Here is a 107,318-nt window from a genome sequence, read left to right on the forward strand (position 1 = left end):
TTTGTTTATTGAAATGCTACATACTAAGTAACGTTAAAAATTTGTTGCAAGAACAACTATTTCTTGACACGTAAGTAAAAATCTAGAAAAAGCAACTTAAAATATGGTTCCTTATTGGTAAGGAAAAGAACTTAACTCAACATAGAAAATAATATACCACATTCTAACACAAATATTATCGACCTAAGTTGAGATAAGAAATTTGAATTGTTTTTCCTTAATATGCCAAAATAGCCTAAATCCACTTAAGTTTTTTACTTTTTTTCTCTTAAATATGCCACAAAAGCCTAACTTGACCTAAGATTTTTATTTTTTTCAAGTTCAATAAGCCATAACAGCTTAAGTGTTCTTTTCTTAAATTACTCCTTAGTTGTCTTTTATAAAAATAATTTGATCTTAATTTTTAAAAATGAGTTAATTTTCTTCAATTTTGCATTAATTTTTTTTTGAAGTTCTCATAAATTTTTTGTCAAACACGATCTAAAACTTCAAACTGCTCTCCTGAAAAGTATGCAAAATTGACTTAGGCGGGTATGGCTTATGACCACTCATATTTCTTTGAAGCATCTAGGTACTATAGCGGAAATGTCAAAATTGACATGTGATTCCCTTCACAGAATGTGTAGGCACTCATTGGCTACGTTCAATCTCGTGTTGGAAATGGTATCTTAGATAGGTGGATTTTTAAATACCATGTTGAACGAGTCGGACGGATAGCTGTCCAAAAATAAAAACAACTTTCAGCTGTTCACAAAAAGCATTTAAGCTTCGAAGTCAAAATTGTTGTAAGATAAAACATTAAATGGATAATTCAACTGATTCGCCGGACCTAGCAAATTGGTCATCTACAAAACGAGAAAAAAAATAACCCAATTTTGAAGTTTAAAAAAATACATACCTAGATCATAATCAAATTCGGAGACAAATAGCTTTTTCATCGTCTATTATGTACAGAACATCCTCAATTACAACCTAAACTGACATTTTGTATCTTTTTGTTTACCAACAAATACAAAAAGCTGAAATCAATTTTCAAGTTTCTTGAAATGCAACTATGTGTTCTGTTCTGGCAGATACCTACATACTCCAGAAATTCTTGAATACCTTTGGATTCCTTTGTTGACATCTCAGCTGTTAGGTATTTAACACGCAAAACAGTACCAAAAAGGTATCCGGATACCCTATCTGTCTGAGATTGAACGCAACTATTGTAATTTATTATAATCGGTGTTCTTGTCAAAACAACAGAAACAGAACTTATTGTTTGAACTTTTATCTGGGCTTTATTGTATTATTTCATGACTGCAAATTAGCTATCCTTAAAACCACTCTTAACTACTTCAGTTTAAACATTATTTTGTTGCGGAAGACTTCAAATAGTAGGTATATACATATGTAGGTATAAATATTCTACTAAAAAGATTATACCAAAATTTCTCAACGTACCACAATTTTTAAAGACGTGTTCTTGATTAAAAATTATTTGACCAGTTTATATTTTTAAGAATTCAGAGACTTCTGTGTTTTCACAAATGTAAACAAAAATGTTCATATAAAGTTTTTACTTTAGTTGTCAGAAATGTGGAGAACAGAGTTTTAATTATTGAATTTCTCAAGAATTCTCTATCGCACAATTTAAAAAAAAATAAAAAAATACAAAGCTATTTTAATTTTTAGGTGAGAATGAATTGTGAATTGTATGAATAATATGTGTCACTTTGAATATTTTAACGGGTTATCCATTTTGCGTTTTTAAAAGAACATATAGGGTTGGAAATCGACATCTGTCGAACTAAGTTTTTAAACCAAGTTTTTTTCTGCTGAAAGTCTAATATTTACGAAAATGGATCGCTTAAATATGGCATAACGTATTAAAATCGTTAAAACCTACTACAAAAATGGTGATTTTACCAAATTAAAAAATCGTGTTTCGCCAGAAATTGATAAAATTGTGATTAAATTTGAAGAGACTTGATTGGTTACAGATATTGTAAGGACTGTTCATCATCGTTTTTCCTCGTACCACTGAAAATATCGCTGCTTTAAGTGAAAGTGTTGCCTAAGACCCGAATGTGTGTCGATTTCTGGTCGGTTTCAGGAATTAGGACGGTCTTACGGCACATTATGGCATATTTTGCATTTGGATATACACTTATGTATATATGTACATCCATATAAAGTCCAGCTCGCACAACACAGCCCAACAAGCCAGCTGACCATTCACAATGTCGTAGATACGTCGAATGGGTGCTTGAACAGGCGGTAGACGCCGATTTTTCTATCCAAATTTTCCTCAGTGACGAAGCACATTTCTCATTCGGTGGGTATGTTAATACACAGCATTATCGTACTTGAGGTTCTGAGCTTAGACACACCATATAAAGACCGGACAAAAATCTGTCATTCTGGTTTGCCTACAAGCTGAAACGTCAACTTACACGCACCCTTCTAACATCAATTCACCACTGCTAACATCAATTCACCACCCTCTAAAGTCAGTTCACCACGGAAATAAGGAATAGTGATGAGAAATTCTTTAGGGGTGGCACCTATAGTGTTTGCATTTTTTAACATTTTCGATAGGAAAATACAAAAATTGGAATTCATTTGGTCGTGTCCTATGGTTCCATTTTCTTTTTTATTATTATTTGAATACATAAAAATCCATTCGAACACAAAAATAAATATTAAAAATCTAACAATATTTCTTCCTAATTGCGAAATCAATAGAAATCAACGGATTCCAGGTCGCTAAGCATTTTGTCACGAGTTTGTTGCTTAGAATCCTCCTTGATTTCCGTTGGAATTGAACCACACTAACCGAACATAAATTCCAATTCATCGGTGGTCAATTTTTAACCACGAAGCTCCAAGGCACCAATGAATTACTTTCTCATTTGGCCTTCAAAATAGATAAACACTGTTGGCAGATGCTTCTCTGTTAAATTTGGGATGCAGGTGGTGGCTATCGACCGCAGGAACTGTTGCATATGGTGGTTTATGAGCGGACAGAGCGGCACAACATTTATGTACAAATGCAACACAACCCAGATACCTTCTCCAGATTTGGTCACTTCGTTGACGTAATCTTGTCCGAAAATTTCTCACACTGAACCGAAAAGAGCCTTGTCTGCGAATGCTCGCATCTATGCCACTCGTTTGTGACGATATTCCTCGCGAACACCTTCGTCTTGGTAGTCTTCAGATTCGTCCATGTTCTTCATGTCTTCGATATTTTTCTGCTTCTCACCACCAGTTCGCTTCTCAACGGCATTCTCGAGAATAGGTGGAAGGATACCTTTTGCACGGAAGACATCATCATTCCATTCGGAATCTTCATTTAGATCCTGCTTTTTAAACAAATTAACAAAACAACAAATGCTTCATTTGACAGCTAAAATCAAATCCAAAATTCTCACCACAGCAATTTAATACAAAATAAAAACCTGTCAAAACAAGTTAATGTACCGCATTGAATTGTTGTTGGATTTCACATTTCAAAATGGACGTACCTAATGTCAAAATTACAAATACAACAATGCAAACAGTTTATATGCCAAATCCGAACGGCTATTTTGAAAAGCACTTTTTCATGACAAGAGTTACTCTTGGAGAATTTGTCAATTCCCCGCAAGAGGCAGTACCCGTAAAAAGACTTTAGATGGCATAGGCAGGGATTAAAATCTCTGGCATGATAGTCCAACGCACTAACCATCATGCCACGGGTGCTTGGATCTTACTTACGACGATGCAGACTTTAACCTTAAATTTGAAGCGTTTTGGTCATGGAGACCTGGAGAATATGTGGTTGGATTTGTTTTGTGACTGCTACGCGAAAGACAGATAAACCTTTAAAATGTTGAGCACTTTAAAACCAGCATCCATCAAGTTATGGCTGAGATACCACCCAATATGTGTCAAAAAATGGTAGAAATTACCTCAAAAAAATCGACAATTCGCATGGTCACACATAATGTCAACGTTCAAACTTTATAATAAAAAAGAAATAAATCATGAAAAAAATTATTTTATAAGTGTTTTAAAATTTTGTGCTATTTTTTTTAGATTTAATAATTTTTTTTAGAAAAATCGATTTGTCAGCATTTAACTTCCCATAGGAAGAAATTATTGTAATCGGTCGGATCTGTCGAATTAAAAATTTTGACAAATCCTGCCGTTTAAAGGTCCCAAGAATCTTAATCAAAGAGAGATGTCTGTGTGTGCGTGTGTGCGTAAAGCTTTTTTCGGTGTTCGTATTTGAAGAACCAGTAGAGATGTCGGATTTCAAATAAATTTAGTTACATAGGAAATAACGCAGAAAGGACTTTTAGAAAAATTAAATGTAGCAACGTCAGTTAAATTTTATATAATTTGACGTCATACAAAACTAATTTAATTTTGAAAAAGTATCAATCAACGTTGACTTTTGCAGAAGCTGTATGGATGAGGAAACAATTCTTCATCTTCTCTGTACATGCCGTGTCCTGGCTCAAAAACGCAAGAATTACCTAGGAGAATTCTTCTTTAAAAATCTAAACGATCTAAATCATATCAGAATAATCAGCCTCTCACGTTTCATAAGGGACTCAAACTGGTTCAATTGAGCTTAGGAGGAAGCCTTAAGATTCATGTGGCATCACAATGGGTCATTAAATTGGCCTAAGTGTGTCCGTTACCATCTTGGATATCCACTTTAACGTAACCTAACCTAACCATCAATCAACGGTTATTTTTATAAATAAAAAAACTGAACAAAAAATATTTGTCATCTCGAATATTTTACGAACGAATATTACCTCCAGAATAATTTTATGAAATAAAGAATAAAGTTTTTGACATCTGTTAATATTTTTAGAAAAATCGAATTCGCAGTTTTTATACAAAAAAAAATAAAAAATGAAATAAACATTACTTAAAAATTGACTTTCGACTAAAATTTCGGGAACAAAAATTAATACTGAAATCAAAGTTATTCTATCATGTGCAAAATATTGTCGCAATTTTCAGTTTCAAAACACAAAAACCTTCAAAAATAATACAAAATTCAAGAAATGGATGGAAAGTTATCAGCGTGGGTTGCATACCAGTCTTTTTGTTAAATTTTGTTTTGATTGTTTAACTTTAGTTTTGAGGAATTATGAAACAAACAGCACTTGTTACAAAGAATATATTAATGATGGACAAATTTTGTTTATGATTGTCCGTTATAAACCTAGCATAGACTTACCTACTTTATGTAGTCCTACCTAATGTTTATCTAAGAAAGGTACCCAACTAGTCTTTAATGACTCCAAGTTTCTACTAACATTTTTGACAAAATGCCTTTACCTAGAAAACTCGTAACGTAAGTTCGACGCCACATGGCAAAAAGCATTAAAGTATGATTGTAGGTAATCTTATTGTTTTATAGATAGGGATTCCAGTTTCCTACCCAACCTACCCACTATAGGCAGATATAAACTGACTGTTGAATTTTCGTTTTGAGGTTCTTCCATTTGAGGATAAGAATTTTCTTCTTTAAAACAAACAAAATTAGAGACGCAACAATCCTGTCCTGTACGTGATGTGTTGAGGATAGAAAAACCGTACCTATTACGACCAAAAAACATTAAGAGCTTAAAGGTCATTTGGTTAAGCACACATTTCGAAAATAACTCGCCCAATGGTCATTCTCTATTTTGTATATAATGTATATATCTACCTAAATGTGCAGTCGTAGACTTTGTCTAAAATTACCTGCCATCAGTGATAAACTACCTAAAGGTATCCAGGAGGGCACAAATATTTCTATACATTAAACAAAGACGTATGTCGGCGATGTTTTATTTTATATGAGTTTTGAGATCCCTCTTCACTTCATCCACAATATATAGGTTCGAGTGGAGAGAAATCCTTTTGCGAAACGTGAAGGATGGAAAAGTCCTCCAGTGGGTGGCATATTGTAGAGAACACAACAGGCATCCTTTGACCTAACTGTTATTCACCGTAACACAATAATTCAATTTCAAATGAAGGATCCTTGTGACTGACTGTTCCTGATTGAGCTATTCGAAGAAGGAGTAAAAAGATTGTTGGCTACAGATTTACACAGAGGGACGAGATGCATCCCAAAATCAAATCGATTCAATTGCTTCCTAGAATTTCTTTGTTTTTGGTGTGGGGTAACATCAATAACAAGGACTACGATCACGACGACTACGATGACGACGAGGACGACTGTCTTTGATAAAAGGTATAGTAGCGGAGCTATAAGCTGGCCACAACGAACTCGGAAGTCGGGGTGAGTACCATCAGAACAATTGATTCCCTGTCTCACACCAAACTTACCAATATTGAGCTGCTGGAGCTATGGGTGGGTAAATAATTTATATCAAGACTTTTCATGCATAGTTTAAGTAAGTACAGAGAAGGAGTGGTAGAAGTTGAAGGATTTACATCAATTTTAACCGAGAACTGCAAACATATCCTGAAAAGAACTACTCCCCCCCCCCCAACCCCAAAACAGCCGGATCTCGATCTAGTGGAAGAACAAACCAGACAACAAAAACAACAGGGTCGAAGATATTATTCATGTTATAAATAGTTGTTCAGATTGAAAATAGGGGTAGGTGTGGGAAGGGGGGTTTTGAAGATGAAGAAGGTGGAAGTAAATGCTTGATAGGGAGTTCGCATTTCAATGAAGAAGGAAGGCTTAACCTTTTGGGAGAACTATAGGTATAATCTTCACATAGAGAAGCAGTAAGTAGGAACCATAACAAAGCCATACCTATCCTACCCAGCCGAACCATCAGAGTATAGAGAAGTGTAAGTATAGCTGGTAGGGTAGTTAGTTACCTTGGAAGAAAGTAAGTAGGTAGTTTTCTACTCTATAACCGACCAGGACCACTCACGGATGATTTATAGAGTTTGGAGTGGCTTTATTTTTATTTAACCCCAAGGAAATCACAAGGATTCCTTCCAATTCTTCTCTCACTACCCTCGCTATTATAGACTATAGCGAGTTCTCTGTTCATTCCTTGTTTTAAGCTTCTTTAACTTTTTTTTTTTGTTTTTGCTCAGCATAATCATCATCGTTGTTCTGTGTTTGAATATGGAAATAGGGAAGCGTCGAGCGAAATTGTTTAGCTTTTATGTGGATGGATACAAATCCTTGAAACTTGAACTTTACTTATGTAGGTATGCTTAGTATTTTTTTGCTCCTGTTTATGACCTTAAGTAGGAAAATAAAAGGATTTTTTAAAAACTTTCGTTAGAGAAAGTTTCTTTTTTTTGTTTTGAAAACCATTTCATGGTTGTCAGACAGGAGTTTTATATTAAATGCACAAGCACCAAGAATCAACAAAAAGGACATGCACAGTAATTTCTTTTGGTTTTTCATAACAAACATATATGTATGTATGTCAGTGTTTGATGTTGTTCCACTTATAGATAAAAGGGAAGGACATGAGGTTTGAGTTGAAAAACAAAAATAGAGGGGACAGGTTTAAATAGGTGGTCCTTGGTAACTATTAGGTCCCTATTTACGGCAAAAAAATTAATTTAGGGGGCAGTTATACCTGTTATTGGTTTTCATCATTTTTGACAGGTTGGTCATAGCTGTCATTGGTTGCGTTCAATCTCAGACAGGTAGGGTATCCGGATAACTTTTTGTTAGTATTTTAAGTGTAAAAGGAAACAATTGCTCTGCTATCAAAAAAGAAATTCAATGATTTTCATTATTTGACAGCTATCTTAGTTTAGAGATTAAACGCAGCCTTTAAAAATGTCTTTCATTGGACAAAAATTTCCTGATTGTAATTAAACATTTCCCTTATTGGAATCAAGCATATTTCCGAATAAGAATCAAGCATTTTCTGATAAAGCATTTTTTCACTGACATTTACGAAAATGAATGGCTTAACTGCTGGAACACAATTGTGACGGAACCGGAGTCGTAACCGGAATACCTGTCAAAATATTTGAAGTACGCTAATGCAGATGCACGAACACAACGCGACGGAACTGGAACTGGAGCCGCAGCCGGAATCGGAAGAGTTGACAAACTTTTAACTTTGACGGATGACACTTTTGACGTCTATCATTTTTGGCACATCAAATTTGATTTCGTGGTTTGTGTTTGTGCATTTAACTAATATTTTTCATTGCGGTTGTTTGAATAAATAAAAAAATTTAAATTAATTGAAATAAAAAGTTAAATATAAAAGTAAAATTAAAGAATACAAAATGGAAAAGAAAAAAAAATATCCAAGCGGTCAGTTAGAGGGACATCCTTTGGAATTTGGACACTACAAAAACAATAAAATCAAAGCAAAGGAATGGAAAGCAATTGCCCATAAGTAATATTGGACTTTTTCTGGAAGTTGGGAGGGTTTTCAACTGGTGGTGTCAATTACTTGTCGTTCTCAAAATTAGGACTGTCTTACGGCACATTATGGCGTATTTTCCATTTGCATCTACACTTAGTTCCATATAGAGTCCAGCTTATACAACAACTTAAGCCAGCTGAACATTCACAACGTAGGTATGTCAAATGGGTGCGTGAACGGCGATTTTTTGAACAAAATTTTCTTCAGCGACATAGCACACATTGGTGGATATGTTAATAATATGTCAAGTAATTGAAAAGAGGCCATTACATCCACAAAAAGTAATGGCTGAATCACAAACACGCTTCAGCTTCGGCTTCGTCTGCGTTACGGTGCCCTAGCTTCGAGGTTGCTTTGAATGACATTTCATTTATTTCATCCCTCCAAAGAGCAAATATTTTGTTTGTTGACATTATCTTACAGCTGTTGAGCTTGAGACAAAGCAAATGTGCAGATAATTGAACTAGAGCTTCCGTTTGGAGTCAAATTACGTTCTTTTCCTTACGATTGTCAAACGGAACGTGAGCTCGAAGCTCCATTGTGACAGCATACATTGAATTCCTATGGCCGAACTCGTAAACGTCAGGCGAAGGCGAAGCTGAAGCGTGTTTGTGTTTCAGCCATAACTATTTTTTGTCTCTTTAGTCCGGAGGTGTACTTGGACCTTACGACAATGAAAGATGGAACGACTGTCATCCTCAATTCAGAGCGTTATGGTCATATTTTAACCGACTTTTTTCCGTACAATTGAAGAAGGCTTGAAGAATATGTGTTTTCAAAGAGATGGTGCCACATTCTAAACAACTAGAACAAATATGGCTTTATTGCAAGAGACATTTCCTGGCCGCATAATTTCTCGTCGTTGTGATGTCAACTAGCCACCATAATCATGCAATTCACTGCAAATTTTGTTTAAGGGCCTACGCGAAAGACCTTGTTTATGTAGATAAACCTTTAACTCTTGAGCACTTAAAAGCCAACTTTGACAGGTTATGGCTGAGATACCACCCAAAATGTGACAAAAATATACTTGACAAGTTGTAATGCAATTAAATGGAATGGTTTTTTTTGAAACTAGGCAGAAATTCATTTGAAAACCGACAGTCTGAAAATTAAACAGGTGTTCCATTTTCTTTGCTTTATCACCTGTCATTCTTTCGATAAAATGTTAGTGTGTTTAATCCTGCATATTCGCTTCCCCTGGTTACAAAACCGATTTCAGTCAAAAATAATAGTATTATGTGTACAGATCTATTGTTGGCCGATCGCCGCCGTCACTTTAGGTGTTTACCTTTTTTAGTTCAGAGCACAGCCTCAACTGTCAAACAAAATAGCTCTGAACATGTTCAGAGCTAAAAAAGAAACACGAATTTGAAGCTCCGAACGATCAGAGCTAAAAAAGAAACACAATTATTTTTTTGACAGTTCGAGCTCTGCTTTGAACTAAAAACGAAAGACGCCAATTGAAAGAAAAGCTAAGTGTTCCGATCAACAATAATTCTGACCGCTCAGAACACGCTTTGGTCGTAGGATGTTCAGAGCATTTTAAGGGCATTCTCTATATGCTCTGACTTTGCTCAGAATTTTTTTTCTAAGCTAAAAAAGAAAAACGCTTTTTGGCTTTTTTGAATGAAGTAGATAACTTAACTGACTAAGATCGGTCCAAAATATGAAAACTGGTCTGATTGTTTGGTAAAACAAAGAATGGATGGATCCGTAAATTCTTCAATATGCGAAAGGTCTTAAAATGTCTATATCAAAACATAATTTCAATCTATGCCTACAAACATATTTAGTTCTTTTTTTTGTAGCAGCTAAGCGAAAACGATTTGTCAAAATTGTTAATTACAATTCTTGATAAGAGATTTAGACAAACCCAAATTGTTAAGAAATTAAAGCCTTTTATTGGTACCTAAGCTGTTGTAGATTAAACATACAAAAACGTAGGTAAACAAATAATTTTTTGTTGATACGAATGCGATTTTTTTATTTCAACTACTTTATTGCGGTTACTTTCATGCACGTTTTTCATTTGTAAAGTCCTGAGGAAACCCCTTTTGTTTTATAGATACGCACCTTTTCTAAAGCACCTATTACACACTTACTTGGTTCAATTTGTCATTGAACCACTGACATCTTTTATTTTTATAAATTTATAGATTGATTATACCCTGCGCTGACGTATGCATGTACATATCATAATCAAAATACTTATCTATTTCTTGGAATACAATCTGCCTACAATGAATTATGGATTCGCAAAAAACCCTCGCGTCTGGCGTACATTATACACATACATTATTTAAACAAATTCAATAGAAATTGAAAACAATTTCACCACTTTATATATGTAATAAGTGCTTCAAGTATGTATCAACTAGGTATATAAATATTATTAGAGTAGTCTAAAGCTAAAGACTTCATGAATGTGAATTGTAAAGTAAGAGCATTTTAGAAACCAGAGAACACAGAGAGTGAATAAAACTTTTAGATTGTGCTTTGAGTAAAAGTTATAGACACCTTACCTACACACATACTGTAGAGAGGCCTGTATGCTGTCTTATAATCAGGGGTTAAATAGGGAAAAGATACTTTGAGTGTCAAAAATGATGACAATTTAGCACAGAATTTAAGAATATCTTAATTTTTAGAAACTCTGATTGGCCAGCTGTCATAAAAAAGTTATATGACATTAAATTACGTTTCAATTTGTGTGCATATTTATCTGTATCGAAGTAAACTGTTTAAGGGTAGGAATCCATCGGGCTATGTCGCTAGATCATAGTGCAAAACATCCAAACTTAAAAGGTGCGTTGCATTAATTTCTTATGATTTCAATAACGTAAGAGTTAATTTTGGATTGATAAAGCCTCATATAAATGAATGACAATGTGTGGCAATCCATATCCCTCCTCCCTAAAGTACGGGCTTGTTGTTTTTATTACGTATGTTTTTTAATACTGTTTTCATTTAAAATTTCGATTTCGAAAAGAGGTTTTAGTAGTTACGCAGCGATATACCTTAAACGAGAAAAGGTCACAGTTATTTTGTTAATACTAACTAATCGGTAAAAAACAAATGGAGGACGAACAATTTCAACAGTTAATTGACGCCATAAACATTGCAGTTAAAGAAAATTATGATAAAACAGCTGCATTGTCTGTACAAAACTACTTTCAGCCAAAAAAAAGTTTCGCCAACTGCCGTTCCTCATTCGAAGGCACATGTGACAAGAAATATGTTGAAGAATTCTTAATATCAATCGAACTTTTTAAGTCAGTTGAACAAATCACTGATGAAGACGCATTGCATGGTATTTGTTTCCTATTTCGCGGACTTGCAGCCACTTGGTGGAAAGGTATCAAAAAGGAGGCAAAGACCTGGAATGAAGCTATCGAACTTATTCGGAACAATTTCGCTCCAACCAAACCAAATTACCAAATATATATGGACATTTTTCAGACCAGCCAAGGTGCTTATACTACTATAGACAATTTTGTCTGTGAAAAACTTTCTTTTTTAGCACAATTACCTAAAAACTGTCATCATACCCTAGAAACTGAAATTGATTTTATTTATGGATTGTTACATGTAAATTATAAGAAGAACATAGCACGTGAAGATGTTAAGACATTTCGAGATCTCCTAGAAAAGGGCCGAGCAATTGAAGATATAAATAATGAATTGAAAGATCCGTGTACTAAATGTCATTTAAGTGGGCATACAATGAAAAGCTGTCACAAAATATATTCGGATGAGAACGATAGTGATATATTTACTGTCTACGAATAATAAAAACAGTTTTTAAAGAAAAAAGAACTGGGTAGTTTGCTTTTGCAATTTAACCTTGAGTATATTAGAAACTTTTATAAAATAAATCAATAAAAATATGTACAAAAACACTTGATTTTATTACAATTTATTATTTTACTAAAAACGAGAATTTTTTAGGTCGTTCTTTAAGCCTAGTACATACTTGTGAACCATCTCGTGAACCCATACAAATTTCAGTTTTTGGTTCACCCGTGAACTTGCTCGTGAAGCTGAGTGGAGAACAAAGTGGAGAGTTTTCGTTCACGGGCAATTCACGTGCAAAATGTACGGGAACTGTTGGTGAAGCTTTGACATTTGGTTTGTTCATGTTCACAACGTGTACTCACAAGTGTGTACCAGTGAGCAATGTCAAAAGTTCACTTTCTCCACTGGCGAACGTTCACTTCACGAGGAAGTATGTACTAGGCTTTATTATGAAGAAAACGAAGTATTTGGTTCTCATTATTGAAACCATTCATTGGATTTTTGTGGACAGTTTGGTTATAGCTTTCATTACAAATTTCTGTTATGAATAAATATTTTCTGTTTGAAATCCTTTATTTTCGACTTTGAGGTTAGTATTGATCATTGAAAGGAAAACTGACAGGTGGGAATCAGTCAATGGAATTTTTTCAACAGCTTGGTTCCAGCTTTTATTGTAAATGTTTGTCATTCGAATCAAGCATTTTCAATGAACATCTCATTTCACGTTTCGGGACGAAATCGTTCCACTGAAATCGTTCCACTGAAATCGTTCCATTTTCTTTTAACATGTCAATTTTACTTTCAATTATCAACTTTAACCTAAAAATGCTTGATTCCAAAGGCAAAATTTTACAATTAAAGGTGTAACCAACGTGTTAAAAAAATCCATTGATTTGTTTCAATGGTTTAAACCGAGAATTCTCATGGCCCTACCCAAAAATTCAGCTTTATCAAAATTTATTCAAAATCTAATTTTTATGAGAATTAATTATATTAACGGGCGTTTATCACAATTTATCCAAAATCTTATTTTTTTGAGCTAGCGGGCGTTTTGTGTAACGTAGGTACCTTACCCATTATGGCTGAAACACGAACACGTTTAGCTTCGTCTAAGTTACGGTGGGCCTTCTTTGAGGTTGTTTTAAATGACATTTCTAAAATGGCACTTCTGTAATTATATTTATTTGCTATATTTTCTTTTGATTTTTCGTGCAGTAAAAAATATGAATTTTGAAATCGAAAAAAATAAATTTATCGTGGACGTAGTTTGCACAACCTTTCGTAGGTATATTCAGCTCATGGAGCAAGAAGAAGCGCAACTACAAGACCTCGGAGGTTTCCGGGAGCTCAATCTATTAGGAGTTCTTTGAAACTCATCTAATAGGTAACCAATGGGAATTCCTCCAAAAGCAAATATATTTTGTTTGTTGACTTTTTTAAAATATGCTGAGCTGTCAGACAAAGCAAATGTTTTTGGAGTCCCATTACGTAACATTACGTTCTTTTCCTTACGATTGTCAAACGAAACGTGATGTCAAAGCTTCATTGTGATAGCATGCATTGAATTCCTATGTCTGAAGTCGTAAACATCAGGCAAAGCCGAAGCTGAAACGTTATTGTGTTTCAGCCATTATGTACATATTACTTAAGTACAGTTATTTGTAATAGGAGTTCATTTACCTACCAACAATACAGAATTGACTCATGTTTTCTTTGCATTTCACCAATGTCAAGGCTAACTCAACTTCATTTTTACTGTTAGTTAACCAAACGAAAGAGAAACACCAGAAAATAAATTATTAATACATACGTATACAAAATACAACACACAAATGAATGTTTGTGCTTATATATAAAAAAGCTTTTATTTCAAATTCATATTATCAACAATCCATACAAAGAACCAAGGCTGCCATATCATAAACTAGCCCAATTTAAAAATTATTAGTAGCGCAAAATCGTAGCCGAAATATGGGCTACTTAAGAATAGCCCAATTTCAATAAAAGGTCTGCTTGATCAATAAGAACTTATTTCGATTTAAAAAAAAAAAAAACAATTGAATAAACTAAATTTTTATTTTTTATTTTATTAGTTAACATTTTAAGCAGTTATGAAGGAGTCGTGATGGTCATCATGGTAATTACATTATTCAGTTTAGTCATAACTTTGACTTTTTAATAGAAAAATAGAATAGAAAATAATAAAATATGAAAGTTCAAAGTAATTTTGAACTTAAATCAATTGACTCAAACTTAATTTAATGCAGTCTATTATTGCCAAGGTATTGATTTAATTCAAAAAATTACTTAATGATCTTCAAAATTGACTGAAATTTAGATTGACTTTTAAATGACTAGGTGAACTGTCTTGAAGTCATGGTTTTTAAAAGCTTTGTAACATCTATTTTTAAAGTAAAACTACAAATTTTAGTTAGTTGAATGTGACTTTCTTCACTGCAGCTACTAAAATGCTTCAGATGAGATTTGGGCTAGTTATAGCCCAATTATAATTGAGCTGTTATCTTTATATACAAAATCTATAATATTATTATAGAGTTATTTTGTCTTACGTTTGCCGTAGGCCCAAATTGGCATTGGACTAGGTGCCGCCACCGTCAAAACTCTTGAAAAAAGCTGTCAAACTGAAATTGCTGTCTGAAGTTTTGGAAAAAGATATCTCAAATTTTTACAAACAGCTCAGTTTGGCAATCCTGTACAGAACATCAAATGAAATAATACAAAAACACTCAGCCTTATACAAGGTCGATAAAAGCTTATGTACAATTGTATCTATGTATAATGTGTCGTCACTCGTCATGCGTCATTTTTTAGCCGGCCGGCGTTTTAATAAATATTGTGAAACTTGTTTTCATGTTTATCTTTATACATTCAATAAATATAGGTATTGTCTCTCAAAAGACAAAATATAATAGGTACATAATATTATGTAGACGTATTTATGTACGTATTTTATTGAGACAGAAAATAATAATAATCAAAAAAGAAAATAGAAATTAATTAATGTTTCTTGTTAAACAATATTTTGAGATTTATTGAATATATGCAGGAATTCATTAAACCAACTGGTTTGGGAAAACGATTATACGTCAAACGATGAAAGTTAAAGATGATACCAAGTCCCAAAATTATCTTAATCTTAGGTAGGTACCTAACCTACTTACTAAGATTAAGTAAGTTTTATTTTATAGGCGTAAATTATTACTTTAAGGCTTTAAGAATTTTGAAATTAAGGCTTGTACTACCTAAACCTAGTGTTCAGAATGCGTTAGGTAGGTAACTAGGCATATAAGATTCTTTTTAACAAAACGTTTTGGAGCTTCTGATTCAATGGCGCTAATCAATCGAAAGGGCGAACAGATTAATCCAGGCTCTAACTAGGCATAGGTATATGGACTTCTTAATAAAGGCATAAATGGTAGATTTATGAATCTATTATAGAAATGGTAAAGGTCAAAGAAAAAATAAACCATTAGTAAGCATGCCTACATAGATAGGTACATATTTAATTTGTACAACTAAATTGTTTTAATTTTTGTACATACATACATACATATGTATTTATATGTATGTATACAAAAAAAACTTCCTAATTAATTCTAATTTCTTATGAATTTTTGCTACTTTATGACGTCATATTTTGGTATTTATTATGTATCAAAATTCTAAATATATTGGTTTCGGGTGCAGATAAACAGTAAGGAACAACGGACAGGGGCCATTGTACTTGATAAAGAGTGGTTCAGTTCTATACTTAGGGTTGCCAACTATCAATTTTGTTGAGTTTCTAGAGAGCAATGCAAAAATAGTCTCGAAAGTAGCATACCTATGTAAATTTCCTCATCATCAAATTGTCCTTTTTTTTACATTTCAGAATTTCAGAAAGTAGTAAGCTTATAGCAAGCGTCAAACTACAATCAGAGGCTCATCATAAGTGTATGTGTTAGTTGTTAGTAAAAAATAATACAATTATAGCCTAACGCACGCACAAAATACAAAACATAATTAACATTTAACTATTACAGAACAAAAAATAAAATGAGAACGTTTAGGATAGTGTAGCACTGGTTCTAAACAATGATTTTAATCCCACCCTATTTAAATTTAAATCTATCGATGAACAGTTTAAGTTATATTAAATGCTTGAATTGATTCAATACGTTTTCTATGAATTTCGTAGTTTCCATACCTGCGAAGCACATTCAAGATGAGGACGAACATGGCAATTATACAAAGAAAGAGTAACATAGGGATCATTGAACTCCTTTGCCCAGCGTTTTATGAAACCAAGCATAAAACTTGCCTTATTAACAATAAAATTAATGTGATGTGTAAACTCTAAGTTGAAACAAAAATGTATACACTTAAATCTTTAAATGTGGAGCCGCTGCAGAGCGTTTGCTGTGATATACAGTAGTCAAATACGTCACTGATTAGTTTTTTAGTAAAAGTTATCGTCTGGCATTTAAAAGGGTTGAGTGAAAGGCTATTTTTCAAACACCAAAATGTGAAACTACCAACGTCGGCTTGTAAAAGAATACGATAATGGGTGGACTTTATTATTTTGAAAATCTTCATATCGTCAGCAAAAATGAGAAGTTCACTTGAGTGTAGACATGACGATACATCGTTAATAGATGGGATGGACAGAAAAGGGCCAAGATGGCTTCCCTGGGGAACACCAGATTTAGCAATAAATGGTTCAGAATGACAATATTATTAAAATAGCCAAAAGATTACATGCTTTATTTTTAAGTAGGTGTCAAACTTTCTTACTATAGCCTTTGTGGAATGCTATAGGTACTTGGTTTACTTACATCAGTGTGAAGTATAGATATTTGCCTTTCCACAACTCTGTCTTTCATTGTCTATCAAACCCAAACCCATTATATACCTTTATCTCCTTTGCTACCCCTCCTTCTTTTCCTAATGTTTACATTGTGTCTCATGTGTATAGCATATTAAAGGTATTACAAATATGTATTTTTTTTTAACTTCCCATAGGAAGTTATTGTAATGGGTCCGATTTGTCAATCTGAAAATTTTGATATTTCTCGACGTTTCAATTTCAAGGTCCCTAGAGTCGAAATAAAAGATTTTTAGAAAGATGTCTGTGCGTGCGCGTGTACGTACGTGCGTACGTCCGTTTTGGTTAACCCTAAATATCTTACGAACCAAAAAACCAAAAACGCTAGAGACTTGAAATAAATTTTATATAATATATTGTAACGTTATATCAAAGAAGTATATTTTTTGAAAAAAAAAATCCATTTAACGTTTTTTTTATAAATCAAAAAAACTGGAAAAAAAATTGTCACCTCCAAAATTTTATGACTAAAATATGATTTCATCTCCAAAACAATTTTGTGCAACGAAAAATAATGTTTTTGACATCTGATAAAATTTTGAGAAAAATCGAATTGACAGTTTTTTTTATAAAAAATAAAAATCTAAAAAAATCATTACTCAAAGTTGGTAAAAATTGAATATCGATTCAAATATCTTTTCAAAAATTTGAAATTTAGGCTTCAAACTTATTTTATCTTATAAGAAATATTGTTTTCAACATTCAATACATTTTTGAAAAAAACGAATTGCCAGTTTTTTTACAAAAAATAAAACTCTAAAGAAAAACAATACTAAAACATGGTACTTTCGACTCAAATAGCTTTTCAAAAATAAAAATATTGGCTTCAAACTTATTTTATTTCACAAAAATATTGTTTTAGCTTTTAGATATTCAGTAATTTGTATATAAAAATCCAAGTCAGTTGGATTTTTTCATAAAAAATAAAATCTACAAAATTTGGTAGAAATTGATACGAGTGCATATAGAAAAACTTTTAAGCAAGACAAATCGAAAGACGGGATGGGAAGTTGTCAGTGTGGGTCGCATCCCAGCCTCTTTTTTAAAGGAGAAAGTAGGTTGGTACCTAATCTATAATAATCAACTAGGTACCTATAAAACTAAAAAAAAAAACAAATGTAGTGGAGTTCTATAGATATCAAATTTAATCACAATAGAAATTCTATTTATAGCTCTAAATTTGAGTTACATATCTATTCATTTGTACAGATAATAAATAAAAATAATTAAACATTCATTAGAAAACAAAAATAAAATAAAAACAAATGTGATTCACCCAAAATAGTTGTTTTAATTACCAGAAAACACAACCCTATTGAAAAGCGTATCAATATTATGACGTCATTATTTTTAACTTAGCAAAGCTTTCTTTATATACCTACCTACATACCCTGAAAATAATATGTTTTTGCATAGTCATACATTCAAAGTCAAACTCAACCATTTCACCACTTAAGTAAATAAACTTAAAAACCCAACCATATAAAAGCTTCATGTATGGATTTCTTAAATTAGTCTCTATCCAATCGAGCACTCACTCGCATCGTATTCGAATCGAACAACAGACATTCGCCAGAATAACATTGGCTTTGTTCTGTTCTGACTCATCAAAGTGATTTCTAAATAATTTTAAGTTGTTTCTATAAGAAAAATAATAATATAATATAATAATAACAATAAAAGTGCAAACATGTCCGTAGTCCAAATGACCACAGAACAACTTCAACAGTTGATAGAAGCAGTACGAGTTGCAGCTGTAGCTGGTAATCCCGCAGCTGCTGCAGCACCAGTAGCCGCACCATCAAAGGGAAGCTTCACCAATTGCAGTTCCCGTTTTGGGGGACAACGAGACCACGATGCCGTCGAGGAGTTCATCACCTCAATGGAAACCTACAAAGAAATTGAGCACATTAACGATGAAGACGCATTGCGTGGTATTTCCTTGCTGTTCTACGGCCTTGCTTCGACATGGTGGCAAGGTGTGAAAAGAGAGGCAAAGACCTGGAATGACGCCATCGAACTCATTCGCAGCCATTTCTCACCAACCAAACCAGCATACCAGATCTACATGGAGATATTTCAGTCGAGCCAAGAAGCTGGCACCGCTATAGACACTTTTGTGTGCCAAAAAAGGGCGTTGTTAGCACAATTGCCTGAAGGCCGCCACAACGAAGACACTGAGATTGATCTTATTTATGGATTGTTACATCTGAACTATCGCAAACACATTCCGCGTCATGATGTCAAGACATTCAGAGATCTGCTGGAGAAGGGTAGAGTTATTGAGCATAATAACACCGAAGCTTACGAGGCTCCAGGACCAAAGCCATCAACAGAAAGAGGAAGCGGTGGCGGTGGTAAGCGTTGTTCTCATTGCAACTACAGAGGACACACTGTCGAAAACTGCCGCAAGAAGAGACAAGAAGATTAAAGGTCATCGATTCTAGGTATAACATAATAACAATGTAGGTTAAGTTATTGTACTGTATTATACAACTATTTGCACTCACACTTGGCTTTTCAAAGTGACGTCTTAGAAGACCAGTTCGTTAGGGTTTTGAAGTGTTTTCCAGCTGCCATTTTGGTAACTGAAAAATGTTTTAAAAGCCTTGTGATCTGAGTGTTTTCGAGGAATCATTTTGATTTCGCCAAAAAAACTCTTAATTAATAATCTGGCACATTAACGCCAGTTTCGCGCTACGCCTTATCAAGGATAGCCAACAATCTAGATTATGTTTCTTTTTTGAAACTTAAAGAACTTTTTAGACAACTCGCCGAAAGGCAAAATGAATTCCGAGTACTGAGTGGAATCTACAGAGAGAAAGGTTTCAAGCTATGAGCTTTTCAGAGAATAACAGTTCGTGTGGAACTTATAGTGAAGTTTACAAGAAGAATGGAATCAGTACTTTGGTATTGATTTCTTTCAATCTTTTTACTTCATTATTTGGGCCTTATGACATTTATTCTAAGCTTTGTTTATAGTTTTGCAATAAATAATTGCATATGTAGCTATAGCGATATGGTTACATATATAATTATTTATTATTGAAGCCTTTCTCGATGTATTGACATCTGCGAAGTACTCACCCCCGTTTGCACATTCGATTTCTAACTCATCGACTCTTGAAGGGAGGCTATTTGGCATTTATGTTGATTAATCTCGGTTTTTCAACATTCATCCCAGATATCCATGCCTTAGATTTGAGAGTTGCATTTTGGGTGTACAAAAGGGATCCGGGGACCTTGTCCCCAAACCCCCATTACTTCGAGAATTTCTCTATTGTGTTGAGGTTGACAAATGTTTAGGATATTTTAGTTTGGACGAGACAGAAACTTCTTAAGGTTGGTTTTTAGAGAGAAAAATTTAGATGGAGCTTGCTTTTTCTAGATTGTTTTCTTTAAAAACTATTCTTTTCGAATGATTTCTGTGGAATCCGGCTAAGGGTCCTTTAGATTTCTCACGTTCTCAAAATGTATTCGAGAAATTCTCCAAGAAATGAAAAAAAAACTTTTTATGCTTTGCATAAAACAATCAATCAAACAAACAACCAATTAAATAACAATTTGATACAATTTTGAATTTTTTTAATTCGAAATAAACTCTTTGCAACTTAAACATTCGCCAAAAATTGGCTTTGTTAACGACTATTTTAGTCTTTATAATGATAAATGATAATGATAAACATTTTTCTGGCTTCAGACGCCAGCAGGCATTAAACTATTTTTTATACGAAAAACAAAATAATCACTTTGAATACGAATACGATCTTAAATTAAACTAAAAATTATTATAAGAACATGTAACTATACAAATTTTAAACTATTGAAAAGAAAATTTTGTAAATTTTAATATAATATTGTAAAACCTTGTAACTGCATTTATTTTAAATTTTGTATTAATTTTTAAAATGCTAAGGAAATTTATGAAGGTGTAAAGTTCTTATTTAATACTTTTTAAGTAAATGACATTGTAATTTTTTTATTTTTTATTTATATTTTTTGTTTTAATTTTAATAAAAAAAATTATTTTTATAAAAAAAGAATATTTTGTCTTTCAATTCAATTTGCTGGTGCTGCTTTTTATTTTGATTTTTCGGTTTGACTGGAAATTTAGGTTGTTAGTATCAGGCTAAACTCCACATTGCAGTTCCAGAATATTATTCCTTGTCTTGGAAATATTAAATCAAATAGACAGACTAATTTATATTTTTAGAATCAGTAAAATAGGCACGTCAAGCAATAGCTAACTGTGAATAGACGTTCTTAGAAAATGTTAATATCCTCCTAGGTAATTCTTGCATCTTTGAGCTAGAGCAAGGCATGTACAGAGGAGGTGAAGAATTGTTTCCTTTTCTTCTTTATCCATACATCTTCTTCTTCACGCCATTTGAGAAATATGCCTAGCCACGTTTCATGCTTTCCTACTATACAGAGCCCCGAATAAGGGAAGCATGTAAGATACTTAAACAAAGTCCAAACCAAAACCGAAATGCGGCTATCTTTACAGTCAGGCAGCTGTCAAAGCCGTTAACTCAGCCACATCCTCATCTAAATTGGTCCAGCAATGTCGCGATGAGTTTGCGAGCCTGAATATTAACCTCGGTGTCACCCTGATCTGGGTTCCGGGCCATAGTGGTATCGTGGGAAATGAACGGGCTGACGAGCTAGCCAGGCAAGGATCGGCCCTTCATACCTCACTTGGGGAAATGGTTAACATTCCTCTTGGTGCTATGAAGGGTAAAATCTTTTCTATCTACCAAACTGAATCAAACCAAAGGTGGAGCAATTTACCCAACTGCATTATATCTAGGCAAATATGGCCCACCTATAATATAACCCGTACAAACGATCTTCTGTGCAGGCCAAGGCAAGACATAACCAGGATTGTTGCGGTTTGTACCGGACATTGGTCTATAGGAGTTCATGCAGAGAAGTTTGGTATATGTTACAACACCTTTTGACGTAGTTGGAATGACCAAAGTGAAAGTGAAACGATAATCCATTTCCTCTCAATCAATGTCCTGCGTTGGCAAACACTCGAATGAAATACTTTGGTAAAGCATTCTTTCACGAACTTGATGAGCTATCTGAGACAATGATTAGAGACCTAATGGTTTCAAAACGGCGCACTACAGCGCTAATTGGATCTCAGGCTAGGTTGCCTTGATATCGCCATTTCTACCTACCTATATAGAGCCCGGTTATAAGATAGCAAGCACTTTCAGACTTCGAGAGATAATGATAAGAAGTTTTACATGACTAACTTAACAGTATTGTGCTTAAAATTACTTTAGCTTGTGTTCAAAAGACGCAGCGGAAGCAGCATATGAGCTATTACTTGAGGTTAGCTAAAAGACATTTTTAGAAATCACAGGTGGAAAATTAGAGTTCTACCTTAAATAACTGTCCTGAGAAATTTCGCAACTATGAGTAATTACCAAAGAAAATAACTACAGAAATTCGGCATGTATTGTAGGTATGCATAATTTTTGATGATGGCATTTATATTTATAGTTAGTTTTTTTTTATTAAATCTTATTGAACATTTTACATAGGTGGTTAAAAAATGAATCGTTTGAAAATAGACAAAGAGTCAGAATATGAAAGATTTTTGGATGATTTGGGGACATTTTATAAACGATATTCGACAAGATCGTCCAAGATTTGTTTTACGTAACTTGACCACTATCTTCTCGTTAATAGATCGTAGTTTTAAAAATATCGTTTAATTTCTGAAGCTCTCAACTGTAGATGTCAATAAAATGCATATTTAAAGATTTTGTTTGGTGTTAGATGCATATTTGAATTAAAGGAGAATATTTTAAATACCAAGTTGTATTTTTTGTAATACTTTTACAAGTTCTTACTAGGACAGTTCAAGCAGTATCAAATTGGAACTTTAAATGTCTTAATGGATGAAAATCCCGATTGAGCTGATTACAGTGAAAACTCATTCATTCAACTAAACTCAACCAAAATCTTCGAAATTATAGCAAAACAATATGGTTTGACAATATTATCGACTTACCTACGTGAATAAAAAAAACGTAACCACTATCACAGTATTTACGAATGTCGAATATTTTTTTTATTTTTGCTCAATTTAATTCAAGCAAGCTCATTTCTTCACGAAATATTGGGCACGTTCAAGCAACTAAGGGACTTCATTTGCAGCATTGTATATATATTTCTTAAAAATATATATACAATGTTTGCAGTCAACTTCATTCTTTGAACGTAAATTTTGACAAAGGCAACAAGTAAGTTTTTCAAGTGTCATGCATTTCAACTTCAGAACTTTACTTCGCAAACCTCTAGTTAAAGTTCAAAGTACAAAAAGTACCAACCAAATTATTGTCTACAAAACACTCCTCAGGCATGCTACAAGTCCATCACGATTGTATTATAAAGTAAAATTAGTTAGGTATTTCTTTTCCAAATTGACGAGGAACCTTTTACAAAAAATAAATGAATCATAGAGTAATAAAGTTCAGCTTTCACTTGAATGAAAAACATAATTACCTGTCGTTTTGAAAGAAGTAGACTTGACTTAAAAGTTAGGGAGATTTTTCTTGACTAACTTTCCAGTCAACTTTCCATTTAAATTGCCTTTGGAATGTAATTTTTTGGCAGCTGGCCAATCTGCCTAACTGCTGGAAACTTGCCTTACTTTCAAGTCTCTTATGTCGTCTGAACCTGCCCATTGTAAAACAAATTGAATTTCCTCATGTGAAATCATGTCTTCAAAAATGTGGACTCAATTGATTAATTTGGCATAATTATAATAGGCCACAAAATAGCAACTGAAAGGTCAATTTCAATAAAATTACAATTAATTTCTTTCTTTTATAATGGAAAGAGGAATAGGGTACAACTCAAAATGTATTTGTTGTTGATTGTGTGAGGAATTTTCATTTGCAGACAACAATGGTTTCAAGTGTAGAGTTTACTAATAAGAGCTTTTACTTTGAACACCTTGCTATTTGGGTAACCGTTACTAAAGCTCACATCTTTTGAAATTTGACAATTTATAACTACGCCATTACTCGAAAATTAAAAGTTACACGCTTCAACAGAGCATTGAAATTGTTAAAGTGCAATCATAACTCTAAACTTTGCTGACTGAAATTGCTTTTCATTTCTTTAATAGCATTATTCATTAATTTGAAATATATGACATCGGAAGAACTACATACATTTTTGTCTTGCCTAAATTGATTTTTTATAGTCTATAAAAAACATTTTTCAGCCATACAAATATTGAGAATTGGTTAAAATGATCATCGCCAACAGTACACTAGAGAATGTACCAAAACGTCATTTTACTAAATTTGTATTCGAAAAATGCAGTTGACTGTGTATCTCCTGATCTATTTTCAAATATTTCAGTGCTTGAAATGCTGACAAAACAGTTGTTTTCGTGAGTTTTTTAACTATGGTGGTTAAAACTAGTTATATATAATGAAAATGTCATTTATGGTTGATTCACATTTATCTACATAAGATTTCTGCAAAGGAAATTTGTTAAATATAAAATAAATGTTTAAAAGAGAAAAAACTAATATCCTAAAGATATTGTAACAAAAGCTTGACATTTCTTCTTAATTTTTGAATTTAGTTACTATGTAAATTTGTAAAGGTAGATCGGTAGAAACAGCGTTACACACCTTAGTACACACCGTAGAATAATCCCTCAATCATAAAGAGTTCACTATGGTTGCTTTCCTTGACATCGAAGGTGCCTTTAACAACGTGGACACATCTGCAATCACATCTGCACTAACATCTCTAAATGTAGAGAGTTCGCTTCGGTAGCTAATTCATTTAATGCTTACTAGCAGAATAATTAACTCAAAATTGGGCAACTCTTCTGGTAGACGATTCGTAAGTAGAGGGACGCTGCAAGGTGGTGCGGCACTGGACACCTTACTCTACCTAACACCTATTGACATATTTAGCAAACAAATAGCTGCAAGCTCTGCTATTCGCCTCAAAGCTTCGTCGCAGTGGACTTACAATAAAATTGGCCACTCCGTAATTCTTAGGTATATATAATCAATTTCAAAGGACGCTGCAAAGCAATTCTACTGAAATTTCCAGATTTCTATGCCTCCCAGACCTTTTTGGGACGATAGGACATTCTTGGAAGATGCGTTAATCCATTTTTACACAGATGGGTCAAAAACAAAAGAAGAGGTTGGTGGAGGTGTGTACTCTGAACGACTGAAATTAAGTCTCTCATTCCGCCTTCTCAATCATTGTAGCGAGTTCCAGGTGGAACTTTTGGCGATAATGGAAGTCTTGTCCTGGTTTAAAGAAAACGTGATATTAACTTCTAATATCCATATTTTCTCAGATAGCCAGGCCGCTATCAAATCTTTGGACACTGTCTCTACAAACTCTAAGGCTAGGCGCGCACATGCAACTTTTAGTTTCGAAACTGTTTGGTTTCTAATCTGAGCACTATAGACATATACGAGAGTCCGCGCACATGCAGAAACCATTCGGTCGCCCATTCGAGCAACTTTTTAGTTTGTGTTTTGACTCTTCTGAGTGAAGAGTACCACCTTAAATCTCAATTTCACTAGTTTTCTCTTTCATTCATTGATTGCGAAAATGTATTAGTTGCTTAAACCCATAAAAAATGTCTGTATCCTACTATGATACACATAACTAAAAGTTTCTTTGGTATGCATGTATTAGTGCATTTCAGTTGAATAATATATCCTTCTTGTAAGTTTGTTTTCATAATTCAATTTGCTACTTTTTAAACGTCAAATGTATTTTTGCACTGAAAGGCGGTGGTAATTATTATTTGTAACTCAAAACAAAACATATTTTTTATTTTTTTTTATTTTCAGATCATTATGTACTTCAATCGTATCGAAGTGCGACATCGTTTAAAAAATGGAATAAAGCACAATTATTTCAAATGATGTTTTGCCTCTCACAAATGGGAATGTCAAGAGTAAAACAACGCTGTCGCCGTCGAATGCTATCAACCAGACTGCAAATTGAAATTTATGCAATAAAGAGTAACATAAACAACACTGAAACGGAAAAGCACCAACAGGAGCAGCAGTATCAGGAAGAGGACGATTCTATGATGATCCAACAACAATCCCAATCCCTAACTGGCGATGGCACAACAGTTTAATATTCACCTTTGCTGGGTGCCGGGCCATAGAGACATTCCAGGTAACTGTAAGGCAGATCGCCAGGAACGGTACAGTGCAGCCCATCCTACCACGTTTGGCAGATGTTGGCATACCAACCGCTACTTGTAAACTGTTGCTAATGCAAGACGCTATGAAGAAGGCAACACCAGGTGGAACAACATCACCACGTGTCAGGTCACAAAAACATCTGGCCAACACTAGATTTAAAGCGATCATGGTGCTTGCTATCTCTAAGCCAGATCGCACATAAGATTGATAATCGGTTTCATAACTGGGCCCTGTCTAATAGGGAAGCCCGCCACACGGCTAGTCGTATTCTCAAATGCAGAAGCTGTAAGGACGAAGAAGTTATTAAACAGTTCTTTACCTTCTCTGGCCTAAGTGTGTCGGTTTCCATCTTGGAGAGCCACTATGAGCTAACCTAACCCTACTATGTAAATTAGTTAACGTTTATTTAGACTTTTTTTTTTAAGAATTTCATTTAAATTTATTTTTTATTGGGAGGTTCTTGCATAAATGTTTAACTTTAACGATTTTAATGCATTTAACTGTATATAATATTGAAATTACTTTTTAACTATAGTTGAACGACCATGGAAAACACCTTGTTCCTATTTATAGTAACTTTTTTTTCTTTAAAGCAGTATTTTTTGGTTTGGCAGACAAATTTTTCGATTTTATTACTGATTTTTTCTTCTGTTAGGTATTTTTACAATACTTTCGTAAAGGCATTCGGCAACACTATGCTATCAAAAAGTTTTGATGTCTTATAGAAATTAAGAAAGAGTTAGCATTGCAGTGGAAGAACTTTCTAGTTTCGACATACATCTGTTTCCCTCTTCTTTTCTGCATTATGCAGATGCAGATACATGCAAATCTACTTTTACGATCATTATGTCAATAAGGCCTTACAAGACTTGTCCTTATCAAAGCTTTGAGTCAACCGATTTAAATTAGATTAGATCATGTTAATTTAAATTGGTAATCCCATTTTGAGATGATAGTGGTCAAAATTTTAAAATTACCAAATATAGATACTGAAAGATCATATTAGTTGGATAAAACCCACAAGCGTTCATTTCCAAAGTTAAAGAACGTTTCACAATGCGGATATTAAATCGGACATGTTCATTTTCTAGGATCATTCTTTCCTACATTCGTTCATAATCCTGCTCTACTATTCTTCAGTTTTCTTATATTATAAACGTACCCTTAACATGTAAAACTGTCTACTCTCAGAACATATCCCTTTTGACATCATGTATCTTTGTCGCTTAGGCTCCATTTTTTCAATTCCATTGATTCCCTTGACATTTCTAAACAGCTGATTTTCTGTAGCTTTTCAAACAAAAGAGAGCGCGCTGGCGCATTTTTTCTCTTCTCTTCCAAACAAACGGTTTTCATTTGCCCTTCCCTCACTCGCTTTTCCTAAAAACCCATTTGTTTATGCATTTCTCGTAGCAAAAATTTCCAATTTCGCCTCTTCTTCTTTTTCAATTTCAGTTACTTGAGAAGAGACGCTATGGAAACGTTGCTCCACTACCGTTTGACAGTACGTCTGACATTTCTATCAAAAAATATGCAATTTGCAAATGGCTGCCCTCCGAACAGAGGTTCGTTCTTAAAGTGCTCTATGGATTTTTATTAAATTTTCTATTTTATTTTTAATATTTTATTATGAATTTATGTTTAAAATTAAATTCACACATGTGTGGTTTAGTGGAAATAGAAAATTTAATAAAAATATTTCAATTAAATGTGATATTAAAAGATGTACAAAAGTTCTGGGTATTCTTGGTACTGGGTTACCCTATACCTCGGACTACCTACCTACCTATAGAAAGAAAAAGTTCTTGAAATAAAATTTAAATTTAGTTTAATAATTGTTTCTGGTTTATTTAGGGAATTCATTGATCTGTGAGAACTTAAAAAACCCTTTCCTTGGAGCTACTGCAATTGATTTGCTACTCCTAATTGCTCCAGTGATTCTTGACCAAGAGTTTAAGCAAAAGAATAAAGAATCATGACCACTAGCAGTGAGGATGTGTTGCTTCAAATGGGCGAAGTGCGCTTCAAAAAGGGCGATGGCACGCTTTACGTAATGAACGAACGCCTCGCCTGGATGGCTGAACATCGCGATACAGTGGCTGTGTCACATCGATTTGCCGATATAAAAAGTAAGTTACCTCGTTGCTCGTTCCATGTGGAGCGCATTAATCTTTCATTTTTGAATGTGGGTTAAGCAAATTCTGAAAAAAATTCCATTGTCAAAATTCGGTCTAGAAGAAAACAGAAAACGAATTTGTGTGTATCTAGAGTAACATTCATTACAGGTACCGTACCCACATCTCGACCTTCAAAAAATTCCAGGAATGAATCAGATTTGTTATTTTTTTATGTTTTTGAGGAAAAGGTCTCAAGTAGAAATATGTACCTTATCTTTCTTTCTTTCTTTTTTACTTTAGTGCAAAAAATATCACCCGAAGGAAAGCCAAAGGTACAACTTCAAGTTGTGCTCCACGATGGGAACAGTTCTACGTTTCACTTTGTCAATCGCAATGGACTGCAAGCTCAGCTTGCCGACCGTGATAAAGTTAAGGAATTGTTGCAACAGCTCTTGCCAAATTTCAAACGAAAAGTCGACAAAGAACTCGAGGAAAAAAATAAAATTCTATCGGAGAATCCAAATTTGCTGCAACTCTACAAAGATTTGGTCATAACACAGGTGCTGACGAGTGAGGAGTTTTGGGCCACACACGCTAAAGAGTATACGGCAAAGAAAAATGCTAAAAAACAGGAAATTGGTGAGTTTTGAGCAGTCGGTTTTTTTGTTGTTGTAAAATGTATTCGAGTTTCATTGTTTTTTATTTTTTGTTAGGTGTTTCGGGAGCATTTTTAGCCGATATTAAACCACAAACAGATGGCTGCAATGGCCTGAAATATAATCTCACAGCCGATATAATTCATTGTATATTCAAAACATATCCAGCAGTCAAACGCAAGCACCAAGAGAATGTTCCAGGCAAACTGTCCGAATCGGAGTTTTGGACAAAATTCTTTCAGTCACATTATTTCCATCGTGATCGCATCACGGCAGGGACCAAAGATATTTTTAGCGAATGTGGTAAAATCGATGATCAGGCTTTGAAAGTTGCTGTGCAACAAGGATCCGGTGATCCATTACTAGATTTGCGACAGTTCGAGGATGTGCCTTTGGAGGAAGGCTTCGGTAGTGTCAGTGGTGACAAACATCTTGTAAATAGTGGAAACATTGTCCATCAAAATATGATTAAACGATTTAATCAGCACTCAATTATGGTAAAAAATAAGAAAACTTCCTAAGTCTTTATTATGGCGTACTAATTATTGATCAATTTTAGGTTCTCAAAACTTGTACCGATGTTACAAATCCAAATAGCACAACAACAACACCCAATCAAACCCCGTCGTCTGCCAAAGGAGACACCGGAAAAAACGATTTGGGTCTGAACGGTTTGAGCGAGAAAAAACACAAGAGAGCCCAAGCAAATGGAGATTCTGTCAGTAGCATACCTGCCGTATGTAGTCCCGAGAAACAACCAAAAAGAATGCGAATCATGGAGAAAATAAGCTACGAAGATCTCGGTGATCCTGTGGTCGATGAAGTCGACTGTGTAGTGCAGAGTGCGAGTAAAAAGTCCCAACAATTAAATCTAGCCAAAGGCGAGCGTTATATGCACGGACCCGTTCCTATGTCACACCAAGATACCCACGACGATCCGAGAGAGCTCGACGAAACACAATATCAATTAATACGTGTCGCTGATAGCTGGAACCACAGAAGCCAACAGCGATGTCCTGTGAGCGCTACAGCGGCTGTCAATGCTTTGGGTGAACTTAGTCCTGGAGGAGCCTTAATGCGAGGTTTTCAAGAGCAGTCGTTAGCACGTGAGTTTCAAATTGATTTAATTGTTTTGTGAATTTTTGTTGATTTTATTTGTTACAGAACTTGTCCCACCCGATGTGGAAAAGGATCTTCGGCATTTATATCTTTCACTCAGTGAATTGCTGAAACACTTCTGGAGTTCTTTTCCAACCACGACACCAGAACTGGAGACTAAAGCCGTCAGAATGCACGAAGCATTGCAACGTTTCAAAATGGCTAAGCTATCTCCGTTTGAAGTTAGTTTGGAACTCTGTTATTTTTGTTTTGTGCTTTTTTAATCATTTTTTTTTAAATTTTAAATCTAGAATCGTGCAATGCGTGAACTTTCCCCATTGGGAGCATCACTGACGTTGCATTTGAATCAATTATTACAATCGGCTGCAGCAAAGTTCGCCACATTTCAAGAGAGGAAGATGCGCCAACATCGGTAGCATAATCGGAATCATTCGTCTACAATGTTGCATTGAAAGAGGAGACCAATTTTTGTGTTTTTTTTTTATATAAATCTTATAATTTCAAATTCTCTTTTGTGTTTTGTACAATCGTATTTACAAAAAGGAAAAAAGAAAAATCAAACAAAAACAACTTATATTCCAAAAAAAATAAGTAGAGAATAAAAAAACCAAAATATGTGTAATTTTGAAATTAAATTATTTATTAATTTAAATGAAGTGAGTATTTATCAGCTTCAGAAAAAAGAAAACCATTACGGGCTCTCAAATTTTAACGTCGTAGAAGAAGAGGCAGGAACTTGTTGGCTGGTGGAGGTGGGTGTTAGAATTTTCTCAGCCAAATCTAAAATCCCTATTTTAAAGTGTCGTTTTTGGCTGCTATTCATGGACTTCAAGTCGGGCAGAATACTATGGAGAAAAGCCAAATCAGAGTCAGGTAGATCGGGTTCTTTTGACGACTTATATGATTTCATACGTCGTCCGTTGAAATCATAGTCCTGAGTTATTGCTGAGATCTTTCTCTTTCTGTGATATTTCGATTCAGGTGGTTTAATTTCAAATGTGGACTCATCATTTAGGGAATTACTGTTTGGCGAAGTAGACGATTGAGATGAGTGAACAGATAGACATTCATCAGGCATCACTACTTCACAATTATCGTAATTATCCTCGCACTCACTTATTTCTGCTTCGCTTTTAAACAATGATTCGTCGGTTTCGCTGGACTTTTCAATAACTGCATAGCCCGTTGTGTCACGGGACTTTAAGAACGGATCCAAGAAGGAGAGGTATGGCGCAAGATAATACTCCTTGACTTTCTTGGATCCCTCGGCACATTTTTTTACCTTTAAAGTATATTTGGAGTAGCTTCCTCGTATGTTTTTCCAACGTTCCTTGCAATCGCTGGCTGAAATAATAATTTATTTAAATATTTGCTAATATAAACTGCACTCTTAAGTTTAAGCCTTAACATTAGGTTGTAACCAGATGGTTTTGTGTGCCTGAACCAAAAAGTAAGAACACCGATGTGTCAAACAAACACTAAGGAATGTGATTCTCGATTTATCCACTTGACAAATTTGAATCTATGCAGATCTTTATAAAGGTTCTTAACTTGCCTACCTATTTTTTTAGTCTATCTTCAAATTGCGCATTCATAGAAAATAATCTTAAACTTACTACTTGCTGAAAATTTTTTAGAAATTTTCTTCCATGTCTGATCTGATAGGGTTTTATTTAATAAACAATAATCAGATCGAAAATAATCGTATAAATTTGCATGTTTTTGGACTTCTTGGCAAAACTTAATGTTAAATTGTATTTCCTCTCGCATTTTGTTTCTATTAAAAAGTTATTTCAGCAAAAATAGTATACTTATGGTTATGGCTTTGGCACACGCCACGCCACTTGTCTCAGAAATAGCATCTGGCAAGAATATCTATGCTTGCGCCACGCCATCTGTACGAAAATAAATATAAATACCATGAACTCACAAATGCAGTAGGGGTTTAAAATTTAAAAATATGACATGTACATTGTACCTCGTAAGCACTAGTTAGATAACTTATATGGGATTTTCCATGAGTAAAATAAATCAATTTATTTTTATTCTAAATCCTTCAAAACTCAACATTTGTTTGTTTTTGTATTTCAAATAGATTTTTTATTTTGATTTAAGATCAAGTCTGCAAGTCTAGATTTTTCAGAAGAGTTATTCTTCATTGTTTCTTTTAATATTCATTTTTTTGTTGTAGTCAGTAGCATTTAACTTTTGGACAAGCATTAATTTATAGGGATGGAATGATAAATCTTCGTGAAGAATTCTCCTCAAAAAACAGTCTGAAATTCCCAAAACTACGGCCGGCGTGTTTACGGGCTGAGCGTCTTGGTGACTGCTCAATTGACTCTCTAACCAACTGAACATTTTCGGGGGTTCTTACCGTTCTGCGAGCTCCGTGTACAAGTCAACTTAGGGTATTTCCAGTTTCTTCCAGATTCTGTATCCACAATTTGACAGTGTTTGCAGAAGGAAAAGATTAAGCAGTGGAATGCCGAAGTGTAAACGAAAAGCCCTTTGTGTAGCGATCACAGAATGATTATTTTCGTAATATGAACGGACGACGAAACCATGATGTACACCTGTCCAGGGCATTATTACGAATAAAAACGGCATTACCGTACAATTCCAAATATACCACTTATTACAGCCTAGTCTTATTACATCACAGGCTAATGACCTCATAAAGCTCGTCGGTCGGCTCTGCCGTACCCTGATAAAAAATTCCAATTTTAGTTTAAAAATATGTTTGGTATGTAGTTATTTGGAGCTTATTATTATATTGTTTACGTTTCAATTTCGTTAGGAAAATGATTACCCATTTTCAAGATATCGAATTAAAAAAATCTATCGGTTCTTTTTGGAGAAAATTCGTATTTTGATATTTTGACTAAAAAAGGTGTATGGGGACTACTGTTGTTTTCAGTGTTCAAAAAAATTAAAAAAAAAACACTCCCTAAAAAGTCTGATAAATTTGCAAAAAAGTATCCTTGATTCCCTTCAACGCCTTAATTTGTTTTCTTCGATACAAAATGAGGGAGCATTTTAAGGACTTATACAAAAATTATGCTTTAGGGACTTTTTTTTCAAAGTAAGACCATTTTTCCATTTAATTTTCGCGAACCACAAAGTCTAAAATTTAGAGCGATTTTTGAGAAGACTACATTTTATATGGTTTATGAGGCTGATATTTATCAAGAGGTCACGAACGGTTGAATAATTTTGAAGTTAAGATCTTAATGTTTTATGAAAATAATGTGTAAGGTTTTGAAATGTTCTTTCATAAAATGTATATAAATTTATTAATACACCAATGTCTGTGATGGACTTTCATATTGTTCCAAGATCTATTTAAGTTTATCTTAGCTTATATTATAAATAGCATCAGAATTGACCTTGTGTTTTGAACTATTTTTTAGCGTAACTCGAGTGCGTAAATAGAACAATATAATTATCCTAATCTCGATCTGTAAAAACCGACACACGTTGGAAAGCCGAAAAGTAACCTTTGTCTATCCATGCGTTTGTTTTGAACTTTTAAAAACTGGCTATCTGATAGTGACACTCAATTAAACCTCTGCCATTTCAAAATACGTCTCATCTATCTATAATGTCGTTGACTGTAGGTCATAATGATTTAAACCAAATTAGTCTTCTGTGTGTATATCTGTATAGAGGTTTGAATGTTTGAAATGTTGTTTTTTGATAACCTTCATTTTTTTAAAACCATAAACATTTAGTTAAAAAACAATTATTTTAATTCTAGTATAAAAGACTTAACATTCTTAAAACTAAAGTTATATTCAATTCAGTGCTTTCACATTTCGATACGAAGTTATTCTATACGAAGCCCGGTTTAAAATGCTGAATCAAACTTTGTTCGTTGTTATTTTGTCCGTTTGGTGTTTTGTGAGTTTTAAAAATATTAACGAGTACCTGAACAAAATTGTAATCCGCACGACCTTTAATTTAAAACAATAAATATTACACGTTCAAAAATTATTCTGTTAAAAGGGACCTGATAATTTTACAAATTTTTTTAAAGGTCTAAACTAGTTTTCGTACTTCCCGTCGGTTGGTGGTTAGTGTGTAGGACTGTCATGGCACAGGTCTTGAGTTCAATCCCTGCCTGTGCCACATAAAGTTTTCTTTCACGAGTAACTTCTGCCTCTTGCGATGAGTTGACAAATCCTCCAAGAGTAATTCTTGTCAACAAATCAGCAGTTTTGATTCGTTATAAAAACTGTAGGTCCCCTAGATTCTTGACATTATTCGCAATCAGGAATGGTTGAGAGTTGTAAGTCACTAGGCCCTGGTTCTTTGCGAGCTGTTGTGACATCTTATTTATTTTCAAAGCAGGTTTAAATAAGGATAAGTTTGTAGTACAACCTTAAAACGTTCTTAAAAGATTTATTCTGATTTCGGAAATAATTAAACATCGTTTTTCCCTCGGTTTAACAAAAAAAAATTTAAGACCAACCTATAAAGTGGTGGTTAAATATATTTTTAAATACATTTTTTTTTATTTGATTATTTTCTAAAGTGAATCCCTTTTATTTTACAGAGTGTATCCCAAGCCGAGTTTAACTGCTCTGATCCTCCAGTTTTGCCAAAATACGTGAGAAATCTTGTGCTTTTCTTCAAATATAAGTTTTTTATAAATACTTTAACTATTTTTAAGGACATAAGTTCATGTTGCCGGGTTCCACGTATTGATCTAGGATCTGCACCACAAAAATGTATCAAAGAAATAGATTCTATAAAAACCGTTGCAGATTTACCAGCATTTGCTCATGTCGTATGTTAAATTGTGTTTGCTTTATAATTAATCGTTGAAAAATATTTAAACATTTTTAGTGCTATCCTGAGTGTATTTACCGTCATTCTGGAGTTTTGGAAAATGGCGAAATTGAAATGGAAAGTGTTCGAAAATTTCTAGCAAATAGTGTTCGTAATGTTGACCAGGATTTTGTTCCAGTTATAATGAATTCCTTTGATAGTTGCATGAAAAATAGTATGATTTTTATTAAAAAAAACATTAATTTTAACGGGGTCTTTAATGTTTTTTTTTTAAATAATTTCAGTTCGAGAACAAATGAATGCAATTAAAGTGAAAATGTATGCAAAACTCGCAGATGGTTGCAGTCCTTATTCGAGCATGATTTGGGGCTGCGTTAATACTGATACATTTCTTAACTGTCCCGAAAAAATGTGGAAAGATGAAAAGGAATGTAATTTGGTGAAGGGTTTTGTACAGCAATGTAATCCATTGCCACATGTTCCATTGCCGGCTTATTAGATTTATTGTTATTATTTGCTATATTAGGATTTAAATTAGTTTATTAATTTATTAAAATAAGAAGAAAAAAATAGTGTTTTTTTAATTTTTGTTTAATATGTATTTATTTTTATTTCGAATATGAATTTACCGTAAGTATCGAAAAATTGCTAAAAACCAGCTACACTTTATTTAAACTTAATTATGTAGGTTTTGTTGGAGTTACATTCATGGATACAAAATGTACATTTGGGCCAGTAGTTGGTTGGCAAATTTCGAATCTAAGAGAATTCTATCCATACACTATTCTAGAACTAGAACTTTGGTTAATGTTTGGTAAATATAAGCTATTCAAAAATTGGAAAGTTTAAAAAAACCAAATCCCTTTTATTAAAAAATGTGGTTCTAAAGACGTCATAACAGGACGGTGCCACGAAACTTCGGGAAAGAAAAACATAGCACACAAATATGTATATACAAAAATATCAGGAACTCAGGTCTGTTCAACTAATGTTGTTTTGTCAAACAAAATTTCAAATGTCACTGCAACGAATTGTATGAAATTTGTTAAAATCATTTAGGAACCTCAATTGTTAAAAATTGTTGGCCTGTAAATCTACCAATCACAATATAAACAACATCATTTTTGTTTAAGCTGCTCTTAATTTTCTTAAAAATGTTCATACAAATTGTAAATACAATTAATTAAACTTTCCTGAATCAAAAGTTAAGTTTTTCATTACAAAAGGATTAAGAGAGGACTCAGCTTATTGTATAAAAAATTCGTTGGTTCGATTAAGATGAAGATTGGCTTTTAAATTCAATTACCTTTTTTCAAATAAATTATTCATTTTGACAGTTCAATACTTTCAACGTAGCTTCCGAGCTGAACTGCACAGATTGTTACAAATCTTCACCGACATGTTTAGGAACGAGACCGATGTGGTAATATCATATTTTTAGAAATCTTACTGATATTAATATTTAATAACGACAAAATTTAACGATTGTTAACAATAGAAGAAACAAAAGAACAGATCTTGGGGGGATTAAGCAAATTACTAAAAACAAAGGAAAACAAAATTTAATTTAAATTTGTAAAATGTTAAGATGCTAAAATCATTCAAAATTAGTAAAATCATTATATTTTCAATTAGAAACCAACTAACTAACATTTTAGGTTTAAACATTGCTCTATTTTTTTACTACAACTCATGGCTTGTATGTTCCTACTTACAGCATTGGAAGCAGAGGATTTCAAGGTGATTGCCTATACTGACGACGTTGCGATATCCGTATCTGGGAAGCACCCCCAAGTTTTCTCGGAACTCCTACAAAATGCCCTAAACAGGCTAACTAAATGGGCTAAGCAATGTGGATTGGACGTCAACCCACACAAAACAGAATTAATACTCTTTTCGAGAAGATATAAAATCCCTCAGATTAGCCCACCCAAGATTAGAGGAATACCATTGAGCTTTTTCGATCAAGCTAAATATTTGGGCCTCATTTTAGACAAAAAAACTAAATTGTAAGGCAAATATTGATGAAAGAGTCAAAAAGGCTACTGTAGCGCTTTTTACTTGTAAAAAGTTTTTACTTGTAAAAAGGCCATAGGATCAAAATGGGGCTTCTCCCCAAAAATAACCCACTGGCTATACACTTCGGTAATCAGGCCGATACTCATTTATGGAGCTGTCGTATCCTGGCTCAAAGAAAACGTTATATCTTGTAAGGATATACGAATCTTCTCAGACAGCCAAGTCGCTCTTAAATCCACAAACTCTCAAACAGTCCACGATTGTCGATTATCTCTGAATGAGATGACGGAACAGTTTAACATTCACCTCATTTGGGTGCCGGGCCACAGAGACATTCCGGGAAATTACAAAGCCGATGAGCTCGCCAAAAACGGAACACTTCTGCCTCATGTTAGACAAAAACATAACATAGGAACACCAATTGCTACATGCAAATATCTTCTCAAGCAATATGCTCTAAAAACAACAAATGCTAGATGGTCACAAAGTACCACCTGCCTAGAAACCAAGCAATTATGGCCAAGTATTGACTTAAAACGGTCAAAAGGCTTGATATCACTGAGCAGACAAAGTATAAGCTCTACAATTGCAGTAATAACGGGACACTGCCTCATAGAAAGACATGCTCTGAGGCTAGGGGTCTACACAAATGACTTCTGTAGAAGCTGCATAGACGAGGAGGAAGAGGAAACAGTCCAACACCTTCTGTGTACATGTCCAGCACTCTCCATTAGAAGGAATTACTTTCTCGGTAATCCCTTCTTCGATAACACCAGTGAACTGGCAACGATTGACACAAAACATCTTTCTAGCTTTATTAAAAGTACAAAATAGTTTGTTTAAATTCATTACTCTCCCATGAGTAACCTCATTAGTGGTATCACAATGGACCCTTGAGGTCTACGTGCGTCAATGACATCTGGACAGCCACTCCAACCTAACCTAACGTAACCTATGGCTCGTATGTATGAGTTTGAGAGTGTTTTAAACATGCTTAGACTCAAATCTAATTTCTTCATTCCGAGCAGGAAACCGTGGTTTACCCGTGAAACCAAGACTTCGGTTTTGTAAGTCCTTTCTTTATGACAACATGTACTTTGTTTTTCCCTCATTAACCGCTAAACCCGTTTTTGTCACCTCTGACTCATTACGCACAAAAGTCTCTGTGTCATCACGCTAAGTTCTTTCCATTATAGTAAGATAGTGCATCTTATGTACGATGTTAAAAAAATTGCATTACAACGCATCACCTTGACTAAAGCTTTTTTTGGCATCCAAAGGTTCAGTTTAGTTGTTTCCAACGTTTATGGAGCAGCGTGAATTTTTCATGGCCATCCTGCACAAACGGACGAGTTTGGCAGGGATAAAACCACACTGATAAGGACCTATCAGGGTTGACGATGGGCTTTAGATGTTCACATATTACAGCAGAGAAGATTTTGTAAGCGATGTTAAATAGACTGATGCCTATATAGTTGGTGCAGTTTAGAGGGTTTCCTTTTGTTAGAGTCAAGCATAATGAGCGAAAAACTTATAAGGGTGCGGAAAAAAACCTTCCGTATTTTTAGACGTTTATATTTAAAGCTATTTATAGATAAAATGGTTATGTTTAAAAAATAGTTATTTTATTTAATGTAAAATGACATAGTAATTAATTTAAAAAATCAATACAATTTTTCCGTTAAATTGTTTATTTATTTGTCATTGCCTTTTAAAATGTGGGAGATCTTTCTGCCGGACGCTGTATAGGTTCTATCGAAATGCAATTCGTCTGATCTGACTGAAGGATTGCAAGCTGTTAAATTAAATATTTAACTTTCACTTTTTTTGTTGTTAAATACCAGTGGAATTCCCCAAGAATCCATTCTTGATGATCCACTGCTGTTTTCAATTTACGTCAATAAACTCCCTTCTATAGTAAGACCTTGTTTAACTTGGTTATACGCTGATGGCAATAAATAGTATATATGTAAGTATAATTGAATAAACAGTGGCTTGTATTGTAAAGAAGACCTCGAAGAACTTAAGCGTTTGTCCAACAATAATATTAATTGATAAACCTACTTAAATCAAAATGTCTAACAATCCCAAAAAGTAAGTTAGAACCGTTTTACTTTTCATTAATTTTCTTTGCTAATTTTCCAAATCTAGTTCGTAGAAACGGTTTGATTTTTGACCGAAATTTGACTTAGAAAAATCGACAAGACATATGAAATTCTCCAGATTTTGATGGCAACTCAGTACTTCACACCTTTTGAAATAATATTACGAACATTATTTGCAAAACACTCGTAATACCAAAAGTAACTTACGGTTGTGAAATCTTCTGTAATCTTGATTACGGAAGCAAAACTTTCAACAGCCTCGTACGTAATGTTTTTGGTCTGAAAGGAACTGACCAGGTTCCACAGCACACTTAGTAATTTTTGGAGATGTCGATTGAAAGTCTTTTCAAAACATCGAGCCAAAGACATACAATATTAAAATTGGAATCGATCGTGTCTCTTAGTTATCCCTCGCTTTAATAGTTAATTGTCATAAGGGTAGTTTTTTGGAAACTCCTCACGCCCTGGAATCAATAAAAAAGCTTGACATAAAAAACATATTGTATCTCAGCATGAGTTAAATAAATAATAATAAATACAAATTAAACTCAGCTATCACTTAAAGTGTCATAATAAATGAATGTTTTCCGTTTATTAATATTGGATCGGTTAGCAATTTTTGGATTCTGAAGTTGAAAAGAGGGCAGAGTTACTGGGCATGTGGCGTATTTTGCAATTCGATCTGCATCTCACATTTAAATTACACAACAATTAAGACCTGTTGACCATTTACAACTTTTTGGGTGTTAAACAACATTTTATTCAGCTATGTCAAACCTTGAGGACATTTTAGTTTCAACAAGACAGGGCAATAGCCACATAACACAACCAATTATATGGCTTAATTAAATGAGGCATTTCTTCCCAAGTCAGATATTTTAAAGATATTGTTTTTGACACACGTACTGGCAAAGTCCAAAGTTTTTAATAAAATTTAAATGTTCTTAAAATGTACTACCCTATACTTTCAAACTTCGTATCTTAAAAACATAGGATCAGTATTGGTTCACGAAAAAGAGTTTCTTTTAAAAAACTTAGCTCCAATATATTTTATTTCTAAAAACGTTATGAGAGTCTATGCTTATCATACCTTTAATAAATCTCTAACTTTAATTGCTCTGTTGTTTTGTTCATGTTAATAAAAATAAAACTCATTAAATGCAAATTTTAAACTTACATAACAATTAAATACTTTCTGAGATTATTTCTCCACACATTGCATGAATATTATTAAAATACAATTGAACAAAAAATAATTGGTCTTCAAATTAGTTGTTTCACTGCCAGGGTCTTGATATTATTCGTTTCATTTAAGGGAATATTATTTTAAATTGCAATCACGTTTTGGTATTTTTATTTTGTATATACTTAAGACGAATTTTAATATATGGACAGCGGATGTTAAAGAAAATTGGAAATAATGTTAATTGTCATTGTCCACACCATTTATGCAATTAAGATATGTTCAGTAAAGCTTTAGATTAAGTTATTTACATTATTATGTTATTGAACCTTTAAGATATTAGTTGAAAATAATTAAGATTGTGTTTTTTAATGTAACTATACCGTATACCAATAATTATTTTCAATTTTTATTTTTAAATAAGCTATGATCATAAGTTATGACCATATGACCATTACGACTTTGTGTTTTTCAATTTTGCGGTAGTGCTTTCCATTTTCCCATGCTGCCTTTTACGCTGTCTTGGTCCACCAAACTTAGCTGGTTCACAATTTTTCACATAATTTCGAGCATTATTACACACTTCCGAATTTACCCAAGAATTTTCTGGGCAATTAATAAATGCATGTCTCAAAGCACAATACGACAAAAGTACAGCAAATGGAGAACATGGTATTTTAAGTCCTTGATATCCTTTATTTTTACTTCTACTTATAGTTTGTCGATTTACTTCGATTTCTTGTAATTTATCAAGAATTTCTACGCCACATTTCTCAAAACCCACATGAAGAACTTGAAGTAGTTCGGGATTATTTGGAATATTATTTCTTATGAGTGCATCCATATTCGTCATGTTAAGGTGATTGTTTTTGAGAGCTCCTGCTTGTTGGAAAACACATTCAACAGCACACTATAAGGACATTATTTTTTAAACAATTCTTTTATATGTGTAATAAAATTCTTACAGGATTAATGAAATAATTACTTTCATCGATTTGTCTACCAATTCCACCAATGAAAGTTTTACTATAACACTGGTCTCTGTATTTGTTTAAACGAAGTGAAGGCATCTTACAACACAATTTTACATCCTAAAATTAAGTTAATTTGAAATTGTTGTTAAATAAATTACAAATATTTTATTGATTAATTCTTACTAATGGCGTAAATAAAAGTTTTTGACTGCAATTGAATTGCGATTGTTGGCCAGATACCTGTGTGAGAAAACTTGAATTAGGTTCTTTTTTTTTAAAGAAATTTTGTTTCATTAAAATCTTACATTAAATAAAATAAGCAAAACAAAAACCAAAGAAAATTTGGACATGATGTAGCAACAATAACATTAGAAATAATAACTATCCGGAGTGAACTAAGTTCAGTTCTTTGCATCGATTTTATATAAAACTTTTCAAGCTAAATTAAACATTTTTAATTAAATTAATTTAATATAATGTATCGGAAGTAATAACAATTATGCTTGTGATGCTTTTAATCGTGTTTTGGAAATAAAAGTATTAATGGTCCCAATATTAATAACAAAATAATTTAGGTTAATATTTATTTTGTCAACAAAAGATAATTAAGGTATAAAATAGGAGAAGAAAATTTGTAACTAATCAGCTTCATTTTGACACCAAAAATTATAAATTTGACCAATTTGTTGTTTCAAGATTTAACAGGGAAAATCTTGAAACAACATTTTTAATGATGAAAACCAATGATAGCTATAACTGGTTCCTTAAGGTGTTAAATCACAAGATCAATGTTGATCATTTCCTTAAGTCTTTTCGCCCAAAACTATAACACTCAAATCCTAAAATGTCACAAAGCCTAAAACTATAGTCACAAGGCCCTAAAAATTAGTTTTCGAGATTAGTTCTTGGAATTTAAGAACGATACGGTTTTTTTTGCACTCGGTAGCAACATGTCATTCAATAAGTTGATTCTAATATCAATTTGAAATTTCTTAGAGACTGAATATTGTTCAACAAACTGTGGCGTCGAATTTGAAAAAATATAGTAAGACCGGGGCTACTAGGAAAAAAGGGTAAGGGAGGCCAAAAAAGATGTCCCCAGTGGAAGATCGTTTTTGGTGCTGTACAGTCGTCGCCATCGGTTTGGGACTTCGGTGGACCTTTAAAACCATCTGTGTCGAGCTACAGGCAAAGCAATTTCGTCAAGCTCAATGAGAAAACGGCGCGTAAAAGCTGGACTTAAAGCATTTAAGCCGGTACTGAAGGTTTTTCCGAAAAGAGTCGAAGAAAAACCATTGCTCTGGGCTCAGGAGCACCTAAATTGGACTCAAGACATATGGAACAATATCATCAAAATTCAAGCTCCATGTTGGAGATGGGAGGATCCTTGTGCGAAGAGAACCGAAAAAAAGACAGCCATGATTGCATTTATAGGATGCCCCCCAAAACTCATGGTGTGATGGTGTGGGGATACTTCTCTGAAGATGAAAAAGTTAGAATGAGCTTTATAGAATCCAAAGTCAATGTAAAGGTTTGCCTTTAAGTCCTGGAAAACGTATTAGAGCCCACGGTGGTAGAGATTTTTGGGGACAATTTTATTTTTCAACAGGGCAATGCTCATACAGTCAAAACTGTTAGTATGAACTTGTTTTTATATTTACCTTGAATGACTTATATTAAGCTTTAAAAAAAGCTAAAACTTTAATGACTAGAAATAATATTTGGATCTTTTTTATTTACAAAGTTAAAAAGTACTTCGAAGAAAAGAATATAGTTGTACTAAGCTGGCCTCCCTTCAGTCCAGATTCCAATCCGATTGAGAATATTTGGACGGATCTGAAACACGATACCTTAATCCAGATTGAAAAACCTATCCCATTCAATGTATATCCGATGTGCAGTCATAACAAAAGCATGAAGAGATCCAACTGCACCAATTAAGTATTTTACTTTAATCTTTAAAAACGAGGCAGGTGTATATAAAAAGCTCATTTTTCGGTATAATCACATTTTGCTCCGTGACCATTTTAGAAAAATCTCAAAATTCTTATCGAGACATAAAACGTTTTGAAATACATAATAAAACAAAATATCATTAAAAAAATATGTTGTCATTTTAACACATTTGACGAAATTCGAAAAAAAAAACAAAAAAAGGAGTTTGACCAACATTTTTCGAATGACACTGTAAAAGAGCACCTAAATTGTTAGTTGTCATTTGTCCAAAAGAATTTTGAATTTTGAATTTGGGTTTCATGACAAATTTATTTTGGGCATTACGAAGATTATGATTTGTATCGTTTCTTATGTCTAATCACCTAACGAAAAAAGAGGCTGGGATGCGACCCACACTGCTAACTTCCCATCCCGTCTGTCGATTTGTCTTGCTTAAAAGTTTGCCTATATGTACTAGTATCAATTTTACCAAATATGCGTACTATTTTTTATAGATTTTATTTTTTATGAAAAAACGGACTGTTGGATTTTTATATAAAAATCACTGAATATCGAAAACAATGTTTTCTGTAAAATAAAATAAGTTTGAAGCCAATATTTTAAATTTTTGAAAAGCTATTTCAGTCGAAAGTAAATTTTTACCAAGTTTTAGTATTGTTTTTTTTTAGTTTTATTTTTTTGTAAAAAACCGTCAATTTGATTTTCTTCAAAATTCTATCGAATGTTGAAAACAATATTTTCTATAAGATAAAATTAGTTTAAAGAAAATATTTTATAGTTTTGAAAAGATATTTGAGTCGAAAATCAATTTTTACCAACTTTTGTTAATTTTTTTTTTAGGTATTTAATTTTTTGTACAAAAACTATCAATTCGGTTTTTTTCAAAATTTTACTAAATGTTAACAACAATATTTTTTGAAAGATAAAAGTAGTTAAAAGCCAATATCTACAATTTTTGAAAAGATATTTGAGTCGAAAATCAACTTTTACCAACTTTTATAAATTTTTTTTTAAGGTTTTTATTTTTTGTAAAAAAACAGTCAATTCGGTTGTTCTCAACATCTTTCAGAATGCTTAAAACAATATTTCTTATAGAATAAGTTTGAAGTCTAACTTTCAAGTTTTTGAAAAGATATTTGAATCCATATTCAATTTTTACCAACTTTTGTTAATTTTTGTTCGGTTTTTAATTTTTTATAAAAAAAACTGTCAATTCGATTTTTTCAAAATTTTACTAAATGTTGACAACAATATTTTTTGAAAGATAAAAGTAAATTAAAGCCAATATCTCAAAGTTTTGAAAAGATATTTGAGTCGAAAATCAACTTTTACCAACTTTTATAAATTTTTTTTAAGGTTTTTATTTTTTGTAAAAAACTGTCAATTCGATTTTTCTCAAAATTTTATTGAATATTAAAAACAATATTTTTTATAAGATAAAATAAGCTTGAAGCCTAAATTTCAAATTTTTGAGAAGATATTTGATTCGATATTTAATTTTTACGAACTTTGAGTAATGTTTTTTTTAGATTTTTATTTTTTATAAAAAAAACTGTCAATTCGATTTTTCTCAAAATTTTATCAGATTTCAAAAACATTATTTTCCATTGTTCAAAATTGTTTTGGAGATGAAATCGTATTTCAGTCGTTAAATTTAGGAGGTGACAAATTTTTTTTGTCAGTTTTTTTTGATTTAGAAAAAAAATCGTTAGATAGATTTTTTTCAAAAAATATACTTCTTTGAGATCACGTTACAGTTTATTACATAAAATTTAATTCAAGTCTCTAGCGTTTTTGGTTCGTAAGATATTTAGGGTTAACCAAAATTTTCATCTTTTTTTAAACTGCTATGGTAAAAAAACCACCCACGCAATTTTCTTGAGAGCCCTTTCTGCATCTTTTTGCTTTATTATCTGTATAACAAAATTTATTTGAAGTCGATATCTCTTCTGGTTTTTGAGCTATGGACGACGAAAAAAACGTCGCGAACGTACGTCCGTACGGACGTACGGACGTACGGACGTACAGACGTACGGACGTACGAACGTACGTACACACGCACGCACAGACATCTTTCTAAAAATCTTTTATTTCGACTCTAGGGACCTTGAAACGTCGAGAAATGTCAAAATTTTCAATTTGACAAATCGGACCCATTACAATAACTTCCTATGGGAAGTTAATATAACCCAATTCATAAAATGACATTAGACCCAAAAAGAGAAACTTTGTAAAAAAATATCACTAAGAAAACGTTAAAAGGCCCAAATAAAATGTCACATAACCCAAAGCAACTTTCAATGTCGTAACGCCCAAATTTCGTTATGTCATAACTCGCAAAATTTGTTATTTAACAAATAAAAAGTGTGAGAGGGGACATGGTTCCCCCTGCAACTCCTCTTCTTGGGTTCACTATGGAATTTAGGGTATAGGTGTGAAGTTGAGTGAATGCAAACTTTGCATTTAGAGAAAGTTTGCATACACACAACCTCACATGTACCCCAAAACCTGTCGTGATTTTAAGCAGGGGGGCTGCAGAGGGGCAGCATGAGCCCCAATACCTACTTATTGTGAGCAAGAAGACCATTTCATTTTATTGTATTTTGAAAAATGGACTTATTTCGCTTTCTGAAAGTGAAATTATATCGAACATATTAATACCGTTTTTTTCACGTTTTGCGCTATGACATTTTTAATTTTGGTGAAAAGATCTAACGCCATAAATAACCCAGACAGGTTATTGTTTTGTAAAATTACCATTGTTTCGATACTTCTGTTACCCGTAGATTAGACCCATTTCATTTGAATATGATGTTGCGAGCTCTTGTGGAAACTAATCTTTGAAATCCTCAAAATCTGAGTACTTAGTCAAAATACGATAAAATACTATTTATGGAATACCTCATTCCAAAGATTGGTGAAAAATCAGCAAACCTCTTCTTTCGTCAACACTATATCATACAGCAACAATGTTCTCAGTTTTTCTTGATTAAGGAAAACTTTTTCTATTCTTAAAGTCATTAACTTAACTCAATAACGTTGTTCCATTTTCATGATAGTGCATTTTGTACTTGATAAGGTCCAAAAGATGTCAATAAAAACATAATTAGAATTACTAAATTTTAACATATTACTCTTTTTTTTAACTTTTGTTTCTATCTGCCATGATAATATATATTACTAAACCTTGAATTATTCTTCAACAAATTTAAACATTTTGCATACTTTTTGTAATGAATATTTTCCTTAAAATAATTCCAACCATAAAAGTTCGTGATTTGAATTATTATTTAATTTAAATTACGCGTTCAAGTTTCAATAAATGTATCATTTTGTGTTTTGTTAACATTCAATGTAAAGCCTAAAAGCTGTAGAAATAACAAAACAGGTCTAACAAAGTTACAAATATTTGCATGCTGTCCATTCTGTCGACCTTGTTCAAGTTTAATGTCATGACTGACTGTAAATTAGATCTTTCAGAGGGTGTAATCATAGTATATCATTTTCTGCAAAGTAAGCAACTATAATCTATCATTAGGTCTTGATTTCCTCATATTAGATATAAGTAGTTATAGGTACCTACCTAAATGCATTTAAAAAGATAAAATCTAATATTAGAGACACCTACATAGAACCTCCGTACAAGAAATAAATTAAATTTTAATCTTTTGTAAAACAAACATTACAACTATAGAAACGTAGGTTAAGAATTTTATAAAAACATGTTATTTAAATATAGTTCGTACGTAGTTAATAGATTACAATAAGTTCACGATTCAATAAATTAAGATTCCAAATGAAAAAAATATTAACTTAATGAAATGCAGGCTTGGTATAATATATCTTTACAATTTTGTCAAACGTAAATTCGTTGTCAAATACAGGAAGTGCAAATAAGTTGTATTCTGTCAAAAATAATCATGTGGATATTATTTATTTAAACAGCAATGTGTTTATTTTGAAAAATTCAGCATCTGCATGATCCTATTTTCTGTATAATTGAAACAAATATACCTATTGGAATTTTTAGAACTATGGAATGAAGCTGATATGTTCGTCATAATATGTCTAGACCTTTAGAATTATTTAAATAAGTTTTGCATTGGGTTAAAATATTCAAATATGCGTGGTTTTATTTTCTTCCAAAAAATACTTTTATTCTAATACTAGCTAAAAAGCAAATCTCATGAATTATGAGACAAATAAAAATGCATTGGTGAAAAAAAATTTGCAAGTCACCAACTTATTTCCGCATTCTCTTGTATTGTATTTTAATTTGCTCGATATGCATGAATAGTCCACGTTTTTCATAAGGTTCTTACAACATTCTTCTAATTATACATTTTATTCTTTCATTCAGTGAAAGTTGCTGGCCTACAGAATTCATGATTTGATTTCAATGTTGTTTGTAGTTAAAAACATTGATTTCATTTCAATTTAAATAAAAAGTCGCAAAGGTTTAAGTGATGCACATTTGTAAATCAAAAACTTGGAATTATTTTTTAAAAATAACTAAAAGGCAAAATAAGCAGATTTGGAAAATAGTTATTACTTCGCGTAGTTAATTTCAACTTCAATATCAATTACATACAAGTAATTAGTAATTGATTTTTTTTCATTACAATTAATTACTTATAATTGTAATTGAATGACAATTCAATGACTTGTAATTGTATTTACGAAATTCACTTATAGCAACAGGTAATTTAAAATGGATTTTCTCAAGTGATTGTTCAAGTGCACTTTTAAATTAATATTCAAATAAATGATATCTAGATTGGAATTCATTATGTGTTCGAACTAAATAGATGTTATTTTATTAATATTTCTATCGATATTTATTTTATAAAAATAGAATGTAAATATTTGCAAAATAGTTCGGCTATTTAAGAGATAAATTCAAATTGAAAAACACTTATAACTGATATCAAATAAATTATATAATTACCAATTCCAAAGAACTTAGCTCTTAAAAAAAATTATTTTGTATTATCGTGTGAAATATGTATGTTATTGACGACATTAATATTCAACTAACATTTTGGTGTAGTGATTACATCAATCATTTTAGCTTTTTTTATAATTATTTTCATTTAATTCAGGCTTTTCAATTACATCCAATTTCAAGTAATTCATATTTCATTTTCTTGTAACCATGTTTTCCAAACTTTGTTATAAACTTTTTTTGCAGCAGTATTATTGTTTGCATCAAAAGGTAAACATTAAGTTTAAGTTTAAGTTTAAGTTTAAGTTTAAGTTTAAGTTTAAGTTTAAGTTTAAGTTTAAGTTTAAGTTTAAGTTTAAGTTTAAGTTTAAGTTTAAGTTTAAGTTTAAGTTTAAGTTTAAGTTTAAGTTTAAGTTTAAGTTTAAGTTTAAGTTTAAGTTTAAGTTTAAGTTTAAGTTTAAGTTTAAGTTTAAGTTTAAGTTTAAGTTTAAGTTTAAGTTTAAGTTTAAGTTTAAGTTTAAGTTTAAGTTTAAGTTTAAGTTTAAGTTTAAGTTTAAGTTTAAGTTTAAGTTTAAGTTTAAGTTTAAGTTTAAGTTTAAGTTTAAGTTTAAGTTTAAGTTTAAGTTTAAGTTTAAGTTTAAGTTTAAGTTTAAGTTTAAGTTTAAGTTTAAGTTTAAGTTTAAGTTTAAGTTTAAGTTTAAGTTTAAGTTTAAGTTTAAGTTTAAGTTTAAGTTTAAGTTTAAGTTTAAGTTTAAGTTTAAGTTTAAGTTTAAGTTTAAGTTTAAGTTTAAGTTTAAGTTTAAGTTTAAGTTTAAGTTTAAGTTTAAGTTTAAGTTTAAGTTTAAGTTTAAGTTTAAGTTTAAGTTTAAGTTTAAGTTTAAGTTTAAGTTTAAGTTTAAGTTTAAGTTTAAGTTTAAGTTTAAGTTTAAGTTTAAGTTTAAGTTTAAGTTTAAGTTTAAGTTTAAGTTTAAGTTTAAGTTTAAGTTTAAGTTTAAGTTTAAGTTTAAGTTTAAGTTTAAGTTTAAGTTTAAGTTTAAGTTTAAGTTTAAGTTTAAGTTTAAGTTTAAGTTTAAGTTTAAGTTCTAATATTATCGTGTCACAAACTATTTGATGTGTTACAAAATAAGTAGGTATACACGGATTTGATTAAACTCAACACGTAATAGCATTATGTTTAACTTTATGTTCATTCATATTTTTCAACACTATTTCGTGCTAATGATAATGAAAAAAAGGTACAGTCATTGACAAAGTGGTATCAGATTATGTCGACCATATTTTCTAATATCAAGTGTCACTTACAATACTGTCAGATAAAAATATTATAACGAAAGTTTATAGTTGATAAAAAGACACTCAAGCTACCTGAAATAAAATCCAATAATAATAAAAAAAATAATCAACAAAATCACTGCCAACTTATAGCGATGATCGATTAAATTTCGTCTAGCTACATCGTTAGATGTGACCATAAGTTATATACGTATAATGTTCAATCAAAACTTAATCACTTTATAAATAATTGGGATATCAGTCAAGTACTTTTTCTATTTCAATTATGTAAAGAGTCAATAAGAATTGATACAATACGTTCATACTGCACCACAATTGGCAGTGGGAAGCGGCGTCTTTATTACGCTTAAACTTAAAGTTGACGGTCGTTCGCGACCTTGCGCCTTAGTTATTTTTAATTTCTATGTTCTGTTTGCTGTATTCAAAAATAAACTTGGTGGCTTGAGTAGGGGTGACGACTGCGACTACGTGATGTGCGAAACCCAACATAATAGTAGTGCTTACTGCTACTAACTTTAATTATTCGTTAGTTACTTCCGAGTAGCATATTGTTGTATTCGAGTACTTCAATTGAGAGCAGAATAGAATACTGGAAAATCAGAGAAAAAACCACCGTCTCATATCAAGTCAAGTCGGTCAGTCTCGATGCAGCGGTTATATCGGCTTTAGCAAGACAATTACAAATCATAATCCACACTACCCTAACGACACTCTGCTTCACCAGAGCTATAATTTAAAATCTCGTTAACTTAAACGAATTTGATAATAAGAATTACAATTTTTCATTGCTTTTGGATGAGCATCATCTTCATTTTTATTTTGTATGTTTATATCAACGGTTAATAAAGGTATACGCGATTCAAATTCCTGATCCAGTTTAGTGCATTTAACGAATCGTGACGGTCGCAAACAACATTTTACAAGGTTCAAAGGATAAAGCAGGTTTTAAAGAAATAAAGATACCTAAGTTTATTTAAATTGTATTTCAAAGAAATAATTTAAATTTTAAAAGTGCTGTGCTAAAGGATTAGTCCTTTAATTTTTTTGAAAAAAAAGATGGAAAAAAGTGAATCACAGATCGAAAAAGTGAGTAATTTATCAATGTCAATCAATATGCTGTTAATTTCAACAAACTTACATATTTAAATCTGTCGAAAGTGAAATGATTGATATTTCAAATAATTATAATTTGTTGGCTTATCTGTTCCATTTATAGTTTGTTTTTAAATGTAATGTTTTAATTTAATGAGTACAGTCAAGAACTAATTATTTAATAATACATTTACTAATAAATACATATATGTTTGTGTGTGAACCTTGTAAAAGTTTCAATTCTAAGAAAGTTTTCAACAGGTTTATAGATATAATAAAATATCGATTAAGATTTATGGTATTTTTCAATTACAATCCATATAAAATTACACTTGGAAATTTGGTATTGAAAAGTGGTTTAGTGCAGTTTTTAACTGAATTGTTTTCACATTTGGAAAGAATGACTTTGAAAAATACATTATCAATAATTTTTTACAATTTATGGATTTATTAATGAAATCTGACCTAGAAGAAGGTGTTGTAATTTATTTACTCGGTTGAGATTTAAAACACGTGAACTAGATTAGAAATTAATTCTTCCATGGAAAGGCCTTTTATTAAATATGTGATTCTTCAAATGACATTTATTTGTTTCTTATAATTATAAGTTATCACGTTACAATAATGTTATGTCCGGGTGTTGCGATAACAAATTAAGTTTAATTAAAATTTAAAATTAAATACTTTACTTCGACACATATTTATAAATCAATGTAATTAGATCTAATTATATATTTGTATATTTTTTTGTTTGTTGTTAATTTGTTAATTAATAACCTGTAGTGTAAGGAACGTTTACGAATATACATACATACTGCTGTTCAAAATAATAAATAAATAAACCGTTCAATTTTCGATTTGTATTTTCAATTTTCTATATTTCGCCAAATTAATTTATGTTGATGAATTTGATTTATTTTCCTTTCGGAAAAGTATCAGTAAGTAAGTTTTGAAATAAGAAAATGTTTTGTTTAATTTGCTGTTAGTTTTCCGATAGAACTCTTTGGGCGTTCCTGGAGTTGAATCCTTTGACGGAAAATGACTTGGCCAAGTCTGGACGAGTTTTTATGTAATTTGTCAGCAAATCTTTATGTGATTTGTTGGCTAAAGACCTATAGAAAATATGAATATTTCACTACTTAACATTTTAAAAATTGAATTCAACTTTTACTCACATTTTCAACTTTTTTTTTTAAATTGCGAAATAATAATTATTTTTCTTCTCAAAATTGGACTTCGTATTCGAGCAAACATTGAAAATAAATAAAGGATTTTTCAATAATGGTGGGTAGATGTTGAAATGGAATAAAACAAGCTGTGCGTGAGGTATAAAGAAAATTATATTTTTTTATTTGAAAGGCGCATGTATGCCAATAAGTGTGGAGTATGACATAATTCAAATGCCCGCCTCGGATTTTTACGGTGGCACGGATCCGAGTGGTCTAATTTACAATGACTCTTTCGCATAGATGCGAAATGTGGTTTATTTGCACAGACCTTTGACTTCAAGAAACCCCACAAGAAAAGTCTAGCGGGGTCAAATAGCAAGAGCTTGGTGTCCAATTCATATCACCCCTGAGAGAGATAGCCTTACCCTCAAATCGTTCATGCAAAATATCAATCGTAACATTTATATTGTGTAGCACGAACGCCGGCCGTCCTGCGTTTAGTTTCATATGATTCATTTTGGGCCATAGGAAATTAGTTATCATCGTTATGTAGCGCTCGATGCTAACGGTCCTTTTCAAAAAAAGTACGGACCAATTACGCCGCCGGCCAAAATCCACACCAAACGGTTACTTTTTGAGAATGCATTATCACCATTCATCCAAAAATGCGCCTCGTCACCAAAGATGATATTTCGGTCGAAATTGGGGTCCACACGATTCGAAGCCCAGTCAGCGAACAAATGACGTTGTCTATGGTCATGAAGTTTGAGCTTCTGGGGTTTATTGGATCTTGTACGGGTGTAGGCTCAAGTCCCGACTTAAAATTCGCCAAGTTGAAGTCTACGAAATGTAGAGTTCTTGTGCACTTCGAGGAATAGACTGCCTCGGGATCTGCTGTACACTTTCACGGACTGCCACGTTGTTCTCGGCCGATCTTGCGTTTTTTGAACGTATGGGCTGATTGTTTACTGAACCGGTCGTCTAAAATTTAGCCACCAAATGTTGAAGAGTCGACTGTAAAATTATTTTAAACAGCAACAAATTTAATAATATAAAAAAGACTCATACGCCATGGTGACCAACAATGTGTATTGAATATACATGCAAAATTGGATCTCTTAAGGCAAATACAATATTTTTGGTTAAAAGGTGAGACTTACTAAGAAAATGTTTTTTAGGCAATTCGATATTTAAACTTAAAAAGAGTCGAGAACTAGTCTGCATCTTTTTTGTTTATTGACATAAGTCTGCATGCAGGGAAATTGTAAAAACATCATAATGTATACATTAAATGTGCACCTTATTTTATAGTTAGGATTTTGTTTTTTTAAATTTTTCCAGAATTTATTGTATGACCTTGCTTATAAAGTATTATTACCCTTGAATTGAAGTTCTCGATTAATGGCATACTTTTTTATATTGGTAGATAAATAAACATGGCCAGATGTTGACACTCACGCCACCCAAGACGCCTACCACGCAAACCTAACCCGTTGTTTTATGGCGTCTAAAAAAAAAAAACAATATTATAACAGAAGGCTCTTTAAGGAGACATATACACTATACAGTGTTGGCTAAAACAAAAGCAACATCAATTGCCTCGATTATTAAATAATTAAAAAACAAATTTGGAATTCAATTATTGTATATTTTCATTTTTAAGCATTGCATTTTGCAAAATGTAGTTGTATTAAACGATCCTTGTGGCATCTTTTTGGTGAATCCATACCCTGAAAAACATACCCACACCATTACGTTAGCTCTTCCATGTTTTACAGTAACGTGGCTAGTCTGCGAACACGACGGAAAGCATACAACCCCTTCTTGAAATTAAATTTACACTCGTCTTAAAATAATACGTTCCTCAATTTTCTAATCGTCCAGTTGATGTGGCCATGAACAAATTTTTTCTCGCCAACTTGTATTTGGTGGAAATAAAAGGCTTTTTTACAGGTTTGAAGGATTTATGTAAGTCCACCATCGACAGCTCGTCTCCGAATTGTTCTCGCGCTTACGTGCCGGTCGAGATGGGTTCGTATTTCTCTCAATGATATAAAGGATCTTTTTTAATTGATTTTATTATTGCAGAATCTTCTCGTTTTGTTTTTTTCTTAGTCGGCCACTTCGATAAACCGCCGTTTGGAATGAATTTTTGAATAGTAATAAAAAGTTGCTTATATATTTTAACCCAACTCATAATTGGGTTAACTTTCCTTCTTATGTCTTATGTAATGAACCGTAAGGAAACCCATTTTCTCTTGTGGTCTATTCAGAAGTATGGAAATACATAATGTATTAAAAAAAATTAACTTGATTTGTTTAAGTTATTTTTTAAATGACATAAAGATGGAGGTATTTTTAGTTGCTAATGTCTTGGCCAACACTGTATGTACTTATATATATACCAAAAGAAACGTAATTTTTTGGAGTTTAGTGATATTTTGCCACCTTATTATATGGTATTTTCCCATAGTTTTAACAGGTGTTATTAAATCATTATTGATCTATTGACAAAAAAAATTGCTCTTAATTATCTTTCGATCAATGAATAATATTGAATTACTTGCCTCTTGTATTTAAAATAATTTTTTCGCGTACTTTTGTTTTGATGATTTTATTATTATTTTTTTCTTAAACGAAATATTAAGATAACAAATAAGATCGACTTGACTTTTTTTTCTATTTGACTTTGTTCATGCCGCTCTATTTGTTCAAGCGTTGAAACAAAATAAATAATACAATGATACGAAAAATTGATCGAAGTTTTTTTTTTAGTTTAAGATACATTTGTTTTATACAAATTAAAGCTGGCAAATATTGAAGGTTCAGAACTTTTTTAACTCCCAACCTTACCTTTCGAATTTGTTTGGTAAGAGTCTTCCTCTTTAAAGTCCATACAAATATCGAATGGTTTTTTTGACGAGTAGAACTTTTTTCAAAAAAAAAAACACAACAAATTTAAAGGAATTACGAAAGGGAAAGTCGATTGTAAAATAAAAAATCTCTTATCATTTTGGCAACAAATTGCGAATTCTGGAAATAAATTTTAACGATTCATAAACGTTGTGATTTATTGTATTTTTAGATATTTAAATTTCCCAAATTATATAACTCTCTATTGAAGTTATTTGTATAATGCCCTTATTCAAAATGGGACACTAAGGCACCAAATAAATTGACCAATACTCATTCATAACAGAAATTAAATTAAATCGTTAATACAAATAATTATAGAAAGATGAATTGTAGTTCTTGCACTAAGATTTTAAGACTTGATTAAAATCAACCTATAAGAATAATAAAACGCAGTTTCTTGCTTATAATGCATATATAACCTTTACTTGAAAGCTGTTTAGTTATTATATATATTCACTTTTAATTAATTAAGGGGAATTTCCTAAAATTCTTATGAAATTCAGAACAACTTTTACAATTGTTGTTCTTTTTTTTTTTAATCAAATCTACCCACCCATTAAAAGTATTTTTTGTATATAAATACTTTTATAATTAAATTTCTAATAACAATAAAATACAGTAAATTACTATTAATATATTCGTTAAAAGCGAATCTTAAGAGGTTCTATATTTTATATCACACACACTGAACTCAGTAGGGTGTAGTGTGAATTCACAAATCTTATTTTTTACATTGCGTGGTCAGAAATATAATAATTTACATTTTTCTTGTTTGTTTAAAGACGAAAAATAAAAATCTTTAATTTTGAAATAACATTAACCGGGATATAAAAAAGGACCAAAATTAAATAAAACACAAACCTTAGATGTGTTATTCATGTTTTTCAGTAAAAAATCTCACGTAAAAGAACCCCGATAAATTGCATTTTAATTGCACATTTAAATTAAGGACGATAACCTTTATAATTAAAATTATTTTCGAAATTACTTACTTACTTACTTTGCCGGACTGGTCAATGATTCTGTCATCAATCCCACAACCGGGATCGATCTTCGTTCAACATGCTTCTCCACCTTTTCTGGTTGTTGGTTGACGACATCCAGTTCTTGGGGCGTCCTGGTCAACGTCATCTTTACAGCGAAGGTGACCATGCCTTTTACAATGAATTGTAGCACAAAGGACTTTCTAGGAGTGTCCAGTACATCAGAGGCTCCAAGCTTTATCTTTTTGGCTAGATAAGTTTCGTGATATATTGTATAACCCATTGTTATACCTCCTCTGGGATTGTCCTTCCACATAAATGGGACCAACCATTATTCGTAAGACCTTTTTTTCGAACACTGGTAAGAGATTAATGTGTATTTGACTGAGCATCCAACTTTTGGATCCATAAGTGAGTGTATTGGACCATAGTTTAATACCGATTAAGGATTCGTCGAATTGTTTTACAAGCGAGTTTGCCATTTTTCAATTATTGCATTCGCTTTCGCGTTCTTCGTTTTGAATTTGACCAATTCACGAATTCGAAGGCGAATTTGAAATTTCATAATGTTTGTTGGCGAGTTGAAATCCGACAGCGGATTCACAGGCGAAAATGATTACTATTTTTCACTGTTCGATTTCGTGGATTCTGTCTTGATTGCAATTATATAAAAATATGAGTGAGCTTTATTTTAATTTTCTTATAATTTATCCACAGTAAAAAAATCCATTTTTGAAATTTAATATTTTTTATTGAATAAATTAACGCAAATTTCACAAATTCAATCGAAACAAAACAAAATTTGTGGAAAGCTGTCAAACCAAAAGTGTCAAATCACTGGAATATAGAAAGAATTCTTTTCGTTTGCCCGGCGAATTCGTTAATAAGGAAATAAAACGCGAGTCGAATTTAAAAGGTCGAATTGAAAACGATCCGCCGCAAACCTCACAATCAGGTCCCAGCAGCAGTTTAAAATTTATAGTGAGATTTTAGGATTTAAAGAGACTTGATAAATTATCTGTTGGCTTAACATAATCGTTCAAAAAAAAAACAAAAGAGGCCTACAGTTTAAATAGGATAAAATTTCTTCTAATTAAAGAATGATCACAATCTGTATATGATGATCGAACTACCTGCACAATATTGTATGATTTTAGAACTGTGAAGTAATGGGAAGATAACGGACACCCTAATAAGTAATCAGACTTTACCAGCTTTATCAATTTATTGTTTTTATTTTCATTCAATCCATTGAGTTATAGATATGGGACTACATGCAATGCAATCTTGAGCTTTATTTGGTCGGCTTGAAAAAAAAAGTTCGTTGAGCTTGAAAGTATAAACTCGTATTGCACTTCATAATTCAGACTGTTTATTTATATCTGTCCGTCAAAACAAATTTTGAATAACTGGTTTTAATATTGTTGTTTTTTTTATAGCGGAAACATTTAATACGTAAAAAAAACGACTCAACTGTATTTTTATTATCATATAATCATTTAAAAAAAATATTCAAAATGCATAATTGATAAATAAGCAAATGGAATACCAAACTTTTGTTTAGTCAAATTTAGATCGAATAAGATTTCAACGCAATTTAAATCACTTAAATAATGTTAATTAACAACCCGTTCACCAAGAGTACCTTCGCTTACTTATTCTTTTTCTTTACCGCAATAAATGTTGAAAACATATTGTAACCCGTAAGAGCATCAAATCTAAGCAACATTTTTATACCCCGTTTTATTGGCTTTAAGGCCATAAGGTCTAATGGATGAACGCCCTTTGCACTTTGTCATGAATTCGTTGATGCTTTGGAAGCTGCTGTCTTCTCTGGCATGCAAAAATCGAAATTTCATGCATCATTACCCTTAGAAGAGTGTGTAGACCAATAGCTCCTAAAAGCTGGAAAATGGTTGTACGACATAATTATAAAACACCTAATGACAATATTCATTTCTCCAAAATGAGTGAGCTTTATATTTTAATTTCCTTGTTTCGATTTGCATAGAATTTCAATTCGTTCGTTGGTGCATTATATACAAAAACAAACTTTTAGGGAAAATTTTACTAAATATACATAGAGGATCACTAGACCTTTCGAAGCTCGTGCTTATCTAGAGAATTACTTACGGTTTTTTGGAGTGAAATCGAAATTTAGTCTTGACCCATCGCGCTGATAAAACGATCCGATGTTTTTGTAATTGTTTCTTTCAGTTCATTTATTTGGCTCTGTATATACTCTTGCTTAGCTCTGCTCAAGTCTGCCGTTTTTTTTCAATTGAAAACGGATGGGTTGGCAGTATCGAGTTGATCCTGGCCGAGAATTTTGCCATACAATTTTCTTTTCAGACTCAGAACCCGTTTGCGAAAAAATTGTATTGAAATATGGGCATTTCCACAGTATTTTTAACTTTCATGTTACCACAGTATATTAAGCCTTTGAAATGAAATTGGCACTTTCTAAGTGGATAGATTTTCGTATCATGACTTATTTCAATTATATAACCTACTTTTGACTTGATTGGATTAAAATTTGTAATCAAAATTAATAAAAAATAGGCTTATATGTTGCAAATTTCAAGCGTACCAGATGCAAATTTTAAAGTTTAAAATTGAAAACGTGAATGGTATATAGAATATGTGATTTTTTTAGCGGCACACCTATCGATAAGATCTTACAGCTAAATAAATGATTGTGAATGATAATATTACTATATAATAAATAGTAAAAAAAAGCTGTTGACCTAAATTCCAAAGTTTGTACGACAGTACAAAACCAAAATTTATTATGAAATGAGGTTTTTCATTGAATGCACACATTTACACTGTACTGCCCAGAACGGAAGTTATTCTTATTCAGATTTTCTACTTAATAATAAAATCAAAATTAAGGCCAAGCTTCGTTGAGTTAAATAACTCCAAAAAATATTCAAACAAATGTAAAATACTTAATTGAAGCGTTCAAATGAAGAAGGGGGTAAGTGACATTTTTGAATTTTTCTGGTTTTTTTCACCAACGAAGAAGGTAAATGAAAACTTAAATTTCTGTGTCATTTGCGTCTTTCTACGATCTCTAGTTTCCAATATAGCCTTACAAAAAATGGTGTAAAGGAGGTAAATGCATCACAAAAGTGCAAGATATTAGTAGAAGAAGGAGTTAAAATCACTTAACCCCTTTACGCACTGAAAAATCCAAATTGAAAACATTTTTGTTCGCATGAAGGAGTTAAATACCTAAATACCCCCTTCATGCTACTGAGAGAAATAAAAAAGAGACAATGATTTTTAGCATGAAGGAGTTAAATTCACATTTACCACCTTAATGCAAATAATTTATGATAAAAAAAAATGTGTTTGAAAGTGACGGAGTTAAATGTGTATCTACTAGAAATAACAGTTCTTACATTCCTTTTTTGTCTATTCTTCTCCTGCTCTGATTTTAAAGTTGAAAGCGAAAGCTGAAGAATCCCATTACTCTCGAAATAAAAACCCGCATAAACTATATCTTTCGCCATTGCTGAATATTTCCAAAATGTATAACCTCTACCTTGAAAAATGCACTCAAGAAGACAAAACTGCGGAATTTTTGGTAAACGAGTCTTATTACAGGACCATTTTTAATACGCAATTCAATCTGTCTTTCCGCCTCCCTAGAAGTGATACTTGCAGCACATGCGATTCTGGTAAAAGCTCGACAAAACATCGAATAAGCTATAAGTCAGCATTCGAAAATCAGAAAATTGATCGCGAAAAAGCTCGATCCGATGCAAATGTTCTTCATATTACTTTCGACCTACAACAAACCATGCCGTTGCCTAAACTCACAACTTCAAAAGCTTTTTATATGAGACAAATGTGGTTTTATAATTTAGGAATACATGTAATTACTTCTGATGCAGAAATGTCTTACATGTTAACCTGGACAGAAGATATAGCAGACCGAGGAAGCACAGAAGTAATGAGTGCACTCTTTACATTTTTTCAGCAATGTGAATTTGCGAAGAATAGAAGAGCTTTAATAGCGTGGACTGATTCTTGCCCTGGACAAAACAAAAACTTTTTTTTAATCTGTCTATATCAAGTTCTCATTTTACTTGACTTTTTCGATGTCATCGACCATAAGTTTCCGGAAGTTGGTCACACTTACTTGGATAGTGATCGAGATTTTGGAAGAATTGAGAAGGAGTTGAGGAAAAACGAAACCATATATACCGCCGAACAATACAGGGAAATCATTAGAAGCGCTGGTAAGAAAAATACTATTGTTGTTAATATGGAAAACCATTTCCGTTCGCTAGCTGCTTTGCAGGATAAGCTTAATGTCCGCAACGTAACAAAAAACATTTTGAACGAAAAAATCAACTTTAGGGACAGTGTCAAATGGATACGTGTTACTAAATACGGCTCATATTCCTACAAAGAATGTTATGATGAAGATGCATCATTCACAGAAGTTTTGATAGCAAAATCAAAACAAATTCCAGACAGAACCCAAGACTTTTTTCCTAGAGAAAAAAAAACCAAAACACTCTCAGTTGAAAAAATTAAAAATTTAAAAGAACAAATGCAGTTTATTCCACTTGAGCATCAATGGTTCTATGAAAAAGCACTATCAGAATCTTCAGCCTTAGCAGAAAACAAAAAAAAAAAAAAAAACAAACAAAAAGAACTAAAAATGTCACTTAACCCCTTTGTTATTCCTTTGAAATAAATTTAAAAAAAAAATGTGTGGAAGAAGGAGTTAACTGCACTTTTTGAGCAATGTTATCAAAAAAATGTATCTTAAAGCTATTTTTATTGAATGAAGTCCTTATATTTTAAAAGATTGTTATGTGTTTTATTTTTCTTCCTTATTAGAAAGTTTCAGTTGTAAGCCCAAAAAAAGTTCTAAACAAGAAACTTTGAAATCTTATATCTCAAAACTTCACTAATGTCACTTAACCCCTTCTTCATCTGAACGCTTCAATTGTAAGTTTTACCGTTTTTTTATAATTCACCCTTTGATCTAACGTACCGGATATTACGTGACAGATATTCTTTTAACACTTACCCTTATTAACGATGTTTCAAAGTGAATCACGCAAGTATTTTCTTGTTATTTAGGTGATTAACAATCAGGAAAATGTTTGTTTATAGATGTGCCTCAAAATAAAAAAAAAAAATTAATTGTTGAAAATGAAAGATTCTGTGGAAATGCCTATATATGAAGTTATAAACATGTCCGAATCGCTGAATTCGCCGGATATATTTTCCTTTTATTTAGACTGTCCACTGCTTCCATCAAAGCCCCATTTGCCGATTAGAGTAAAATGACCGAAATCAAGAATTCATTTAGCCACAATGAAATTATATTTTTAAAAAGGCAAACACAAAATTATTCTATCTTATGTGGTTTCATACACTTGTGTATTAACGTAGCTTAAAAATGAAGGGACAGCATATCACAAAACTTTGTTTATTACCGAAATCATTCTCATTTTCTATCTCATTAGGCTTCTACGATCCGTTCAGCTGTATGATTAAGAAGCCCTTAAAGCGAAACTTCGGCTAATGAATCCGATATTTGTATTGTTGTTTGCTGTGCTAGGTAACAATCTTGTTTAGCTTTTAGAACTGTTACATAGCTTGTAAGAACATCGACTTCAGTTTTTTGGTTTACCAAGTTCCTGAGCATTTGGTACTGATGTTTTGACAATTTTGCCTCAACCAAAACCTTCAAAGCATCATTCATATCAAGTTGTTTAACTTGAGCACTTTTTTTTAGGTTTTTGTGGGATATTCTCATCTGATTGGTCTTGTACAGAACTAAAATCTTCTTCGAAATCAAGCCAAGCACTGTTTTTAGACAAAAGTACGTTTTTCTTCTTTGAACAGGCATCTCACCTTCTTTGAAAGCATTTACATAGATTAATTATCTTCTTTTTTGCTTCCAAATCATCAATTTTATAAATTTGTTTAAAAATTGTTTAGTTGGCCCTTGAAGCACTCCCGACTTTTTTAACTGAATGCCAAATATTAAAAACATTCATTCGCTTTGGAAATCAGTGTTTTATTGCGGGTCAACATTTTAAGATTTGCGCCAATCTGCGCTCTTCTGAAAGAAGAAAAATAGCTCTAAATTTTGTTGTATAAGTTATAACAGGCATTTAGCTGCATGTGATGGTTTTTTTTTCAGAAATACACGAAAAATAAGAAAAACACAAATCATGCAATAATGAATGTTAAAAAAAAGAAAAAAATATTTAGAAAACTATTTAAATACCGTCATGATATATTGCTTTAATATTCAAATCACCTTTTTTCCAAAATGAACTTTAAGCAATCTACAAAAATTGATCTATGCGAAGTCGTTTTTTCAGATTTGACTTTTTTCTAAACTGCGAAAAACACTCAACTTCGTGACGCGACTGAGAACCAACAACTTACTGTCACTTAACCGTTCCGTTATTCATCCTCTTTGTCGTCTGTTTCTTCGTCTTGACAACACCAGAATCCTTTTCATCTGCACAGCTTTCGTTAAATTCGATTTCTAATCCGTAGGCTCAATATCACCCCCACTGCCACTTGAGAAGACATCATCCTAATCGGAAGCCTCAATAAAATTGGATGTGGTGGGTTGATTTCGTGGTCTTGGCATATTGAAGGTTCTGTAAAGTGTTTTAATTTTGTATGCAAAAATCTAACTGGGACACTTATAGCCCCCTACAAAAGTACTGACGGGACAAATACGTCCCGACCACATAAATGACGAATAACATTAAAACCTAACTATGAAAAACGTACCCACCAGTGTTAGATAATGGCACTTACACTGTTATATATGTATATTTTATTTTATTTTATTTTATTTTATTTTGATTACCACTTCTAAACAAATAAAATTAATAAATTTAACTCGTGCACTAAAATTCCACGTGCACTACATTCCTTTGTTTCGTGAATACAACAATAACCAATACCAGAATCGGCACCAACTCGAAATAAAACCGTTACTTACTTACTTACTTACTTAAGGTGGCGCTACAGTCCAGGGCGGTCCTAGGCCTCAACGAACATGCGTCTCCAGCCAGCTCGGTCGATAGCTTCGCACTCCAAGTTGGTTGAGGTCTTCACATACCTGCGTGCGCCACCTTAGTCGCGGTCTTCCTCTACTGCGACCCGTCCCTCGGGATTGGACTAGAAGACCTTCCGGGCTGGAGCGTTGATGTCCATTCGCTCTACATGATCCAGCCATCTAAGCCGTTGGACTTTAATTCTGCTAACTAGGTCAGTGTCGCTGTAAAGTTCGTCGTTATATCTTCTCCTCTATTCTCCATCTATGCGTACGGGACCAAAAATCACCCAAAGAATTTTTATCTCCAAGCATCCTAAGACGCTGTCATCTTTGACAGGGTCCAGGCCTCAGCGCCATAAATGAGAACCGGGATGATGAGTGTCTTATAGATGGTGATTTTAGATGCTCGAGAGAGGACTTTACTTCTCAAATGCCTTCTAAGTCCAAAGAAGCAACGATTTGCAAGAGTTATTCTTCGTTTGATTTCAGCGCTGGTGTCGTTGTCTGTATTAATAGCGGTGCCTAGGTAGACAAAGTCCTTAACTACCTCAAAGTTGTAGCTGTCCATTGTGACGTTTTGTCAAAGACGTCGTTGTTCAGTGTCCTTTTTTGATGACAGTATATACTTGGTCTTGCCCTAATTGACCACTAAACACATCTTCTTCGCTTCCGTCGCACTGCTCAAAAACGCTTTGATCTTCCAATTATGTCAATATCAACTGCGTATTCGAGTAATTGGATGGACCTTTGGAAGATTGTGCCTCTAGTGTTGAAAGTTTGAGTTTTGCACAATTCTTTCCGGACCGATGTTGAAGAAGTCGCATGACAGTGCATCGCCTTGTCTAAAACCTCTTTGACATCAAATGCATCGGTGAGATCTTTTCCTTGAAAAATCAGTGTGCATTCTCCATCGTCATTCTGCACAAACGGATAAGTTTGACAAGGATGCCAAAACTAGACATTGCTCCGTAGAGCTCTTCCCTATAGATGCTGTCATATGCGGCTTTAAAATCGATAAAGAGATGGTGGGTATCGATTTGAAGTTTCTGGTTTTTTTTCCAAGATCTGCCGTAGTGTGAATATTTTGTCAATACTCGATAGTGGACTTTCCTGGTCTGAAGCCACACGGACATGGTCCAATCAGGTTGTTGACGAACGGCTTCAGACGTTCACATAATACGGCAGAGAAGATCTTATATGCAATATTAAGGAGACTGATGCCTCTTCAGCTGGCGCAATTTAGAGGGTCTCCTTTCTTATGTATCGGGCACACTATGCTGAGATTCCACTCATCGGGCATGCTTTCTTCCGACCATGCTTTGCAGAAGAGTTAGTGCATTCTCCCTACAATGCCATCGCCTGCAGCTTTGAATAGTTCGGCAGCGATGCCGTCAGCCCCAGTAGCTTTGTTTGACTTCAGTTAAGATATAAAACCGTTAGAAATAATATAATATACTGAGTGGGACCCATTTGTATCATTTTTACAGCAATTTTTTTGGGATAGGTCGTTTTGAAACTATCGGATCGGAAAGAAAGGCTTAAAATATTTAAATAGGTAATGTTGGAAAAACTTCAAAAATACAGAAATGATATTATAGTGTTATGATCTTATGCCCATTTGTGAACTTAAGTATATTTCAGTCCTAAAACGTTTTCCTTTCACAAACTATACGAAACGTTAACAACTTTTTTCTGACATAATTCTGTATTAAAGCAGAACTGGAGTAGGTACATACTTAGTAACTCAAAGGATACAATTTTACATGCTTTCTAGAATAATAATTTTTGTTTCACTCGTCTCTGCTTTTTTTAAAATTTAAGATGTTTTACTAATATAATTTATATTCTTAGTTGTATGTTCTTTGGTCTGAAATAAAACAAAATGTGCATCCAAAACTTGAGAAAATTAATTTCAGTTTAATTTGTATTGTTGCTGAAAGTACCGTTATTCAAGCGGCTCAATGGTCTAGGGGTATGATTCTCGCTTTGGGTGCGAGAGGTCCCGGGTTCAAATCCCGGTTGAGCCCGTTTATTTTTTATATTTTACATTTAAAAAAATGTTCATCGTAAATTACATCAAACAGTTTTTATTGAAATTCAAACTCAAATGCAGACTGTTAATGAAGGAAATTGTTCTTAATGGTTACTAATTATCACGGCCAAAATTGTTAAATTCCTTTATATAAGAACCCCAACATTTGTAACCATTTAATTTCAACAGTTCAATAATTCAAAACAATACTTTTTAAGTACACTTAACGTGGCACATCAATATATCAGTTTAATTTGCTTTGCTTTTACATATAATTTAAATTTTTGTTAACTTAAAGCTAAAAGATTCATATGCAGTGTAAAGTCATATCTTCAAAACATTCCTATATATAGCATTGATTGAATACAATCTTATCTCTACATAATATAATTTGCAATAATCCTCAAAACAAAAAAAAAATACTTTATATTATTATCATCATACTGGGTTATAGGAATCCTAGTGTGGCAAAGTCCAGCCATAGCCACCTCAAAAGATCACTGCTTGATCAACTAATTTATAACCATGGCCAGAATAATTCTTGGGCGGGTAACAAACAAACAGACTAAGCTGCACCAACGACAGCACACAACCGAGGAAATTTGGAATCTGTTAATGAAAAAGAGCATTTGTATGATTTTTACGGTTTATCTTATACTAACTTCTTACCTGTATAAAGGCATCTTTGATGATTACTCCGTAGATCAACCATTGAACTGTCACAAAGAACGACATTGCTATCAGAGGGAATGGTAGACTCTCGGAGTTCTTCACTCGCACCACATGGAACAGCATAATAAGAGGAGCCGCAAAGAAAAACACCGTCACCACACAGCAGGCATATCCTGGAAAAGTATATATTATAAAAACCAAATAACAAGGTAGAGCCTATATCTACTTACCCATAAGCTGAATTGCCTCTTCGTGTGGCACTTCATACTTTGTGTACGTCACAATGGTTATTAAAGTGAAAAGCGCCAACGAAAACTGTCTCACATAGCTTCTTTTATTTACGGTAAAAACGTAGTAAATAGCCGTATAAAGGAACATCAAGGCCGTGCCTATAATGTTCACTATCACAACGATTCTCTCCTCGGTTAACGAGCCATACCGAAGCCAGAGGCTGGATCTAAGAAAGGGAAGGCCAGAGTTAATAATCAAAGAATATTGGACTTACGATAAGAATCCGCATATAAAAGGAAATCCAGAGGAATCGCCAGTGCTCTTTTTGTTAACATACTTCCGGCAAACAATCCTAAGCACACATAATAATTCGCAATTTCAATTGATATAAAAAAGAACACAAAACAATGAAAGGTGAAATTGATAACAAAAATTAAGAAGCTATTATTAGTCTAAAGCAAATTTAAAACCTACGCTCCAGATAAATACTGCAGAACAGTTGTTATCACAGCTGTAGTCTCGAGAATCGTCTCCAGTGATGACGAAACCATTTTTGTATGCTTTCTTGATTTGTATGTTTCCTACGTTGTGTTATATTGTTTTAAAGGTTTTTGTTTTTTTTTATTAAATTTCTTCGAGATTTTTAATTGTTTTAGTCTTATCGAGGAGCAGAGGGAAACAACATTGTTCTCTTTGAGATTTCGTATACGTTTTTGGTAAAGGTAGTTAATATTCAAGAGAAAATAAAAAAGGAAATAAGATAATTAAAATGTCGTTACCGCAAAGTCGCTTGAAAATGAGTAAATTGTTCTGTGTATTGAAACTGGAAATGAAAACCGAGAATTGTTTGACATTTATAATTCTCGGCAGTAAAGCAACAACAAAATATTCAACGTAAACAAATCAAATGGTGACATAAGAGAAACTGTATACTTTTGAATACCAGGTGGCGCATAAAATTTTAGAAAGTATAAGAGAAGAAGAACAACAGGGTGGTTTCAAATGGTATGATTTTGAATTTCCGTTTATTCAAATATATACAAAATATTTGTTATAAATATTACTCATGATTTGGCCTAACAAATATGGACTTCCAGATGCCATGATTGAATTTATCTATTTTTAAATGCTATAAGCTTTGTGGGTTAAGTGGAAATATGAAGAAACTTTTGAACTTGATTTATGTCAAAGACAAAGTTTTTAATTTCTTAATTTTATGTCCGATTTTATAAACAAACACTAAAAATACTTTTATCTAAAAGCTTTTAAATTTTATCAGGCTTTTAAATTTGTTCAGTTTCACCAACCTTAAAATGGAAAATTTCTGGGATATTTTTGTTAAAATAGAGTTCTCTTCACAACCCTGTTAAAATAAAACCCCTTTTTTCTTTCTAATAAGCGAATTGTGTGAGAAAGAACGAGAAAGCATTATATGTAGATGACAAGAATCGCAAAATACTACGATGAATTTTAAATTTTTGTCGCATACGCATTGATTGTTAATTGTTTAATAATAATTTTTTGTTCCTATAAATTTCTGCTTCCGATCTACAAGGTTATAAAAATTAATGTGTGTAATCGATTGCTCAACAACTGATCCACAGATGCTTTGGAAACCACCACCATAGTCTGAAAATTGATTCTTGTGAAAGCGGTATACTCCGAAAATGGATTCTTGTGAAAGCTGGATACTCTTGAACGGCGGATAACTATATGTTGTTCTCCTTCAAAGATGACCAGTCAAATTCTCTAATTAAAAATCAAAATCATAAAAACGATATTATAAGTACATATTAATGAATTTGTTTACCTACATATTCATGCTGTGTCTCCAAATATTAAGAATACAAATTTTACAAAACAAACCATCAACTGTTAATCTGTCATATTCATTTTGTAATGACACTTTTAAAATTTAATGAGCCAAAAATGGGCATTTAGTTTTACAAGGTGTTTAAAAGCTTGATTACTTTAAAAACGTTTGGTGAAACCAAAATATCCCATTTTACAGTTTAAAATCCTGTTAAATGTATAAAAGCTGTTTATGAAATTGGACATTAATATTTTAATTGTGACTATAAACATAGTTTTATTTGAGACATTACTTGTCGTCTGAGTTAAGAAAGTCAAAAATAAATGTTAAAAGTGTTTGTTGTTTTAGCCAACCATTTTTTTATTTTACTAAATAAAAAGTTTTTTTTTTCTAAATAAAAAGTTTTATATATAAAGGATGGTACGCTACTTGAGCTAAATTGTAGCTTCTATACGAAATTCTCTCCAAAACTTTGTAAAACTAAAATTTAACAAAATATTTTAGCCGAGTGATACGCAGCTCTAACTAAAATTTTATTTTTGTGATGCTCAGAGTCATAAATTACTCGATACATTTTTAACAACCTATTATTAGAGGTCGTAGCTAAAAAGAGAATGGTCAAGGTTAAATCTTCCAGAAAATTTGTTTTAAGAGATTAAAATGATTTTTCGAGTATAAATGGAAATACATAAATGTTTAATCATCTACTAAAAGAAGTTAAAAAAAAAACATATTTTAAATACTATTTTTTTCTTAAAAAAATAATCTCAAGACATCCAAAATCAAATGGGGTGGCGCAACAGTCCGTTGTGAACCAGGGCCTAGTGACTTACAACTCTCAACTATTCCTGCGTGCGAGTACTGTTGTCAGGAATGTTGGATGGAATGGAATAAAAGACCCCTCTTTAAATTTTCTATGGCTTCTTTCAATTGAATTGGAAAGCAATAGTATTTTCATTTCTGCTCTGTCATGATATACATTTTTTGCGAGTGTTTTTACCGTGCTTAAATAAAATAGATATTGAGGAGTTATTTTTTGATAAAAACTTTTTGGAGCTGAAACAAAGAAATCGCGAAAAAAAGAAGAAAACAAATGTAAGTTCTGATAAGAAAAAGAATCTGGTGATTCTCCTCACTTTGAAACTTGGAGGATAGTTTCTTAAAAACAAAAATTGGATTTCCTGCACAGCATTCGTCTATCAAAATTATGCTTTGGTTTTAGCTGAAGTTAGGAGAAAAAATGTGAACTAAATTTCAGCCTAAGCTGCGTACTTTTAAGAGTAAATACTTAACATTAAGGATCTTACCAATTAAAGAAACCGTTAAGGCATCGAAGGGATAATTTTGTACAGCTAGTAAACTTGCTTGTATACCAATAACCAAATTACATTCGGTGTCAAAAAGATAGCATTTAAGTGACATGTCAGAATAAACAAAACACAAATATTCATTTGAACAAAATTAGGTTTTGAAATGGATTCTGACTATTCAATAATTGAAGACAACTATGAAGATGTTTCCGAAACAAAGAAGCAAAAAGTGTTCAAAAAATTTACGCAAGCAGTCTAGATGATTAAACCAGTAGCTCCGCTTCTTTGCATTTGTCAAATTTTTCGATCAACTCCTCTTCAAAAAGCAAAAAGACAATTATATATTAAAAGAGCTATTTTTCCATTTCCTTTTCTTAATAATTGCCACCAACGATCACAACAAATCTTAACTCTTTTAAATTGCTAAATAATATATTATTTTTGTTTGTTTTTGAATTCTCATACAAGTTTTGACAGTTTGTTTCTACCAAACAAGTTTATTTGTTTTATCAGCTATCCTAAAAAATAACAAAATAACCACCAAAATAATAAGGTTGTATTTTTGCTGTCCTGTCAAAAAATGTTAATTTTGTAAATCGTCTTAAACATTTTCTCAAACTAACAAAGCCTTAAGCCTAGTACATACTTGTGAACCATCTCGTGAACCCATACAAATTTCAGTTTTTGGTTCACCCGTGAACTTGCTCGTGAAGCTGAGTGGAGAACAAAGTGGAGAGTTTTCGTTCACGGGCAATTCACGTGCAAAATGTACGGGAACTGTTGGTGAAGCTGAAGTCAAATGTTCACAACGTGTACTCACAAGTGTGTACCAGTGAGCAATGTCAAAAGTTCACTTTCTCCACTGGCGAACGTTCACTTCACGAGGAAGTATGTACTAGGCTTTACCATTTACATTATTGTGAACCGTTAAAAATCAATTACTAAAAAATGTGTCGCGAATTTTGAGTTAAAGTGTATTTATGTTCAAAAAAAATAAGTAACCCACCATTTCATTCTGTCAAATGAGTAAGTAAGTATTGTTTTACTATTACAGAAGAGTTTTGTCATTACCATCGTAAGTATAAACAATAATTTTTGAAAAATCAGAATCATCATTCATAATTTTTTGATTTCTTTGCTGCCATCAAAGCTTTATTCATATTATTTTCCACGTATTTGTGTGTAACCCTGTTTTTTTTTCAAAAAACTAAATTCATTTTGGCATCATTGCAAAAATAATTTCAAAATAAACATCGCCTCATGCGATTACATTTTTGATGTTTATTAAAAATTTCCCCTTGAAGCAAGTCTCCGCAATCACAGCTGATGATAATCATTTTCAATTCAAGTCGCACTGCGACGCAAGTTGATTATCAGCTTTACTGTCATTAGCAACCGCTATTCGCCCTTTCGTGTTTTCAACAGACTACACGGATGTTCGCTACTTTTAACGGTTTTTCGTTCGCTCTTCTGTTTGTGCACAATTAAAGGCAGTAAATATAAAGCTTTAAGGAATTAAGTTTGTAACGATAACAATTTTTCAATCTTATTTTTGTTGAGAAGTAATTTTGAATAAATTTCCGTAAACTGAAAGCAGTGTTATCAGTGTATACATACATATTTGAACCATTCGTTACTATAACGGTTATTAGATCTTCGAAATCATGAAAGAGCGAAGCGAATCTCAAGTTCTTTATAATTCAACTCACAAAGTTGAAATTGTGTCTAATAGCACTCCACAGCTTGAGGTAACTTTAAATTTAATATAAATAAACGTGAAGGACATCGTCATCTAAAAATAGGAATGTTCTGGTCATGGCCTATCATTCATTCCATCAAGAATCCATTATACAAATAAAATGCCTTCTTGTTGTCTAAATTGAAGTCATACGTTTTTGTGGTTGTCCTTTTTATAGAAACAGCCATGGGGAAAATTGTTGACTCTTGTTGGATATGCAGCAACCTTGGGATCTGCCGTACCAGTTGGTTATTGCATTGGAGACATAAATAGTCCTGCTTCGGTATATGAAATTTACAACACTTAAGGTGATATATATATTTACAGTAATGATAAATAATTTGTATTCTTTAAGTACATGAGAGCTTGGTGCAATGAAACACTTATCGAACGTTATGATTATCACATCACATCTGGTGGATTGGATATTCTTTGGTCGACGATAGTTTCAATTTTTTTGGTAGGCGGAGCTATTGGCTCATTAGGAGGTGCAGGAGCTGCTGATAGATTTGGAAGGTAAGTCATATAAATGCATGTTACAATTACTTTATTCATTATGTATATCTAAGCTCACTATACGTTTATATGTATGTACACATTTTGTTAAAGAGCCTACCCTATAGTGAATGTTTAATGTCAAGGGATAGCAAAGATAAATTAATATAAAAATAGAAATAAAATAACTATAGTAGTTTTGATAAGAAGACTTTGTTCACTTCATAACGTCAATGAAATCTCGTCGTCAAATTAAATCTGGTACGTACCCACCTACGGCTGCTGTTATTATTTTATTGAGAGTTATAAATGTTTGTTATGAAATGTAAATAATATCACAGTTGCTACCTCAGAAATGACGAAGTTTTTAGAACTACTCGTATGTATATACAGACCTGCAAACATAATGTAAATAAGAATCTTATCACAAATCGGGAAACATTTTAATATGGGTGAATTAAACTTTTTACCTATTTGATCTTTAAAAATAAATCATAGATTATGAAAATACGTTATAGGAAGGAAAATAGTTTTTTAATGCAAATATTGAGTTACAAGATGGGTCTGAGTTTATATTGAGGGAAAGTTTTGCAGAAAAATGGAACAAAATCCACTTTAAATTAATACAGGAAGCTTTAATTTTTTAATGTAGAAAATTGACGAATTATTTAGTTTTTGAATTTCAACACCATAATAAAAATAAATATTTAATAAATAGGTACATAATGTGTATATATTTTAATAATAGAATTATAACTTCAGTTTTTTTCTTTTTTGAAAATTGTGTGAGTAATTAGAATACAAAATTTCAAAAAAATTATTTTAGCTAGCAATAAAGATACAGATCAAAATTTAAAACAATTTAGTAAAATATCAACGCGATTTTTATCAATTTACTAAGCTAAAAAGATGATAGTTAATTTTAACGGCAAGTTATAGCTATCATTGAAATTGAATCGTTAAAATTTTTGAATCGATATTATTGACGATGTTTCCCTTCGATTAGAAATCACCTATTTTCTTATTTTCCGAAAGGAAACAGCTGATAATTTTATTTTCAAAAGTGAAACGAATCGTTCCACTGATTTCTGCTCCAATTTCACACAATTCCAATGACAAATTTCCGTCAGTAAAAGTTTATCGGTGGATTTTAATCAGGAAATTTTGTATAGTGACAGACATTTTTAATGGTAGCTATAAACGATCTGCCAAGAAAATTCCAATGTTTGTTTCAATTATTGCTATAACTGGCGCTTTAAACGGTTTTAAAATCTTACTATTTCTTAAATTGCTATTAACGCTTATCAATAAAACGTTTCAGGTTTTTTTTACAATTTTTACTGATGGATTTTACGGGACAGTTTTGTAGCTATCATTGAAATCAATATGGACAAATTTTTGAATGGATACTTAACTTTGTTTTCCTTTGATTAGAAATGAAAATTAAAAATTTAATTACAATTTAAAAAAATATTAAATTAATTTACCTATTTTCCGGACGGAAATTCATTTTCCTGAAGCTGAACCTCTTGTGTTCAAAAGTGAAACGTTCAATGACAGATTCCAATGACAGACATTTTTAATCAGTAAAACCAAATGGAATTTTGTTAGCATTTTGCAGTCAGGTGTTCAGTAAATTTCATCATTAAGCTTCTTAAAACATATTTACGAAATGAATTAAGCTTCCAAAAATTTGTTTCTTTTTGAAATAATATTCTTGGCATTCGAATTCATCATATTTCAGTTATATTTTTAATGTTCTTACATGTTTAAAAACGTGAAACAAAAATTTAACCCATGGATTTTACTGATAGCTGTTTTTATATTTTCCGGACGGAATTTCATTTTTCTGAACAGCTGATTTCAATAGTAGAACAAACGCAACGTTCCATTAATTTTTATTCCAATTTTCCACAATTCCAATGACAGATTCCCGTCATTAAAATAATTTTGGGTGAATTTCAAGCAGGAACTTTGTTTCAATGATAGATATTTTTAATGATCGCTATAAACGACCTATCAAATTCCAATGATTTGTTTCAATGATAAAACCAATGCCCTTAAAAGTAGTGGATGAAATGGAATGGTCCAGTTGGGAACTTCAATTAATATCACCGTTTCAGTTTATTTGTTTTGGTTATTTTCATTAACTGTCACTGTTCGGACATGTTCGGATGCTTGTTTAAAAAAATGGAATTAGCTATTTTATACTTTTTAAAAACGAGAAGTAAGGTTTAAAGTTTTGGAGTCGCTAGTAAAATAAATAAATATGTAGGAAATTGCTGGTTGGTAAAACGTTAAGGCTTTAACAACTGGTTGTTTAAAATGAAAACCAAAAAGTAATACAACGATATTTATTTTCTATAAGAACTATAGAATATGTTATAAGAATTTTACTGAAAAAAAAAAACAAAAGATAAAATTCATTTACAAACATATCCAAATCAATTTGAAAAATTTATATTTCGTTGTGTTAATGATAATAATTTGAAGTATCATACCTGACTTACATTTCGGTAAATAACTATCAAAAGGCTTATTGTCATATCATATCAATATATACCATAGTTAAAGAACAAGTTTTTTATTTTCGATTGTTTTTCAACTAAATAAAATATTAAGAAATAAGTACAATTAAAAATCCGGTTCTTAGCTTTTGAATATTCAAATCACAAATAATTTAAAGTATTTTTTCCTTTTTTTTAAACAAAGGAACTTAAACATGTTGAACTTAAGAGTTGGAAAAGAATGTGTCCCTTAGTACCTCTTGAAGCTAACTTGGTTTTAAATAAGTATTCAATTATTTATTTTTCAAGAAACAATTCCTTCCTAAAAAAACTTTGAAGGTAGACAATAATTATTTAAGTTTATCAAATAAACTAAAATGACAGAATTAAATCGAAAACTTAACAATTATTTAAAAAAAATTACATTTCTAAACTATTGAAAATGCATAAATTATTTTGTCCAGTTTTTGGCATTAATAACAAAAGTTTACAATTTTAGACCGGATTCATTCAGTTTTATTTTATAATTTCTTAATTTTTAAACACGAATATGAGTAAGTATTTTGCCATTTTTCAAGAAGCTCCTTCTTATTTGCTTTATTAAGCTTTTGTTTTATATAAAGAATTCAAAAAAGTATGTTAAACAAGCTAATAAACTAATAAAATTCTTAAAGTTGTTTATTTGAGTTATACCCTAAAAAAAGCTACCAAAAAGTAGTAGTAAATATTTACTTTAAGTATTTTGTCGCACTGAACTAAAATTTCTAATTATATTGACATTAAGAAGAATTTAAATATGATACTGATTATGATATTGTTGTTATGCCTAACAGCTGAACTATCCACATATAAAAATATTTCTTTTGAAGGTTTAGAATATTGAAGTCAGATTTGTTCGGTTTCTGAAAAAATAGAAGACAAAAGCTATAATTAAATATTATTTATGAACCAACATCTTTCATATCAGTTACAGTCTAAATAGTAGATTAAATTTATAGTAGAGTCTGCTACATTGTGCTTTTATTATAAACTTGTTTGAGGCTTTTTAGTGTAGGATCCAAAACTGACACTGAGTCATCTGCTTTTTTGTTCGTATCACACATCGGTGATCAAAACAACTTTTTTTGGTAGTTCCAATGCGCTTTTTAAGCATGTATAATCCCATTTTAAGTAAACTTTGAACGCATAAGGATCATAGTTAATTTTTCAGATGTCATTAAGTTCAAACTTAGAGCCTTATTTGTTTTTCTTTTATTTAAAGAAATTACCTTCAAAATTATTATCTACAAAAAAAAACTCCTTATACAAACTAAAAGTTTATTATGAGATGTACTTCATACTATTAAACATTCCTTATCCAATATCATAACCCTTTTAATTAAAACTATAAATAAAATTATGCTGAATGAAAATACATGATCAGCTGACATTTTGACATAAGAAGACTTCACTTAATAGTAATTGGGCAGGTAAGGCAAGTTTCTAACTTTTGATTGGCCAGCTGCCAGAAAATTGACTTTTTTTCAGAATGACAATCGATCATGTTTTTTTTTTTCAATTAACTGAAAGTTGAATTTAATTCCTCTACGGTTTATTTATTTTTCGCACAATTTCATTTATTATTTTGTGTAAAACGGTTTTTTGTCAAATTGGAAAAGAAATAAAAAATATTTCTTTACAATACGAAATGCAAATTGGTACGGACTTGTAGGTTGCCCGAGGATTTTTTTGCAGACAATAATGGTTTTGGTAGTTTTTGTACGGTAAACTGAAGGTAGAAGTTAGGGAAGTAAAGTTCTGAGTTTGAAGTTTATGACACTTGAAAAACTTAATAGTTGACTTGGTCAAAATGTACGTTCAAGAAATGCAGTTGACTGCAAATGAAGTCCCTTATGTTGTCAGAACCATCCCATTGAAATTATTTTTTAGCTAACTTTCCAGTCAACTTTCCAATAAAATTTCGTTAATTTGAAGGAATTTTTTTGAAAGCTTGCTGGCAGATACAAGAAACTAGCCTTACCTTCGAGGTGATTGGTTTTACTTTGTAAATGTCAAAAGATGACGGCTGCGGTAATAGCGATAATACCTTATGTTAAGAAACTTCTCAAATTAACAGTTTTTATAGTCCAAAAACGTTGTTCATTCATTGTAGCTAAAAAATAAGTGCATACATAAATCTGACAAATTAGTTTTAAATGTCTTCTTTCTAAGAACATACATATTTAAGTTGACTTTGTTTTAAGAAATATCGATGAAATTATGAAACAGTCTCGTCCTTGAAGTACATATATTGAAGAATACAAAAAAGAAAAAAATCGCAATCACAAACATCCGCCAAACAAATAAAACTAAAAATAGATACCCGACAAAACAACAACTGTAAGAACAGAAAAATATGAAATTGATAATGTACAAAATATCAACTGAGTACTCAATATAAATAGAACTTTAAGTCATGTCTTAAAATAAACGTACATACCAATTACCAAGGTGTTTTTAAAATGTTCGTTAACTTAAATTGAAAAGTAAATAGCTCTTAATCTGTTTCTATTTTATACATATATCTATACTTAAATATTTGCCTCTTTTTAATTTTCAGGAAGCTTTGAATATCAGTATATGTAAATGAAAGTGTGTTGTTAAATAAAATTTCATGATTTTAAACCTGAACAATAATTTTAACTTACAAATTAATTCTGCATAAGGCTTTCAGTACAGTTGCATGATTGCAATACTTTCAAAAACCGATAATTTAATTTTTAATTTAAATTATCGTAAATTAACACTCTTAAAGACTTCCAGATTTTGAAAGTCAATTTTTAAATCATTTAGAACTTAAAAAAAAACTCACAAACTTAATTCGTTACTAAGTTAATCGGTGAATTTAAGATAAACACTATTGATAACCCTAGTTTTTAAATATGTATCTCCTATGTCCTGATACTTCTAACATCATCTTCTCAAGCGATTTAGATTCTGAGCTAAGATATTCCATCAAAGTTATTTGACCAGTAGGAATCAATCATTTTTAAAACTGCCTGTTTGCCTTAAAATAGACGAATAATGTTAAAGTAATCAGTTGAATTCAAAAGCCATTAAATGTTTCAACAGTTATTTGTTTGTCCGTATTCTTAAAACTTCATCTTATACTCAACTTTTCTCCAATTCGTATTCTAGGAAGGGATGCTTTCTTATCAGTGGATTACTTTTCGTTGTAGGAGCGTTACTCTTCATCTTTTGCCGACTGGCTCGTTCCGTTGAAATGCTTTTGCTTGGTCGATTTTTCGTTGGCTTAGCATCTGGCCTCACAACAGCTTCCTTGCCGATGTACCTGACCGAATGTGCTCCACTGGCACTTCGAGGCACTCTGGGTGTAATGTGTGCAGTCGGAATTAATGCTGGTGTTGTGGTAGGACAATTGTTTAGTTTGCGTTACATTTTCGGAACAGCCGATCACTGGCACTATGGCTTGAGTTCCTACCTTGTTCTAATTATAATTTGTTACTTGCCTTCCTACTACTTCCCCGAGAGTCCAAAATGGTTGTATATTGTTAAGAAGGATCGTGAAAGCGCTAAAAGAGAACTTCGTCGTCTGAGAGGTGCCAATCGGATGACACAGATTCAGAGGGAAATCGATGATATGGAAGCTGAGGCGAGTGCTCAAATGCAAACTAGCTCGTTTTGTGCAGTCTTGAGTGATTCCAGTCTAACTTTACCGTTGATCATAGTTTGTTGCTTCCATGGGGGTCAACAATTGTCTGGCATAAATGCGGTAAATAATCCATCATTATTAGTTTTCCTTCCGTTCTGCTGACCAAAGTTTAATATTTGTTCTAGATCTTCTACTACTCTGTTTCGATTTTTGAAAGAGCTGGACTCTCAACAACCAATGCTGAGTGGGCAAATGTTGGAGCTGGTTTTCTTAATCTTGTAACATCATTCTTGGGTCCTTATCTTATGGCAAATGTCAATCGCCGTCCAATTATGCAGTTCTCGTGTTTTGTGTGTTCGATGTTTCTCTTGGCATTCGCTTTCATTCTTCATTTCATTGTAAGAATTTAATATTTCAAAATCTCTTCTGAAAAACTTAATGACTATTATCATAAACAGGATTCTGCCAATTGGTTTGCAATCGCATGCATCGTTTGCATCTTTTGTTATATTTTCTTCTATCAATTTGGCCTTGGTCCAATTCCGTATTTCATTGGATCTGGTGAGTATATAAAAATAAACTCTAAGTCTTAAATAAGTCTTGAAGTGCAGTGCAAGTGTCATACAATCAATTCAATTTAAGTGACCTGCTCTTAACTGAGTTCGCGCCTAATTCCATCAACTTGCATGAATGTTTTTTAAACTTGTGGAGTGCTTTTTAATGAATGCATCGTTTGCACTAAGTTGACTAAATTGAGAAAGAACAGGTTCAAAATATATTTGTTCTTTTTTAAATGAATTATTTTATTTAGAATTTGATTGTTAACAAAAGGTTTAAATTCATATTAAAACTTTAAGGTAGAAAAAGCCTCAACAAAAACGCTAAAGGAAACTTACATTCTCTGGTATGTCTTAGTTGCAGTACGCTTGCCCTGGAACGTGTCATTGATAATAGTCGCTAGTCAAGATCGTATTCAATCCTCCTTTCCCTTGGTTAAACAAGATCCCATTACTCGTTGTTGTAGAGTGTCATTTGGAACTTCACTTGTTAAAACTAAGCCCACCCTGTTAAATCTATTTTCCTCCTTATATTTTATTTAAATTATTTATAAGAGGTTTTTCCATTGGAAAATCTGGATTTCATATACAAAATGATTAAATTCTTGAAGAATGGAACACTATTGAGAGTTGATTTTTTGTGTAGGTTTATAATTAGCTGTCAAATTTTAACAAACGGTTTATTTCTGTGTTTTTGAAGTAGAAGTCTTATTTTCTCTGAACATTATTCTTTGCTTGATCCACTTTCAGAAAAAGAAAATGATCTGACTTACAAACTTATTATGTTTTTAAATTGCTTCCATATTTATATATATTTTAAACAATGTTTTCATAATACGAGTAGCACAACTCATAGAAGACATCTGCTCAACTGACAGATGAATGACATTTTTAAGTTGGCAGAAGAAAGGGACAAATTTTGATCTGCATTTTGGATCAAAAATAAATCAATGAGTAATTTTAAGTCTAGTTTCTTAAGTGAAATTCTAGAGAAAAAATATAATGACCCCAGTCCAGAAGAACACATACCAGTATCAAATGTAAAGTGTCAAATGTGAAATGTCAAATTGTAAATGTCACTCATCATTCACTTGTCAATTGAATTTGTTACGTTTTCTTTTAATAAAACTTTGGAATCATATTTTTTACAGAAAAGGATGCTTCCTAATCTGTGGATTGCTGTTCGTATTGGGTGCAATACAATTCATGTTCTGCCGAATGGCTAGTTCCGTAGAAATGCTTTTGCTTGGCAGATTATTTGTCGGTCTGGCATCTGGCCTTACAACAACCTCCTTGCCAATGTACTTGACCGAATGTGCACCACTGGCACTGCGTGGTACTCTCGGTGTATTCTGTGCCGTTGGAGTTACAGGGGGTGTTGTTGTTGGACAAGTCATGAGCTTGCGTCATATTTTTGGAACAGCCGATTACTGGCACTACGGCTTGAGTTCCTACCTTGTCCTAATTATAATTTGTTACTTGCCATCTTTCTACTTCCCCGAAAGTCCAAAATGGTTGTATGTTGTAAAGCAGGATCGTGAAAGTGCCAAAAGAGAACTACAACGACTAAGAGGCGCTAATCAAAAGGCACAGATTCAAAAAGAAATCGAAGATATGGAAGCCGAGGCGAGTGCCACAATGCAAACTGCTTCGTTTTGTGCTGTATTGAGTGATTCTACTCTTCTATTACCGTTAATTATCGTTTGTGCCTTTCATGGTGGCCAACAGTTGACTGGCATCAATGCGGTATATATTATTTTTTAATTTTTTCCAATTCAAGTGATCAGATTTTGTGTTCTAGATTTTCTACTATTCTGTTTCGATATTTCAAAGAGCTGGACTCTCTACAACTGATGCCGAATGGGCAAATCTAGGAGCTGGTAGTCTTAATCTTTTGACATCTTTGTTGGGTCCTTACCTAATGGCCAATTTCAATCGTCGGCCGATAATGCAGTTCTCGTGTTTTGTGTGTGCGATTTGTCTCTTCGCTTTCGCGTTTCTTCTGCGATTTATCGTAAGAAAATATAATTTTCCAGAAAAAGTAAAAAAAACTTATATAATGATTTTATTGCAGGATTATGTCAATTGGTTTGCATTCGCATGCATTGCGTGCATCTTTTCTTATATTTTCTTTTTTCAACTTGGGGTTGGCCCAATTCCCTATTTTATTGGATCTGGTGAGTAATAGGACTATCTCTGTCGTGGGAACAAACAGAACCAATTTATTATCTGTCAAAAGACTTAAATTGACATAATTGGTTTTGTTTTTTTTTTTACATTTGTTGTTTGTTAAATAGATATCAATTTTAGGATCTCGATTCTCGAAAAATATATGATTTGTAAATATTGACGTTTAAAAAAAATAATCAAAATCATTTTTCATTTGGCGATTAGATCAATCTTTCTTTCCTATTGCATAAACCTTGATTTTTTTTTAAGCTAGTCAAAATAAATATTTATATGCAGCTAAAGACTTTAGAAATTTAATAAACATAGAAATACCAATTAGATTGATTGAAAAAATGTAAATGTATAAATTATTGAGGTAATTTTGAGAGGTCGGGTCGTTAAAGCTTATACAAATAATAAAACATTTTTGTTTCATTGTTAACATCAATGTTTTTAAAGTTTATATTTTTTTAAATTCTTTATTTTCTGTTCTAGAAATCTTTGAAGTCGCACCTCGACCTATTGGTATGGCAATGGGATCACTCGCATCTTGGTCGTGTAATTTCATCATTGGAATGGCATTTCCAACATTACAAAATGCCTGGGGAGCATTTGTATTCATTCCATTTTCTATCACATGCATAGTTTTGTTCCTTTTAACAAGATTCTATCTACCAGAGACTCGGGGACGTGATCCGTCGGAAGTTGCACCACTTATTTCCAAAGGATTCCGTTCAAAAGTTCGATAGGACGAACAAAATAAAAAAAATGCCATTTGGGCTGATATCTCATCACATACTGTTATCTATATTATGTCTTTAAGCTCAAAAATACTTAACTTAAAATGTATAATATTGAACATTTTGTAATTACTTGTTTATTTTAATTGTTCCCAATAATAATCTCATACTGAGCTGTAATAACTATGATAATGAAGATTGTATTACAACCATTGTTGAATTGAAAATTACTTATTTATTGTTTAAAAATAAAAATGTCAAATACATAAATACTTAATTTAAATTCAAGTCGTTGTATTTGTACTACAATTTAATGGGAAAACTCAAAATTTTTCAGAAACATCAAACATATTTTAAAACTAACGAAAAAGATATAATACTCGTAGATTGCATGAGTAGTTTTTTCTAATTTGTACATGATTTTCACAATAAACTGAAGTAAATAAAAATTCCATGTTTTATGTCAATCAAATTTTTGAAAAACAAACTATCGAGGAACCCGTTTTAAATTTGCTATTAACTGATGAATATCTATTCTCATATGTCTCTTAAACATAACATTTTCATTTTTATTTCAAAACAGTTGCAATTTGCCAAATCCTTTTCATAATATTTGTGTATTTTTATTTTACATTATCTGCCCTTTTCTTCAAAATTTTAAGTTGTTAGATTATTCACTGTGTGAACTTTTTTAACCTATAATTTAATATAGATTTTGCGATACTTAATAAATCAATTTGACCACAGCTGTAAAAAAGTGAAAATAATAATAGTAATTTAAAATATAATGTAAATTTAGCGGTCCTTGTAAGTGCGTCAAAATAAAGTAGATAGTATCAGGGTCGAATTACATATGTATGGAAATAATCTGATCCGTAAAAATAGACAGAATTTGATATTCACACCTAACGGGGAAACCGATCGGAGATTTTTTTTTACAGATTTATACAAAATGTACGCATTATCCTAACTTAAAACAAATCAAATAATTTTTTATGTCTGTCTTGTAATTACGGGTAACAACGCATATAACTTTATGCGAAGCGTGGAAAATATTTATTCCCGATTCGCTTAGCAAGATCACTTAAAATCTTCTGATTGGAATATTTTTTCTTTACTGTAATACTACATTTTAATTCACTAACAAATTGTACCTGTCAAATTGTGGTAGTGGCAAATGAGAAGGTTCAGACAACACAAGAGACTTTTGCAGTCGACTTCATTCGTCAAAAGTACATTTTGATCAAGGCTGCTAGTTAGTTTTCATGTGTCATAAATTTCAAACTCGAAACTTTATATTGTCCTAGTTGAAAGACAATTTTTTGGTAGCTGGTCAATTATAGGTTAGAAACTTGCCTTATCGTACACCTCCTTTATACTCGTATTTCTTGTGAACCTGACAAATGTTGAGTTTTAGGGGACAGTTATACGTGGCTATCATTTGTGTTTTATAGGCTTACTTACATCGAAAACTCAAGTTTTCGCATACATTTTAGGTAAACCACAAGTTTTATATAAAACTTCTTGAAAACTAGTAGATATTCAAAGTTGAACCCTTTCGAAACATTCAGCGCTCAAATTAGCAGCTGATGGCTGCTTTCAAAACAAATATTTAATTTTGAAAAAAAATTTGGTCGTGGTAAGTAATATTATTTATACAAATTCCTTACAAAATAAGAATTATTACTTTTTGTTTTTTATTTACAGAATATGGAAGTGACAAAAAAAAAAACAAAAAAAGAAACTATGGGGGAGATGCGGGAAGCAGAACAAATTACGGTAAAATATGCCAACGTCAGGAATAAAAGCCTCAGTGACTATTTTCGGCACTTACTACCTGGAGAAAGACTTTCTGGTTACTCTATTCAAACACAAGGGTTTGGGATATACGAGAAAGGCGATAAGTTCATTTGTAGAGGAGAATAAGTATGAAAGATGGGATGCCAACATCAAGAAGATCCTAAGTGCTTTGGACAAGTCAGGCGATTCCCCAAAGGAATAAGTTAAAGAGATAGTCATAGAGAAATTGCAGACAATCATAAAAGCTTCAGTGATCGCTCTGGATGAGTGTGATTTTGGTACGAATTTGGAACTAGGAATTGACCTTTTTTGCTCCGGCCATAAGGACCTACACAAAATCGTTCAGAATCTTCTCAACCCCGCCTATTAGATGTTCGGACGGCCACAATATATGGCGAAGCAATAGTCATAAACTCAGTATTTTGGAGTGAATTTTTTGTGAAAGAAGAAGAAAATGTTTTACGAGTAAATAAAATGAATTTTTATTGCAACAGTTTTGTTTGTTGTTGATTCTTTAATATATTTTCGAGACAATTCTCCTTAGTGAATTGTTCGGATCGGTTGTTGTTGTTGGTTCATGTCGTGAGTCCAATCTAGTGTAACAGCCTTGTCTGCGCTGATATGCTGCTCTATCACAGCACAGGAAAAGATTATCGATTTCAGGGTATCAACGAATGGAAATTCCAGGATAAGCAAAAGAAAATGACATTTTTTTGATGATAGAGGCTTGAGATGTAAATGTTCGGTGTGAACGATTTTCGGGTTTTTCGAAAACTTTTTGCCGAAAACTCGGTTTTGGGTTTGGTGTGAAAGGCTATTAATCATTGAAACCAATATCATTCAAAGTTTTGTTATAATATATGTATTGAACATTTTTGTAATAGGTCAAAAATGTCTTGATTGGAATCTAGCATTTTTGGTTAAAGTTGATGATTAAAAGTAAAAATGTAAGTTGGAAATACAACGAAATTGTCACGTTTTTAGTAAAAAATTTTGATCCAAATTATAAACTCAAAATCCGCTGTTCATAACGATTTCATCATTGAAAATTTATAAATGAACTAAAAAATATATGAGTTAAATAAAGTACTTTTTTTTAATAACATCTTTACAAGTCATAAGGTTTATTTAAATCTCAAACATAAAAAAGTTTTTTTTCTTTAATAATCGTTTTTAAGTCTCTAAAAAAATGTCTATGATAAAAATCCAATGATAGCTCTTATTGGCTCGTTATATTCAGATTAGGGACCAGTTATAGCTTTCATTGGAACCAATTATTGGAATTTTTTGACAGGGCGTTTTTAGCGACTAGTAAAAATGTCTGTCATTCAAAAAAATAATCTTATTAAAATCCACAGCAAAATCTTTTCTGACGGAAATCTATCATTTGAATTGTGTGAAATTGAAACACAAATTATTGAAACGATTCGTTTCACGTTAGACATAAGATAATCGGGCAAAAATCCTCAAACCTTAAATCTCCGAAACCAAAACGCCCAAATACAGTTATACTCAAAATATGTTGAATATGTGCTCAAGGATTTTGATTTTGGGAATAATTCAGAACAAAGTTAAGCTGTGTTTATCTTTTCATTTAAGAAAAACATAATAAATTAATAATATTATGTATATATGTTTTTCCAAAAAAAGAAATACATTTTAAAAAAATTAATAAATGAAACAATTAATTAAGCATATTACATAGTATGATATAAAATTTAAAAATTTAATTTTTTCAACTTTTGACCGCCTTGTTTTTTATTTTTAACTTCTTGTATGTTATCAATGTTTAAAATGGAAATAAATGTTTCCTCGCTTTAAAATTGCGAATATTTATTTGCACATATCTATACAAAAAAAAAAAAACAGTATCGAAGTTCGTGAGAAAATTATCATGTTTGGAGCCATTGACCCCCTACGATCATTTCCTTTAATAAATCTATTATTAGTGCATATAGTCCTGAATTTTGTATCCTTACAATGCACTTGAGGCGGCCCGCAGCAGGAGATCCCAAGCGTCGACTACATTTTGTGTGCGAGGAAAATTATTTTTTAGACAATCGGCAACAACTCGGGTTCATGTTTTCTTTTTGACGCATCCTGAAAATTGGTTTTGAATCAGAAGTAAAGTTTTGAAAAATCATAATCTTCTGAACTTTTGCTAAGCTCCGAAAAGTACACTCAAATGATGAAAACAAACATGCATTCACGGAGTTTGAAAAAGTTAGATTTGGGGATTTCGTTTGTGGATTATTGACATGGTTATTTAGATCCTAGGGATTTTATTTTTGGAGATTTTGTACTTGCCGATAATGATTTTGTGGATTTTTAAAAGTGTGGGGTCAGTATCCCAAAATAAACTGCTGTCCAGGAAAATGAATGCCGTCTCTAAAATAGAAAAAAAAAATGTTTACCAAAAATAACTGCCCAATTGATTTCCGATCGATAAGTACAATTTGAATTCCCAAACAAAACTTTAAGCAGTCAAATATGCATTCAAAAAATGTTGGGAATGATTTCAATGATAGATAAAAAACGATTTGATTTGAAAACATTTCAGTGGTGATAACCAATTTAATAATGAACTTACAAAATTATGTATGTACATTATTTATAAAGGTGCACCAAGTATTTTAGAAACAATTTTAAAATCTTGCAATTGTAATAGGTCTGTTTTATTCGTCTTTCCTGATTTTATGACTAGAACTGTGTCGATCACAATAATGAGAATTTTAAAAATTACTTTTTCTCTCTTTTTTAAAGGGTAGGTTGAAGTTTCGTATTAAAAATGAAAATTCAACGATTTCTATCGTCTGAGTACTGTTGTTGTTTTACAACTTATGCCGTGTTAAAGCTCAAGGCAAAGTAATTTTTTAGTACAAATAAGCAGTAATGGATGTATCAGGCTTACAGCTTTTTATAAGTCTTAGTTTAAGAGGTGTTTTTAGAAATTAAAAATTAAGCTCCTGTTTGAATAATTAAAATCGGATATTTGCAGTTGATAGTTAAAAAAAGGTCATCACTTTATGTATTAATGACATGTGTTTTATGAAATGAGCATTTATATGCGACCCTTCAGTTCACATTATAAAATTAAAGCATTATGATTTAAGTGAACTTAAAATTAACGGAATAACCTAAAGCTTTTATTTTATTTGCTGTTTTAGTTATTTTTCTTATACAACTTCAATCAGTCAAAATTTTTAAAACAAAAAGGACATTGCGTTTTTTATGTTACATTATATATTTTATGTTGCGGTGATTTTGTTAGTCATAGTTTTTAAGTGTTTTTATCCCTTAACAATTTCGTATAATTTTAAAATAATGAATCGATATTTATTTGGTAATCCTGTGATACATCATGATAATTCATTCGAAGAAATTGAATTTCTATCGCATAATGAAACTGACGAAATCGATTTAGAAGCACAAGTAAGTTGATCCATTTCAATTTTCAATATAAAATTGAACAGAGATTTATAAATTAAAAACATAACGACATAATAAATAATCATAAAACGAAACTATGTGAACGCTGGACGTTATTCTGCTCCTTTTTTGAGGCTGAGTATTTTCAAGGACAAATAAAGGTATTTTTATTTTATTGTTAAGATGAAAGTTATCATGAAATTTCCAATTCTTACATTTGCGGTTGTATGTCTTGGATTTTGGAGTATTGACAAAAGTCCAAGTCTCCGAGAAATAACAAGGTTAGAAAATGTTTTTTTTTTTTTTCAAAACTGCGAACTGTAACTGCAAAATATTTAACCTTTTCATCGTGAAATTTAATGGTAATGATATAATTTTAATTTGTCAAATGTTAAAAGACGCCAGCTTCAAAAGTGACAACTGTCCAAATACCATTGGACAGGTTAAGACGACATAAAGGACTTGAAGGTTACAAGGCAAGTTTCTAATAACTGATTGGTATTCCAATTTAGTAATTTTCTTGGAAAGTTAGTTAAGGAAAATGTCCCTAACTATCAAGTCAAGTCTATTTATGCCAAAATGACAGCTGGTCATGTCTTTTCGCTCAACGAAAAGCGGAACTTTATAACTCTGTTTTTTGTTTATTTGTTTCTTGCACAATAGTTTTTAATGTTTTGTTAGTTAATATGAAATATTACTTTACATGTATATATTAAATATTTTAATGTACACACAAAACTAAATGGAATAATGCAGAAAATAAATAAGTTACAAAGTGAAAAATGTCAGCTTTGAGTTATAAGAAAAAATATGATCAACTGTCATTTTGATATAAGTGGATTTAACTTGATAGTTAGGGAGATTTTTACTCACTTGTCGTCATTATGTTTTGTCAAATGATGACAGCTTCAAAAGCGACAACTACCCATCTAATGGAAACCTCTTCATTCATGAGATGTTTGCTTGTCCTTAATATCTATAAGTCACTTTTCATAACACGGTTTATGCCAATAGGTATATATTTATATGAACTCTCAAAATTGGTCGTAAAATTGGTCCACATCGAGTAATTAGTCTATAGTAGGTAATGTTAATTTAAATAAATCTTTTAAATACAATTTAACGAAGTATGAAAATTAACGCAATCTCTTTTATTATATTTTTGAATTTCATTTTTAAGAAAATATCGATTTACATTAAGTCAAAGCTTAAATTTAAAAACTTTTTTTTCTTTCTATTTTCAGAAACCACAAAAATGGGGTGGTCTGTTGATATTGGTTTCTTTTGCAACGACAATCGGTGCTTCAGTTCCTGTTGGGTACTGCCTTGGGTGTGTAAATAGTCCCGCATTGGTAAGTCAACATTTTAAAGAAACTAACCAAAAATATTTTATAAAGTTCTAACTTTTACACAGTTTATCAAAGATTGGTGCAATGTTACGCTTATTGAGAAATATGATTGGCATTTATTAGAGAGCGAACTAGATGTCCTATGGGCATCAATCGTATCAATTCTCTTACTTGGTGGAATGGTTGGATCACTTTGTGGAGCAACTGTTTCCGATAAGTTTGGAAGGTTTGTTTTAATAAACAAAATGTTATGCATATTCACATTTAAAACACTTTTAACTCTACTTTCTATGTTTTTTTTAGAAAAGGAGCAATTTTAATAGCAGGAGCTCTTCTTATTATTGCTGCATTTATGTTCAACTTTTGTCGGGAAGCTAAATCAGTAGAACTTCTATTGATCGGCCGATTCATAGTTGGTATTTCATCGGGAATAACTTATACTGCTTTGCCCATATATCTTTTAGAAATAGCTCCGCCACATCTACGAGAAACTCTGGGAGTTTTTTGTGCTGTTGGCGTAACAGCGGGTATTGTAGTTGGACAATTCTTTAGTTTGAATTTCATCTTTGGAACAGAACAGCTATGGCATTATGCTCTGAGTTCCTATGGAGCCTTGGTTGTTATTTGTTATCTTCCATCCTATTACTTCCCAGAAAGTCCCAAATGGCTTTATCTGATTAAAGATGATGCTAAAGGTGCTCGCAGTAGTCTCAGTCGATTGCGGCAAAACGATGAAGCTCAAGTTAATGCGGAAATGCTCGATCTGGAAATTGAAGCCAATACCAAAATTGAGAAGAGCAGCTTTTGGTCGGTTATATCAAATCCAGCTATGAAACTACCACTTTTCGTTATATGCTGTTATCAAGCTGGTCAGCAATTATCTGGTGTTAATTCAGTAAGTTTGAAAGTAATTTTGTTTTATAGAAAAGTCAAGAATTAACTTATATTTTTTCTGCAGATATTTTTCTACTCAGTTCCGATTTTTATGAAAGCAGGATTCTCAGCAAACGATGCTGAATTGGCTAACCTAGGAGCTGGTTGTATGAATTTGGCAGTTTCTTTGATGGGACCGATTTTAATGGCTAAGTTTAACAGAAGACCAATGATGCTGATCTCCAGTTCTATGTGTGCATTCTTTTTGGTAGCCATAGCTACATCACTTTACTTTATTGTAAGTCTGTTGTTTTAAGATTTCATATTGATTTTATCTTTTGTTTGTTCGAAAAGGATGCTGCACCGTGGATAGCTCTGGCTTGTATTGGGTGCATCTTCATTTTTATATTCTTCTTCCAATTTGGTCTTGGTCCGATGCCATATTTCATTGGAGCAGGTAAATTACCTTTTTTAATACACATTTATATCATTTATTTACTAACTGATTTCATTTCCAGAAATTGTTGAAGTATCTCCACGACCTGTAGCCATGTCATTGGGAAGTCTTTCCTCTTGGTTGTGCAATCTGACAGTTGGAATGACATTCCCTCCGTTGAATGCATTGATTGGTTCATTTGTTTTCTTGCCTTTTGCGGTCGCGTGTACAATTGTGTTTTTCGTAACTTATTTCTTTGTTCCGGAAACTAGAGGGCGTGATTCATCACAACTTGCTCCAATGATGGCTAACGGTTTTAAATCTAAGATTAAGTAAATTTGTACATATTTGTTTTTTATTGTAGTGATTTTAAGTATTTTTATAGTTTATATTTTAAGATGTTTGTTAAACTGCCTTGTAAATTATTTATTTTTTCGCATCCATGTAATATATTCCTTTTTTATTATGATATGTACAAAGTTTTATAATAAAATAAGAGATAGACGATATTTCTTAAAAAAAAATAAACAAAACCATTTTCTACTTTTATTTTGTTTCGTGAGAAAATTGGTTACACTTCAGAATTTTTTTGTTTACGCTTCAGAATTTTCAGAAAGTAGTAAGCTTATAGCAAGCGTCAAACTACGATCAGGGGCTCATCATAAGTGCATGTGTTAGTTGTTAGTAAAAAATAATACAATTATAGCCTAACACACGCACAAAATACAAAACATAACTAACATTTAACTATTACAAAACAAAACAGAATTGAGAAAGTTTACGATAGTAGAGCACTGGTTCTAAACAATGATTTTAATCCCACCTTATTTAAATTTAAATCTATCGATGAACAGTTTAAGTTATATTAAATGCTCATTCGACTTAAAGCTTCATTCTTCCCATAGTTAGTTCTATGGAAGTCAATATGTATAAAATCAAATGTATGCAGGTGACGAGTTCCGCCACGGTAATTCAAATGTACACAAGATAGCAAATAAGGTGCATCAATTTCACCGTTAATGAGTTGATGAAAAAATACTAAGTCGTTATTAACACGCCTTTGATGGAGAGATTGCATTTGAAGAAGTAGAATACGATGTTCATAGGGAGGCAGATCATAGGGATCTTCCCAAGGAGGACCTTTTAGGGCAAAGCGAATGAAATTATGTTGAATTGATTCAATACGTTTTCTATGAATTTCGTAATAGGGAGTCCATACCTGCGAAGCATATTCAAGATGAGAACGAACATGGCAATTATACAAAAAAAAAGGTAACATAGAGATCATTGAACTCCTTTGCCCAGTGTTTTATAAAACCAAGCATAGAACTTGCCTTATTAACAATAATTAATGTGATGTGTAAACTCTAAATTGGAACAGAAATAAACGCCTAAATCTTTAAATGTGGAGACGCGGCAGAGTTTTTGTCAAATCAAATACACTAACGATTCGTAAAAGTTAATGTCTGTCATTTTAAAGGGTTGAGTAAAAGGCTATTTTTCCCACACCAAAATGTGAAACTATCAATGTCGGCTTGAAAAAGAATACGATCATGGGTGGATTTTATTATTTTAAAAGTCTTCATATTGTCATCAAAAATGAGAAGTTCACTTGGGCCTAGACATAATCGTAAATAGACAGGATAAACAGAAAAGAGCCAAGATGGCTTCCCTGGGGAACACCAGATTGAGCAACAAAAGGTCCAGAATGACAATTTCTAAATACATAGGATCTGTTTTCAAGGTATGATTTAATCCAAGCTAAGAAATATGGTGGAAAACCAAGAGCCTTAAGTTTAAATAAAATAATTCCGTGGCTAAGTTGACCAAAAGCTTTAGGAAAGTCAGTGTATACACAGTCAACTTCATAACCTTGTTCTAAAGCGTTTGAACATATGTTTGAGAATGTGAGGAGATTGGTAACGGTTGATCTTTTTTTCACAAAACCATGTTGCTGTTCGCAAATGATATTTTTTACGAAAGAATGCTACACTTTCAGAAATATTTATTTATTTATTTATTTACTAACGTCTATAAGTATTATGACTCTCTTAGACTAAGTACAATATTTCTTAAAAATAATAAAATATAATATATATATATACAAGATAAAAATTTATACAAACAAGAAAAAAGATTGACATACATAACTTTAGACAATGCTTTCCATAATAATAGCTTTAAAACTATTTCTATTTTGATTAAGATCGAAAACATTTGCATACTTGTTGAAATTTATGCAAGCATTAGTAACTGGTTCATTTTGACCATAATTTGTAACATGCCGAGGAATATGCAAAAAATCATTACTTCTTGGTCTTAAGAATCTAGAAGGAGCATATATACCGAACAAGGCCAAAAGAGGGGGACAGTCAATATGTCCCGTGATTACATCTCTTGCGAATATTACCGAATAATAAGTTCTTCTACAAGATAAAGGTTTTAAACCAATTAGTAAGCACCTACTATTATAAGATGGCATTGAATTAGACCAGTTCAGTTTTCGAATCGCATATTTAGAGAATCGTTTTTGAATTTTTTCGATACGTATAAAATCTTTTTTAAAAAGAGGAGACCATACAATACTACAATATTCCAAAATAGGACGAACTAAAGCTACGTATAAGGATTTCAGTGTGTAAGGATCTCGAAATTCTTGAGAATTCCTGAACACAAATCCAGACATAGCGTTAGCTCTCGATATAACATAATCAATATGAACATTGAAAGATAAGTGTGGATCAAAAATGACCCCTAAATCCTTTTGGCTTACAACCCTTTGCAATGAAACGTTAGCAATATTATATTCAAACATTATAGGCACGACGGACCTTGAAAAAGACATAAGTGCACATTTATTTGTATTTAAGCACAAGGAGTTAATAGTACACCATTCGTTCAATTTATCAATATCTCTTTGTAAATCCAAACAATCAGCAACTGACTTGATTGACTTGAAAATTTTTACATCATCTGCAAACATCAGAGATTGTGAACAATTAATCACTACAGGAAGATCATTAATAAAGAGTAGAAATAACAAGGGTCCAAGGTGACTGCCCTGAGGCACACCAGAATAATTATGAATTTTAAAAGATAATTTAGATCCAATTTTTACCAACTGTGAGCGATTGCATAAGTAATTACTGAACCATTTAAGGAGTGCTGAGTGAAATCCCAAGAAGGAAAGTTTTTTTAATAAAATTTTATGGCTTACCCTATCAAATGCTTTTGAAAAATCTGTGAAAACTACATCGGTTTGACGTTTGTTTTCCATGTTATTCAAGCAAAAGTTTACAAAAATAGTCAAATTAGTTGCAGTAGATCGCCCGTGAACAAAACCATGTTGGTAAACCGATATATGATTTTTCACTACTTCATAGATTTTCTTCTTCACAATCGATTCAAAAATCTTTGGAATCAGTTGCAACTTTGCAATGGGTCTATAATTTTCCACAGATTGCTTAGAGCCAGATTTATATATGGGAGTAATATAGGAAAATTTCCATGTATCCAAAAACTCACCACTTCGAAGAGATAGGTTGAATATGTAACACAAGGGCTTCGACAAATTACATGCGCACTCTTTCAAAAACTTTGCAGGTATATTGTCGGGTCCCATGCTTAAACGACAATCTAAGCTAGAAAGTTCAGCATATACATCTTTCTCAGATATGAACATAGAACCCATATCAATTATTTGCGAATAAGTTGGCAAAACATCATGATTAGAGGCTTCAGCCACAAAATTCGATTGAAAAAAAGTTGCAAACATGTGACAGATTTCAGATATATCACTGCTTACGTTACCCATGTAATTCATATTTGAGGGAATCCCCACCGATTTCCTTTTTACATTATAAAAATGCCAAAACGATTTAGAATCATTTTTGATCTTCGATTCAATGGACCATAAATACTTATTATATGAAAACTTCTTTAAATAATTATATTCCTTAAGCAGACGACAATAATTGTCTCGAAAATTTGAATTGATTTTGCTTCTTTTTTGAGCCTTAAGTAATGCATTTTTTAAGCGTATTAAGCCTTTTGAAAACCAAACTGGTTTATTCGATCCCAGTCTCAAAGCCTTCTTAGGTATAAACTTATCAAACAAATCATGGACTATATTTATGAAAGTAGAAAAGCACAAAGACAATTCATATTGAGGCAAAAGAGAATTCCAATCTAAACTTTGAATATAATTATTAATGCAATTGTAATCGGCCTTATTAAAGTCTAATTTAACTCCATTAAAAGATAGTGAATCAGATAAAGATCGAAAAACTGATAAATTAAATACTATATTTAAGGCTTTATGATGAACACTATTACTTAATAATGGATTCTCATCTTCAATAATTAAAACATCAAACTCATTATGAATATAAACTAAATCAAAAATTCTACCTATATCATTTACAACATTGTTAACTTGGGATAAATTTAAAGCACAAAAAGTATCAGTTACAACAGCTTCAAAATCTTTTAAAACATGAATCGGAAATAAACATTTATCATCTTGAGAATAAAGCCATTTAATACTACAAAGGTTAAAATCTCCTAATACTACAGCAAAGCAATAATCATCAAATTTAGAAACAATATTTTTTATATTATTAACATGTGCATTATAAACAATAAATTCAGAATTAGGAGGTATATATGAAACAAAAACATAAATTTTAATTTTATTTAAAGTTGTATCATAATAATAAAGTTGTATCAATAACTTGTTCAAAAAATTTAGGAATGCAAGAAAGCTTTGCAATGGGCCTGCAGTTTGTTATATCCGCCTTGTTACCTTTCTTGAAAATTAGTGCTAGAAATGACAATTGGTTTGTTATAAAATATTAAGGAACACAACTTCTCAAACATTAACTAGATATCAATAAAATTTAAGCCTCATCCTATAGATTCCGTCAACAAGATGCACAGATGTAAAGTAAGACGGTTGAGTTGCTTGCTGAGACTTAATGTGACCTTGAGGATACTAACAAATCGGCGTTTTTAACGTTTTGGGTATTGAATATTGTTAATAGTGTTTATGGAGATAGATATGTATCCTTAGCTGCTCTTATTAGGTCCTCTATTGGATTTTCATTAGTCACTACTTGTCGAATGGTATTTCAGTCCTGGGTTTCAAGATATCTGATCAAAATAAATGCTAGAGGAAAAAGGGATCTTTGTCTGTTTGTTACATTCAGAAAATACAACCAAATCATTGGAGCATTTTTCAATGCTTTATATTTCAAGACCTCCCGTGAAAATATAGACCACCCCTCATATTTTTAGACCTCCCTTGTAAGGTTAAAACCTCCCTTCGAATTTCAAGACCTCCTCTTTAAAAATTCTAGACCTCTCTTTAAATTAATAGATCTCCCTTGGAATTTTCAGATTTGGCATTGAAATGTCCATACCTCACAACTTAGATGGCTTACAATCTAGAGGAACGACGCAGTAGACCACTGCTCTGGTGGAGCACGTAGGTATTAGATACACAAACTGGAAGTACGAAATTAGAGGCAGCTATTTTTTTTTTAATTTCCATAAGATGTGTACTCATTTAAACGTAAAATTAAATTTGTACCAAAGAAAATATTTGTTCCAAACCTAACATTAAAAACAAAAATAGCATTGACTAACATCTTTGTATGTTTATATATTTGAATAGGACTATTTGAAACAGAAAATTTTATTACGGATGGCGGACCATGGGGGCGCTGCCTGTACGAAAATTAAGTGACTGAAAATATAAAAATATTGAAATAAATTAATAAAATGAATTGCTCAAATGTAAACAAAATCAGTCGTCACATATATGTACATATATACAAAGCTAACATACATTTCATTTTGTCAAATCGTTTATCATCAAGGTTTTGCCAGTCAACGCAGTGACAGAGATAACTAAATGTCAAGTTGACTCACAACTGCTTCTTGAGACAACATTGACCGATGGATGTAATTCGTGTAATATTCAACTGTGAACGTTTACTTAGTGTTGACAGAGAAAATTTTGATTTTTAATTAGGGATCGTGTAAATGTTGCTTAAGATTTGCTAGTTTCAATTAATCTCAATATGAATGTTAAAAATAATAAATATAAAACAGACTTCAATTCTCATCAACAAACAAACTACAATTTTATTTTATGCAAGGCAAATTTTTAACACTTGACTTATACATCTCAAAATTTAAGTTGAATAAAATTATTTTTTTTCAGGAATGCTTGTTACCACCCTGTTTTTGGTATAAAGATATCTTGGCATCACTGTTTGTCATTTCAACCATAATTTAGCAACCCCTCCAAAATTATTTGACGTTTTCTTAAAATTTCCCCCACAAATGAACTCTCCACTAGCTGGGGAAGCTCGCACAGCTGTTTAATCGCACGACGCGACGTCTAGGTTTTCGTCTAGTCGTATTCGTAGACGTTTAATGTCATCCGCTCTTTGCTTTCCACACCAGTGGCAAGACGGTTATTAACATTTTCTTTTCGTTTTATTTATTTTTCGAGCGGTATTCTTTGTTTTTAATTACTTTTGTAAATATAGTTTATTAGGGAAAGAATAAATTGAAAAAAAAACTAAGTTAACAAAGATTTAATGACCTAATCTTTTGTTCTCGCTAAGATACCACCACAATCCACAAAAAGTTGTATTTATTTTGTCCATTCACTAAAAAGTCGACATAACCCTTTTTCAACTAATTGTATTCCTATAATTGTGTTACGACGACGACGACTGCGGCGACAACGACACCAGAATATTGTATATTGCTTAAGAACTGGCTGGCATTGCGTATAGTGAGTGAGGTGCTTGTGGAATAATGGAAGACCGAAATGAATCCCAAAGTCTCTACAATTCGAACAAAGCTGATAACAGGTCAAGCACCAATGCGCAGACTAACGTGAGTTTAATTGGGGACATCCCAAACAAAATAGTCATCAACATAGTTGATAAGATAGAACAATTAAATTGTTAACTTCTTATCTGTTGGACATGAGTTTAATTGACTGACCTTGAAATAGTTCCTTAAAACACATGGATAACCCTTATCTCATCAAAACATTTTAAATTTGATTTTGGGAGAAGATCGATATATAGATATAATATAGATTTCTTGGTCTTACAGAAGGAACCATGGGGAAAGTTGTTAACTCTAGTTGGCTATGCGACAACTATTGGCTCCGCAGTTCCAGTTGGATATTGTATTGGGTGTATCAATAGTCCAGCTTCGGTAAGAATCTTCGGCTTCTAAATAACAACAACAACAAAAAAAACTATAACAATAATTTGTATTTTATTTTGTTTACATGTAGTACATGCGAGCATGGTGTAATGAAACACTGATAGAGCGTTATGATTACCATATCACATCTGGAGGGTTGTCTATTCTTTGGTCGGCAATTGTTTCCATTTTTCTAGTTGGTGGAGCGATTGGGTCGTTGGGAGGTGCAGGGGCTGCTGATAAATTTGGAAGGTGAATTTTGAATTAAATTTATTCTCTCGCCTCTCAATTAAACTCACATCTAAAATCTCATTTTTCTTATCACACATTGGAATAGTTTTTTTTTAAATTGAATTCAAATTAAAGATCAGATCATGGAAATTTACAAGGCTTACATGAAAAGTTAAATACGTAACATCATTAAAGTACCTAACCTTTAGTTTATGCCTACATACGTTTGTAGAAATAGATAAGAAGAGCTTAGATGTTTCTTTAGGAAATTGATACGTCAGTGAGATTTTAAATATTGATTAATAAATATTATTAATTTTTCTTTTTTGCACAAAACAAACAAAATAATTGTTTTGATGAATTTTGCAAAAAAAAAAACGTAAAATAGAAAACCGGTGCATACGTACTTGTTGAAACTTTGAAACAATTGTTGATTTTGTATTAAAACAAAGTTCAAGGATTGATACAAAATGTATTTTTTTATTTGTTTGAATATTCATGTCGATCTTGTTAGTATTTCTTCAGAATTGTGTGTACTTTTAGATTACTTTAAACAATCTTAGAATTAAGATTAAGAAGAAATTGAACTCTTAATTATTTGTCTTAGTAATTTGAATATTCTGAATGAGTTGTTTGATTCTTGCGGCTATCCTAAATAAAATGTTCCCGTAACCGAAAACTAGAAACGTGAATAGTATCGAAATTAGGCCACCATAGATTTTTTCGATAACGGTTATTGAGGGAGTTACAGGGAAGTTTCTCTCTGGCTTATGAGAAACAGAGCAAAAGATTATATGTTTCCAAATAACGTCTATGTGTAAAATTCCGAGGGTAATTTAATTTACAAAAGCATCCAGTTATGTTTAAAAATTCAAAAAAATTGTTAATAAAAATGTTATCTTTATATATTTATTAAAGATAATATTATTATTATATAAGTTATAGTTGCAAGTGGTTTTAAAGACAAACAGTCTTTGATGAGTAGCAACTTTAAGATGTATTGACTTTAGATTAGAAAATCTAGTTAAGTTGAATAAATACAAGCATAAACAAATAGGTACAAATCTTTTTTACTATCTTTGTTAAGTTTTTTTTAGGTCTGCCTTCAAAATTGAAGACTTTAAACCATGAGCTTAAAATTTCAGTTAATTAAATGTTTATAAAAGTACGGGGGTATATAAAATCATATTTTTAGAAGTATAACCCTTGACAAGAACGCCAAACAGGTTAAGTTATCAATTCATTGCATTGTTATTTCAGTTTTTACATAGAAAAGTAACAATAAATCGACCCATTAGCAACATAAGAAAAGAAAAGTTATAATTGACAATTGTTCGCATAACTTTAACTTTTTCCAGGACACTATTAGAAAAAAAAGATAATTAAATGAAATTCTTGCAAAAATTACTTTATTTAATTCAAGTCGAAAAAAAAATTATATTTTGTTGGATATTATTGAAAGATGAACTCAAAGTAGTCAATTATAACATTAAAATTCACTATTACAACATAAAACTTAGCTGAAGACATTGGGCAGGCTCAGACGACATAAAGTATCTGGTTGCCTAGCTCAACTGCCAAAAAATTACATTCTTATTGAGGTTACTTGATTGGAAAGTTAATCAAGAAAAATCTCTCTAACTATCAAGTAAAGTCTACTTTAAATGTTTTTTCATTGAATTGAAAGCTAAACTTTATTACTTTATGATTTATTTTTTTCTGTACAATTCCATTTAATGTTTTTAAAAAGGGTTCTTATAAAGATTGGAAAAGAAATAAGCAATATTTCTGTACAATACCAATCGTGATGAACTTGTTGCTTGTCTGAGGAGTGTTTTGCAGGCAATAATGTTTTTGGTAGTTTGTGAAGGAGGGCCTAAAAGTAGAACTTAGTGAATTAAAGTTCTGATATTAAAATGTATGACACTTCAAAACTTACAGGTCTAGAGGTTCTTGTATTCGACATAAAAATGCTCCTCATTAATCAAAAACACTATGACCTACATTAGCTAAATTATAATTATCATTTTTTAAACTGTACATAAGTATACAAGGTAATAAACTTAGAGGTGGCAGCAAATTTTGGAAGTGAAGTGAAAACGAAAATTCCTTTATATAAAGGTGTAGATATACGCATCAATATATAAAAATTAATCGTCTGGCAGGCTTTTCTTTCAGCCTTGGTCAGGAGGAACTTTAGAACCAAATGAGTGATACACCAACAAATCAGAAAAAATCTTCATATAAATTTTCGAAGAAGATGTACGTGCAACCTTCTGCCAGCTAGACTTAAAACCATAATAACTTTTTCACTATAATACTAGCTGACCCACCAAACGTTGTGTTGTCATATAAATAATTTCTAGATAATATTTTGATAGAAATAAAAAAACTTATTGTAAGTGTGTAAGGATGTGGTATATAAGTTTGAGAGGTATAGAGCATTATAAACAGTGACAATATTAAAACAACAAATTATTAAACAATTTTTTCATTCTTTAAAATTATTAACACATCGCTTATAGTACAGTATGTACTACAAAAAAAAACAATATTAATTCCTTATTGCAACCGAGTGTACAATATTTTTTGTGATCACATCTTTCGCCAATATAGTTGTCCGTGTGAAAAACATGAAGTTCTCAAATCTAAGCCGCAGGCAGACATCGTTTGGCTTTGAGTCTTTGCAAATGCCAATTTAATTGGAAATTGAAGGCGTTTGCCTTGAATTGTCACATCTGAGGGTATAATAGGGATTCGCGTTGTAAAATATTTTCACTTCAGGATTTGCCATTTAGAATAATGGCTTTGATAACATTTTTCACAGCATCTTGGTTATTTTGAATATTTAGTGGCAGTTTAAATACAGAATTAGCTGTTCTGCCTTCATCTTATAAAGTTGAAGGAATGCCAGAAAATGCGATAACATTATTTGATCGTATTTTAGCAAGAATTAGCGAAATAATGAACGTTTCTTCAGTTCCACATGGTGCCTCCAAAAAAAAATCTACCTATCTTTGCCGAAACTGCGAGCATGATGTGACTGAATAGTAATTCGGCAATAATAACTCAAAGCTCCTCAACAGCAATCAATACTTCATTGTACATAGCGTCACTGATACTAAGATCGTTGCACCGTGTAGGATGTTGATGCAATTAAACAATAGCACTTAGGAATATAAAAAATAGATAAAAACCTATTCTCAGACCTACTGAATGTCGGAATGTTTATTAAAAATTTCATTGAAATTGTTTAAGCCGTTTCGGAGGAGTATGGCAACTAACACTGTGACATGAAAATTTTATATATTATAATAAAATCATAAGAATATCAGAAAACTTGTTCTGACTATAAAAATGTGTGTCCAAGACGTTTTTCCAATTTCTGATGTGGTTATCATTTCCACCTCAAAATCGGAGAAATGACCTTTTCGAACGTAAATCTTCAACCAAGAGTGAAAAAAAACCTATAGGACGTTAGAATTTTATATAATGGTGCGAATATCGACACATTTATTATTTGTCAAATGTTAAAATATGAAAGTTCAAGAGAGACAGTTGGTCAAATGGAGGATTATTAAAAAAAGGCCTCTTACTGAAAAACTCTAACTTAAGGCATACGTGCTTTTAAAACCTAGCAGTAAACTTTTATTTAGTCGTTTTGAATACACTTTTGTATGGTAGTAATCCTAAATAATTATCTCATTATCTACGCCATACACGCAATCAAAGTGCATCATTCTTTAATATACTTGATTACATGATCCGATTTTGCAACCATAGGATTTCCCTCACGATATAAAAAAACTGCAATTTAAATGCATTTTTTAAACGATTGCAAACTACTGGTATCTAAAACTGGCGCCTTAAACTAAATTACATTTATAAATTTACAATCAATGATAAACATGACCATCTGTTATTTTCTTTCTAATAATAATCACAAATGCATTAAATTATTTTAAGTGTATCAATTTGTAAACTAAATTATATTATCATGATAGTAAAGAATTCAAAATACTCAAGTACTCCAAGTAGATTATCGCTAGAGATTAGAGATTGTTTTGAGATAAGACTAGCGGTAAATTCAATGTTATAGCAGGCGCATATGTTTTTATAAGTGAACCTCTTCAAAATTATGGTTTATATTTTGAGAGCTTTGTTGACGATTAATTCGATTGATAAATAAAACAAAACGGGTTTGATACACATCTTAAGTTAAACCTGCAATGTTTTTGTAAAGGCATAAATTAACTTTGCTTATGAACCACCCTGTATACTATCCCACATCTCCTTTTTAACTTTCAACTTATATCGTTCATGTATTTATCATTGGATTATGTGTTTGAAGTTATTCGATAGTAATGCTTCAGTGTTCACTTAATGCTTAAAATTGTAATCATTTATTTCCTTCGTACATACCCACTTATCGGAAAGCACTATTTAAAGTATAAAATTGATAAAGAACTTGGCTTGTAAAAAATTGTTTATTTTTTCTTTTACTTACCTACCCATGTTTGTATTTTTGACATAGATATGGTAGAAATGTGTTCACTTCCGTTTTAGGTATCAATATCGATAAAGTATTACCTCAGTATATTAATAAATATTAAAGAAAACAAATGTTAAAGACAATGAAATAGATACCGCCTAGTTGTAATAAACAACTGTAGTATAAACAATTTTGTATATAGAGACTGTATATTATTTAAATATTTAATTATCAATATCAACAACAAAATTAAAATACTGTTGGTATTATAATTATTATTCATTCTACACTCGTTGTGTGCTAGACTGTGTTGTTATGATTGCATTAGTTGACCGCACTTAAACAGAAAAAAAACATTGTACAACATCAACTTTTGAATACATAATAAGTTTTGCACGTAGCATTTGGTGCATTGAGGAAGGAGTTTAGATTTCATTGCGATGAACTCATGTCACTCATTTGTCATGCTTCAAATCTCAAAATGACACAGTTTTTGAAATTTGTATATTAAAAAATAAATACTGAAATTTCAGAAAAGGATGCTTCATGATCAGTGGATTACTCTTCGCTCTGGGTGCAATACTTTTCATGCTTTGTCGTGTGGCTAGTTCGGTTGAAATGCTTCTAGTTGGCAGGTTTTTAGTCGGCCTAGCATCTGGTTTGACAACAGCTTCCTTGCCAATGTATCTTACAGAATGTGCTCCATTGGCACTTCGAGGTACTTTGGGTGTATTTTGTTCGGTTGGAGTTACTGGTGGTGTTGTAGTTGGCCAAGTGTTCAATTTGCGTGATATTTTCGGAACACCCGATCTATGGCACTATGGTTTGAGTTTCTACATCGTCCTTGTTATTGCATGCTACTTGCCATCCTACTACTTCCCCGAGAGTCCGAAATGGTTGTATGTTGTTAAACAAGATCGTGATGCTGCTAAAATAGAATTGCGTCGCCTGAGAGGAGCAAATCATATGACACAGATTCAAAAGGAATTGGAAGATATGGAAGTCGAGGCCAGTGCTACAATGCAGACTAGCTCGTTTTTGGCAGTTTTACGTGATCCAAGTCTCTCGTTGCCTTTAATTATAGTTTGTGCCTTTCAAGGTGGCCAACAGTTATCTGGTATAAATGCGGTAATATATTTATAATATCTTTATCGATTTCATTTTCATTATTAAATGACTTGTTTTTTTTTTAGATTTTCTATTATTCCGTTTCGATATTTCAAAAAGCTGGCCTTTCGGAAACAAATGCTGAATGGGCGAATCTTGGAGCTGGCTGCTTGAATCTTATGACATCGTTTTTGAGTCCTTATCTAATGGCCAATGTCAATCGCCGTCCATTAATGCAATTTTCATGCTTTGCATGTGCCGTTTTCCTTTTAGCTTTTGCATTCATTCGTCATTTTATCGTAAGAAATTATTTCGGAAAAAAACACACTTTTGACAAAATTTTCAAAATTATTTAATTCAAATTTTTATCATTTGTACAGGAATTTTTCAGTTGGTTTGCAATTGCAGGCATTGTTTGTATTTTTTGCTACATTTTCTTCTACCAAATCGGTGTTGGTCCAATTCCCTTTTTTATCGGATCAGGTGAGTTATGATTTTCCTACATACCTATACTTTAAGTTGGTTGTTGCTTCTTTCTTCTCTTCTCCAATTGAAAGAATTTACAAGCAGTGCAATTCAATTAACTAGCTTAATTGAATTGATTGTGTTATTCAATTAGCTCTTCAACCTTTTCCAATCTTTAAGTTTCTTTCTGTTTACAAGTTGTTCAATATACAATTGTGATGTTTTAATTGAAAGACGTTTGCCTCATCGAGTTGGCATCGGCATCGTTTCTTTAAGTGTCCAATTGAGTTAATTAATTCATAAACAAAAGATGCTCTTACTTTTGTATTTTTGTTATTGTATATTTTGTTGACAGTGGTATTTTTGTAAAATACGTTGGATTAAAACTTTCGAGCTTATTTACTGTCAATATTTCTTTTTTGTTTTTTTAATGTTTAAAACAAAGATACTTTAAGTCCATATAAGGTCTATTGCTCTGTAAAAATTAATTAGATGGTGGTAGTTCAATTTCTATTTACGTTTAACCTTAATACTAGCAAAAAATATAGCCTCTGTGATAACATGAACTAACTAAATGAAGTAATTTAAGCGGTACAAACAATTTAATGTGTAAGAACGCTTAAAAAGTATATTCTCTATGTATGTTCTGTTTCTTTTTTCAGAAATCTTCGAAGTTGCTCCACGGCCAATTGGCATGGCAATGGGATCTCTATCATCATGGTCATGTAATTTTATCGTCGGAATGACATTTCTTAGTTTACAAAATCTTTGGGGAGCATTCGTATTCATTCCGTTCTCCATTGCATGCATGCTTTTATGCTTACTAACGCGCTTCTACTTGCCAGAGACTCGAGGACGTGATCCATCTGAAGTGGCACCCCTAATGTCCAAAGGATTCCGTTCAAAAGTTAGATAAAACTTGAAAAAAACCATTAGAGTTGTTAGGCCACTCTAGCCTTACATTACACCATAAAGTTGTCAAGCTCAAAATTATTTTGTAATTTAAATTTGTTCAAGGTTTAATTTTTTGTAATACTGTTAAGTCTTATTGTGGTTGACTTTTTTTTTTACTAATGTTCTCATCATTTTATACAATTTTATTTGGGTTTATAAGAGTTTATTCAGGTTCTAAAAGGAAATTGTGTGGTTTTGTGTACAATTAGTTTTGTTGAAAAAGACTTTAAATATTAAAAAGAACAATAATAAGTAAACACTCAATGAGATTAATTAAACTACGATGTAGTACTAGTTAAAGTACGTACAAAAATAATAATAAATAAGTATATAGTTATATTTTTCACTTAATGTTTTCCTACTTTTTTCTTTAAAAAAAATGTTACATAAATGAAGCTATTTAATTTTGTATTTACCTTTTAAAGGCTTTTATTTTTATAAATAGAATAATAAATTTATTAATATTTTTGACATTAGGTAGTAGGTATTTTATGAAATTATTGTTAACATTTTTTACTCATAAAACTATAAAGTAAATTGTTTAAAAATAAAAAAAAATAAAAATTATTTAAACATTATTTTATTCCCACAACTTCTACGAGTTGGTTCGTTTTGATGAAGTTATGTATGATTTTTGAACAGTACTTTTTGAGTGTCATATGACAATATAATATTGTTAATCAATTAGAAAATTATTGTTGTTAGTACTCAAGAGATTGTCATGTCCTTTTTCGATAGAGTCTCTAACAACCTCTTAAGAAATCACGTGCTGCCGAGTGCATAAAGCATTAGACAGCAGTGGCAACATAGCTTAACAGCTATAAGAAAAGCCGCATCTGAAGTGCTAGGTTTCACATGGGCACGAGTGTAGGCAAACAAAACAAAGCTTCAAGAATGACCATGTCCACGGTAGCTTTAAGAACAAAAAGGGATAGAGGAACAGGCTTCTCAGAAAGAGATAGTAGGATAACAAAACGGGAATGAGGTTCGTTAATTTTATCAAAAGGAAAAATAACATCTAATGGGTACCAGCCGAGAACCAAAGTCTGTAAAGACAATAAAGGGAATACGTAGTAAAACCGCAGTCTATTAATATAAATCGACGAATCGAATGCCATTCCATTCCGTTTAACTTCAACATTCCGCCTACCCGACCTCGACGAAGTTAAGAAAGCTAATTTGGATCTGAAGTTTGCTGTTGAAGAAAGCTACCGATGCTTTTGATTTCAAAAAAGATTTTAGACAAGATTATGCACTGACAATACATGCAACTTCTTCAACGTCGTTCTAAAAAGAATTGTACAAAACCTAACCGATCAAAGCGTTAGTGGCGTGTTTTTGAACATTGCGATGGAAGCAGAGAAGATGGGTTTAGTCGTCTTTTTTATTAAGAAAGGACATGTTGCCATGGACAGTTATAACTTTTAGGGAGTTGAGAATTTTGTCTACATAGGCACCTCTATAAATTTAGACAACGACACTAGCGCTGAAATCAAACGTACAATAACTCTTGCAAATCGCTGCTTCATTAGACTTAGGCGGATATTAAGTAGTACAGTCCTCCCTCAAACAACTAAGTTCACTGATCATCCTGGTTCTTATTTATGGCCCTGAAGCCTGGACTTTGTCAAGGCAAGATCAGAACGACTCGAGACAAAAATTCTTCTGGTGATTTTTTGTCCCGTCTGCATAGATGGAGAGTGGAGGCTATGACACAACGACTTACTGTACGGCAATACTGATCTAGTCAAAAGAATAAGAGTCCAACGACTTAGATTCTGGGTTATGTAAAGCGAATGGACATCAGGCCCAGTTTCGTCTGCGACCGTAGCGCAAACCTAAGTAAGTAAGTTGATTCCTTGGGGTCATGCCAAGGGCCCCTGTTTTTGTTTTGTTTTAAATTTGGGAATATTGGGTAAGATTTCCATTCAAAAACTGAATATTTATAAGTAAACTTAAAAATATTCAAGTGCAAGGTGGAGAAAAAGAGTAGATCAAACTCGTTAATAGAAGTGAGCTGTAAGTAACGTATTTTAATCATTGATAACCTCGAAAAATAGTTTTTTGTCATAAAATCAAGCATAACTAGATAAATAAGTAGGTAATACCTACGGCTTTTTTTGGAAGTTCAAGACAAGAGATGCGACTTTTCACGAACTAAATATTTTGGGACAAATATATTTGTTCGGCTGAAGCCATGATACCTTTTTGTTGCCATTCGCATTAAAAATTACCTCCAACAAAGCCTGCGATGTAGCCGAGTTACTTCCCTAATTACTTTTTTAAAATTCTTCTCAAATTCTAAACCAGAGGTGAAACCTAAGTTGAGACTCTCGAGCACGCTAAGATAGTTTTTGCATGCTCTTGGGAAACTTTTATTTTAAATTTATTATTATCAAAATAGTTTATAGTTAATCCAAGTTCAATGCAAATTAAGCTTTTACGAAGTACCTATTCTCATATCAAAGAGTCCATAAATGTGTAAGACTTTTATGAATCCAATAAAACTCTTTTAAAATAAACAAAGCATTTTTTTATACTGCTTTAAGAACTATGTAAACATGAATAATACTTTATGATGATGTTTGAATATTAATATAAATAAATCTCCATAACATCAAACAAAAAACGAGAGCACTGATGATAAAGCATCAATTTTTCAAAAGAAAAAAAAAATCAAAAATATAAACCTTTATCTTTTTGATTAAAATCATCTGCTTAAATAAATTAAAAATATGTCACACTTTTGTAGATAGTTTGTGGTATTGCGATTTGTCTTTTATTATTAAAAACACAATTTTACAAATTTAATATTGAAAACACACCACAGTGAAAGATAAAAGTATACAATTTTCTAATTTATTTCTTAACCACAAATATAAAAATATCAAAGAGTTATAAGTATGTCGTGCAAATAAATATTACACTCCGATTCATATAAATAGTTATACATATGATTAAAGATTGCAAGTTTTGTGCAAGGTACAAAATTAACGGTTTTGTGTAATTTTCTTGTCAAATATGAAAAGGAATTAGTAATAAATAACTACAAACAAACACAACTCTTGTTGCTGACCTGATTAGTTTTATTTTGTTAACAATATTGTCTTTTGCACTGTTCGCACTACCAATTGAAGTTAGAGGCTAGTGAAGTAAATGTCTATGTTTCAAACTATAGACATCTGCCTTAAGCTAATTTTCTAATAGGTGAAAATTGTCTGTTTGAGGTTAGTTGATCTTATCCAAATATAAGTAAATTTTTTTAGTAGAAAATCGACTGAAAATTGCCCACAATTTTTGTTTTTCAATTAAAAATTGTCTGTTCACACGGTTGGAAGGTTTCAAAAAACAAATAAATTAATAGATTCATTGAAGACAATTTTCTTGACACATGATAGAAATATGAACATTTATTTAAGAATTCAAAACAAAAAATCTTGCAAAATCATTTCGAAAAAATCTAAAATCTAAAAACAGCATCGGCTTAATGAATTTCCAGGAGAGCGAGACATTGGGCAGGTTCAGGCGACATGAGAAAGTTGAAGTTAAGAAAAGTTTTTATAATCTGATTGGGCAGTTGCCGAAAAATTGGGCAGGTTCAGGCGACATAAGGGACTTGAAAGTAAGGCAAGTTTGTAGTATCTGATTGGCCAGCTGCCAAAAAATTGCCTTCCAATTAAGGCAACTTTATTGGAAAGTTGTCTGGAAAGTAAGTCAAGAAAAATCTCCCTAACTATCAAGTCAAGTCAACTTCTACTCTATAGTTTATTTATTTTTGCACAATTCCATTTAATGTTTTCTGTAAAAGGGTTCCTTCTTAATGTAAAAAAGAAATAAGTATTATTTCTTTACAATACAAAAGACAAATCGTAATCGACTTGTAGCTTGTCTGAGGAGTGTTTTTTAGACAATAATGGTAGTTCTTGTACTATGAACTTAAAGTAAAAATGTGTGAAGTAAAGTTCTGAATTTATTAATTTTGTCTTAGTCAAAATTTAAGTTCAAAGAATGAAGTTGACTGCAAATGAAGTCATTTATGTTGCCTGAACCTGCCTATCGCTATACGCCTGGCCTGATTCTCTTATCTCGAATTTTGTTCAGGTTAAAGTTGATGGTTTTGCGGAGGTTTGCCCATTTTGGCTCTACATTCGTTGACGGCCATTTAATTTCAACGTAATGCCAAACCCAGTTCTTTAGTCATACAAACATCGCCTGTTCTTGATCTCATGGAATAATTGTAAAGTTTTTTCAAGTGTCAAATTTTTTTTTTACTATTTTTTTTTCGTTTTACAATGGCTTCTTATATATTTCCATTTTTGTATTTTTTAAATTCTTTCAGAATTCTGTAAGCTTTTGTTGTTGTTTCCTGCTTGAAAACT

The 107,318-nt window shown here is 32.0% G+C and overlaps 10 protein-coding genes, 1 non-coding gene and 1 pseudogene across 13 annotated transcripts; 8 read left to right on the forward strand and 4 right to left on the reverse strand.

The window, feature by feature from the left end:
* Positions 1–2,723: 2,723 nt before the first annotated feature.
* LOC129950453 (viral IAP-associated factor homolog) lies at positions 2,724–7,013 on the reverse strand (annotated as a pseudogene).
* A 4,213-nt stretch (positions 7,014–11,226) lies between these two features.
* Positions 11,227–12,210, forward strand: LOC129952675 (activity-regulated cytoskeleton associated protein 2-like). The gene has a single exon (XM_056065430.1). The coding sequence runs from the start codon at positions 11,445–11,447 to the stop codon at positions 12,156–12,158; it is 714 nt and encodes a 237-aa protein (XP_055921405.1). The 5' UTR covers positions 11,227–11,444; the 3' UTR covers positions 12,159–12,210.
* Positions 12,211–18,551: 6,341 nt separating this feature from the next.
* Positions 18,552–20,756, forward strand: LOC129952674 (activity-regulated cytoskeleton associated protein 1-like). The gene has a single exon (XM_056065429.1). It carries the CDS (start codon positions 18,740–18,742, stop codon positions 19,478–19,480), a length of 741 nt encoding a protein of 246 aa, XP_055921404.1. The 5' UTR covers positions 18,552–18,739; the 3' UTR covers positions 19,481–20,756.
* Positions 20,757–27,712: 6,956 nt separating this feature from the next.
* Positions 27,713–30,759, forward strand: LOC129952668 (general transcription factor IIH subunit 1). Its single transcript, XM_056065422.1, has 7 exons — positions 27,713–27,841; positions 28,131–28,405; positions 28,694–29,032; positions 29,107–29,546; positions 29,609–30,155; positions 30,214–30,389; positions 30,459–30,759. The coding sequence occupies exons 2-7, from the start codon at positions 28,252–28,254 to the stop codon at positions 30,582–30,584; spliced, it is 1,782 nt and encodes a 593-aa protein (XP_055921397.1). The 5' UTR covers positions 27,713–27,841; positions 28,131–28,251; the 3' UTR covers positions 30,585–30,759.
* Positions 30,760–30,785: 26 nt separating this feature from the next.
* LOC129952673 (uncharacterized) lies at positions 30,786–32,040 on the reverse strand. Its single transcript, XM_056065427.1, has 2 exons — positions 31,785–32,040; positions 30,786–31,512 (listed from the first exon to the last, which is right to left on the reverse strand). The coding sequence occupies exons 1-2, from the start codon at positions 31,936–31,938 to the stop codon at positions 30,860–30,862; spliced, it is 807 nt and encodes a 268-aa protein (XP_055921402.1). The 5' UTR covers positions 31,939–32,040; the 3' UTR covers positions 30,786–30,859.
* Positions 32,041–33,958: 1,918 nt separating this feature from the next.
* Positions 33,959–35,494, forward strand: LOC129952678 (uncharacterized). Its single transcript, XM_056065433.1, has 5 exons — positions 33,959–34,071; positions 34,727–34,780; positions 34,844–34,960; positions 35,020–35,176; positions 35,247–35,494. Exons 1-5 carry the CDS (start codon positions 34,024–34,026, stop codon positions 35,459–35,461), a joined length of 591 nt encoding a protein of 196 aa, XP_055921408.1. The 5' UTR covers positions 33,959–34,023; the 3' UTR covers positions 35,462–35,494.
* Positions 35,495–39,967: 4,473 nt separating this feature from the next.
* Positions 39,968–41,676, reverse strand: LOC129952676 (uncharacterized). Its single transcript, XM_056065431.1, has 4 exons — positions 41,549–41,676; positions 41,427–41,483; positions 41,235–41,360; positions 39,968–41,179 (listed from the first exon to the last, which is right to left on the reverse strand). The coding sequence occupies exons 1-4, from the start codon at positions 41,591–41,593 to the stop codon at positions 40,724–40,726; spliced, it is 684 nt and encodes a 227-aa protein (XP_055921406.1). The 5' UTR covers positions 41,594–41,676; the 3' UTR covers positions 39,968–40,723.
* Positions 41,677–49,970: 8,294 nt separating this feature from the next.
* Positions 49,971–88,978, forward strand: LOC129952669 (solute carrier family 2, facilitated glucose transporter member 1-like). Of its 2 annotated transcripts, none has more exons than XM_056065424.1 (7): positions 49,971–50,523; positions 87,044–87,151; positions 87,214–87,374; positions 87,452–88,043; positions 88,107–88,319; positions 88,376–88,478; positions 88,540–88,976. In XM_056065424.1, exons 1-7 carry the CDS (start codon positions 50,494–50,496, stop codon positions 88,791–88,793), a joined length of 1,461 nt encoding a protein of 486 aa, XP_055921399.1. In that variant the 5' UTR covers positions 49,971–50,493; the 3' UTR covers positions 88,794–88,976. The 2 variants fall into 2 exon arrangements, with proteins under 2 accessions (XP_055921399.1, XP_055921398.1); XM_056065423.1 differs by lacking the exon at positions 49,971–50,523 and adding an exon at positions 85,623–85,802 and having other exon boundaries at positions 88,540–88,978.
* On the forward strand, positions 64,610–64,681 carry Trnap-ugg (transfer RNA proline (anticodon UGG)). Its single transcript has one exon. It is a non-coding gene; the product is annotated as a tRNA-Pro (tRNA).
* LOC129952677 (sugar transporter SWEET1) lies at positions 64,910–66,563 on the reverse strand. The gene is made up of 5 exons (XM_056065432.1): positions 66,064–66,563; positions 65,864–65,941; positions 65,589–65,815; positions 65,356–65,531; positions 64,910–65,295 (listed from the first exon to the last, which is right to left on the reverse strand). The coding sequence occupies exons 1-5, from the start codon at positions 66,138–66,140 to the stop codon at positions 65,176–65,178; spliced, it is 678 nt and encodes a 225-aa protein (XP_055921407.1). The 5' UTR covers positions 66,141–66,563; the 3' UTR covers positions 64,910–65,175.
* LOC129952672 (solute carrier family 2, facilitated glucose transporter member 1) lies at positions 69,904–80,853 on the forward strand. 2 transcript variants are annotated; one of them, XM_056065426.1, is made up of 7 exons: positions 69,904–70,460; positions 70,629–70,733; positions 70,806–70,966; positions 76,630–77,224; positions 77,290–77,502; positions 77,563–77,665; positions 80,326–80,853. In XM_056065426.1, the coding sequence occupies exons 1-7, from the start codon at positions 70,377–70,379 to the stop codon at positions 80,577–80,579; spliced, it is 1,515 nt and encodes a 504-aa protein (XP_055921401.1). In that variant the 5' UTR covers positions 69,904–70,376; the 3' UTR covers positions 80,580–80,853. The 2 variants fall into 2 exon arrangements, with proteins under 2 accessions (XP_055921401.1, XP_055921400.1); XM_056065425.1 differs by lacking the exons at positions 76,630–77,224; positions 77,290–77,502; positions 77,563–77,665 and adding exons at positions 78,813–79,407; positions 79,463–79,675; positions 79,736–79,838 and having other exon boundaries at positions 69,905–70,460.
* Positions 88,979–94,873: 5,895 nt separating the features above from the next.
* LOC129951377 (solute carrier family 2, facilitated glucose transporter member 1-like) lies at positions 94,874–103,506 on the forward strand. Its single transcript, XM_056063499.1, has 7 exons — positions 94,874–95,369; positions 95,595–95,699; positions 95,782–95,942; positions 100,947–101,541; positions 101,607–101,819; positions 101,901–102,003; positions 102,648–103,506. Exons 1-7 carry the CDS (start codon positions 95,289–95,291, stop codon positions 102,899–102,901), a joined length of 1,512 nt encoding a protein of 503 aa, XP_055919474.1. The 5' UTR covers positions 94,874–95,288; the 3' UTR covers positions 102,902–103,506.
* The last annotated feature ends 3,812 nt before the right edge of the window (positions 103,507–107,318 follow it).

Source organism: Eupeodes corollae, chromosome 3, assembly GCF_945859685.1.
Source record: "Eupeodes corollae chromosome 3, idEupCoro1.1, whole genome shotgun sequence".
Classification (NCBI taxonomy): Eukaryota; Metazoa; Arthropoda; class Insecta; order Diptera; family Syrphidae; genus Eupeodes; species Eupeodes corollae.

What these genes read in the sequence shown, in the direction of transcription:
- LOC129952673 (XM_056065427.1), bottom strand. Translation starts at nt 31,938, where the DNA reads ATGCGAGAGGAAATACAATTTAACATTAAGTTTTGCCAAGAAGTCCAA. An exon ending in TAAAAAATTTTCAGCAAGTA is followed by an intron (nt 31,513 to 31,784) that starts GTAAGTTTAAGA and finishes TTATTATTTCAG; the next exon opens with CCAGCGATTGCAAGGAACGT.
- LOC129952676 (XM_056065431.1), bottom strand. Translation starts at nt 41,593, where the DNA reads ATGTCCAAATTTTCTTTGGTTTTTGTTTTGCTTATTTTATTTAAT. An exon ending in TTTTGCTTATTTTATTTAAT is followed by an intron (nt 41,484 to 41,548) that starts GTAAGATTTTAA and finishes TTTCTCACACAG; the next exon opens with GTATCTGGCCAACAATCGCA. An exon ending in AACTTTTATTTACGCCATTA is followed by an intron (nt 41,361 to 41,426) that starts GTAAGAATTAAT and finishes ACTTAATTTTAG; the next exon opens with GATGTAAAATTGTGTTGTAA.
- LOC129952668 (XM_056065422.1), top strand. Translation starts at nt 28,252, where the DNA reads ATGACCACTAGCAGTGAGGATGTGTTGCTTCAAATGGGCGAAGTGCGC. An exon ending in TTAATCAGCACTCAATTATG is followed by an intron (nt 29,547 to 29,608) that starts GTAAAAAATAAG and finishes GATCAATTTTAG; the next exon opens with GTTCTCAAAACTTGTACCGA. An exon ending in TCAAGAGCAGTCGTTAGCAC is followed by an intron (nt 30,156 to 30,213) that starts GTGAGTTTCAAA and finishes TATTTGTTACAG; the next exon opens with AACTTGTCCCACCCGATGTG.
- LOC129952672 (XM_056065426.1), top strand. Translation starts at nt 70,377, where the DNA reads ATGAAAGAGCGAAGCGAATCTCAAGTTCTTTATAATTCAACTCACAAA. An exon ending in ATAGCACTCCACAGCTTGAG is followed by an intron (nt 70,461 to 70,628) that starts GTAACTTTAAAT and finishes TCCTTTTTATAG; the next exon opens with AAACAGCCATGGGGAAAATT. An exon ending in ACATAAATAGTCCTGCTTCG is followed by an intron (nt 70,734 to 70,805) that starts GTATATGAAATT and finishes GTATTCTTTAAG; the next exon opens with TACATGAGAGCTTGGTGCAA.
- LOC129952669 (XM_056065423.1), top strand. Translation starts at nt 85,695, where the DNA reads ATGAATCGATATTTATTTGGTAATCCTGTGATACATCATGATAATTCA. An exon ending in AAATCGATTTAGAAGCACAA is followed by an intron (nt 85,803 to 87,043) that starts GTAAGTTGATCC and finishes TTCTATTTTCAG; the next exon opens with AAACCACAAAAATGGGGTGG. An exon ending in AATTATCTGGTGTTAATTCA is followed by an intron (nt 88,044 to 88,106) that starts GTAAGTTTGAAA and finishes TTTTTTCTGCAG; the next exon opens with ATATTTTTCTACTCAGTTCC.
- LOC129952678 (XM_056065433.1), top strand. Translation starts at nt 34,024, where the DNA reads ATGCTGAATCAAACTTTGTTCGTTGTTATTTTGTCCGTTTGGTGTTTT. An exon ending in CTCCAGTTTTGCCAAAATAC is followed by an intron (nt 34,781 to 34,843) that starts GTGAGAAATCTT and finishes ACTATTTTTAAG; the next exon opens with GACATAAGTTCATGTTGCCG. An exon ending in TGATAGTTGCATGAAAAATA is followed by an intron (nt 35,177 to 35,246) that starts GTATGATTTTTA and finishes AAATAATTTCAG; the next exon opens with TTCGAGAACAAATGAATGCA.
- LOC129952677 (XM_056065432.1), bottom strand. Translation starts at nt 66,140, where the DNA reads ATGGTTTCGTCATCACTGGAGACGATTCTCGAGACTACAGCTGTGATA. An exon ending in AGAGGCAATTCAGCTTATGG is followed by an intron (nt 65,532 to 65,588) that starts GTAAGTAGATAT and finishes ATACTTTTCCAG; the next exon opens with GATATGCCTGCTGTGTGGTG. An exon ending in TCAAAGATGCCTTTATACAG is followed by an intron (nt 65,296 to 65,355) that starts GTAAGAAGTTAG and finishes TTTCATTAACAG; the next exon opens with ATTCCAAATTTCCTCGGTTG.
- LOC129952675 (XM_056065430.1), top strand. Translation starts at nt 11,445, where the DNA reads ATGGAGGACGAACAATTTCAACAGTTAATTGACGCCATAAACATTGCA.
- LOC129952674 (XM_056065429.1), top strand. Translation starts at nt 18,740, where the DNA reads ATGTCCGTAGTCCAAATGACCACAGAACAACTTCAACAGTTGATAGAA.
- LOC129951377 (XM_056063499.1), top strand. Translation starts at nt 95,289, where the DNA reads ATGGAAGACCGAAATGAATCCCAAAGTCTCTACAATTCGAACAAAGCT. An exon ending in GCACCAATGCGCAGACTAAC is followed by an intron (nt 95,370 to 95,594) that starts GTGAGTTTAATT and finishes TTGGTCTTACAG; the next exon opens with AAGGAACCATGGGGAAAGTT. An exon ending in TCCCTTTTTTATCGGATCAG is followed by an intron (nt 102,004 to 102,647) that starts GTGAGTTATGAT and finishes TTCTTTTTTCAG; the next exon opens with AAATCTTCGAAGTTGCTCCA.